We start from the raw sequence: 144,179 nt of genomic DNA on the forward strand, positions 1-144,179 counted from the left end.
ATTGTAATGGTGATGTAAGCAAATATATTTGGTCAAATAACTTGCTATCCAAACACACTTGCGTCTTCCACAATCACGTTGCCGTCCATCTTCTTGTCTTCAATTTCCGTCATGTTTCTTGCTTTAGCTTCTTCTAATTGGTTATTTCTTTCTTTTTCTTTTTGATAAACACTGCACCATATAGCATCGAAGTTTATCAGCTTATGAATCTATAGCCTACCCTTCTTTCTTCCTTTCAAGATACTACAACTGGACTGTCCTATAAACGAGAAGCCGGCCTTCCCCGCATTCTTAAGTTAAATAGAAAGACTGGAAATGGCAGAAACGGTTGTGTCTTTTGTGCTGGATCAACTCTCAACTTTTCTGCGCGAGGAGGGACGACTGTTGGGAGCGCTTCGGCAAGAGGTTCAATTCATCAGGGATGAGTTGGGGCACATGACAGCTTTCCTGAGAGAGGCAGAAGCAAAAGAAGAAGATGCTCAACCCAGGCTCCAAGAATGGATCAAGCAAGTGCGAGAGGCTGCTTATGACACTGAAGACATTCTTGATGATTTTGTAGCTCGCTTTGCTCGGCATCTCCCAACAGGATTCTATGGCTCTGTTCGGAGAATTTTCAGCTCCATCAAGAATTTGAGAGCTCACCATCGAGTTGCTAGCGAAATACAAAGCATCAAGTCCAGAATCAAAAGTATTTCTGAAGGTCATCAAAGATACCAATCCGAATATGGTATCTCTGCCCAAGCGTCCAACTCACTTTCTGCTGTGAACAACACAACATGGCGCTATAGCAGAGATGACGCACTGCTTGTGGAAGAAGCTAAATTAGTTGGCATTGACCAGCCCAAGAAACATCTAATTTCTCAGCTCCTCCAAGGGGATGATTACCAACTAAAAGTTGTTTCGGTGGTTGGTATGGGAGGACTTGGCAAAACTACCCTAGCGAAAAAAGTCCACGAGGATCCTGAAGTCAGAAGGCATTTCCCAGTTCGTGCTTGGGTAACTGTCTCTCAAACATGCGACTTTCAGTACCTCCTGAAAGACTTGATTCGGCAGTTACACAAGGAAGGGAAGAAACCAGTCCCACAATCGATCGAATCTTCAAATACCACCGAGCTGAAAGAAATTATCAAAGATTTTCTTCAACAAGCTGGAAGGTATGCAATTGTTTTTGATGATGTATGGGACGTGGAATTTTGGAATACCATCAAATTTGCACTGCCCGAGAGTAGCCACGGCAACCGTGTCATGCTAACAACTCGAAGAGCTGATGTAGCCTCTGCCTCTTGCATTGAATCTCGAGGTCTTGTCTACAGAATGGAACCACTATCTATTGAGGATTCGTGGACCCTGTTTTGCAACAAGATCTTTAATGGAGGTACTTGCCCTGGCCATTTGATGGATGTTGCCAAAGGTATATTGGACAAATGTGAGGGCTTGCCCCTTGCAATCATTGCAATCAGTGGGCTTTTGGCTTCGAAAGATGTAAACAGAATAGAGGGATGGGAGATGGTTAGACGCAGTCTTGGGGTTGAATTAGAAGGCACTGGTAAGCTAGACAGGGTTAAAAAGATACTTTCTCTTAGTTATAATGATTTGCCTGGGCATTTAAAGACGTGTCTGTTGTACACAAGTATCTACCCAGAGGATTATGAAATAGGATGCCGGAGATTATTTAATTTGTGGATTGCTGAAAGGTTTGTAGAATGGAGAGAAGGAATGAGTTTTGAAGATGTAGTTTGGGGTTATTTTAGTGAACTCGTCAATAGAAGCCTAATTCAAGTGACTTGTGTGGTTTATGAAGGAATACCCCATAAATGTCGAATCCATGACCTATTGAGAGAAGTTATTGTTCTCAAATCAAGGGAACAAAACATGGTCACAGTTACTACTGGACAACCAATAATGTGGCCGTCCGAGAAGGTACGCCGTCTAGTGGTCCGTAGCAGTAGCAGTAACAACACCCAGCACCACCAACAAACACAAAATTGTTGCTTTGACCACCTTCGGTCGTTCATCACAGTTGGATCCACTAATCCGCTGCTATACAAAACGTTGTTATCTGAAGTTTTAGGGAGCAGTAAGCTGTTAAAAGTTTTGGATTTGAAAGGTCAAGAGACACAGGAGGAAATACCAAATGAGATTTTCAATTTGTTTCATCTCAAGCATCTGGACCTAAATGGTACAGGAGTGGAGAGAGTCCCAAAAGCCATTGGGAAGCTTCAACATTTGGAGTATCTGAATTTGGGAAACACTGAAGTTGGGGAATTACCCATGGAAATACTGAAGCTGCAAAAACTTCGGTTTCTCAGAGTATATCAACGAGTTGATCCTTCAGAAGATGATTACGGATCTCACGGATTTAAAGCTCCATCAAATATCGGAGGGCTTCTTGCCCTAGAAACGTTAAGCTGCATAGATGCAAGTAGTGGATCCACAATAGTCAAGGAGATAGGAAAGCTGACCCAATTAAGAGAGACATATATTACAAATTTCAGAACAGAAGATGGAAAAGAGCTCTGCTCCTCCCTTGCTAACCTCACCAGTCTTCAGAGATTAGGCGTTGAATCAATTCGAAAAGGTGATGATCATGAGATAATCGATCTAAATCATCATCATCCTTCTCTTTCTTCTTCATCGTGTTCGTTTCTTCAATCTCTTCGTATGCTGATTTTGTGTGGCCGCTTAGAAAAGATGCCACAATGGGTAGCTCATCTTCACGGCTTGATAAGAATAGATTTGAATTGGAGCAGGTTAAGGGGTGAGGAGGATCCGCTTGAATCCCTCCAACATTTGCCCAATTTGCATACTATTAATTTCTGTGGATCTTACCAGGGAGAAGGGTTGTGCTTCAAGGCTGGAGGGTTTCTAAAGCTGAAGGAGTTGCGGTTAAAGAGAATGGAAGGGTTGAGATGGATGAGAGTGGAGGAGGGTGCATTGCCTCGTCTACAAATACTATCTCTGCAACTACTTCCATTACTAGAGGAGTTACCTTTGGGTATTCAGCATTTGATCCAGCTTCAACGGCTGTCTTTGTATGAGATGAGTTCTCAATTGAGAGAGAAGCTGTTAGAGAATCAGAAGGAAGAAAGTGAAGATTATACAAGAATCGAACACATTCCTGAAATTCTCATTGGTTACTATACAGATGATGGGGAATGGAGACGCCACAACCTGTGGGAGGAGAAGAAGAAGAAAACATAGCAGCAGCAGCAGCCGTGGCTCCCCTTTCTCTTCTCTTCTTTTGTTTTTATTTTTTATTAGTAATTTTTTCCCCTTCGACATCATCTTCTGTGTCTTACCTTCTTACTGTTGATCTTTTTCTGCCTTGATCTTTTCTTTAATTGATTTACCTTCTTACTCTTTATCAATTTTCAATTTGGTTCAAAGATAATACGTAAACCCAATTTATCCTCACTTCTGCTTGTACAAATCTGCTCTTTCCTTCCCAATGTTTCAATTCGCATTGCATATGTGATCATTCATCATTGACTATTATAATTATTTTGTGCTAATAAATTTATCCTCGCTATTTCTTAAAATATTTTTACACTCAAAATCTACATTTCGTTCTCTTTTAGGAATTATCACAAAACACAAAATTTGAATTCGATTCAATTCACTCTAAATATTTTTTTTTTTTTTTTTGCCTAAACTAGACAGATCTAGGTGCACAATCAATAATCTTCTAGTAGTCTACAAGGACACGTCACTTTTTTTTTTTTTTTGCCAGTATTTATTGGAAAATCAAAAGATATGGTTTATGCTGGCAATTAGGAACAACAGTGTAGATGATCTACGTATGTGTATGTTGGCAATCAAGAGCAACCACTGACCCATTTGCTTTACCAATGTAAGGGCTAGCTAATATTTAAGTTAAGTAAATTACATTTTATCCCCTATGATTTGGTACTTTACCACATAACTCTTATATGGTTAAAAAAAAACCTATATATGACTTCCTCATGATTTAGGTTAAAATTTCACTATTAGTTTTTTCAATAAAAGTAATGGCCAATAGTACAAGGTCAAAATCAAACTAATAAACTATATTTTCACTTCTAAAGGTGACAAAACCTAGGTAAATTAGGCAGGCAATCGTGAACGAATGCTGAAGATAAGGTTTAGCAACATGTGGGCAATCAGGAACGATTGATTTTGCAATTTGTTTGATTAACGTATGGCACTAGCAAATTTTAAGTTCTATTGAGTTCAAAATATATATATAAAAAAAAAAGAATATGAAGAGAAGATCTCTAATTAACTTTCTTTTTTGAAATTCAGGAAGCTAGTTTCTAATACATAAGATTTGGACCCTCATATTCCTTCTCAAATTTCTCTCTATTGATTACAACATCATTTGAACCCACCCCCCCAACAAAAAAAGTTCTATATCATTTTGTCGAAAAAGCATTAAAATAATCTATATACCTATAATTCATGTAAAAAAAAGAATAAATTACATATAATCCCCCTATAATTTTCTTCAATGCCACATAACACCTCTAAAGTTTCATAATAGTTATATAACCTTCATGTAATTTTATGTAAAGTAGAAAATGGAAGGAATGCACCATTGGTTAGGTGTTTAAACTAAATGCGCTCCCAAAAACTTGTGTGGTGGAATCATAAAATCCAATTAACCCTCTATGATTTAAATAAATACGCATTTTACCTCATTGTATTTTTTACATTTATCCACATAATTTCCTTGCGGTTTTATCCAAGGTAGTTAAACATTTATTCGCTTTATCATTTAAATAAGGACATTATTAGTATTTGAAATAATGATGTTATAGAGGTTATTTCTCGTAAAGTTTACACTGAACCTAAGGGAGTGAAATAGATATTTTGTAATGTTATAGCGGTTATATGACAATGAGTGGAACCATATAAGGTTGCGTTTAATTTACTCTAAAAGAAGGATACTTAAAACTAAGGATGGAAACAAGGGCCACTGCCTCTGAGGGTAGAAATAGGGAGGAGGATGGGACAGGGCGTGGGGAGAAAATTTTCCCCTGTCTTAAAACGGGGCGAGGGGCAGGGCAACATACACCCACCCCATACCCCATATATGAATATATATATATTTAGATTTATAGATGCATATATAATACATATGTATATATATACACACAATATAATAATTTAGTTATAATCCAATTCTTTATATTTAATAATATAATTAATAACATAATTGTGTAGTTTTGGTCCCCAAAATTTTTGCAAGAGCAAATCTGGTCCCTAATATATCCATTTTAAAAATAGATTTAGGACATTTGAAGAATTTTTTTCAATTACTAACATAATTTAGTCACGTCTAATTATGTGTCCATTAAATTACATTTCAAAACAACGAAGCAAAACAGTAGCTAACTTTAAACAACAAAAGTAAGAACTTGACAGGTTGTCGAAACCTGTGCAATAATAAAAATAATCCTATTTGCCAACTAAAATAACCAAAACCCGATTCCAAGTACTGGAGCAGGGACTCTAGGCATGTAATGGGTTACTCGATTCACCCTGTTCCTGAAGAGTTTGCTTGATCCGATATACCGGAATGGGATGGCTTTTTCACAAATAAATATTAATTTGTAAACAGGGCAAGTAGGGTCGTATCCTCAGGGATTGGAGGTATTTGTCTCTTTTGAAATCCAAAAATAACACAGGGGGTGATTTTGTATAAACAATGACAAATGACAATTCACTAACTAAAATGATTAACTAACTAGAAGATAAATGATAATTCACTAAACTAAGAGTAACAATAATTAAAGGTCTAAAACAATTAAAACAAGAAAACAATTAAAAATAGAATAGGCAACTAAAATCAAATGGCAATTCACTAAAGGCAAGGTAATAATAGTTAAAGGTCTAGCCAAGAAATAACTTCAGCAATGGTTCACCTAATTAATTATCGATGCACAAGCAATTTCAATTATTTATTAATAAATAGGTTATAACTGTCAAACAAGTGATGACAGTCAACCCCTCCTTACTGTGTCGGTGATTAAGGTACGTCTATTAATCACTACTCCAATTGAAAAATAATCCTAGGTACGCCCATAAGATTTAATTCCCCAATTGCCTTACATATTAGATGAGCCCTATTCTAACCAAATAACGCACTACCAGGGTTATTTCAGATTAGCCCGCATATCCCCCTGACACAAATCCAATCGTGTCAGCTGTCACTAATTCAAGATAATTAAACAATTACGGATTTAAATGCTCTAATTGACAATAGATTACCAAATTAACTAATTATCCGGATCCAAAACAATCAATTAATTAAATAACCATAAGCATAGCAATCAAGGAATATGCGAATACCAATAAATAAAAGAAAAAAGATTAAATTAAATCGATCTCACAATTTTTAGGCGATCCAAAACATCCGTTGTTTCTTGACTAGAGTGAGGAAATTAGTTCATATTTGATGAACAAAATCCACAGGAAATTGAAGCAAGAGTCGCGGCCATTGTCACAAAAATTGGGAAAATGCAATTCGTCTGTGCAATGGAGGATAATGAAGCTACAGAGAAGAATTCAATGCTCCTAATCGCCCCTGACATGCGAGGGAAGCAACCCCACTAAAAGACGAAAAGCTAAAGTCTAAATCAAGATACTACAGAGCATGATTCAAATCCTCAATTGTTCTTGACATCCGTAAGAAGAAAAACTACTCAGAGACCACAAGAAAAGTCAAAGTCTCAAAGCTAAAAGCTGCTCTCCATCACACGCGAGAATTGGAGCTAATCAATAGAAAACAAGAAGAATCCAAAGCTATCTATCCAAAGTAGTGCTAATCCCCCTGCAATTCTAATTCCTATTCCTCTCTATTGCCGTCTTTCCCGTGCGGCAGCCCACCAGAAGATGAGGAAGCCCTCCGTCCGTCCTTGCCTTTGCAGAAATTACCAAAATGGGAATAAGTTTTTCTCTTCCAAAACTGCCCCTGGGATGAGCTCTATTATTTGGATTCCTTTTCTGTCAAATTGGCACTTGTTATCAGATTTTCGTTCTACTCCTTGAAATACATGCAAAATACTAAAACTGAGTAAAATCCAGCAATTAATTCACATCGAGTTAGGTAATAGGGGAAATTAATAATAAAATAAATAATAAAATTACAACCTATCAATTCTCCCCCACACCTAAACCATGTTTGTCCTCAAGTATAAGAACAGTAAACAAACATCAATATTTGACAATGGCTATTGCTCTATCTACCAAATTGCTAATATACCAAGAAAAACCATATATCAAGCATTAGTGATCAAAATTCGAGAAACATCACCCCGGTTAGCTTCTAAACCACAAACCTCTTCAATTCCAAATTAACTAATCTAAAAAAAGGAATGGAGTACAACATTTTTCAGCAAATGGTCCAGATATTAACCAAAATCTCCACGTTAAATCCATAAATCGGCAAGCTAACCCCTATCACACACTAACACAACCTACGCTCTCTTTTTTTGTTATTATTATTATTTATTTTCTCCTTTTTTTTCTTTTTTTTTTTTTAATTTTTTAAATAGCACAAAAGATTTAGTCTCTAGCCATTGGGGCCTTTTGACGCGAACTCCGATATTTTCCAGATGAAGGAGTCCGGTTACTCAGCTCCTATCGCTATACGACCACGTACTCATAGAAATTACTACTTTTTGACGCGAGAATCGACACTTTTAGGTGAAGATCCCCGGTTACTCAGTAGTAACTAATAGCGGAGTACAGTCAAGTTTATTCACAGCCAAATAACACAATAACGCAAAATAACACCGCTAAAAATAAAAATTGGAGCAACTAGCCTCATTATTGCCAAACATGAAGAACTAGAGTCAATATTGGACCAATTCACATTAAAATGCCAACAGTCATTCCCTATGCCTAGAAAAGTTAACAAAGAAATCAAAAGAGTCAAGCAATCACCGATATTCACCAACGAGACGTTCTGGATTCAACCACATTAACTAGATACACTTTTATTATTAAAACATGGCAATAGTAGAATTAGAATCAATAACCCAACATCAAACCTTGGTATTCACATGAGAGCTAAGCACCAAAAAGAAAGAAAAAAAATGAACGAAAGATAGACAAATAACAAACTAGAAATAAAGAAAAAACACCTAAAAACTAAAAACTACTAAAAACTAGAACCACAACTGATCCCCCCCATACCTAAATGATACATTGCCTGCAATGTATCAAATAAACATCAAAAGTAGGAGAAAGGGCAACAAAACTTCCCTGAAGTCGGGTCAGAGTGGTGGGCGATAACCAAATTGTGGCGTAACACCCACATGCTGCATGAATGTTGCCAAATTCTGCACCATGCTATGCACATTGCTATCGATGTTAATCATCTGAGCCTCCAAATTCTGAACTTGAGTCCGAAATTGATTCCATTCAGCAGCTCCTGGGGGTGGTGAGGGCGGGGCAGAGGTAGACGGTCCAGCAGTGTCCTCGGCCGACCCAAGAAATGAAGAAGGCCCCGCTGGTGTCGAATGGTGCTTACCCGGAGCCTGAACCGGTCCCGGAGGGATAAACTGTAAGAAACCATTGGGCAGGCGCTCGACGACTCCCATCTTCTCTAAGCAGTCCACGTCCAAGAGCTCCATCTCCAATGCCAAATGTAGGTCGTGGTCCTCCAAATTAAGAACTCCCAATTGTGTCGCCAAGTGGGTGATGTAGGACCCAAGGATCAGGGGTTTGTTCTTTTTGGTCAAAACAGTCTTGAAGTGTGCTGCCAACCAACACCTCAAGTTGACCTTGATATTATTTTTCATACTCTAGATGAAGAAGAACTCGGGTTGAGAGAGAATACCGGAGCTGTCCTTGCGACCTGTGTAGCTGTAGGCTCAGAATCGCTGAATATATCGGTCACTAGGGTCCTTAAGAAAAGAGCTCCTAGATCTAGAAGGGTCGTAGCAGTGCCGATCGATGGACATGTCCCCCCACACATCGTGATAGCGGGAGAAAAATGGCTCTACGTAATCACAGGCACTCTCAGCATACTCCATAGTCTCAGCATACTCTCGAGTAATGAATCCAAACGCCAGATTAAACTGGGTAATGGAGAAATTGAACTCCCAACCCATTAGACAGAAACGAATGACATTGGGTGTCTCAACAGTGTACCTCGTTGGCAACTCAAACTCAAAGGTGGAGTAAAACTCCCGAATCAGCTCAACAAAGGCGGGGCAGAAGATATCAAGAAACGAGTGCCATCCGATGGCTGTAAACATCTGCTCAACCTCCTCTCGTATACCTAGGGCACTCATAGCAAGTTTGCCACAAGATTTACAGAATATGGTACGTCTCTCACAGACCTTAGCGTATCTCTGCTAATCGGCGGGTCTAGTGAAAGTCAAATACTCCCCAAAGTGAGCGGGGGTATTTATCTGAGCACCTCTACCGCTACCCAAGCGGGTTCGAACACTAGAAGAGGAGGGTAGGTTGGTAGGTGTATTCACAGGAATGGAGGCTTGTGGTAAGGGTTGAGACTGAGAGGATCTAGACCTAGATGATCATTTTGGTCTCACCATGTCTCCCAACAGTCAGCTTCAAACAACAAAATATAGAATTTCCAATGCTTAATGCAACCAGCAAAGACAGAGCAACAGCAAGGCAATGATCCCCAAAGATGTATTCAACTACTGGCAAATAATAATGCCCAATGCTTGACGTGAATGAAAATACCAACAAAATATGCAGTCAACCACCAGGTGGGAACCCAGTCCACCGAAGTCAATAAACAATCCAGAAAACAAATGAGTCCGTAAATGAGGCAACAATTCGCACAATTGATTAGACCAAGATCACAGACAATGCCCCTCCAAATCAGGAAAATAAACCAACATCCAGAATGTCCCCAACAAATCAACTGAAAACTACCAACCTTAACAAGTAAATCAAGCAGCACAAGTTCCCCAAGTCAACAGGCAATTCAGAAATAACTCAACCGAAATCTCAGTAGAAACCTCAACGAAATTAGCAAATGAAAGCAAACGTCAGAATAATCCCAAGAATTCAGTTAAATACACCACCTCGAATAAGCCAAGCAAGTGTCATAGAAACTCCCCAATTCAACAAGCAATCACAGTATTTCAGCTCACCCGTAAACTCAACAATTTCACCCAAAAGTTGAACAAATGTCTCCAGCACTGACCCGGAGCAAGAGTCTAAGCAGTTAGCAATTTAAGCAATAATGGTGCAGAAAACGGACAACAACAACTTAATCTTAAGCTTCCAACTTCCAATAAGTCAGCCAATAGAGTAGAATTACCCCAGTGAAGTCAAAATACCCAAACAATTGATCAAACAAGTTCAACGGCTGACCCACACTAGTGAAAATCCCTAGCGACACCAATTACTCTCGAGGAGTTGGGAAATAAGTCTCACTTATCTCCACTGCCGGATAGTTTAAAGAAGGTGGAACTGGTGGTGACTAACAAAGGGGCAGAGGCCAACGGGCGGAGTCGTGCGACTGGGGAGATGGGTGCGAGGCGCGCAGCGGCTACAAGGGGCAGCGGCCGGCGCGCAGAAGGCGATGGTAGAGGGCTGTGCGCGGTGCTCTGTTGGGAGAGCCGCGAGGAGAAAACAGGAAGACGGCGTGTGCCTTCTGACCAGGGAGGTGGCTCCACAGGCAGCGCGCGAGTGGCGAGGCTGACGACGGCCTGTTGCGGTGGTGTTTGTCGTGCGCGGCTGGAGAGTGGCGGCGCTCGACTCCATGGTGGCTGCTGGCGCGATGCTGCGGAGATGAGAGAGAACGCGGGAGAGGGTGGGACTTGGGTCGCGGCCAAGGAAGATGGCGGCGCTCAACTTGAAGGCCGATGGGAGCGTCGGCCTGTTGCGGCGGCGCACGAGCACTCGGTCGACAGAGAGAAGGGAAACAGCGGAGAAGAAAAAAAGAAAAGAGAAAGAAAGAAAAAGAAAGAAAGAAAAAGAAAGAAAGAAAAAGAAAAAGGGAAAAAAATAGTATATATATATATATATATTTTTTTTTTAATTAAAGTTTGAAATTGAAAGTCCAAGCCACAGTTCAAACGGAAAAAGAAAATTTTTTTTTAATAATAATTTTTTATATTAATTTTCTTTTTGCTATATGAATAAAATTTATTTTCAAAATTAGAGATTAATAAAAAAAATCGATAACCGTTTTTGAGTTTTTTGAATACTTACCTTTCCCGCGAACGTGACGTGGGCGCGTCAAAAGGGCAGCAACCCTTCTGACCGTGAGCTTTCCATACGACATGACGCGGGCATGTCATACCAGAAAGATACCTACGCATCATCAAAAATGAAAATTGAAGCCAGAAATCAGTCAAACTCAGGGAAAAGATATTTAAACTATCAAAACAAGATCGAACAAACAACCAAAAGAAATTGGGTTGCCTCCCAATGAGCGCCTTTCTTTAATGTCTTTGGTTAGACATGACTAAGGAGTGTTTATTAATTTGGACACGGTGATGCATCTAGACTTATCGTTTTCACCTCTCCACCTGGAAAACCTGCGTAATAATGTTTGAGACGGTGTCCGTTCACCACAAATCTGTTGTCGGTCTTAGCACTCTGGATTTCAATTGCACCGTATGGAAAGACGTGAGTAACAATAAAAGGTCCAATCCAACGGGAACGTAGCTTATCTGGGAAGAGCTTAAACCTGGATTGGTATAGGAGAACCTTCTGACCAACTTCGAAGGTTTTTCTCGAGATTTGTTGGTCATGAAATGTCCAACTCCTCTCCTTGTAGATTAGTGCATTCTCGTATGCTTCGTTCTCCAATTCTTACAAATCCAACTTCCGTTGAGCACCAGCATCTTCTAGATTCATGTTACACTGTTTTATTGCCCAAAAATCTTGTGCTCGAACTCCACTGGAAGGTGATACGACTTCCCAAATACCAACCTTTAAGGTGACATGCCGATAGGAGTCTTGTACGCCGTCCGATAGGCCCAGAGAGCATCTTCCAACCTTTGACTCCAGTCCTTCCTATCGGGTCACACCATTTTCTCCAAAATGGACTTAATTTTTCGATTCGATACCTCCGTTTGACCATTGGTCTGAGGGTGGTACGACGTTGAGACCCTGTGGAGTACACCGTACTTGCGAAATAGCGCAGCTACGGTCTTATTGCAAAAATGCATCCCCCTGTCACTAACAATAGCCCTTGGCATCCCAAAACGTACAAAAATATTTGATCTGTAAAATCTGCAACCACCTTCGAATCATTAGTCTGGGTGGCCTTAGTCTCCACCCATTTAGACACATAATCGACTGCCAACAAAATATACACAAAATCAAATGAGGTAGGAAAATACCCCATGAAATCGATACTCCGCACATCAAAAATTTCAACAAAAATTAACGGGACTTGGGACATATGATCTCTACGGGCTATATTACATACCCTTTGACAACGATCACAAGACTTACAAAACACATACGTATCTTTAAACAAAGAAGGTCAATAAAATCCACTTTTCAATACCTTATGAGCAGTTCTCTTAGGTCCAAAATGACCTCTACAGGCAAAAGTATGACAAAAAGTTAAAATCGATTGGAATTCAGCCTCACTTACACATCGTCTTATCACCTAATCAGCGCACCTCTTCCACAAATACGGGTCATCTCAGATGAAATACTTGGCATCGCTCTTCAATTTATCCCTCTTCGATTTTGACCAACCTGCAGGGAAATTACCTGTTACTAGATAATTGACTAAATTAGCATACCAAAGCAATTGAGAATCTAGAGAAAATAAATGTTCTTCAGGGAATGCGTCCTTCAATGGCTCATTCTCCTCTCCAATGGGTATACGACTCAAATGGTCGGCTACTAGATTCTCTGAACCTCTCTTATCCCTTATCTCCAGGTCGAATTCTTGTAGGAGCGATATCCACCTGATGAGCCTTGGTTTTGCATTTTTCTTGGTCATTAGGTACCTTAACGCTGCATGATCAGAAAATACAATAACTTTAGCACCTAACAAATATGACCTGAATTTTTCTAAAGCAAAAATTACTGCAAGAATCTCCTTCTCAGTAGTGGAATAATTCAATTAGGCCCCATTCAAAGCTCGGGATGCATAGTAAATGACGTGAGTTGCGTTTCCTACTCTTTGCCCCAATACAGCCCCTACAGCATGATCACTGGCATCACACATGATCTCTAATGGCAAACTCCAGTCAGAGGGCTGGATGATCGGGGGTCAGGTCAATAGCTCTTTCAATTTGTCGAAAGCTTTCTCACACTTGTCATCGAACTTGAAGGGTACATCTTTTTGTAAAAACTGGAATAACGGGGCTCGAATTTTCAAAAAATTCTTGATGAACCTTCGATAAAAACTTACATGTCCAAGAAAAGAGCGCATTTCCTGCACACTCGCGGGGTAAGGTAAAGCAGACATAATATCTATTTTCGCCCTGTCAACCTCGATGCTCTTAGAAGATACAATATGACCCAAGACTATCCCGTACTCAACCATAAAATGACATTTTTTCCAATTAAGCATGCGATTAGTCTCTATACACCTTAACAAGATCAATTTCAGGTTATCCAAACATGTATCAAAGCTATCACCATATACACTAAAATCGTCCATGAAAATCTCAATAATTTTTTTCACATATTCAGAAAAGATACTTACCATACATCTCTGGAAAGTTGCAAGTGCATTGCACAACCCGAATGGCATCCGTCTATATGCGAAGGTCCCGAACAGGCACGTGAAGGTCGTCTTCTCTTGATTCTTCGGTGCAATTGCTATTTGAAAATATCCTGAAAATCCATCCTAAAAATAGTAATAAGCTCTACAAGCTAAACGTTCAACCATTTGGTCAATGAAAGGGGGGGAAAAATAGTCCTTTTTGGTGACGGCGTTCAGCCTACGGTAATCAATACACTGCCTCCATCCAGTGGGTTTGCGCACTGGCACGAGTTCACCCGTTTGGTTGGCCTCCACTGTCACTCTTACCTTTTTTGGGACTACCTGGACCGAGCTAACCCAAGGGCTATCTGATATTGCAAAGATGATCCCCACATCTAGCAACTTCAAAATTTCTTTCTTCACCATTTCCATCATGAGGGGATTGAGCCTTCTTTGAGCTTGCCGTACAGGTTTGGTATCCTCTTTCAGCCTGATTCGGTGCCTACAAATGGACGGGCTTATCCCCTTGATGTCTGCGATGGTCCAACCTATCGCCTCTTTATACTCTCTAAGGACTCGAATCAATTTCTCCTCTTAAGTTTTCGAGAATGCAGCTGAGATAATCACCGGAAGTGCCTCGTTGTCGCCCAAATACGCATATTTCAGGTGCTTCGACAAGGGTTTCAACTCCAACACAGGTACCTGAACCACAGATGGTAATACCCTTTGGTGAGATTTGGGAATGAAAATAGGTGAAATTTCGTACATTTTTGTGGAGGTTGGCAATGAGTATAATGCCCCTATTGTGCATTTTAAATCTTCACTCCACTCTACCTCAGGAGTTGTCTCCAGTTCGAGGTGTTTGGTTAAAGCAACCTCCAGCTCATCCCTGCCAACAGTTTCAAACACTTCCTGCACCGCAGGGTCAATAGCACTCACAGAGAAAACAGAGTTAAAGTTGGTGTTTGAGAGATATTTCATAGTATCAAAGATATTAAAATGCACAATTTTTCCATCAAATTTCATGGACAAGATACCCTTGTTAATATCAATTTTTGTCTGTGTTGTGCTAATAAAGGGTCTACCTAATAGCAAGGGTGAGGGATCGGGAGAGTGATCATCATCCATGTCAAGTACATAAAAATCAGTTGGGAATACTAAATCATTAATTTTAACCAACACATCTTCAACCAACCCATCAGGATATGCATTAGTTCGGTCAGCTAATTGGATAATTATCCCAGTTTCTTTCAATAGAGCTAGGTTTAGAGAAGTATAGATAGATTTAGGCATTACATTAATTGACGCCTCTAAGTCCAACATGGCCTTCCTAATTACAATGTTGCCTATCCTACAGGGGATAGTAAACATACCTGGGTCCCTACATTTCGGTGAGAGTTTCCTCTGCAGGACTGCTGACACATTCTCCCCAACAATGACTCTTTCATCTCCCCTCAGCCTCCTTCGATTGACGCACAGGTCTCTCAGAAACTTTGCGTACTTCGGCACCTGTTTAATTGTGTCTAACAGGGGAATATTAATCTCTACCTTGCGGAACACCTCCAGGATCTCTTTCTCCTTATCCTGCTTCTTCGATTTTTCTAACCTGCTAGGAAAAGGAGGCGAGTTAGTTTTAACTGTAATGACTGGGTCTGAAAGTACTTTTGGATTTGTACCATTGTTGCCTTCCCTCTCAAGCTCATTTTTTATTTTTTTTCTCATCCTTGTCCTTAGGGATCACAAGCTCAGACTCCTGAATTTCCTTCCCGCTCCTTAAGGTCATCGCGCTTACGTTCTTCGGGTTCAATTCAGGTTGAGACGGCAATTTACCCTGGACCTGAGACTCCAAATGGTTGATCGCGATGGCCATTTGATTTACTTGAGTTTGCAGTGATTGCACTTGTCCCTGTTGATTCCTCATACTTTGCAGGTCTGAATCCGTCTTTTGTTAATTCGCAAGTAATTGCTTCATCATCTCTTCCATGGACGGACTTGAGCTCGGTGGCGGAGGTGGTTGGGGTTGGTACTGCTGCTGGTACCTTTGTTGTCTATTCGGCACAAAGTTAGACTGCCTATTCCCTCCATAACTGAGGTTGGGATGGTCCATTCAACCAGGATTGTAGGTGCTTGAGTAAGAGTCGTACTGCTTTCTTGGCGCGAGCGCGTGGTCAGCCATGTTCACCTGCTCTGCAGTTTCTTCCTGAACCAGTGGACACACCTCCGTAGAATGACCCACGACAGCACATACCCCACACACTTTGACTTGTAAGGCACTTCCTACAACTAATTATCGCACGAAAGACGTCAATTCAGAGATTTACTACTGGATAGAGGATGTTTCTACCTCATTCACTCTACGCGTTGGGACATCCTCTCTCGTGCCAAACTGCTGCGAATTCTTAGCCATTCCTTCAATTAGCTCCCATGCTGCCCGAGGAGTCTTGTTCACTAACGCCTCTCACTTGCAGCATCGATTATACTCCTGTCCTTAAAGAGTAGGCCCTTATAGAAGTATTGAATGAGCAGTTGCTCACTTATTTGGTGCTGGGGGCACTTGATGCACAGCTTCTTGAATCTCTCCCAATACTCATAGAGGGACTCGCCTGGGTGTTGCTTAATACCGCAGATCTCCTTCCTTAGACTTGTAGCTCGAGACGCCGAAAAATATTTGTCCAAGAATTTTTTCTTCAACTGGTTCCACGTGGTGATACTACCTGGTGGCAGGTAGTACAGCCAGCCTTTTGCAGAGTCCTTCAAGGAGAAGGGGAATGCCCTCATTTTTATCTGCTCTTCTGTAATACCTGGGGGTTTCATGCTGTTGCAAACTACATCAAACTCTTGCAAGTATTTATACGGCTCCTCACCTAGCAAACCATGGAATGATGGCAACAGATGAATTAGACCAGATTTTAATTCAAATGGAGTGTTATCATTTAAGCTTGGAAAAGTTATGCATAGAGGTTGCTGATTTAAATTGGGAGCAGCCAACTCCCTTAGTGTTTGTGTATTCGCCATGGTGACTTCCTCCTTGTCTGAATCACTTGAGTTATCACCACGCAAATCCGTTGACTCAACCTCTGGATCAACTCCTTGAGATGCAACACTGGACTGCTCCTCTCTGAGCTGTCTGGTTTCCTTTCTTGTCTTATGCGCAATCTTCTCTACCTCAGAGTCAAAAATTAATTCACTTGTATGAGAAGAACGAGGCATGTACTAGAAGAATACCAGAAAATTAGAGCAAAAATGAACTAAAAAAGAAACAAATAATAACGCCAGTCCCCGGCAACGGCGCCAAAAATTGACAGGTTATCGAAACCTGTGTAATAATAAAAATAAACCTATTTGCCAATTAAAATAACTAAAACCCAATTCCAAATACTGGAGCAGGAACTCTAGGTGTACAATGGGGTATATATATATACACCCACCCCATACCCCATATATGAATATATATATATTTAGATTTATAGATGCATATATAATACATATGTATATATATACACACAATATAATAATTTAGTTATAATCCAATTCTTTATATTTAATAATATAATTAATAACATAATTGTGTAGTTTTGGTCCCCAAAATTTTTGCAAGAGCAAATTTGGTCCCTAATATATCCATTTTAAAAATAGATTTAGGACATTTGAAGAATTTTTTTCAATTACTAACATAATTTAGTCACGTCTAATTATGTGTCCATTAAATTACATTTCAAAACAACGAAGCAAAACAGTAGCTAACTTTAAACAACAAAAGTAAGAACTTGACAGGTTGTCGAAACCTGTGCAATAATAAAAATAAACCTATTTGCCAACTAAAATAACCAAAACCTGATTCCAAGTACTGAAGCAGGAACTCTAGGCATGTAATGGGTTACTCGATTCACCCAATTTCCGAAGAGTTTGCTTGATCCGATATACCGGAATGGGATGGCTTTTTCACAAATAAATATTAATTTGTAAACAGGGCAAGTAGGGTCGTATCCTCAGGGACTGGAGGTATTTGTCTCTTTTGAAATCCAAAAATAACACAGGGGGTGATTTTGTATAAACAATGACAAATGACAATTCACTAACTAAAATGATTAACTAACTAGAAGATAAATGATAATTCACTAAACTAAGAGTAACAATAATTAAAGGTCTAAAACAATTAAAACAAGAAAACAATTAAAAATAGAATAGGTAACTAAAATCAAATGGCAATTCACTAAAGGCAAGGTAATAATAATTAAAGGTCTAGCCAAGAAATAACTTCAGCAATGGTTCACCTAATTAATCATCGATGCACGAGCAATTTCAATTATTTATTAATAAATAGATTATAATTGCCAAACAAGCGATGACAGTCAACCCCTCCTTACTGTGTCGGTGATTAAGGTACGCCCGTTAATCACTGCTCTAATTGAGAAATAATCTTAGGTACGCCCATAAGATTTAATTCCCCAATTGCCTTACGTATTAAAGGAGCCCTATTCTAACCAAATAACGCACTACCAGGGTTATTTCAGATTAGCCCGTGTATCCCCCTGACACAAACCCAATCATGTCAGTTGTCACTAATTCAAGGCAATTAAACAATTACGGATTTAAATGCCCTAATTGACAATAGATTATCAAATTAACTAATTTTTCGGATCCAAGACAATCAATTAATTAAATAACCATAAGCATAGCAATCAAGGAATATGCGATTACCAATAAATAAAAGAAAAAAGATTAAATTAAATCGATCTCACAATTTTTAGGAGACCCAAAGCATCCGTTGTTTCTTGACTAGAGTGAGGAAATTAGTTCATATTTGATGAACAAAATCCACAAGAAATTGAAGCAAGAGTCGCGGCCATTGTCACAGAAATTGGGAAAATGTAATTCGTCTGAGCAATGGAGGATAATGAAGCTACAGAGAAGAATTCAATGCTCCTAATCACCCCTGACATGCGAGGGAAGCAACCCCACTAAAAGACGAAAAGCTAAAGTCTAAATCGAGATACTACAGAGCATGATTCAAATCCTCAATTGTTCTTGACATCCGTAAGAAGAAAAACTACTCAAAGACCACAAGAAAAGTCAAAGTCTCAAAGCTAAAAGTTACTCGCCATCACATGCAAGAATTGGAGCTAATCAATTGAAAACAAGAAGAATCCAAAGCTTTCTATACAAAGTAGTGCTAATCCCCCTGCAATTCTAATTCCTATTCCTCTCTATTGCCGTTTTTCCCGTGCGGCAGCCCACCAGAAGATGAGGAAGCCCTCCGTCCGTCCTTGCCTTTGCAGAAATTACCAAAATGGGAATAAGTTTTTCTCTTCCAAAACTGCCCCTGGGATGAGCTCTATTATTTGGATTCCTTTTCTGTCAAATTGGCACTTGTTATCATATTTTCATTCTACTCCCTGAAATACATGCAAAATACTAAAACTGAGTAAAATCCAGCAATTAATCCACATCGGGTCAGGTAATAGGGAAAGTTAATAATAAAATAAATAATAAAATTGTAACCTATCAGAACTAATAATTCATATGCTAACTAATTAACTAGTAAAAATTGAAAATTTTTAAACTCAAATTAGTTGAAGCACACAATTCATTGATATAGAACTCATTTTTACACTCTATCCAGACTATGCCAAGCACAAAATCGTAACATTTCAGATAGATTAACAAATTTTCTTTTTTTCCCCTCTTGATTAATTAGTTACCGACAGGTATCATGTAAACGGGTCTTATTATTGAAGAGTACTCACTATTTTGCTTCTTTTTCAAGATATTTAAAATTAATAAGCATGTAATCACATGTAACAGATTCTACCAATATTTGAAAAAATTCGTCAGTCATCCTAAATTTACTTCAAAACGATTAACATGGCGGACCAAAATTGTTCCTACCAATATTTTAGAGACTAAAAATTGCACATGTGCTAAATTTCCATGCTGTTCATAGACCACCTAAATCAATGTAGGCTCACATTTTGTTCCCAGGGTTTCTTTGATATTCCATCCGTTTTTATTACAAATACTAATTGGTCAGTAGAAATTAATTCCATATAGGAAGGAAGGTTATATATGTTACCAGAAGGAGCAAAAGACTTTGTAGCAGTTTCATTTCTTCGTCAATGAAATCAACAACGTCTAGTCCAAGAAGGTCCTGATGACGTGCACCCCACAGCTGTTTCTTGATCTTTTCTATATTTGATTTAGTAAACGATCAAGAGGTAGGCAGGTTAGAAGTGTGCTAATAATATCTACCAGAAAATTTTCATTAAAAGCTCCAAATAATAACTTATAAATTTTGGTGAGAGATAATACATAAACCCAATTTGTCCTCACTTTGCTTGTACAAACCCACATTAATAATGGCTTGTCTAGTAAATATAGCGAATATTGAACATACACCAAGTTCATTATATGACTGCTTTTACGTCATAAGTATCCCCCAATCTGTTCTTTTCTTCCCCAATTTGCCAATGTTTCAACTCACATTGCATATGGGATCATTCATCATTCATCATTGTACAAACTCAATTGTTTCTTAAATGTTTTTCACTGAAAATCTTCATTGCATTCTCTTTTAGGAATTGTCACAAAACATAAAATTTGGATTTGATTCAATTCACTCTAAAGTTTTTTTTTCTTGTAGTATAGAAGGGCTCATGACTTTTTTTACGGCATTTATTGTAAAATCAAAAGATGTGGATTATGCTGGCAATTAGGAACAAAAATGCAGATGATCTATGTATATGCATATGTTGGTAATCAAGAGCAACCACTGGCCTATTGGCTTGAGTAATGCAAGGGCTAACTAATGGAGTATTTAAGTTTCACCGAAATATTAAAAAAGAAATTGTAAATGGGTGTGATCATTCTTTTACTAACGTAGATTCCCATTATCTGGGAGTCTTGAGCTCCACTTTAACACACATGTTTCTGAAGTTGCTCTAAAATTTCGCATGTGTTTATGATAAGTAGTACTATTTTATCCAGAAAACCCAAAAGCGTAAATAAAAAAAATAGTGCAAAGATCAAAACATGAAGTTACTTAACCCCTTGATAACTTGAAACAAGGATAAAAACTGTACCATTTGATATTGAGCTTGCCGCAGAACTATTAGCAATTCCAAACCGTACTATTTGATCTTCAGAGATGAAAAGGCCCCTATGCATCAATCTAGAAATGCAAAATCAACCAATGTTTTCCTTAGCACTGGACAAAGTTATTGCCGACAATTACCTCAGGAGAAAACGTACAAAAAGTTATGTTAACGTTCCCCACCCACTCTTTGCACAAGTTAGCTCATTTTTTCAAACCCCGCTTCTCCCCCTCTCTCACCATTCCTACAGTCCATAACAGGCCAAGACTAATTTTTGTCATCCTCAACTAGGTTCAGACTATGGAAAGCATCACTTGACAGGTGTCGAATCTGTGTAATAATAATTACCTACTCGAGACAAATATAAGACTGTATATAGTGATGAGCAGGATCGTCTCTACAGGGATTGGGAAAATTTATTTCTTTTCAAGTGAGAATTAATTGGGGGAGTTTGGAGATACTTGGAATTAACCAACTAAATTCATTAAGATCAAAATAACACAAATAAAATAAAATTGAATCAATAATAGCAAAACTCTAGCAAGAGGAACAACTATCAGACAAAATTCATAAACCGATCATAGATGCAAGGATAAATTTAATTATTTATTGATAAATTAGTTCTAGCATAAAAGCCAACTCTTCCTTATTTTGTCGATAATCAAGGTACGACCGTTGATTATTTCTCTAATCAGGAAATAACTCTAAGTACGACCATAGAAGTTTATTTACCTGATTGCATGAATAATTAGAAGAGTTTAATTCTAACCAATCAACACGCTACGAGGTCTCTTTAAGTTAGATTATTTATTTTCCTAACACAAATTTAGTTATGCCAGTTACTATCAGGATTAAAGCAATCTAACAATTACAAATTAAATCGATTCAATTAGCAATCAACTATCAAGTCAATTCAAATACCGGGCCCTTTGATATTTGAATAACGTAATAGTCATAATTATTAAAATCAAAGAACGAATAAGTACCAACAAATAAAATAAACAGTGTAATTGATTCGATCTCACAGTTTGTAGAACAAAGTTTTCAAGTTATCCTCAGGCTAGAAATAGAATTTAGCTACGCATCCTCGAGGGAAATCCACAAGACTCCATTGATAACAATTGCTTATGGCTTTTCTCTAAAAAACTAACGACAGTCAAGAGGGAAAGAAAAGAAACAAGTGACGGCCGTATATCCTACTTCCAAGAGTCACACTCTGAAATTGTTGCTGGCCAACTCCTCATCAAGCTGGTCTGTCCTTTGCTTTTGTTTTTTGTTTCCCATTCGGTCTCAACTACCAATAACATAACATGTTTCCTAAATAGAAAAAAGTAATTACTAAAGATAATATTCCAAGTTCCCTAATCCAATACTAGAATTAATAATGAAAATTAAAGTTTTCAAAATCTTCCTTCAAAAATTAACCTGAGTTCGACTTGGACTTGGAAATCGGCCTCGAACGTACCACCATCAAATTAACTCTTGGAATGCTGGAAAGAAGCTCCTTTTGATCGCGTCTATAATTAACACAATTAACCAAATATCAGTAGAATCCAACAATTAAAACAATATTTGGCAAGAGTAAAGGGAAAAATTAATCATAAAAATTAATTACAAATTTCAACATATCGTCACCCATTATGCAATCGCATGTTCATCTAAGAACCATCTGAGTCTCGAGATTGTTCGAGAAACTTCACAAGGGAACTACAAAAATGTTGAATGTCATTATTGTCACAAGAAAGGTCACATCTAGAAGAATTGTTTCAAGTAGAAGAATGAAAATAAGAGCAATGGTACGTGAAAGTTTGACGATGGTAGTGCTGATCGTGTTACCATCGCCACAGATGGAGATCTTATTATTATTTTTGATGACAGTGTTATTAATCTAGTTTCTTCTGATACTAGTTGGGTGGCTGACACTGATGCTGCAATCCATGTCACTTTTAAGAGAGATCTCTTTGCTACCTACATTGCGGGTGAGTTTGGTTCACTGAGAATAGGTAATAAGATGTATCCAAGGTAGTTGGCATGGGTGATATTTATTTGAAGACGAGCAGTGGCTCTACACTACTACTCAAAGATGTCAGACATGCTCCAGATATTCGTTTGGACCTGAGTTCCATAGAAAAACTTGATGATGATGATTTTGCAATAACTTTGGTGATGATAAATGGAAACTCAATAAAGGGTCCCTGGTTATAGCTTGAGATATGAAATTGAAGATAAATTTGTATTTGTTACAAACTTCAATTTTCAGAGACGCTGTGAATTTGGTGGAGAAGCAAAATTCACCTGAGTTGTGGCACAAGAGGTTGACTCACATTAGTGCAAAGGGACTTGAGATTTTGGTGAGAAAGAATGTTCTTTCGGGTGTGAAGAATGCAAGTTTGGAGAAGTGTCCTCATTGTCTTGCAGGAAAACAACATTGAATATCCTTCAAGACTAATCCTTTTTCATCGAATGTGCAATTTGCTAGATTTGGTGCATTCAGATGTTTTTTGTCCTTTGAAGGTACAAACTTTTGGGGATGCATCTTACTTTGTTACTTTTATTGATGATCATTCGAGGAAACTATGGGTTTGTACCTTGAAAACAAAAGATCAAGTGCTTGGTAAGTTTAAAGAGTTTCAAACTTTGGTCGAAAGGCAAATTGGAAGAAAGTTGAAATGCATCCGGACAGATAATGTGGGTGAGTATCGAGGACCATTTGAAAATTATTGTAAACAACAAGGAATTAGACAACAGAAGACGCCTCAACTGAGTGGTTTGGCAGAGAGAATGAACATAACATTGATGAAGAGAGTTAAATGCTTACTTAAAGAGTTGAAACTATCAAAATCCTTTTGGGGTGAGACTTTGTATACTATTGCTCATGTTATTAATCTAACTCCTACTGTTGCTTTGCAGGGTGATGTTCCGAAAAATGTTTGGACTGGTAAAAACATCTCATATGATCATTTGAGAGTTTTTGATTGCAACGCTTATGTTCATATTCCAAAAGATGAGAGGTCAAAGTTAGATGCAAGAAGTAGACCATGCATCTTTGTTGGCTATGGCTAAGATGAGTTTGGTTATAGACTGTATGATCCAGTTACGAAGAAACTTGTAAGAAGCCATGATATTGTGTTTCTTGAAAACCAAACCCTCGATGATATTGAGAAGACAGACTCTCATATCCATGATGACTTCATAGATTTTGAGCCAGTTCCTATATCACAGTTACCTACAAGAGCTGATAGAGGAGTTGATATGCAGCATGATGATGTTGCTGATGACCAGCATGATGGTGATATACATAATCCTCTAGATGTTGATGATGATCAACTCACTTATTCTATGGTAGATCCACTCAGAAGATCTACAAGAGTTAGACAACAATCTACTAGATATTCTCCAAATAAATATGTACCTCTGACTAATGGGGGAGAGCCTGAATACTTTAAAAAACTATGGAGAATATAGACAAGCAGCAGTGGTTGCATGCTATAGAGGATGAGATGAAATTCTTGTTTGATAATCAAACATTTGAGTTGGTAATATTACCAAAGGGTAAAAGGGCTTTGAAGAATAGATTGATTTACAGACTGAAACAGGAAGAGGGTTCCTCAACATCAAGATATAAAGCAAGATTGGTTGTTAAAGGTTTTAGTCAAAAGAAATGAGATGATTTTGAAGAAATTTTTTTGCCCGTAGTTATAATGTCTTTAATTCAAACTGTGTTAAGAATAGAAGCAAACCTTGACTTAGAGATTGAGCAAATGGATGTGAAGACGGCTTTTCTTCATGGTGATTTGAATGAAGAAATTTATATGGAGCAATCAGAGGGATTTTGGGTGAAAGGAAAAAAGGATTATGTGTGCAAGTTGAAAAAGAGATTGTATGGATTGAAACAAGTTCCAAAACATTGGTACAAAAAATTTGAGTTTGTTATGCAACAGCAAGGCTACAAGAAAACCACTTTTGATCATTGTGTGTTTGGACAAAGGTTCTCACATGATGATTTTATTATTTTGCTATTCTATGTTGATGATATGCTCATCGTTGGTCAAAGTGCTTCTAGAATTTCTAAATTGAAACAGAAGTTGAGCAAGTCTTTTGTTGTAAAAGACTTGGGACCAACAAAATTCTTGGACAGAATTCTTATGCCAAGAATTTTGTGAGACAGGAAAGTAAGGAAACTTTGACTATCACAGAAAAAGTACATTGAAAAAGTACTTTAAAGGTTTCGAATGGTGAAAGCTAAACCTGTTAGCACTCCTCTTGCAACGCATTTGAATTTGCGCATGTCACAATGTCCTTCTACTGAAAAAGATTAGGAATATATGAGGAAGGTTCCTTATTCATCTGCGGTTGGTAATCTCATGTATGCAATGGTGTGTACGAGACCTGATATAGCTTATGCAGTCAGTACCGTGAGCCAATTTCTCTCATAACCTGGGAGAGAACATTGGAATGCCGTGAAGTAGATTTTGAGATATCTCCGTGGTACTTCAGATTTGAAACTTTGTTTTGGAAGTGAAAAGTTAGTCCTCACTAGTTATACTGATATTGATATAGTTGGAGATGTTGATACAAGGAAGTTTACTTTGGATTACTTGATTACTTTTATAGGGGAAGTAGTTTCTTGACAATTTAGGTTGCAAAAATGTGTTGCATTGTTAACCCCTGAAACCAAATTTATTGTAGCTACTAAAGCATGCAAGTAGGTGTTGTGGTTGAAAAAGTTTCTAAGGGAATTTGGTTGTTCTCAAGAGAGGTATAGGTTGCTTTGTGACAATCAAAGTGCAATTCATCTTGAAAAACATCCAATTTTTCATTCTAAATCTAAATATATTGATGTGAGATATTATTGGTTACATGATGTGTTGAATGAGAATTTGATTGAACTTGAAAAGATACATGCGGATGACAATGGTACTGATATGATGACTAAGTCATTCCCAAGATGAAAGTTTGAAGTATGTTGCTCACTTGCCGAAATGGCAAGTTCCTCCACATAGTCGGGAGAGGGGAGATTTGTTGGGTTTTTGGGCTCCCAACTTATGTGGGAAAGTCCAAAATTAATGGGTAATTGTCTAGACTTATTAAGGAGTTGCCCTATCTATTTATAGGTCAAATTAGGTTTATTCTAGAAGCAGAAAAGTGGGAAAAACGCGAAAAAATTCTGAAGAGAAATTTCAGCAAGTTTCTGGTTTGAGCAGTTGCGGTAAATTGCCCAATTGACATAGCAAACGACATCTGATCGGCCTGAAATTTTAACTGAAGGTAGAGGACATCGAGTTCTATGTTCAGAGATCGGATTTCAATGGTTCAATCTTTAATTATAAATTTTGGACTGCTACTATTTCCCGGTAAAGTTTTTCACAGCTTTTGTTCTTTATTTGGGATTTGGTGACTTTGTTGATTGTTTAAAGCCATATCTCAATTGTGTACTTGCTGAAAGTTGTACTCTACTTTTAATTGGTGATAGTGGAGTAATTTATGGTGGGTTCAAGAGTCTCGTGATTTTTTCTCTTTACATTGGAAAGGTTTTTCATGTAAAAGTTCTTGTGTCTTCTTGTGGTTGTTTCTTTTGTATTTGTGGTTTAATTTATCTTCTGTTAGTTGCTGATTTTTTGTTTTCCTTAACACTCCTAATCTGTTCTAACAAATTGGGGAGGTTTTTGCTGCGTATTGTGGTTATTTGAAACTTGGTACCTCCCAACGTAGTGGTATAAGAACTTCAAATTGCGAGATTGAGCTACTCATGGACAAGTAAATTTTTCTCAGAGTTGGACCGGTGAAAATTCTCTTCTTGATGATGGAATGAAGTGCTAAAGAGTTTGGTTGGTATTGGACCAGGTGCGCCATGAAAATTCTCTTCACATAGTACTTTTGATCGAAAAATCAATCTGATTTATTTCGTACCCCTTGTTCAATAAGAAATGGGTCAAATTCTACAGGATCAAACCTATGGGACTTAAGGAATGATATAAAAAAAAGAGAGGAAAAAAAATAGTTTAAGAGTTTGGCAAGGTTTAAACACCTAATGGTTTAAGTTTTTTGGTAAGAGTTAAGTTCTTGATTTACATATTAGACTCTTTGGTGGGTTCTATCAAAATGTTTCTCCCTAACACAAGATAACCCTTACATGAGTAGAAGAAAGTCAAAAGAGCAACTGAATTCCAAACTTCCTTCTAGGGATGGCACCCGCGCTCGGCGCGGGAATTGTAACCTGTGTAGGGGATGTAGTTTGTAAGTGAAAAATACAATCAATAGTGATGTAATTGTAACAATTGCTATTGCATACTTCGCCTACTCAATTAAGTCAATCTTGTAGAAAAATACAGACCATTTATAGACTACAGGTTCACAACCATATCGGTGATTATGCAATGAAAATTGTGGACTTATTCTTTCACAGCAAATCGATCATCATATAGATGAAAAGAAAGGAAGAAAGAAAGAAAGAGAGAAAGGAAACATTTATGGACCTAACTAACAAAAGACAAATTTTAACAAATAGACAACAAAGTAAGAATCTTCATTCTCTTATATGTATAGGAATTTAGCCGTTAGAATAATATTCTAGAAATATTTGCTGTTACAATCTGAAAGTTAGCATTTGCTGCTACATTTTACCATATTTAAAGAAGTGGAACTATGAGTCAGTTTCAAGGAAAGCTACAGTCACAGGAGACTGTTTGCAATCTAATCTTGCAAGATTTGAGTAGTTTCATTGCTAGGTGGAAGAATGTTGTTGAGACTGAAAGCAATAGAGATCTTTGTTCTGAACTTGCTCTGCCAGGGACCCTTTTTTCTACATAGTAGATAAGACTAATTCCCAAGTCCAAATTGCAGTAGTTAGAGGCAATTTCCCATGGTAATTAGCACACAAAACAGAACAACACACAAATGAAATGGCAGTTAAAATAACAGCAATGCATGCACACCAAAATAATGAGTTAATTGGAACAATTATTTGACATAGTACATCAAGGTCAGAGGTGCTGCTGGAAAGTACCTTGATGAGAAAGCTTCTGCAATATAGTTCTCTTGCTTCTAAATCTGCAAAACGTGAAAATTGCATAATAGAATGACAAATATAATTGGTCCTTCTAAATTGAACAATGAATTCACTGGTTCATTTAGAAATTTGATATACAAACAGATAGTATGTACCTGAAAAAACACAGTGCAAAAAACTTACCTGTTCAGCAACCACCTTAGTAATATGAAGATTAAGCACCTCATGCAACCAGACTTTGTGTTAACAACCCATTATTGTAGGTTCTCGAAAAGAAACTGCTCAGCAAATGCTTCAGAAAAACAAGAGAATTTCCATTTTAGTTCAGACATGATTTCCAATAGGTCCCTCATCTTCCATCCATTACTATTACATTAAAGAACCCATAATTGGTCATTCTAATCTCATCCAACTCTTTACAGCAACTCAATTGCTTTTGTGAATCTTCAGAAGAGAGAAAGCCTTTAGTTACATTTCCACTATCAAGCAAAGAATTAATCTTGTTGTAAATGCATTCATGTTAGGCTAATCGTGTTTCAGTTACTCAACGTAACCCCTCCAACTCTTTGCACAAGCTCAATGACTTGCACAACCTCGATCGAAGGCACTTGCTGTCTCAATTGCATCACTAACGGTTATTTTGAAGAGAAAAGCCGAAACACCAACCCACTAAGGTAAGATAGGCAACGTACGCATCAATCCGCATACCATGGTGGTACTGGACACTTACTCAATTGTAACCTCTTAATGCATTGACTAACTTGCCCCTCAAAATGTCAGATGAAAATCACCCAACAGTCAGACACCAACTCCTTTTTATATATATAGAGGATACATTTCACAGCTACTCACTTCTAGAATATGCCTTTCAATCTCTGCCCTGACATGCAATAGACCCTATGCTCCTACAAATAGGTTGCAATGTTAAGGTGAGTTAAGATTGCTGAACCAAGTAAAGTGTTATAATCATATAAAATACTCAAGACTTGTACCCTTATATTAATTATAATGTAACAATGGCTCAACCAAATGTTGCTCAGTAGCTCAAGTAGACTCCACTATTGTAAAGTGGCTAAACACATGATAAATTAGATGGACCCTGCCATGTTTTCAAGTGAATTCTAAAGATTCATTCTCGAAAGATTTGGATGGGATGAAGATAAGAATTCAAAATCACAATAGTAATTGTTTGTGATAAGTCAATTGGAATCAAGACAATTCAAAAATCAATTTCAAGATGGTTTTGTTAACTTTTGTATCTTGAATAACGAAACTGACGCGCCATTAAGATTCTGTTACATAAACTTGTGATAAGTCTTAAGAAAATAACTACATATCTTATTGTTACTCTCTCTCTCTTTGGATTTTTGCGAATGAAACTAATAGAACCATGGGCATTGAACTAAATAAAAAGGAATACGGAAATAGTAAATAGAAGATAAAAATTAAAAGGGCAGTAGCTTTGATACTAGTTTTTTTTGGTTGTCCAAAGAAAAACAAAATGATAAGAAATTCTACCATGGACGAAGGGCCTACTATTTAAATTTAGGGGGTGCAAAATAGAATTAATCACACTTTCAGGGGGTTTAAGTTAGGGATGACAACGGGGGCGGGCACTTGCGAGGGGTCATTGGGGTGGGGGGGAATTTTTTCCCCTCGTTTAGAAACGGGGCCGGGGGGGAGCGGGTATACTTCCCCGCCCCGCCACCCGTTTGAAAAAATATATATATATATATATGTACATAATTATTTATATATAATGATATTATCAATTATACTACTAATTATAAATGTCTATTAATAAAAATTATTAATTATTTATACTTAATTTATTAATACATTTATGTTAAATTCCTAATTACACTTAATATAATAACACTTTTTCTAAAAAAAACACAATAATAATTTAGTGATTGTATTTGTATCAAAAGTGAAAACTTGATTATTTTAGTTATATTTGTTTTATCATATTAGATTGTATTCAAATAACATTTGTTTAATTATTTTTATGAGTTTCAATTGTGAAGTTATAATGAATAATAATTTGATGATGTGTTGATATTTTAGTACTTAATTATTTGCTCAAATTTAATTATAATGAAATTATATAATAAAATTTTTTTAATTTAACGAATGCTCCCGCGGGAGAGGTGGGGCAGGGCAAGGGACGGGGCGGGGGTGGGGGGAATTAAAATGCAACGGGCCGGGGTTGAGGGAGGTGTCCCCCGCCTAGGGCTGCAAACGAGTCGAGCCGAGTCGAGTTTTGAGCTAATCGAGCCGAGTCTCGGCTAAATTTTACCAAGCTCGAGCTCGAGCTCGAACTCGACGAGCCGGCAAATTTCGAGCTCGAGCTCGAGCTCGAAAAAAAAAAAAAAAAAAAATTTTATTTTTAAAAATAAATTAAATAATATTAATTTTACTAATAAAAAATAAAAAAAATATATATATAATATACGTAATATACGTAATTTTATTATTAAATAAAAATAAAAAATAAAAAAAATATATATATACCCAATCTCGCGAGCCGGCTCGCGAGCTAACGAGCTTAATATTTTGAGCTCGAGCTCGAGCTCGAGTTTGACTCGAGCCGGCTCGAGCTCGACTCGAGCTTGACTCGAGCGGCTCGCGAGCGGCTCGATTCGTTTGCAGCCCTAGCCCTGCCTAGGGCTGTCAACGGGTCGGGTCCGGGCCGAAATTAATTCATTATTTCGGACCCGGACTCGAATTACTATGCCGGATCCGGATCCGACCCGTTTACTCGACGGGTCTTTTATTCTATGTTCCGGATCCGGATCCGACGGGTCCCGGATCCGGATCCGACGGTTCCCGGATCCGGATCCGACGGTTCCCGGATCCGGATTCGACGGTTCCCGGATCCGGATCTGGGTCTACCCGAACAAATTTACCAAAATTTATAATTTCTAATAAAAATGAGAAAAAAATATATTTGTAAACTAATTTCTAACTAATGCAAAGAAAAAACCAAATAAGAAAAGAAATCAAATTAACTTTATTAAAATACATCACCCTAATCAAATTATATTGATAAATATATATTTTTTAAATTATTAATTCATTTATATCCGGATCCGAGTCTAATACGGGTCGGAATACTATATTCCGTATCCGACCCGTTTTTTTGTTTGACAAAACGGATCCGGATCCGGATCCGAAAAATGGAATTAAATCCCTACCCATACCCGCAATAATTTCACGGATCCGGATCGGATCCGGGTCTAGATCCGACCCGTTGACAGGCCTACCCCCGCCCCATTGCCACCCCTAGTTTAAGTGTTTGCAGATTAAATGGTTAAGCCTGCTTAGCGCCCGAAAAAACCCTAATAAATCACAAAATAACAAAAAAAAAAAAAACAGAACAGAAGAAGAACATCCCTTTTATTATTCAATCTCTTGTAAAGAAAAAAACCCTAGTTGTGCATTTCCGATATGACTATTTCGGCTTAAGGTTTGTTTTTTCTTTTGTTTTATTTTTTCAGTCAGCCGAGGGCGCAAGTCTGGAGCTCTAGGGAGGAAAACGATTGGGTTCTTAAGATTTTTTTTTTTGGGGGGTTCTGAAGAGGTTGCAGAGGGCGTCGACGTCTGGGAAAGCATTTGGAACAAAGTTTTTTTTTTTTTTGTTGAAGTAAACTTTTTTATGCTTAATTGGTTTCAATGCATGTCAGTTTTTGTTCATTTGCGATTTTTTTAATGTAGGTTTATGATACGGAGAATGAGAATCAGAAGAAGAAATTTGAGGCGGATTTGAAGAAGGAAATCGAAAAAATATAAAGACACAGAGATCAAATTAAGATATGGATTCAATCCATTGAAATTCAGATAAAAAAAGGTGAATTTCTTGTCACTGTTGCCACTCTTTTGCTCCTTTCTTCTATTTCTTTTACTTATAGTTTCAAAGCTGTAAATGCTCCAGGACAGAAATAAGTATGTGCTTGCAATTAGAATTGGTTCTGGAAAATCTGACCCTTATGATCATGGGTTTTGCTGTTTAAAAATTTTAGGAAGTTGAACGAGTATTGGCTTTGTTCTTCTTTTTTTTAATAAAATAATTTTGCTTATTTTGGTCTTGGGATTGTAGGAGAGGGGCTGTGGTGTTGATTAACTTTATTGCGCTGTTTTTTAAATAAGTCCAACAAGTTGGTCCTTTGAAGTACTGTGTAATTTAATGGGACTCATGAAACCAAGGACCTTTTATGGTGAAGAGTAATGGGTTGTAGCAATTTGGGGTTCTGTATAGCATTAGTTTTGTATAAGAGCAGAAATTACACCATTAATTCATGCAGGAGGTGATATCTCACCTATTTAGGACTTGAATCTCTATAAACACTTTTTATGTTGATGCTATGTTTTTTTTAGGTAACTTTGACTTATTTGGATTTTTTTCTCCAGTTATACGTATGTATGGTTTACTGTGGGCAAATTTTAGGAAACTTTTAACCATTTTGTTCTCTGTGTTTTTTGTAAGGCCTTGCCAACTCCCGTCCTTGCTGCTACTTTTTAATTGTCTGTGATTGTAATGGGGCAAAAACAAGGAGAATCCTCCTCCTCCTCAAATCTTATTACCAATGCTAATTCTAGAGCAAGTAGCCGGAGAACAAAAGCTGTTGATTGTCTTAAATGCCCTCATTGTGCTGGTCCTCTCTCTAAAGAGATGGTCTGTCCATTTCTTTAACGTACATTTCTTTTTTATTGTTATAAGTGTTGCTAATTAGTATATCTGATTTCTTTATTGATTCGTTGTTTTATGACTGAATGGCCAGGAGACTAGCCAATGGACTGTGCCACCACTCATCAGAGACAGTTTTTCTATGGTACAATTTTTCAATTGAGTGGTAATAGGTCTGTTTAAGGATTTCCTCTTTTTTTCAATTTTTTTTACCATTTTTTTGGTGATTTAGATTGGTTCTGCTGTTGGTGGCACGGCCAGTGCATTTTATGGGTTTAATTACGGTATGATTTTGACCATTTCTTTGGTTTTGTTTATTTACTCGTGTTTTTTATTTCTGGTTCACTGTTGGTATTTTTTAGTATCACTTTATATTGCTTAAATTTAAGAATAGTAAAAGAATTATCACCAAGTAGGATTGTTATAAAATTTCTGATATTTGTGTTTGCTATATTATTTTGGATCATGAATGTTAGTTATAACTAATATAAATGATGACTGTGATAATTTATTTTTTCTTGTATGCTTGTGAAAGTGGAGTAATTATGTATTAGCAGGAGTAGCTTGGACAAGGTCCTTGCTGGATGATGCATTAGGATTTGCTTTTCATTGATATTGCTTTGAGTTATGGTACAATCACACCATCTAAGTGTTGTTATGTATCTGGAACTGCTTAGATAATCATATGGGGATGTGCTATACTGCTGCCTGATTCTTGGCTGATTGTTACACCATTTACCTTTCTAGTTTGTTTTGTGTGGTTTTTGTAGGCCGCCAGGTTTAATAGGCCGTTTTGACTTTATAGCCATGTGAATTAGTGTCATGAACTTGTTTGCATTTCTCATATGTATGCCTCTATATTTTCTCCAAGTATTAATACCATATAGCCAACAAATTTTTTTTTTTTAAATTATTTTTTGGGTTGTATAGGATGATTGTTTCTCTCTGATATTGTGTTTTGTATTTAACATCTTAGCATTGTTGTCTCTCTCTCTCTCTCCCTCTCCCCCAGTAATGCCTATTGTTCAGAGGAGGATTAAAGGACCCATGTTGCTCCATTTTCTTGTTGGTGTAAGTCCTCTCATCATTGATTTTTTTTTTCTCTTCCTTTCCGGCTAAGATCTTGTACTGTTATACTTCGTCCTCTGTTTGCAGAAGATTTTTTCAAATTAAGACGTGCCTTTTGGACATGTGAACATTCATGAAAAATTTCAGAATTTAGTTTGGAATACAAAATTTTATTGGTGTATGGAAGACGGGCATTAATGAGTTATTGAACAACTTAGGGGTGTAGTTTGGCATGTGTATTTTACACCTCTAGCAAGAGTCTCTCCATGTTGTGAATCCACATAAAGAAAGTTTACATATAGAATAAGCTTCAAAAATCCTGCACGAGGTTCGTTCTACATGGCCATATTTTGTAGCTTTGATCTTCTGGTTTTATAGCATAGATGGTACTAGAGTAGACTGATAGTATGAGCTCAATCTAGTTTTAAAAGGTCCAGTGATTTTAGGTTGCAATGAATTATAATTATGTCAAAGGTATTTCAAAAGATAAAAGAGTAACACTGTTATAGTTAGTTTGCACATGCTTTCATGCATCTTTGTCCCTTATAAAACAATGTTGAGGTTACTGGTTATTTGTTGGATCCTCCTTTTTTACCAATTCATAAGTTTTTCCTTGGATGCTTTCTTTTCAAGAGAGTGTTTCTCGTCCATCAAAAATTGCCTTTAATCTGTTTTGCTTTACTACGCTTTTCTCAGAAATCAGATTGCTATAGGATTTTAAAAACTTCAAATTTCTATCTCAAGGTAGCCTACTCTCAATAATCATACGTGGAACATGTCTGTGCCCAATTGTCTCTTTCAAGCCATTGTTATATTAAATGGTCTGTACTTATGTGACATCGACGAAGTAATGTGGATGATTTAATGAGAGATTGTTTAAGTATTCAAGTTACTGTAGTGAGATAATTGAATCTTGAATCATGATGTTCTCTTTTATGACAAGTAACAAGTCATGCTGTTTCGTTTCGGTTTGCAATTTGCTTGGCCTCACTTCATGTTTTCTCCCTTGTTGCCTGAGTTTCATCCTCTCGATGCTAAATTGCAAGAGTTGATGCAGATAAGGCATATCAGGTTATCCTCCTTGGATAAAATTCCTTATTTACAGATAATGCTTGTCTTTCTATGTGCAAGAAAAAGAAGTATTTTGGCCTTTCTTAACTAAACTGAATGTTAAGCGTGCATATAATGAAATTTACTCTGATTTTGGTGTTGCAAATTTGATGATGATGAGAAAATTCCATGTCAAATTGTATTGGAGCCATGCTATGAGGCACCCGCTCTATCTGATTCTTCAATGGACTTGATGACTTAAATTTGCCGCATTAAAAATAAAAGATATGTACATTTTACATGCACATTTCACAGTAGGATGCAAGAATCTTCTCCATAGTGAAGTAGAAAAATGAATGTGCATGAAGCCTTATATGCAATTTGTTCTATGTTTGTGTCCGCTTTAAATGCGTTTGTATGTCTAGCTCTGTTTTCTTGATTAAAGATTATTGCTCACATTTTCTTCTTTTTTCCTCCCTTTTATCCTCCTCTTTCTGCCTAAATAAGTTCTCTAACATATAGTTCCTATCCTTTTTTCAGGCCCCACCTGTTATTGTCTTCTCATCAGCCTGTGCTGGTTTGGCAGGTTAGCATTTATCTCCTGAGAGTTGTAAAATTATTTTTGGGTTTAAAATGGTACTTCAAAATAGAAAAGATTTACTGGAGCATTTTGCTTTTTGACCTTTGTATTACAAAGGTTATGTTAGTTTTTACAAAGTAAATACATTGCAAATTATATCTCTGATTTTAGGCTTTTGTGTGTCTGTGTGTGGAGAATCAGACAAGACGCTCGATAATGAAGTTTAATTCATTTCCTTTGTTGGGTGTTCCAGTTGATCAATGAGATAATACTTCTTCAAAATTTGTTAATATGTTTATTCAATTAAATTGGAGTCCAAATCATGTAGGGCTTAATTTCTTTTAGTGGGAATTTCCACAATTGTTGTGAATCTTTAGATTGGTTTTTGTGTATCAAGAAGTTTATTCAGATTGAAGTGGTTGTGTTTGACATCTATTCTCTAGGACTTAACAAAGAAACTCACCAACTTATAACCCTTTTCCACTCAAGTTTGCCAGTATGTCTGTATTGCATTTTTGCTTTCAGTTTCATTACATATTTTCTTAAACTGGTCTGATTCTAGAGTTGGGACTGTTATGTGTGGCTTAGATGGTTGAATGGTTCTAAATTAACTTATGTAGTCCTTTAGAAGTTTTGTTGTTGCAAGGCCATAAAATACATGGGTAAGCTTATTGTCCTTGTTAGATATATGTCAGAGGCTAACACTTCAAACACGATAAGAGACATTAATTTTAACCATATAACCATAACCACAATAAGAACATGACATTCCTTGCTCTGGCGATATTTTTAACGAGGAAAACTCATGCATTCGTGACACTGGACATTATGGCAAAATAAATGGAACATGCATTTTGTCATTTGACAAGTTACAATATTGTTGGATAACTTCTTGATCAGTGAACACTATACCAGTGATTTACACAGAAAAAGGCAGTACCATACCATGTTCTTTTCATCCATTTGTCTGTACCTCTCTTTGTAGGAGACAATGTGATAAAGGGTCTGAATCAAGATGCAACTTGTCCTATTCCATTATTGAACTTGCATCTCTCCACCTAATGTCGATGTGAATTTCAAGATTATTTTGTATACTTAGCTAAAGCAGTATAGATCTGGTAGGGCATTGGTGCCTAATAATTCAGTCAAAGAAGATAAAAGGAGAGGTCAGTTGATGGCATGAAAGAACTGTTGCACCTGATATGTCAGATTTTGTTGTTAATTCCAATATTTTTGTCTTGAATTGTTTAGATTTTGCATATTTAATGGCATTGAAATTGACATAAACATCTATGTCTAATATCTAACGTGCTTTTGATCAAAGAAGAAGATCAGAAATCTGGAAGATTATAAGATCTTTTACTCATAGTGTTCAACTTATATGTTCTCATTGCAGGCAATAAATTGGTATAGCAATGAATTTAGATGATCAAAAGTATTATCTCAGCAGCTATAAGTACTTAAGATTTCTGTATTGAGAATTCAGCTTTTGTAAGGTGCACGATGAAAGTATTAGGGTTGAGCTTATGCTAGTTACATATAATGGGAGATACACTCACTTTAGTACTTCTGCGATCCCCAGCAATAAGTCCAAAATAGATAAATCAACAACCATAGAAATTGCATGAAAGTAGTCATTCCTAACCTTAAGAACCGAGCATATTCTCAAGAATTAAACTATAGGCAAGTCATGGCTGCTTATGTATATTTTAGATATGATGTTTTTAGACTAGCTCAGCTGCACCATATGCAACTTCTTTAAAGTTTCCAGAAGCATAGTACATGCATCCTGAGATCTTTCCTTTTCTGAAGTCCTTAACAACTGTTACCAAATTTCAAAATGTAAAATACCCCCTTTGGTTGGGGTGACTTTCCTTTTCTCAGAGCTGTCGGAATCACATGCACAGGTTGCTCTAGTTCTTGGAATTCATGCATGATCTGTCACTTACGGTTTGAAGGCTATGAAGAAAAGAATCCAGCTGAGTCTCTTGTTAAGTAGTCGGCACTTTGATAAATTTCTTAATGAGTGGGGTATCTTCTTTATATGTATCCATTTTATACATGTTGGAGCATAAGTTATAAACCCCACCCTCACCCCACCCACGACCCATATAAGGAAAAAGAAAATAATTTTCTGATGATCTTATTGGGTGTTTATCTCTTAAAAGCTCATTCTGTACTAGTCCAGTAAAGCAATTTTTTTCATATGCAGTGCTAAGACTACCACCGAGGAGTCCTTGGTCTAGTGGCTAGGCTGAGGGCCTAAGAATTAGTTGTCTTGGGTTCAAATCCCCCTTCCCAGTTTCCCCTTCCTGCTTCTTAAATCCCACCCTTTACCCTGCTAAAAAAAAAAATTTAATTTTAAATAGCGCTAAAGACTACCAAAGTCTACAGGAGGGAAAGATGTCTTTATGGTTTAAATGTATTTCTGTTCTGACTTTCTTGTTTTGTTGGGATAATATAATTTATATAGTTTGAAGTTGAGTATCAATCTGCAATTTACTTTTTTTTTGTGGTTTTTTTTTAAATTTATATTTTAACATGGATATACAGTTCAAGTCCCTCTGGTGCAATGAGAAGAGAAAAGAATATGGTTTTGTGGTACATTTGGTTCTTTAGGATCATAAAAATATTGTCCTTTTATTGCAGTGATTGATTGATTGTTGTTTTGAACCGACTGATATGTTTCGGATGGGACTTTAAATGATACAGGTGGTGCTGTGCCAGCGCTTGCTCAGCTTGCTTCTTCATCTTATCATGCAGCGTTCTCTTCATCATCCTTGAGTCCTTCATCCTCACAGGATGAGAATATGAGCAAATCCAGGACTTCATCAACTCTGTGAAACTCTTAATCGGAAGGTGATATGATGATTACTTTCACATGAAAGGATTAAGCTTCACATTGCCGGAGTCATGCCACTCAAGAATGTGCACCTGATATGCATGTGCATGAGTTGTACTTGCCACCGAGTGAAGTGTGCTGCTGACAGCAATAAAATGTTCAGGTGGACAGGAATTAGGAAGGGATATCTATGTGATGCATAAAAGTTCTCATCAATTACGTTCTTCTCCCTGTAGAAAGGTTGAGAGTTGTAGTCTGTCAAGCAGTTTTAAAGGTCTTCCTCTCTAGTGAGCACCTAATCCATTACTACTGTGCGGATGTCCCTTAGAAAGAAAGCCGCTTTCTTGGAAATTGCTGAGGTTATTTTGCAAGATCCTGTCATTATGTGTTATCTTGAGATTTCTTAATTGCATAAATGTTGTTAGCTTGCCTGGTGCATTCCTGTGTATTGCTTCGCATGGAATTATGATGTAAAGGTTTTCCTTTTCTGTTTGAAGATATGCCTCCTAGGCATTTGTTGGTTCCAGAAGAAAGCAATCTATCTGTTTGGCAGAAGAAACCCATATTCAAACCTCGGACACAGAGCTTCTCCTTGTGTTATAAGTTGTAGGTAAATGCGTCCTTTCAGGGGTAGCCTAGTTTTGTGGTGTTGATGCAAAAATTTTAACCTCCTCAAACGTGTACTTCACAAGTATTTTCTTGCTGTTGTTTGTGTTGGATGTCAGATCTCATTGGTGGTATTTGACATAAAAACGCAAACTTCAATTGCAATGTGAAACTCAGCTTCAAGGAAACAAGGAAAAAAAAAAAAGAGAATAAATTAAACAAAACAAGACAAAAGATTTGTACGGCGAAATTGCAATGGATTATTGGCTCGTGTTTAGTTTTATGCGTATTCCTCGTCTTAGCTTTTACTTCCTGTTCCTCTTAAGCTGTAGATTATTGGGCTTATAAGAAAATATGCAATTGTGCTGGAGTCAAGTAGTGCAATGTGCATGAGTTTTATGCAAGTTCTACCCTGTACTAATTTCTGCCGGCAACTAACAGAAGGAAACTTTATTGTCTTCCTATTGTAATTGTACTTTATAACATCTTGTATAGTGCCTAGTCTTCTCTTCATAGGCAAAAATTTTGAATGTAGTGGTTTTTATCCCACTTAATGTTACTTCAACTTCTCGAGGAAAGTGTATAATTCGTGTGCATCTCCTTCATTGTGTATAAGATTATCTTACAAGTACAAAAAGACACCACAATCATTCTACAATATTGCGGAAACGTAATACTGCATTATAAACCACCAATGGTATTATGTACCAAATTTTTTGAGTCGTCAAATTTCATTTTAAGCCTAGTTACCTAAGTTGTGCTCCATTTTGAGTCTTCAAATAAGTTGTGCTCCCCAACCCCCCTCCCCCTCCCTCTCATTGTTCGTATAGTTCTTTAAGCTACCTATCTGTGAAAATTTCAAAGTCAATATCGTTCAACATAGTCTTTAGCTACAAAATAATGACACAAATGAATAATGATTAGAGTTATGAATAGTTACTTCGTAAGAGGTTGACTTTAAAACTACTTTAAAATCTTGCACTAGATAATTTAAAATAATGGGCAAATGGATTAAATAGGTTGTTCGCAGATTTCAACTAACGCATTCACTATAATGGATAACTGAAAATTTTAACGACATTGATAGGTTTACAATTCACATGTACATGCTAAAAATTGCCACCCTCCTTTGGGAGCAGGGGCATGTACATTTGCTGCCCAGCCGCCGCTGGATACAAAGTACAGGAATCAAAACAAATTTAGTTGAACATAATCTGCAATCGATGGTCATGAAAAAAGACTGAGTTCCTAACGCCAAAGGCAATAGCGAATAGAATCAAAGCGAGACGTTTGCCAAAGCCCCAATGGCATTGTCAGATGTGCCGAAAACAATGTCAGAGATAGGCAACGCTTCAATTTTCATTGCTTGAGCGAAACACAAGTGGGCTAGCCGGAGCTCTACTATTGGCGCAGTTGTAGTTGATATTTATGCTGTGGATGTGAAGAATAAAGAAAGAGAATTGAACGACAAAGAAAAGTTTATTCAAACGTAGTAGGATCGTGTCCCACAAGAAAGATCTCTCTTTTTTTCAATAGAAGATTTCAAACCTTAAAAAGGAAAAGAAAAAAAATAAAGTACTTGATAGTCAAATGAGGGACCTCACAGCCGCTTGACTAATGTTCCTACTAGTTAAGCTAGATCTTGGAGATATTAAGCGTCCACGATAAGAAAAATTAACCTAGCCCATTATGGTTCGAGTAGTAAACTTACCAAAACAAATTTAGACAAAAGCCATTCACCTTGTGTACACGGTAAATTATTTAGCTAATTACTAAATCAACCTTTTCTGATGAGAGATCCTATAGAGCAATGATAACCAATCAAACCAAACTCAAAACTCAAAAGCTTAAACCCCCTCCAACAGTCCGAATCAACTGTTTTTCCCCCGTAATTGCACAGACAAAATACATGGCTCCTACAAGAAAAGAAAATAGGTAAATGTGTTGTATAGGCGAACAGCCCAAAATGCCGGCTCAGTGAAGAATTTTAATTATGCTACTCCTAATTGTACACTTTGAAACAGACAGAGAACTGCAAAAATTTTAAACTGGTGTGGGACTCCAACCTCATCTGTGAGACAAGAACTTGGTCATGCTTCATCTCCACTACTCTCTATGATAACAGGTGTCTTCGTGGATTTCATTTTCTTAGAAGCTCTACTTATTTGACTCTCTAAAATGTTGTTAGATTGGTTATTGGATTCAAAATTTTCAATTTCTTCGAGAATCCGGACACCATATTTCTGTGTCTTTAGCTTTCCAATCACCTTCTCCAACTGCAATAAGCACAAAATCATTTCATCACTAGATCCTCCATTACTCTCATAGCAAAAGAGCAGATATAAGTTAGAACCATAAAGTTTGCAAAGAAATGAGATGTTAACTATGATGAAGCAACAAAACAATAAATTCTGAATCCCATAAGAGGCTTTATGTGAGGCTTGTCGATTTTCTTGACAGTGACTGGAGTACATATGTAATGCACCTAGGCCACCCCAAAAAACATTGGATATATCCATAGTCCATGCAAGAAAACCAACACCAGAGAACCTATTAGACTGTTTTGTTCTTACGTCGCTGATTTAGCTTGACAATGTTCTAACACACACGACTCTTGTGGTATGCCTTTCACCAACAGATGGACATAATTAAGCATTACTATAGGACCCACTCACCTGTTCAACTGATTTTGGCTGCTGGACACTCAGCATGCTAATTTGTTGGGTAGACAACACAGAGTGGGGGAATATCCCCCCATTAATGGAAGCCAGTTCTTTTCGTAGCTTGTCAAGCTTGAACTCCAAATCGCCTGATTTAGTGCGTTTTGATTGTTTCAAAATGCTTGAGCTACCTTTCTGTCCACTGGAAACTTCAAGCTTAATAATTTTTTTCCCTGCCAGTGGCCCCAAAAGCATAATAATTAATAGCACAAAATGCAGGGAATGTTAGAACACCATGTCTTTCTTAACTGCAAATTAGATCACTACAGCAAACCCCTCTAGAAATTCAATAGGTACTAGCAATCTCCAGATTAAGCCCTGTGGGCCAGAAATAGAAGTGTTACACATCTTAATAATACTAGTCACCATAGTTATCTACCTCTACAAAAGAAAGATGCTATGAATGTGATCTGCAAGAACCACGCTGAAAAAATTCCAGGTATATGACCACTATTAACAAAATGAAAAAGGAAGACAAACTTTTGAACATGCCATAACTACCTATAAATAAAATATAGGACCCATAAGATACATGTTTAAGCCCGCTAATAAAAGATATCAATGATTTTTTCCAAGTGCAATTTTAGCTTGAAGTTAAGAAAGCTAAACTAAGTCACTCATTTCACTCCCATTTACTCCCCACTTTCCCTTGTGCTCGTGTACCTCTTAACAAAGCTACCACAAGAAACTACTATTATTAATCGACCCTTCCTTCCTCCCCTTAACCCCCATATCGCTTTCTAAACACTTGGTCCCCTTAGTGACATTCATGTCATATTTTTCGGCAGCAATCCTATGGTCTGCTACTAGTGACTCAGCATGAAATACTCTGAGTGACTTGCACAACCTTAAATATTCATAGGCAGAAAAGCTTCTATATTGATTCAAAGCTTTTAAATACTAGATACTTAGAGAATGCAAAGAAGAACTTTCCACACAGGATGTGAAAAAAAATTAGAAAAGACTTCCTTTTGCCCTGTCTCACTCCATAATGATTAGCCATTATAACTAGAACATTAAAGTATTAGAATTTAAAAATTTGAAGCTCCAAAAATTCCATAAATTTAAAAAATCAAGCATCTTACCGTGTAACACATACTTTGATAAGGGTCCAATAGTGACATAAGCATTTGTAGCATAAGCAGTATGCTGGAATTCCTCTTTCTGAAATAAATGGGATAAGCACAAATATGGAAACAATAAACCTCAAGAAAATGATGGGCAACCAGGAAAAGGAATATAATAAGGCAATAAACTTCATTTAATTGTTTATTGCTGAAAACAAGAAGTAAAATTTTTGTGGCTGTGCTTGAGAGAGAGAGAGAGAGAGGAACTTATAAAAAACTCATAGCCAGTTTCAAACCCAATTACTTTTAGGTTTATCAGATCAAAACAACATGAAATATGCACTCTAGCATGACAGAAAAATAAAAAATAAATAACTGGCAACCAGAACTACAAAATGACAAGAGAACATAGAAAATTCACTATTCAATTTATGGAAATTGACAATGATCTAATATTGGCCATTCAGATTACTGCTAAATTGCTTTATTCTATTGTCATGGAGTATATGGAAGGATATACAAGAAAAAAATTTGCATGTTATATTAGGTCCAGATATCACTTAGGAGGTCACTCAATCAAAGGCATCTTGCTGTTTAATTTGGAAATCTGCTAATCTAAGGCATCTTAAACTACATTTTAACGATCCTTTTCCAAAATATTTTGTATCCTTAATCAAATGTTTTTAATTGTTGTAATAACCGTTTCTATAGTAAATCTTTGAATTTTTGTAACTTTGAAAGGACGTCGTGTTCTGTACTTCAGTTCTGCTTCCAATGGATTTCCTAAAAGTTAAAGTCTCAACAAATCTGGAGATATAACAGACTCTTTTATCCATATCAGTTCCATTAAATATCTGAGAGAGAGAGAGAGAGATTTATGTACTGCTCAGTTGCGCGTTCTTGTTACCATGAACTTATCAGAAAAAGGCAATTGATTTTGCTTCATGTATTCTTACATTCCCCACAAAAATCCTATGCATCCCAAAGTGTAACTTCTAAAAGAAAATATTCTTCTCAAGAGGCTTATTGTGAGACTTCTAAAAGAGAACTTATAACAGAAAAAAGAAAAAAGAAAAAAAAGAAAAGAAAAGACCTATTATTCAGCATGTTCACACATACTTCCTTTCACAGCTAAATCAAGAAGTGCCTAGCAGCGAGAATAACATTTCTCCGATTTATTCACTTCATATTTTTCAAGAAACATCTTTGCAACCAGGGTTAGTGATGTAAAAAGAAATTGCTCTCAAAAGTCAAAACACATCTCATCCTTTTATATAGTTTTTGTTGAAGATATGTGATCTGATATTATGGAAAGATTTGATATTGTAAATATTAGGAAAGATTTGATTATAGTATCATATGATTATAGTATCATGTACTAATTAGGTATCATATGATTATAGTATCATATATTAATTAGGTAGTAGATTGATTTAGATTAGCATGATTTTAGAATCTAAATTAGGTTACACTTGTGTATATATATTTGTATATTGTGTAGTCCAAAGATATGAAGAAGAGTATTTTCTCTCCCTTTTTCTTAGTTTACATGGTATCAGAGCTTCAGGCTCTGTTATCAGTTTGTCTTTTGACGTGACCCTATTGAGTCACTTTTAGGTCTTTCTTGTGTGAATTATAATGGCAGATATGAAAGATAGTAGTAGAGAGATGAAAACAGTAATTTCTGATGTTATTCCTACAACATCAAAAATTACTGAACACAAATTGAGTGGAAAAAATTTTTTTGATTGGAGTAAAACTATTCGGATATATCTGCGCAGCATCGATAGAGATGATCATCTCACTGATGACCCGCCCGTTGATGGAGAAGAAAAGAAGGTTTGGCTAAGGGAAGATGCAAAACTATTTTTGCAGATTCGAAACTCTATTGATAATGAGATAGTCAGTCTCATTAATCATTGTGAGTTTGTTAAAGATCTTATGGATTATTTGGCTTTCTTGTATTTTGGTAAGGGTAATTTAAATCATATATATGATGTTTGCAAGGAATTTTACCGTCCAGAAAAACAGCAGAGATCCCTTACAGAATATTTTATGGATTTTAAACGTGTGTATGAGGAATTGAATTCTCTCCTTCCTTTTAGTACTGATGTAAAAACTCAACAGTCTCATCGGGAACAAATGGCTGTAATGAGTTTTCTTGCAGGATTACCAATTGAGTTTGATGCTGCTCGAACACAAATTCTCTCTAGCCCAGAGATTGTTTCCCTCCATGACACTTTCACACGAGTGTTGAAAACCGAGGGATCTTTGTCTACTTCCAATGTTACTAGTGCTCTCGTAAGTCGAAGTGGAGTTGGTCGAGGAAATAATGGTAGAAACAGTGGCAAAAATGGGATTGGTGGGATTCCTGGTCATGGACAATACAACTCAAATCAACGAGTCTGTTATCACTGTAAGAAACTAGGCCATACCATACGTACGTGTTGGGACCTTCATGGTAGACCTCAACAGCAGCCCCCGTTTGCAAATTTCGCAACCCAGGAAAACAATTATGTGCCTTCTGACAAATCCATACACCTCTGCTGATGAGTTTGCCCGCTTTACTGAGTTCCAAGCCTCACAAAAATCTGCTAACCCATCTTCTAGTACCAATCCTCCTTCTATTGATCACTCAGGTAAACCTACTACATGCCTTGTGTCATCTTCTAACAAATGGGTCATCGATTCCGGTGCAACAGATCATATGACCAGTAATAAAGGTATCCTCTCCTCTTTTAATCCTAACAAAGATCATCCGAATGTTACTTTGGCTGATGGGTCATGTGCTTCAGTTGTGGGTTCTGGTATAGCAATTCCTGTGTCATCTATCCCTTTATATTCAATCTTATGCTTACCTAATTTTTCGTTTAATCTACTCTCAGTCAGTAAAATTACAAAAGCTCTCAAGTGCTCTGTCTCATTTTTCCTGAATATTGTGTTTTTCAGGATCTTATGATGGGGAAGATTATTGGTAAAGGACATGAGTCTCGCGGCCTGTATACACTTGAAACCGCTTCATCGAAAGTGCCAAAACCTGTTGCATGTTCCTCCACCTTGACTCCGCTTGAAATTCACTGTCGTTTGGGTCATCCAACTCTACCCACTTTGAAGAAGTTGTGTCCAAATTTTCAGAATTTATCCCATTTAGATTGTGAGTCTTGCCAATTTACCAAGCATCATCGTTTGCCTTATTTGCCTAGAGTCAATAAACGGACTTCATCCCTCTTTGAATTAGTGCACTCTTATATATGGGGCCCTTGTCCAATAGTATCTAAGGTTGGTTTTAAGTATTTTGTCACCTTTGTTGATGACTACTCTCGTGTTACTTGGTTATATTTAATGAGAAGTCGTTCAGATTTATTTAATATCTTTTGTTCCTTTTGTTCTGAAATAAAAAAACAATTCAATGTGTCTGTCCGCATTTTGTGAAGTGATAATGCAAAAGAGTACTTTTCTAAACCCTTTAATTCATATATGTCAGAAAATGGAATCCTTCACCAATCTTCATGTCCTGACACACCACCACAAAATGGTGTTGCTGAAAGGAAAAATAGGCACTTATTAGAAATTGCTAGAGCCCTTCTATTTCACATGAAGGTTCCTAAGCAATTTTGGGCAGATGCGGTTTCAACAGCCTGTTTCTTAATTAATCGCATGCCATCTTCTGTGCTTGCTGGTGAGATTCCTTATTCAATTTTGTTTCCAACCCAATCTTTATTCCCCATTGAGACACGCATATTTGGGTGTACTTGTTTTGTTCGTGATACCCGTCCTCAGGTGTCTAAATTAGATCCCAAATCTCTCAAGTGTGTTTTTTTGGATTATTCACGTCTTCGAAAAGGGTATAGATGTTATTCTCCAAGTTTAGATCGTTATTTAGTCTCTGCTGATGTTACAGTTTTTGAGGCGCATCCATTTTTTCTTAAGTCTAATGTCTATAGTAGTCAGGGGGAGGGAGATGATATTCTAGTCTACACTGTTACAACAACTGTTCCTACAAGACCACCGATCACTCAAGTGTATTCTCGTCGTCCTCAACACATAGACTCACATCCTCCACCACCTTCTCTATCTACAGATCCGAGTCCTGATCCACCACTTCCTGAGCCTCTAGATTCTAGTCTTGATTTGCTTATTGCTTTAAGAAAAGGTAAAAGACAGTGCACTTACCCAGTTTCATCATTTGCTTCATATGACCATTTGTCTCCCTCCTTGCGTTGTTTTACTGCTTCCTTAGATTCAATATCTCTTCCTCAACGCTTATCTGAGGCTTTGGAACATCCTGGTTGGCGGGCTGCTATGGAGGAAGAAATGATGGCCCTAGATAATAATGGTACCTGGGATTTGGTTCATCTACCAACAGGTAAGAAACCTATTGGTTGTAAATGGGTGTTTGCTGTAAAAGTCAATCCTGATGGTTCTGTTGCTCGCCTCAAAGCTCGTCTTGTTGCAAAAGGGTATGCTCAGACATATGGGGTGGATTACTCAGACACGTTTTCTCCGTAGCAAAACTCACCTCTGTTCGATTATTTATTTCCCTTGCTGCTACTAATAATTGGCCTTTGTACCAGTTAGATGTTAAGAATGCATTCCTTCATGGGATTTGCAAGAGGAAGTTTATATGGAGCAACCACCTGGATTTGTTGCTCAGGGGGAGTCTGGTAAGGTTTGTAGACTCCGAAAGTCACTATATGGTTTAAAACAGAGTCCTCGTGCTTGGTTTGGAAGATTCAGTGAGGTGGTTCAAGAGTTTGGCATGAAGAAGTGTAATTCTGATCATTCTGTCTTTTATCAACAATCTGAAGTTGGTATTATCCTATTAGTGGTTTATGTTGATGATATTGTTATTACTGGTAGTAACAATGCAGGTATTGCAGCTCTTAAAAATTTTCTTCAATCGCGCTTCCAGACAAAAGATTTGGGTATGTTGAAATACTTTTTAGGCATTGAGGTTACAAGATGTAAACAAGGTATCTTCTTATGCCAAAGGAAGTATGTCCTTGATCTTTTGAAAGCAACAGGAAAGCTAGGTGCTAGGCCATGCAGTGCACCAATAATCCCCAACATGCAACTTGCAGCAGATGATGGGGAGTTATTCTCAGATCCTGAAATGTATCGGAGATTAGTGGGGAAAGTTGAATTATCTCACTGTGACTCGTCCAGATATTGCATATCCGGTTAGTATTATGAATCAATTTATATCCTCACCAAGAACCACCCATTGGGCAGTTTTAGAGCAAATCTTATGTTATCTTAAAGGAGCTCCAGGACGTGGTATACTATATGGTAATCATGGCCATTCTCATGTTGAATGCTTCTCAGATGCGGATTGGGCAGGTTCTAAAATTGATCGAAGATCTACAACTGGATATTGTGTCTTCGTTAGAGGTAATTTGGTATCATGAAAAAGTAAGAAACAAAGTGTAGTATCTCGCTCTAGTGCAGAGTCTGAATACCGGTCTATGGCACAATCCACTTGTGAGCTTATATGGATACATCAATTATTGTGTGAGGTGGGAATCAATAATTCACTTCCAATGAAGTTATGGTGTGGCAATCAAGCTGCCCTTCATATAGCATCAAATCCAGTTTTTTATGAGAGAACAAAGCATATCGAAGTTGATTGCCACTTTGTTCGTGAAAAAATTCAGCAAAACTTGATCTCAACCAATGTGAGAACTGGAGAACAGTTAGCTGATATTTTCACTAAGCCTCTAAATGGTCCGAGAATTGATTACATTTGTGGCAAGATGGGCATGATTAACATCTATGCTCCATCTTGAGGGGGAGTGTTGAAGATATGTGATCTGATATTATGGAAAGATTTGATATTGTAAATATTAGGAAAGATTTGATTATAGTATCATATGATTATAGTATCATGTGCTAATTAGGTATCATATGATTATAGTATCATATATTAATTAGGTAGTAGATTGATTTAGATTAGCATGATTTTAGGATCTAAATTAGGTTACACTTGTGTATATATATTTGTATATTGTGTAGTCCAAAGATATGAAGAAGAGTATTTTCTCTCCCTTTTTCTTAGTTTACAGTTTTATACTTTTTGAAGATTGAGAGAGTAGCTTTCTAAAATTAAGTTTGTTTTATCAGAAAAAATTACTAAACAGAAGACAGAACCTCCTTGAAACCGATCTTCTAGTCTAGGCATAGTGTTTCAGGTAAATATCTTATAGCCATAAGGATGCCATCATGCATTTCACCCTTCCAAGATTTCTTTTTTCTTTTCGACCACAACTGATAACAGTGCCAAACACCGACTTAAATATAGCTGGATCAAAACTAGAGTTTCATTCGAATATTAACCCACATCATACAAGGGTAACCAAGTTAATTGTAGTACTTCTATAGAAGACTTCTGAGGGTAACCAAAGTTGGACCTAAGTTCTCTCCTGTCCTCTCCACTCTTCTCTTCCACTTCTCTTCTTCCCTATTTTTGCATTCTTATCCAACCAGTATGATACCAATACCAATACTTCTCAATTCTATTCCATGCTCACTCATTAGAGATCAAAGAAATATATTCTGCATATAAATATTCATTGACTACTGTTTTGTTGCTGAAACCTACAAGATCCTAATGATTTTCAGTTTTTTGACAGATATAATCAACAGTTAGCAACTACTATGTGACTTGTTTAGCAGGTTGAAAGAAAGGATCATAAGAAGCACAATTAAAAGAAGAAAAAAGACACAATTTCATACCAAAACGCGTTCCAGTATGAGCTGAATGACAAGTTGCTCCAATTCATCTCTCTTTAGCTCAGGATCTGTGCAAAAAAAACCATGAAGATTTTATTTTTCATCCCCAATGTTTGGACATTACTGAAAGAAAGTAAGAGAAACTAAGAAGATAACAAATATTTAGTGCTCCACTAATAATGACACAACTGAGAAAGGAAACAAAAGTCATTTAACGTAAAAAAAAAAAAAGGAAATAACCAAAGCAACATTGAATTCAATGAAAGTCACCCATCTATAGCAATCCAAATAGATCACTTAGTTTAATATCCAAAGATTATGCTAAATTTGTCATTACCTTGTATTGTATATATCCCCCAAAAAGGTTATATATCTATCAACAAATCATTGAGAACAGACCCTCCTTTTTGCATTATAATCATATAATTTTGCCCCCATTGCAGAACAGGCTGATAAAAGGCAGACAACACCTCTAAGATTTCAAGCAATGACAGAATTTCATGTGTCACGTTGGAGAATTATGAGAAAATGTTAATCTGTTAATCCTGTGAGAAAAGAAAAAGAACTGAAAATAACATATAAATCTCATACATACTATATACAAAGCCTATGGGAAAATGAAAATTAAAGGAGAAGTCTGTGCGAAACAGATTTTGATCAAAGTTAAAGCTTATGACATTGTCATCCCAAAACAACCAAAAAAAAGGGTTAAAGAAAATGATGAGAAAAAGAGAGAAGTTCAAGTCATCAAACCTTAAACATGGGTAACTAGATGATTTATATCCACATCAGTTCAGCTACATAAGTAACCAGGATACAATATGTAGAGTGGAGACTTCAATTAGTATAAAAGGTAATTCAGGACAAAAGACAAACCTACTCCTTTCTGCTTAACCTTCAGTTTGTCCGCCAGTTGCAGCATCGTAACTCTTTGATCATTCTCTTGTAAATCTTGCAGTAGTGATACTATCATTTTTGCATGAGCTGCAGATATAACCGTGTTAAGCATAAATTACATATATATAAACCAAGTTATCAAGGAAAAAGAGAAAACAAAAAAAAAAGTAAAAACCCATTTGTCAAAAGGAACTCTTAACAGGTCTCTAACTTCTCTCCCCCTTCCCATCTGATATCATTCCTTCCTACCCTAGAATGCTGTGTAAATTTTAGGCAAAGTAGATCATTTCCATTTTGTGAAAATGCTTTGAACTGTTTGTTACTACATAGTAATACAAACAAGTATACCAGATACATCCAATTCCTTCACATCACTTGCAAAAGCACAGTTGTCACACATCCCTGACAAAAATACAATTTCAGCATGTAAGTGCTCACATTAAAAGGCAGAGTAAAAACTTAACCTCTTAATGGCATGAGCACCAGCAAATTTACCATTACAATCTCGTAGAGGCTCGGCAAAATGTCTGAAAAAAGCACCTCGGCGGCATTCTCTTTTCGACTGCAATTGGAAGAAATACACCCAAGTTTTATTGGATTGCACAATCAGCTCAGGATCTACAATTTCCCTCAAGTTGGTAACCAAATAAATAGTAATAGAATATCCAACTACCAAGTTATCAACCACGACCAAGTATACCACAGTCAAAAGAAAGCTTTTAGACTTCACTTTAATATCCAAAACTTAGACTGAAGAAAGTTTATAGCCCTAGTGTTTATAGCCAATTGCATCTCTTCTAGAAAATCATCCATCAACATCCTATAACATGACTGGAGAACATTCTATTAGTATGAACTACAAAGAGAAAAGTTGTACCAAACCACCACCATGGAAGTTCCTAGATACATTCTTCATGATGCCAGTCAGCTCACTGCCTAGGGGCAAAGATAAGATACTAAACAAGTCTATCAGATGCACTTTCAAAGTTTGATTGCAGAGCTTGGAATCCCTTGATTGCCCCAAAAATAGGCTAGCTATTCATCTGTATGATGTTACATCGCAACTTAACCTGTAGCTAGCAATGAGCTATGAAAACTTTCAGTCAGGAGAGGTAGGCCAAATAACTTATAGAATACATTTTAATAACTTAGAATACATCTTTCAACATTTAGGTATAGAAGATCCCATATTCCAGCACGACCTCTGAGGTTGACAAATAAGGGCATCCTCAAATATTCTTCCATTTTTGGACTAGCTTAGACTACACATAATAAAAGAGGCCTCATACTATTTCATACAAACTGCAATAACTGACTATTTCCTGTCATAATTCTAGCAAAAGGACCAAAGAGTTTTGTGTTCGATACAAGTTTTAGGTATTCAAGCACTCGTAAGGCACAGGAATATGCTCAGGTAATAAAGTAGAAATAGCTTTTTCATCACAAATAACCAAATTAGGAATAAAAACAGTATATAGGAAAATTCCTGTCCAAAGGCCTTATAAAGGTACTTCACAGACCATAAAACTGACATACAGCTCAAAAGAAAATGTTTGCTGATGTTGTCAATATTCACCAGGGCAGCAAAATCCACCAGGACACCACTTCGCATGTATGAACCAAAAATTTTTCCAGGCTATCAGAATCAAGATTACATACAAGTTGACCTTAATGGTGAACAAAGAAATACCAAAACAATTTAACCCGTTCATAGTACAGTCAACTAAGGAGGATCCATTGTAAGTGTATAAATTGTCTTACAAGTTATATATACATTATAGTCTTCAAATACAGAATTCAAGTTGCTCAAAAAAGTCCTTTTTGGAGGCAAGGTAAAAGAATAAGAGGATGCAGAGTTTAGGAAGAGGGAAACAGAGACGAAGAAATGGACCTCTTGTTGATATTGGTAGGAGTTTTTTTTGAGGGAACAAAAGATAAGGATGAAGGCATTGGGCCTTTTTGACCGTATTAATGATTATTATCTAGTGCCCCTCACCACATTTATTTGTTGAAAGGTCAAAAATTATATAAAATGAAATCCAACAGTCAAAAAGGCAAACAGAAATGTATGTAAAAAAACCCAACAAACTAAAAAGCACGCTTTCTGCTTTTGCACTTTTACTGCACTTCATTTTGCTCACACACTTCAGACATAAAAAACCTATGGCCATGTGCTTATCTTGCTGCGCACTTAAAAGAGCACTTTGCTCGCTTTTAAATACCATGATTGGACTAATTATTTGTTTAAGTTTGCATTCCTTCAAAAGAGGAAATGGAGGGAAAGGAGACCCATTTTGAATGAAATTACTTTTACTACTTACACTATTTTAAGATCATTTCTTTTCCTTTCCTTTCATCTCCCTCTCAAAGCAATATATAATTCTTTCCTTTATTTTCCTTCTATTTCTAATCCAGAATGACAAGGATGGAAACCACTTTGCTCTAATGTCCTTTCCCTTCCTTCAATCCAAATGGTGCATAAGGGGAGTCATCAGCAATTCTATAGTGAAACTCAAAGTTGGTCTCTGTAATTCAGCATTCAGTAAGGAACGTTGCAGCTTTTCTGATTGGAAAGAAAAGTAAGGAGAAAAGAGGCATTAAATGTTTTGAGTTTTGGTTTGATATTTGAGCAGAGACTGGATAAGATAAGCTTTGAAAATATAGTTTCATTTCCATCCAATTGAGCAGAGATGGAGGGAAAAGTAGACCACTTTTAACGAAGTTATACTCATTACCCAACATACCATGAAAATTGAACAGATACTTAAAACCTGTTTCATTTCCTTACAATCCATCCCTGACTAAACAATATGTCTACTCTTACATTTCCTCTACTTCCATATTTATCCAAACAATATAAATGAATACTACCTACTTCTACACCTTTTTGATCAGCATATTTGCCTTTTCTTTCCTTTCCTTCAATCCAAACAGTGCCACAAAAAGTTCTATAGATTCAGCCTTGGAAATCTTCATGCTCAAAAAGTGATAGAGATTTCAAGCTGTTTCACTTGCCTACAACTTTGATTTCTCACTGAATACATACCTCATGGTTGAGGATATCTGCTCTTAGCTTCACACTGCTATAAATCACTTAATATTCAACTCGAGGAATTTGATCTCTCTCAAATATCCTCTCACCAATGATCACATAAAGTAGAACAGTTTCTGCTGTCAAACAGTTGAAAAATCTTCAAAAGCCAAGAAAAAATGCTCATTAGAATCCTCAACACCCTTGTTCTACATAGACATATTAAAGTTCGAAAGGAACTTGGTCAATATTTGGTGCTCTTATATGGTTCTAGATTTTATGCCATGGTACAGAGCAATGTATTGTATTGTTGGTAAAATCTATGATCTCGAATGAAAAGTCCATGCAAGTCCCAAGGCACCTATCTTGACGCTTTTAAGACAATTAGGTAGTGTTTTATCTTTTGGTCCCTACTCAGTGACTCAGTTTGCCGCCAGGCTCAGGTCTCATCAAGTTATGATGGGCTCTCAGTTTTTCTTTTAGGTGATTTTGTGCTTTTCATTCTTCATCATTTCGATAGGAAAGCCATCGTTTTATACTCATGCTAAACAACTGTATGTACACATCTACAAAGATTTAGCAGCAGAACAATGAACCACTCAATGCAAAGTCAAGGAGCTTAAACGGGGTACTGTGGTTTGAGATGAATTAAGTTTAAGTCATGGTACTTGAACAGGACTATATCCATTATGTTCAAGACATCAAAACAAGTAAATATCCGATATAGCAAGCTTGCTCCTTAAAGGACTATAAAATTTTGTCTTTTTTAAAACATGACAAATAACAAAAGATCAAAAACAATCAATGGATGTTCAAGAAGTTATAGATACATTTTATAATTACAAACAATTTCAATTAGTGTATCATCCAAGAAAACTGGGGTTTCTTGTAAATGAGAGTAATTACCAGACAGTATCGCACTATGTCGTAGAGATTTTGCAATCCAGCATTCTCATAGAAGACCATTGAGCTCTGGCAAACAGCAGCAAAGAGTTATATGGCACTATGAACATTAAACTTATTGATTATTAATTTTTAAATTATTCCATTACCTGCCTAGGAACATCACCAGGTCTAAAGTACAGAACACATTCTGAAGGAAGGCCATCTCTTCCAGCCCGCCCGCTTTCCTGCAGTAAGAGAAGTTAGATGAAATGAAGTAGAATAAAATGAAGGTTCCAGGAAGGAGTAAAACCTGATAGTATGTCTCCATTGATTTGCTTAAACTGTGATGAATGACAAACCTGACTACAAACAAGTCAACTGTATCAACATGACTAACCAGAAACAATTTGAAGTGACTAACCATAAAATGCACTGAAAATGACACAAATAAACCCTTGACTAGATTTGTGAACCCACTTGTCAGATTTAGGAATCATTGGAAAATTGACCAACGATGCCAAAGGTCACAAATTTTTATTATTCTTATAAACTGTAAAATAAAATTCTTTTGGATGTTCATGATGCCTTTAACATGGCCAAAACAGTTAGAAAATGGTAGCTCTAGGACTGGTAGGCATGACGCAGTCCAAATTTTCCAGTGAGATAGTTTTTAAGTTGCTTCTTAACAATTTATCTAAAGGCAATCCTGGTTTGGCTGGTCAATTATTCACTCCAAAGAGGTGAATTTCTTAAAATAATCCCCGAAAATAGAATTGTCTCAAAAGTGGGGGTATTTGGCAAGGGTTTCTAATATTAATGTCGCCGAAATAAACCTACACAGCGACCTTTTTTTTTTTGGATTTTTTTTCAAGTGTCAGACTTGCACTTTTTTTTAAAAAAAACAATGTGTCTGTTGTCACATAAGGGTGTGCAGTAACAGATATATCTTTTTTTAAACAGATTGTCTCAGTCATTGCATTATATATTTTTAAAATCAAGTACGACCTTCTAGCCATTGATGAATTCTTCATCAACAGCTATATTGTCGATACAATCAAGGCTGCCGTTGGATGCGCCAAAAAATTCTATAAATAGCCCCCACTTTGGACGATCACACCCGTACCATCCCCATTTCTAGGGTACCATGTGGCGCCCCACTTCTCCTTAAGGCGAACCAAAGAGTATCCGCGGGACGCCTGCCTAACTCTCGCCAGGACTCAAGCCAAATCATTCAACCTTATTATCGAACTGAGCTCCGGAGCACTAGGGTTCAGCTTACTAGGTTGAGAGAGGAGGTCCGTAGTCGGGCTTCCGATATCGTAGCTGATGCCACTAGATTAGTGGATGAGGCGATGGGTGTAGCTCAGGACTCTGAGGAGGAGGATCCGGAGGAGGAGGTTCCTCCTAATAGTCCTACTGTGGACTAGGTCTAAGCAGTTTGACCACTCTTTTGACTCTTTTGATCAGTATAGCTAGTATTAGCAGGGGTGATGCTAAGTGCTGAGACCATTGTATTTTGCATGACTGTGTGGCCTATTTTTGAGGCACTTGCTTTACTTTAGTCTTATGTGACTAAAAGTACTCTTGTGGCACCTGTGTGCTATATTTTTGTGACTACCCCATGACTTGCTAATTGTATGAACTTGATATGCTAATGAATGTAAATTATTGTTAATTCCAATATTTTCTTGATTGGTTCCTGCTCTCTACTTTGCATCGCATAATTTATTTATTTCTTGCACTAGACACGCCTAAGTTATGGAAGGGCTAAGAAGGGGTCGAGGCCGTGGGCGAGGGACTAGACCGGCCCAACCCCAGGGGAATGACCAGGGATCGGCAACTGGATCGACCCAAGGTCAGAAAAATATTGAGGGTAATCAAGTGGCTACTGCCATTAACAGGATGACTGATATCCTAGAGTGCTTAGCTGATAGACAAGGACCTGGACCGTTCAACCAACCTGGAGGTCAAGAAAGAGGAGAGGATAGAGCCTTAGAGAGGTTCTTAAAATTTAACCCGCCTAAGTTCCTTGGCGAACCTGATCCTGAGGTAGCGGAGAATTGGTTAGAAAGGATGACCAACATATTCGCTGCTTTAGATTACACTGAGGATAGGCAAGTGAACTTCGCTACTTTCCAATTTGAGGGAGTAGCCCGTGCTTAGTGGGATCTAATAAAAGGAAAATGGGAGAGGACTCAAACTCCTTGGATTTGGGAGAATTTCACAAGGAAATTTAATGAAAAGTTTCTTCCGCCCTTAATCCAAGAGAAGAGGGAGGATGAATTTATTAAGTTGAAATAAGGAACCCTTACCGTAGCAGAATACGAGGGGAAATTCACTAAGCTTTCCAAGTATGCCCCTGAGCTAGTGGTCAATGAACGAAAGAGGATTAGACGGTTTGTTCAGGGACTTAATGTGGAAATCCAGGAGGGCTTAGCGGCGGCCCAAATCTCTACATTTACGGAGGCTTTAGAGAAAGCACAGAGGGTTGAGAGTGCAAGATCTCAAGTGAGAGACTTCCACAACAGAAAACGAAACTTTTCTAGCCATACCTCTGGACAAGCTAGTAAAAGTGCACAGCCTTCCAAGATGGGAAGAGGAGCGGGAGGACCAAGGACTGCTGGAGCTTCGAGAGGGGCTTTATCTAGAGGAGGCCGTAGTGGACTGACACAGGCTAGGAGAGCGCCTTCCAATGGATCAGCGGTGACCCCTCAAGTTACGTGTGGGTACTGCGGAAAACCCAACCATTCTGAAAGTGACTGTTGGAGGAAGTCTGGGAAGTGCTTGGCCTGCGGTAGTACCGAGCATCAGCTCGCGAATTGCCCAAACAAACTGAAGGCGGGAGGTGATACCCAGAGACCGGAAAAGTCAGCCTCTAAGCAAACCAGTGCCGGAGGGAGCCGACCGAAAGTACCGGTCAGGGTTTATGCACTGGATTACCAACAAGTTCCTGAGGCAACTGAGGTGGTAGAAGGTACAATCCCAATCTTTCACCGTTTAGCTAGGGTTTTAATTGATCCAGGTGCTACACATTCTTTTGTAAACCCTAACTTTATGAGTGGGATAGACTTGAAGCCAATTAAGTTATCATATGATCTAGAGGTTAAAACGCTTACTGGGGATCAAAGTCTAATTGCTAACTTGGTGTATCAAGATTGTGAAGTCTGGATTAGGGAACGAAAATTACTGGCCGATTTGATGGGATTGACGATTAAGGGATACGATGTAATCTTGGGGATGGATTGATTAGCCCGTTATAATGCTCAGTTAAACTGTAGGACGAAGATCATAGAGTTGCGTCTTCCAGGAAAAACAACTCTGAAACTGGATGTAAGGAGTAGATTAGCTTCGTCTGCACTTATTTCAGGAATTCGGGCTAGAAAGTTGTTAAGTAAAGGAGCTCAAGGATATTTGGCATTTCTTATTAACACCCCTAGTGATAAGGTGAATTTGGAGGACATGTCTGTAGTGAAAGACTTTCCTGATGTTTTTTCTGAAGAATTGGAGTTCCTACCCCCGGAACGGAAAATAGCCTTTAAGATCGATGTAACTCTGGGAGTAGCCCCTATTTCTAGAACGCCATATCGAATGGCCCCAGCCGAATTGAAGGAGTTGAAATTGCAACTACAAGACTTGTTAGAGCGGGATTTTATAATGGAAAGTGATTCGCCGTGGGGAGCCCCAGTTTTGTTTGTTAAGAAAAAGGACGGGAGTTTGAGGCTATGTATAGACTATAGAGGCTTGAATGAGGTCACCATTAAGAATAAATACCCACTGGCCCACATTGACGAGTTATTTGACCAATTGCAAGGGGCGGTAGTATTCTCAAAATTAGATTTGAGACAGGGTTATTATCAGTTAAGGATTTTGGAGGACATACCCAAGACTGCTTTTAACTCGAGATATGGGCATTTTGAATTTGCCGTGATGCCGTTTGGGTTAACGAATGCACCTGCTGCTTTTATGGATTTAATGCATAGGGTCTTTAAACCCTATTTAAATCAATTCGTGGTAGTGTTCATTGATGATATATTGATGTATTCTAAGAATGTGAAGGATCATGAGAAGCATTTGAGAATCGTTTTGCAAACTTTGAGGGAACATCAATTATATGCTAAGTTTAGCAAGTGTGAGTTCTGGTTAAAAGAAGTGACTTTCTTGGGACACATAATTTCTAAGGATGGGATTAAAGTGGATCCAGCTAAAGTGGAGGCTGTTTCGAAATGGAAACGACCGGAAAACCCTACCGAGGTTCGAAGTTTTATTGGATTAGCAAGGTACTACCGGAGATTTATCAAAGATTTCTCTAGAATTGCTGGACCCATGACTGAATTGACCAAGAAGAATGGGAAGTTTCTATGGAGTCCTAAGTGTGAAGAAAGTTTTCAGGAATTAAAAAGACGGTTGACAAGAGCGCCTGTGTTAGCTTTGCCAAACGGAAAGGATAATTTTGTGATTTACACAGATGCATCTAAGGAAGGACTAGGATGTGTTTTAATGCAAAATGACAAAGTGATAGCATATGCCTCTAGAAAATTGAAACCGCATGAAGGGAATTACCCGACTCATGATTTGGAGTTAGCGGCTGTGGTCTTTGCTTTGAAGAAATGGAGGCATTATCTGTACGGAGTGACATTTGAGATTTTTACAGACCACAAAAGTCTTAAGTACTTATTTTCTCAAAAGGAACTGAATTTGAGGCATCGTAGATGGATGAAATTTTTGGAAGACTATGACTGCACGATTAAGTACCATCCAGGAAAAGCTAATGTAGTGACTGACGTTTTGAGTCGTCAAGTACAGATGGCTGGATTGATGATTAAGGAATTTCAATTGTTGGAAGAAGTTAGTTATTGGAATCCTCGATTGGAACCGGAGAAAGTCATTTTGGGGAATATTGTAATGAATTCCACTTTGATGGAACGTATCAAGGAATCTCAAGGAAAGGACACTGAAGTACAGAAATGGTCTGAAAAGGTTAAAAAGGGGGATAAATCGGATTTTAACTTGGGACCGAATGGTGTATTGAGATTTCGGAATCGGCTAATTGTGCCAAAGGATAAAAGGCTTAAAAAGGAAATTTTAGAAGAGGCACACCGATCAAAATTTACGGTACATCCAGGAGGGAATAAAATGTACCAGCACTTGAAGAGTCTTTATTGGTGGGAGAACATGAAGAAGGAGATTGCTAAATTTGTCCAAACATGCTTAATTTGTCAACAGGTTAAAACCGAACATCAGAAACCATCGGGACTTTTGCAACCTCTAGAAATACCTGAGTGGAAATGGGAAAATATCACCATGAATTTTGTATCGGGATTACCAAGGACACAGAGAGGCCATGATGCGATTTGGGTAATAGTGGATAGATTGACCAAATCGGCTCATTTTCTGCCGATTAATATGAAATACCCATTAGAGAAGTTGGCCAGATTGTATTTGGATGAGATCATTAGGTTGCATGGAATACCTGTCAGTATTGTGTCGGATAGAAATCCAAGATTTGTTTCGAGATTCTGGCAAAAGATGCAAGAAGTGTTAGGGACTAAATTGAACTTTAGTACCACTTATCATCCCCAGACTGATGGACAGTTGGAGAGGACAATTCAAACTTTTGAGGACATGTTATGGACTTGTGTTCTGGACTTTGGAGAGAATTAGGGTAAGTTTTTTACTTTAGTAGAATTTGCCTACAACAATAGTTTCCACTCTTCTATTCAGATGGCCCCGTATGAGGCACTTTATGGTCGGAAATGTAGGTCTCCAATTTGTTGGGACGAAATAGGTGAACGAAAAATCTTAGACCCGACCACAGTATCTTGGATTGAAAAAACTAGTGAGAAAGTAAGGTTAGTACGCCAAAGAATTCAGACCGCCCAGAGCCGCCAAAAGAGTTATGCCGATAATCGAAGAAAAGATTTGGAATTTACTGTTGGAGATTCGGTATTTCTCAAGATTACACCTTTGAGAGCAAGTTTGATGTTTGGAAAAGGAAAGAAGTTACAGCCAAGGTTTGTAGGGCCTTACAAGATTATCCAACGTGTGGGGAGTGTAGCCTAAAAGTTGGAATTACCGCCGAGTTTATCTCAAATGCATAATGTGTTTCATGTATCTATGTTTAAGAAGTATCATCTGAACCCTTCTCACGTCTTACAACCGGAAAATGTTGAGATTGATAAAACTTTGACCTATGAGAAAAAATCGGTTAAGCTTCTGGATAGGAAGGTGAAGGAATTGAGGAATAAACATATACCATTAGTAAAAGTCCTTTGGAAGAACCATGGGTTGGAGGAAGCAACTTGAGAAGTCGAAGAAACAATTCGAAAAAAGTATCCAGACCTGTTCGCCAATCAAGATAAATTTCGAGGTCTTAAGGGGGAGAGGATGTGAGGACTCGTAAAATTATTATTTTTCGACTCCTAATTTTGCTCATTTAATTATTTATTCAAATATTTGCTTCGATTATTATTTTCTAACCTTATTAGACTTAAATACATGGAGTTATGACTTCATTATATTTTTAAAGTGACTCGTTTCAAAAATTAATTTTTTGGAAGGTCGATTAATGAAAATAATGAAAATGTGTCTAAAAACTTTAGCCATTTGGAAGTACAATAAGTTCAAAACTTGGAGACATGTACAATGGTCCTAAAATAGGTAATTCTAGTTTTAAGTACTCAAGTGATAGTTAGTGGTACGATCGTTACAAGAATTTCTCGAAAATTTCACTTTATCGCGCCTAAATTGGAAATACGCGTTTTCACGCGCGTGCTTAATTGAGGAATTTTAGACCATTATTTTGGGACAATTAATAGTGAATAATATTTATATGAATATAAGTGTACTAGAGGTTTAGTGCACTAGTGAAACAAATGTAAGAGGAATCGAGCACAAAACGCGTGCGTACGCGCACTATTGGAGAATTGACTTTTGTACACTTAAAATCAAAATTTGCTAAGCTTCTCACGGAAGCTTTATCATCAGCAAACACTCCTTTTTCCTTCTCATTTGATCGAACCAGCAGCAGTAAAAACAACCAAGGCTTCTCAAATTTTTTCATTTCCAAATTCTTGCACCAAACCTTCATAGATTCACACCAAACTTCACATACACTTAGCTCTACACTTGGATACCTCTTTGAGCTGCAAAAGGGAGCTAAAACTCACAGTTTTTCTGGAGCAAAAAGGGCCGAAAATCACTGTCTTAGACATCAACTAGAGTAAGTAAAGATCAAACTTTCTAATTTCAATTTTTGGAAGTCCTAATATACCTTTAAGCTCTTATTTTCATATGGGTTGATGTTGTTGTTGGAAAAAATGGAATGTGGGCTCTATGAACTCCCACTCTTGGGTTGTTGCTGATTTTGTGGTTGATGATATTTATAATGCTGGTTTAGTGTTTGAAATGGTGGATTAATGGTGTATAATTAGTAGAAACTTCAAGGAACTCATGGGATAGAAATTTTCGATTTTGCCCCTGCCTTGTTCGGTTATTTTAAGGCCAATTTTTTATGATCTAATGACTTGAATATGATGTTTATATGTTGTATTAGTTGTGTAAAAATTTTCATTGGAAAATATTGAGATTTGATTGGGCAAATGAATTTCTTTGTAAAACTAGTCAAGTTGAAAAACTGTTTCCGTGTAGCTCTGTCCAGCGATAGTGTTTCGGCCGTGACTCTGTCCTCCGACGTCGAAATCGAATGCCGTCGGTGGCATTTGAAACTAGGCATCCATACCTTTCCAACGGTATAAAATGCACGTGTTGGTTCCAAGTGTATGAGCCAAACCAATGGTTTTAAGAAGACTGCCCTGTTTCTCTGTTCTGATGGAACGATTTGATGATGCTTAGGCTTAATTTCGAGCCAGTTGCATGCTGAATCTTAAAACGATTTCTTCTGTGAAATTATAGCCCTATGAATGTATTTTCCAACACTATCAACCATGCTCAATTCCGAATTAAATTGAGTGAGTCATGATCAAAATACGGTGACTGCCTGGTTTTTGAAAACCCTTGGATTTAGACAGATTTGATGTGAGACTTGTTGTGGTCTTACTAAATGAATTTCTTGGTGCTAAACACCTACCAAATGTACCATGTATGTTCCTTAGACTTTTCTTGCACAAATGAACCATGTTTGGAGATTTTCCTTAGCCGAATGTTTGGAAACAGAGAGAAATGGAGCTAAAGGCAGTTTTGCCTTTGTAATTTCAAAACTTTGGTTGATTGGTTAACCACCTTCCCGAAAGTATTTTTTCACGAAATTTGATAGAGAGATACCCTTCATATAGGAGTACTATACTGCAAAATTTGGCACCAATTCAAGTCCGTTTCGACACTTAACTAAAGGTCCAATTCAAGGAAATTTTCCAACTTTCAAGGAAATAGAGTTTATTCTTTCGACATTATGCAAACGTTTTAACCTCGATTTCCAAGATAAAAACCCAAATGCTCCTGTACTTTATGAAACGCCACTCGAACATCGATTTACAAGTAATTAAGGTTCCTTTTCACGAAATTCCCTAGATTATAATAGTGCACAAATTATTTCTTTATAATTGGGTTGTGTGAATAATAATTCACTATTATTTGCTCATGCGCACACGAAAACCTTCAAGAGGATCCCACAGTGGACGCTTAAACTTTCCTTGACTCTACTTGCACTTAATACTTGGTGAGTGTCAAGTGTATGAATACTTGTACTCTCTGAACTTGATTCCTGCTTGGTTTACCTGATTACGTGCTTAGCCCACTTGTTTTAGAAAAATAGAGCCGTGTGTACTTTATCGCACTCGCTCTCATTTGAAAACAAATGATTCATGCTTAACATGATCTACCTGGTTTACATGACTTGAAATACCTGCTTAGATCTGTCAAATGCTTGAATACATGACATGGTATGCTATGGCTGCATACGTCGTTGGAGTGAATCTCCTCGATACTTACATGATACATGGGGGACGCCCAAACTCATAGGCCGACCTTGGAACTCGAGCCGGCATGGGCTTGGTCGGGAACCTTGGTGAGCCATGAGAATTACATGATAAGTCTGATCTATTTGAGAGATCTTGCTTGGCATACTCGTGGAGTATAGCCTTCTAAATGTCGTGCGGGACCGAAACGATGTTCGGTGGACGGAAAGAAGTAAGTGATGATCTACGGATTGGAAATACCGACCCATTTGACGGAGTGTCATAGGGGAAAGGTATACGAGTAACATCGGCAAAGCAAGTGGAACTTAGCCCCTGAGAGCTACTATATCCTTGAATTGTTTCTGATAAATTTCCTTTGGTGAATTGTCAATTATTGAAATATATTATTGTTTAACTCGTAATTGAGATTGTTATTTGAACTACGTGCTTGCATGTATGTTCTTGGCCTCACGAGCGTTTTGCTCACCCTATAGAAAAGTGTGGAGAAACCCTCCTGATGTACTTTTGTTTTAGGGTTTCTATTATATTTTAGCTATGCCCTTGGTTTTGGATTGTACTTTTGGAATTGAAATGTAACTTTTGGGGCGTAATGTATATTTGGGATTCATGATGTATTTTGAATACCCGACGTGCGGGTTGGGTAATGGATGACTATTGATAAGTTTGAACGCTTCCACATTTACTGTACTTAAGTTACTTACTTTTGTTGTGTAGTTCGATAATAAACTTGAATGATTTGGCTTGAGCCCTGGCAAGATCTAGGCAGGCGTCCCCCATTTACAATTGCGTGTCGAGGAGATTCACTCCAACGACGTATGCAACCATAGCATACCATGTCATGTATTCAAACATTTGACAGATCTAAGCAGGTATTTCAAGTCATGTAAACCAGGTAGATCATGTTAAGCATGAGTCATTTGTATTCAAATGAGAACGAGTATGATAAAGTACACACTCGGCTCTATTTTTCTAAAACAAGTGGGCTAAGCACGTAATCAGGTAAACCAAGCAGGAATCAAGTCCAGAGAGTACAAGTATTCATACACTTGACACTCACCAAGTATTAAGTGCAAGTAGGGTCAAGGAAAGTTCAAGCGTCCACTGTGGGATCCTCTTGAAAATCCTCGTGTGCGCCTGAGCAAATAATAGTGAATTATTATTCACACAACCCAATTATCGAGAAATAATTCGTGCACTATTATAATCTAGAGAATTTCGTGAAAAGGAACCTTAATTACTTGTAAATCGAGATTCGAGTGGCGTTTCATAAAGTACAGGAGCATTTGGGTTTTTATCTTGAAAATCGAGGTTAAAACGTTTGCATAATGTCGAAAGAATAAAGAGTTCTTGGAAAACTCTATTTCCTTGAAAGTTGGAAAATTTCAGTTTTGATATGGATTTTTGAAAAATCGTATCTCACTCGATACAAGTCTAAAATTGGAAAACGTTATACCGTTGGAAACCTCTTGGAAAGTACTAAAAATTCTTAGAAGACACTTTTCCACGAATCTAAGTGAAAAGTACTCAAAAATGAGCTTGAAATCACTGTTCCAGAATGTTCAGGATTGAGCTGGGGTTGATTTTTCGCTAATTTTGAAAATTCGGCAGAATTCACTCGTTGCAAACCAGCCCTTTAAATTTATAACTCAATTACCGGTGCAAGTAAGGTTTAGGACAGAACAAGTGGATCAAGAATCAGAGTTTCGAGCACCAAGATATGGTAGCTCAAAGTTGGGGAAAATTCAAGACTGTTGAACAATTTCCAGATTTGGGTTTCTGACTTTAGACCATTAGTTAAGTGTCGAAACGGACTTGGATTGGTGCCAAATTTTGTAGTATAGTACTCCTATATTAAGGGTATCTCTCTATCAAATTTCGTGGAAAAATACCTTCGGGAAGGTGGTTAACCAATCAACCAAAGTTTTGAAATTACTAAGGCAAAACTGCCTTTAGCTCCATTTCTCTCCGTTTCCAAACATTCGGCTAAGGAAAACCTCCAAACATGGTTCATTTGTACAAGAAAAGTCTAAGGAACATACATGATACATTTGGTAGGTGTTTAGCACCAAGAAATTCATTTAGTAAGACCACAACAAGTCTCACATCAAATCTGTCTAAATCCAAGGGTTTTCAAGAACCAGGCAGTCACCGTATTTTGATCATGACTCACTCAATTTAACTTGGAATTGAGCATGGTTGATAGTGTTGGAAAATACATTCATAGGGCTATAATTTCACAGAAGAAATCGTTTTAAGATTCAGCATGCAATTGCTCGAAATTAAGCCTAAAGTTGCAGCATCATCAAATCGTTCCAGCAGAACAGAGAAACAGGGCAGCCTTCTTAAAATGATTGGTTTGGCTCACACACTTGGAACCAAAATGTGAATTTTATACCATTGAAAAGGTGTGGATGTCTAGTTTCAAATCCCACCGACGGCACTTGATTTCGACGTCAGAGGACAGAGTTACGGCCGAAACACTATCGCTGGACAGAGCTACACGGAAACAGTTTTCCAGCTTGACTAGTTTTACAAAGAAATTCATTTGCCCAACCAAACCTCAATATTTTCCAATGAAAATTTTTACACAACTAATACAACATATAAACATCATATTAAAGTCATTAGATCATCAAAAATTGGCCTTAAAATAACCGAACAAGGCAGGGGAAAAATCGGAAATTTCTATCCCATGAGTTCCTTGAAGTTTCTACTAATTATACACCATTAATCCACCATTTCAAACACTAAACCAGCATTATAAATATCATCAACCACAAAATCAGCAACAACCCAAGAGTGGGAGTTCATAGAGCCCACATTCCACTTTTTCCAACAACAACATCAACCCATATGAAAATAAGAGTTTAAAGATATACTAGGACTTCCAAAAATCAAAATTAGAAAGCTTGATCTTTACTTACTCTAGTTGATGTCCAAGGCAGTGATTTTTGGCCCTTTTTGCTCCAGAAAAACCGTGAGTTTTAGCTCCCTTTTGCAGCTCAAAGAGGTGTCCAAGTGTAGAGCGAAGTGTATGTGAAGTTTGGTCTGAATCTATGAAGGTTTGGTGCAAGAATTTGGAGATGAAAAAATTTGAGAAGCCTTGGTTGTTTTTGCTGCTACTGGTTCGGTCAAATGAGAAGGAAAAAGGAGTGTTTGCTGATGATAAAGCTTCCGTGAGAAGCTTAGCAAATTTTGGTTTTAAGTGTACAAAAGTCAATTCTCCAATAGTGCGCGTACGCGCGCGTTTTGTGCTCGATTCCTCTTGCATTTGTTTCACTAGTGCACTAAACCTCTAGTACACTTATATTCATATAAATATTATTCACTCTTAATTGTCCCAAAATAATGGTCTAAAGTCCCTCAATTAAGCGCGCGCGTGAAAACGCGTATTTCCAATTTAGGCGCGATAAAGTGAAATTCTTCGAGAAATTCTTGTAACGATCGTACCACTAACTATCACTTGAGTACTTAAACCTAGAATTACCTATTTTAGGACCATTGTACATGTCTCCAAGTTTTGAACTTATTGTACTCCCAAATGGCTAAAGTTTTCAGACACATTTTCACTATTTTCATTAATCGAGCTTCCAAAAAATTAATTTTTGAAACGAGTCACTTTAAAAATATAATGAAGTCATAACTCCATGTATTTAAGTCTAATAAGGCTAGAAAATAATAATCGAACAAATATTTGAATAAATAATTAAATGAGCAAAATTAGGAGTCGAAAAATAATAATTTTACGAGTCCTCACATACCACTCTCTCCCTACATTGTCTTATACATCCTCTCACTATATTTGGCTGAGGCATAGCCGAGGGAGGGAGTATAGGGAGAGAGTGGTAACCTAGAAATGGGGATGGTACGGGTGTGATCGTCCAAAGTGAGAGCTATTTATAGAATTCTTTGACACATCCCACGGCCATAAAGCCGTTGGACCAACGGCTCTCAAAAAATATTTATTTTTTAAACACAACCTCAGTCATATCAACCACGTTTAGCTGTTCATGAAGAGTTCATCAACAGCTAGAAGGTTGTACTTGATTTTTTTTAAAAAAATATACAGTCGCCACATTCGACGACTAAGATAATTTGTTTAAAAAAAAAAAGATGTGTTTGTCGCCGCACACTTCTATGCGGCGACAGACCCATTATTTTTTAAAAAAATAATGTGTCAGACTTGCTATCCTTAAAAAAAAATCCAAAAAAAAAAAAAAACACGGTCGCCGCAGAGGTCTATTTCAGCGACGTTGATATTAGAAACCATACCAAATACCCCCACTTTTGAGACATTATTTTTGGGGATTATTTTAAAAAATTCGCCCTCCAAAGAGGTAAATCTTAACCTTCTAATGCAGAAACAATTTTAATAGGTAAGCAACTGATCTCTTTCATCGGTTTGAACTAAAATGTTTGTCAGCTCAGTTTAAAGTCCTAATGATTTTAGGATTAAGACTGAGAACAATTTAAAGCAAACAATAAACAAGTTAGATGAATCAATTAACAGAACTAATGCCTGGAGGTAACAACCTTTTCCAATCCAAATGCCACCAATTGCTTAATTAGGTCCGTTTGGGCCAGTTTTTCAAATACAATGCTACAGGTAATACACAATAACTCAAAAAACATTTCATCCATACAATATATCAAATATTCCAAAAAAAATTTATAGTAAAAATTTTTCATATACACTGCTACAGTAAAATTTTTCAAAAACACCCCAAAAAACTGTTAATCCAAACGGAACAACTTAGCATCTATTCCATTGTGAAGAGTAATGGACCACTTGTATTAAGATATTCAGAATCCGAAAATGGTCAATTCTAAATACATGGTCTCATTAACAGATGATCTTAAATGATCCAATATTTGAGTATCTGAAAATTAAATAGACAAAAAATTTCATATCTATCTTCAACATTTTTTTTTTTTGGGTAGGTACATACCTATCTTCAACATGCTTTTCCCATTTATGGCTGTCTTTAACTTGCAGGGGGAAGGGTTTGAACAGATGATCTTAAATGAACCAATATTTAGGTATCTAAAAATCAAAGAGGGAGAATAAAAAGACACTCTTATCCATCTTCAGCATACTTTTCCCATTTATGGCTGTCTAAGTTTAACTTGTAAGGGGAAGGGTTTGGTTTTTGCAAGTAGATACAATATTAGGGAGATCACTTATGATGAAAACATTCACATTTGCTAAAATGCTAAATATTTCGTTGGTTATAGTGCTATTTCACTATCCTCACTTTTCTCAAACTGTAACTATGCTGTGTTAGGCAGTTACAGTTTACAGTCCCAGTGCCAACAAAACTAAGAAAGCCTTCATCCCATGGTCAGAATCCAATCATTTTCTGAAACAGCCCTAAACTGGGGACACACTGTAGAATGTTCAGTTAAAACAGAGCATCTGACAAAGCATTCCAAGAAATACTAAAACATCAGATGTTCATGCTTTAACAACTTAACATGTGTAGGGACAACTATCAATTAGGTAAGATCTACACAATTATAATACACCAAAATGGCTAGTCCAACATCTTCTCTTCGAAGGAAAAAAAGGTTCATAGGGGAAAGCAACTATGAAATGCCAAACTGATGCAACATAGCAAGATATCAGCAAAGATAACAGGTCCTGTATTATCTTAAACTGTTTTCCATGATGTATTTTAGGGGAATTTTAAAGTCTTAGTCAAAGTCGTTTACTTCACTTTTGTATTTTAGCAAATGCTGAAAGAAGTCACTGCTGTGCAGGGAATTTTTGCTAGACCCAATTTCCTAGTCATTTCAAAGGATCCTGGCACCAATAGTGAAGTCCAGCTTGGCTTCCTACAACTTTTGAGCTCTTAGCTTTCTTATTTGTTAAGTTTCGTTCCTTTCTAAGAATTCAAAGCCTCCAAGTCATGGCTCCCACATGAACATGGGTTGTAATAGCTTTAAGGCAGATTGGAATGAACTGATTTTCTCAAGCCCATTTTCTGCACACATTATACACCAAAAAGTTCCAGTCTGCACACAATTCATGGAACCCCTGAGTTAGGCATAGTCTGTACGCTCCCGTGTTCCTAGAATCATAGTTAAGGACTAACATATTGAACATGACAAAAGCAGCTCACTAAGAGATGGTCTCTAGCCATGCTACCTTAATTGCCACAATATAGCTTTAAAACATCTGGAATCCAAGACTACTTCTTACGGTTTAATTTTATTGTTCCTTTAATATGCATTTGGTATTTTTCTCCCCCAACCAATCCGTTCACTTTGGTTTCAATCAAGATAATAGGAGGGAAGAATTATGGACAGAAAAAGACAGAATAATAGAAATCAATATCTTTTCACTTTCACCAAACATGTCTGTTGCACAATTATTACAAAGGTAATAGTTATGAAACAGCTGCTATGCCAACTTCAAATAGCAAAAGGCATTTAATTGTCATATCTTCCAAATGTAAGCATGAAGAGATCGACATTTTTAAGCATTAGCCAGCATAGAAAGCATAATAGCCAAAAAGCGGAGAGGCATGGATGATGATAACAATGGGCAAGGATCTAACTCTCCACAGTTGAACTAAAAGCAACATTTTCAGAAACACAAGGTGGAAGAAGCAATTTGCCTACACTTGGATAACTATCATGGTCCAGGTTTTTTTATTAAAAAAAGAAAGAAAAGAAAAAGAGACAGAGAGATAGAAAGATATCACAAGAATTATGGTCTCATTTACCCTCAGCACACCATTTTGCTTTGGATATCACAAGATTGGGCTAAAATTTCTTCCTTGTAAAGAAACCAACAGTACTCAATTTGAACAAAGATGCAACCAATTATTTCTCTGAAAGGAAGTCAAAATGCATTATGTCCATACTACCAGATCAATCTTATATTATATGGTTATTCCAGACTACATTCATGGCCACACAAAAGCAAAAGCAAAACTGCAAAATACCCAGAAAAGACCAATTAAACAGTAGAACCATCTAAGAAACCAAAACTAACCATCTGGTTTGTTGATTCCCATACCAAAAGCCACCTGCAAGAAAGCAAATTTCAACAAAAATATCAACTGAAGCTAATACATAGTAAGTGATAACAATTCATAATAATTTGAGCTACATAAATTAATAAATAGAGAGAACTTGTAACACATACTGTTCCAACAATAACCTGCAACTTGCCATTGCTCCACCTAAGACATCAAATATAGATTTAGAAAAGAAAGACCACAATGATATAATTAATTCAGTATCTCAAATCAGGCACATGAGACCAGCATCGTTAGTTGCATTTGAAAAGACTGACACATGAATAAACATACAGCAATCTTGTATCTCAAAAAAAGTAGCATGACTTATGGAACAAGAAAGAGTGTATTGGGAGATAAAATGGCTTAACCACTTCTATACAGTCCATATCTGCATGCAAAACATAGCACAAGAATCGAAAGAGAAATCAGGATAAATCTTAGCAGCACACCACTATATCTTCTCAGGACACGGACCATACCGTAAATGAACTTTCTCACGAGCATGTACATCCATATCAGCATGATAATAGTCAGCTGATATTCCCTTCTCACGCAATTCTTTTGCAACCTACATTTCTTAAGACATAGCAAGATCATAAGGTATGAGGATAATGGTGCAGTAATAATTTCATTACAAAATTTTGGTAACAATTCGAAATATAGCTATAGGAGCTACATACTACATATCTGTGCCCAGCTGCACTGAACCTTAGCAAATTTCCTAACAATTATTGAATATCTCATGACAGGATAACATTTGAAACCAGATAGATGATGTACATACATCATCCACAAGCGCATATACCAGATCAAGGCCTCACTGAAATTTGCATAAGTTCACAACTTTAATATACTAATTGTACTAGGAGACAAAATGTAAATGGCTATCAAAAAGAACACGTCATACAAATTGAAAGATGCAAGAGTATATGCTGATTGCCTAAAGCTTTTAGCAGAGTGCCAAAACCATTGAACCTTATTATATGACATGCAAATCTTTTTATGTAAGTCAATACAAGCACTAAAAGAATTTCAAACTCATTCCAGGTCAAACAGATGGTTGACACTATAACCACTTCATAGAAGGCATGTGCTAAAGATGACAATAACTAGAAAGGTTCAGAAGTACAAAAAATCTCTAGAAATGCACTTTATTTTCATACTTGTTTCAAAAATACAACAGTTTTCATTCGCTTGAACACTGACCCTCTCTGGGTTTTGACTTGCGAAAAATCAAAAAGCTAGGCAAGGATTTATAGAAGCCTTGTAAAATTCCATCATCATCTCTCAGCTAACAAAAGAACACTTTCTAGAAGTTGAGATCAAAAGTTGAGAAAGTAATCATCATCACTAAATGACTCAAAATGCAGCTTCCTAGTGAGACAATCCAACTACACCACTTGGTCCTACTGGGTTTACACAATGCTGCCTGAGTTGAATTGGTTCTTCCAGGTTAACAACTAATGAGTCCATCATTCTACCCTGCCAATCTGTCGCTTAAAGCCAATAAACTCAGTTCGGCCAACAGTAGAGTTTGGTTCAACAAAATTATGCAAAGATCAATCAGATGTATTCTTAGTATGGATAATATTTGCATTACACTTGGACTAAAAGACACCAATTTGATTTCAATTTTGGTGTTTCTGAAGATACAAAAAGTATATGCAAAACAAGGGTAAAATATTTTGAGAAACAGATGGATGATGCAATTTTGAGATTTCAGATTTCTCTTTTTCAGTTCTTACACTTGTAAGATTGCAAGTGGAAACAAGTAGCAGATGAGTATACAAGGATACATGACAAGTTTCCTCACCTTCCATAACAGTTATCAAGTAAATAGCATTCAAACAACTTTATACCAGTAGCACACCAAAAAAAGGTATTTAAAGTAAGAGAAAGGTACTTAAACAGGAGCGCAACAAGTACTCACGAAACATGGAAATGTTGAGAGTAATTTAAGCTACAAACCTGTTCACACTCCTTTCTGGAGAAGCAATAAACTATGCCAGACTCATTATTTGGATAAGATGCTTGTATATATGCAGCAATTTCATCAATGACTACCTTCCCAACAGATGATTTTTCTCTTACCTATAAAGTTTGCACTTCCGACTGTAAGATGTACCATAATATGACATAGTTCCAAATAACTTGACAATAATTATACCGTATAAAAAAGATTAGGCCTGTTCACTGTGCTGACAAACTTAACACATTTTGAAACATGTAGCATCTCCATTAGATCTTGTTGCACTTTTTTTGTTGCTGTAGCCTGAAATATAGAAGAACTGGAGCTTAGGCAGATTATATATAGACACATATTTCAAACTTTTAATCAAGAGCATGAATTTATTGTTGTAATATGCAGTAGAGCATACGGTCAGAGCAATAACAGGAACATCTGGAAACTGAGTCTTTAAGATGCCAAGATTCTTGTAGTCTGGACGAAAATCATGGCCCCATTGACTACAACAATGTGCTTCCTGCATAAGGCCTCAAATCATAAATCACAGATATCAACAACATTATCAAGGTGCTTTTTTGTAAAGATCACAGCAATCAAGCCTGGGCATGATCTATAAAGAAGCAACTCTAAGGCCGTATAGAAAGAAAACCACTATAAGAGTTGCACGACAAAAAATCAGTACGAGAGTTACAGATAAGAACCAATTTTATCATATCTTGCCTCAAATTCAATCATTGCTAAGCATTCTCCCAGGCAATATTGTTTTAGAAGAAACGTTTTTCATCTTTTATAAAAAATTCATTCATTATCAAGAAAACCAATGCAATTTAAAGTATAAACAAGAATATGTAGGACAAGCTACATAAGGACCACTTGCCTATCCTTCTATAACCTGTTAATGAAGAATTCGACTATCATCAACACCAAGAGGAATACAGGATGAATAAGTTAGCATGTTTTGCCTGTTCCCCTTTTTTTTGGTTCCTTTTAATTGTTGATTATGTTTGTTGCACCTTCAAAAGAGTTAAGATTCATATTCACTTTTCCTGAAGTAGAATACCACGCAAAAATTCATATTGTCTTCCCTGTTCCTCAATTTCACCTTCCAAATAAGTTCTTGTAAATTGCTTCGATGGAAAAAAATTATAGTCCTCATCCCTCTATAATTTGATAAATTTGTTTCATTGGAAAATTACTGAAGAACAGTATCTAAAAGCTAACTAAAATTCAACATTCCTAGAAGATTTATCATCCTAATAATTTTGTTGTTTTCATATTCCTTCCCATTTGTTATCCTCTAATACGCAAATTTCATGTTACTGGGCACTACATGCGAAGTATCAAATGGTAAGAAGAAACGACACTGCCGATATGACACTGGATCAGGTAGCATAATTTCAAATTTTTTTCTTAGATGAGAAAAGCATGCAGGGAGAAAATTGTATGTATTGTCACAGCATACAAAAATATATTTTACCAAATATCGAGTAATCTGATTTCAAAAACCATTATCAAACCATTTTACCAAGCATTAGAGATTAACTATGAAGCGGATGGCTGTTATGTAGATATCCAATATCCTGTCTAGAATGGTTCAAAAGATTTTTTTGGATTTATACAAACTTTGAACACCACTATTCCTGGATTAGAGCAGACACACAGTCGTTAGCCAGTCCCAACGGTTATTGATTGCTATAAGTTCACTAAGCTCAAAATAGCGCTCTTAGATCACCAAGCTTAATCTTCCTGCACCCTCTGCCCTGAGTTGCAGAAATAAACAATAAAGATATTTCAAACATATCAATGAAGAAGTAGTTAGGACTTTGATCATGAGATTACATCAATAGAAATTAGAGACAGCCGACCAGCATGATGACACTTTTCAAGTTTTGACATGAATCTTTTGCTCTTCGATATCTTCTCTGGTGTAACATATAGTATTTTAAGCTCTCCATCACCCTTTTCAAGAGCCTTGTATATGAACTTTTCATCTTCCTTACCGGTGGTTGACGTCAACATGAATGCTGGGATGCCCAAAGCAGCCAAGCCCATTACCTAAAGCTTTGATTACTATCAGGAAGGCACCATAAACTGGTTGAAGCAACCCAAGATATGTAAAAATAGTTTAACTCCGCTAGTGGCAGTAATATAAGAACCTGATCTTGAATAAGAGAAAGCAAAGGGCTGACAACCAGAGCAACCCCATTTTTAAGAACAGCAGGAAGTTGATAACAAAGACTCTTGCCTCCACCAGCCGCCATAATCACAAGAACATCTCTTCCAGTCATGACTGCATTTATTATCTGATATCAAGTAGCGGTTTAAGAGCTAAACTAAAATAAATAAAGAACCAAACAAATGAACAACTCAGTTACATTCACTTCAATTAATTAAAAGAAAACAAACCAACAGGATGCTAAAAAAGATACCACACCTGATAGCAACAAAGACAACTCAAACACCAGATGCAATACTAAGCCATCCTAACAAAACTAATGAACGATACCAATTCATGATGCATAAAGTAAAGACGAGGAACTTTTAATTCCTGATGATATGCAGCTGTATTATATTCCAATAAGAGGCTGCTGGTAAAATGTACGTCAGCTATAAAAATCTTCACAAACCAAATACTAAACAGAAATAATAATATTCTTAAGATGGCATTGCAACATGGAATAGCCAATCAGGTAAATTAACGTACAAGAAAACAGGCGACTACATCATCCAATACCTACAGCATAACAACCTATGAAACATGCAAATGAAACTTATTCATATAAAGCTATTAGGGACATTTGATAACCGTCAATGAGTGAGAAATACACAAGAACCTGAAAATCATCTTGGAATTTTTTGCAGAATAGAGCCGAATGCAAACAAAAAATATTCACGTAGAAAGCAGTGATAGTGGATGAGACTAAACAAGTTCAATGCACCAAAATAATGGAACTGAGGGTTACAAGTTGAATAACCGGAAGCCGACTAAAACCAAAACATTACCAACAAAATTTGCGAAAACCAGCCTTTCATAAAACACTCGAGACATGAGATGGCCCAGAAACATACGCTCTAGAAGAAAAGTAAAAAGTGTGAAAGATCACAGCTCCAGAAACCTTTCTACTAAAAGGGTTGATTATGACAATATGCTATTGGTAAAGATGCATAATCAGGTCCTAAATTAAATTACTCTACCTTCCTAGACCATGATGAAGGAGAAGATTAAGAAATTTCTCAAACTTCGAGGTTGAGTACATTTCAAATGCCAAAAGAGAAAACAAACTTGGCTAGTCTAAGTCTGTTAAGCTTCAATTCCTTCCATTTGACTTCACCTTTTATAGGAGTGACTGACAAACCAAGTTTTTTTTATTTCTTGAGTAGTCTCAGGGTAAGTTTTGGCGTGCATATTTTCGATGTTTCAAACATGGCTAGCTTGATGCAGATTGTGCCAGGATGTGGAACCAAAAAAAAGGGAATGTAAAATGCTTCCTACCATGCAACACAGTACACTAGCAATAGGCTTCTGTGAATACTTGGAACGCTCAAAATTCATTCACTGAGAAGGTAATAAGTTAGTTTGGTATCTTTTTTTGTTATTTTTATCTTATGCAATTATATAAAGGAAATCTTCAAATAAAAATGTGAAAAACACTCTCTTGTAAAGGCGTATTTACCTACTTGAAGCTTTTTCTGGTAACTATAATGAAAAAAATACAATCATACATGCTTATGCATTAGCAATTTACTACTCCCAAGTTTTCAGAGGCTTAAAAAGCTTCCTAAAAGAATCAAAAATCAACCTTCCAGTAATTTTCTCCTCGTTATTCTCCAGGCTCCTTCTTATTCTTGTTTGAAATCTGTGCCATATCATTCAAGTTTTGAGTTTTACAGGGAAAATTGGAAAAATTCATATGACTATCACTGTTGACCATTAACAGACCATTCCAAACGTCGATCCTTCAAAAAACGACAAAGCATAGACACTCCAAATTCATGCCTTTCTTATTGATTAGGCTTTAAGCGCGCTCTTTTCATCAAGGGAAATACAGAGGAAAGAAATGGCTGCGGAAATACCAACCTCTCGCTGATTTGCACGATAGGTAGGAATTCCGAAAACATTGAACCTGATATCATCAGCTTGAGAGTCCCATTCAAATGTCCCTGACCAATTCTCAGTGCAATCGGACGATCCGTCAATCTTCCCAGGGCTTCTTCTTGATGATGATTCACAGCTTTCCAACAACGCTTTCAGTTCAGATTGCCTTTGATATAACTCATCCTGTCGGTCTAGCAATTCCTTCAACTGCTCTGGATTCAAAAAAAAACGAAAAATTACTACAAAACAAAATTTCAATTCAATAAATAAGAAATTGGTAGTACGAAAAATGGCGGAAATAGATGATAATCGGAGAGAAACCTTGGACATCGTGAAGTTCGACCTCAACATTGAGAAGCTCCTGTAGGATTTCTTCTGAACTTCCCATGGCGTCGGAAGCACAAATGTATCTTTTTGTCTTTCGGACAAATTTATAATTTCTGAAATTATCAAAAGAGTTTATTGCGTTATTTAGGCGCGGGGAAGTATAACGCTGTAGAGTTCAACACTTCAACGTTCATCACGTGGCGCTTGTTCTGGGTTAATTATCAGGTTGGCCCTTGGGATCTTATTCAATATCAACTTGTACTAAAACCTAAAAGCTTGCCAAGTAAATCAAAAACCTTTCGTCAAAGCACACCAATGCATGCTCCCAATCAAAACTAGGGCTCCATTTTGGATTCAAGAATTTTTTAAAAACTAATTTTTCAAATACTATTAAAAGTTTAAAAAAGTAGTCTAAAAAATGGTCTAAAATTTTTTTAATATTTAAAAAATATTTCAAAATATATTCTAAAAACTCTTCTACTCTTAAATATTTCAAAATATTTTTTTAAATATACTATAAAAACTCTGCTGCAGTAAAATTTTTCAAAAACAATTAATCCAAACGGATGTTTTTCCTAATGTTTTTTAAGGTGTTTTTGGGATATTTTGGGATATTTTTAAAGTTTAAAATTTTCTTTTGATATTTTTAAAAATTACCACCACTATCTGCCACCACCCCCTCCCTCTTCTCCCTCCTTCCCCTCCCTCTTCCTCCTCCATCTCTTTCCACTTCCCATCTTCCTCCTCCCTTTCTTTCTCCCCTCCTCTCTTCCCCTTCCTCTCCCTTCCCTACCATGCCTCACCCCTCCCCTTCCCCTCTCCAACCCAACCTTTTGATCATGACATCACAACCATATTGCAATCCTTCTAGTTGCAATTTAGCCGCAGCCAGATCACAACCTGTGGTTGAGGCCAGATTTGGGAGACAAGAGGACATGTGGGATGTGGCGGAAAAGAGGAGGGGAAGGGAGGAGGGAGGGAGAGGAAAAGGAGAAAGGAGGGGATGGTGGCGGTGGTGGATAGGGGTGGTGGTAGTGAGTAGTGGTGACAGCTAGAAGAAAAAAAGGTGTAGATTTTATTTTTTATTTTTTTGTATATTTAGAGTTGTTTTTTATATATTGTATAAATGTAATATTTTTGGAGTTATTTTGTATTGTCTATTACTGTAGCATTGTGTAAAAAAACTTGTTTTTCAAAAAGGGATAATTTCAGAAATGTTCCCTAAGATTTCTCATAATATCACTCAGCTCCTTTGAGGATTTTGAAATCTTATTTACCTCTCTTGGATTGACATTTATTATAACATTTTAGCCCCTTTGGAGGAAATGCAAGAAAGATAAAACTTTTATTCTAGTACTACGCTTATGTTATCCTCCTTATATAAAGTTTACAACAACAATAAAAAATAAAATAAGATTAACTTTTTATAAGGTGTAAATTTCTTGATTTAAACTATTTGTTTTAGTTATTTTGGAACAGATCAAAACTTACACCTTGAAGAATTCACACATATTAAGAGATTATTATTTTTAATACAACTTAAACTACATCATGTATTAAAATCTATTTCCTAAAAAAATTTCTTGACTTTATTCTAAAATAATTTATTGACTTTCGTATAATTGTCTACGAAAGTTTTCAAGGTATTAATTACTCACCAAATTCCTCCTAAATGGTTGATTTTAACTAGATTTAATTTATCCATGTTCTTTGTTATCCCACCATGATCTTGATATAGAGAAATATAGACTATTATTAGATAACAATTTATTTTTTATTTTAATCTATACTTTTGGTTTAAAATTTTTATTTTGTTTTGACATTTTGGTTAAATACTTATTAAGAGCAAGGGTAATATTGTCAATTTGTGACATTTGATAAGAATATTTAGTCTTGTCAAGCTGATAGGAGAGATCAGTGAGATTTTAAAAATCTCAGGGGAGCTAAGTGATATTATGAGAAACCTCCGGAGGTTTCTGAAATTATCCCTTTCAAAAAATGAGGAATTCCCCTATTATGTAACCTTCTATTTTGGCAAGACATCCTTATACTATATCAAAAAGAATTTTAGTTGAACTCATCTTTAAATTTCGACTGTCTATTTTAGAAACATTTTGAATATTCCAGGCATCTTAAGTTGGATGAGTTAGAACTTTGGATATAGCTTATTGGAGCAGGTTTGCTATTGGATTTACATTATTGCCCTTCTGTTGGATTTACGTTGGAGATTTGCATGTGAGAGTGTTTATTATTTCTTGGAATTATGCAGCTAACAATTACTATTGTTTTCCCCATATTTTCAATTACATGAGAATATTTGCTCTTTCTTCTTCTTAACTTTCATTTCATCCATTTTGTATCTTGCGAAAAACAATTAAGTTTGTGCTTCTAAACTTTTGGGTTTGGTTTTCCTTAGGTGGGGTTATTGCTTTTTCTCCCTATGTGCCCTTTGTTGTTCTTTTTTCAGGTGTTTTAACTACTAGTATTTATTTGTTAATATTATTTTCAAATTGGTTCACATATTCTTTTGTTATATTTATGTGACTAAGTTGTAATTGCAATTATTGTATGAGTTGTCTAAAAGTTGATACTTATAATTTTGTTTGTGATATTATATCGTATAGGTTAAAGAAGGTTTTAAAAGGGATTTTAAAGCAAGGGACCATGAAAAAAGATATACCATCTTCTAGTGCTTTTAGTTTTCTTCTATTTTGCTACTTGATAGATTGACTAAAAATAACATTCTCTTTTTACTTATATAATTAATAAGCTATTAAGTGATCTTACTTGTAGCAACCGTTGCATCTACATAAACTTGTTAGCCATGAGTAATATTTTTACAGTAAAGGTTTGAGTCTTGTTCCTTTATTCCTCTTTTGAGTTTTTCCTTAGACTTCAGCCTTGATGAGTTCTAAAAATATTGCAGCTATCAATTTAATATTCTGCTACTAAAAGAAAGTTCAAGGAACATGAACTTAATTTTCTACCTATCTTTGCCACATATAGTTAGGACTCGTAGTATACATACCATAGAAAAGTTAAGCAATAAAATAAGATTTTGTATGCTGAAATGAGGCCATTGGTTCAAATCTCCTTTTCTCCTCCTAACTTCTTATTAAATTTCATCTTTCCCATACTAGAAAAAATTTTGGTTAGAAAAAAGGTCATTATAAGTTAGATGCTATATAATATTTATGTTTAGTTGCATAGCATTATATGCTCTTTTGATACAGGTAAACATGCAACAAATAGAACAAAGACACTAAATGATACTCCCTCTGTCTTGAAATAAGAGACACTTTTCAAAATTTCAACCTTTTATCCATTGTACTCCATCATTGCTTTTGATGAAGATTCTTCCACATTTGCCCTCACATGCAACAAGTAGTCAATTTAGTAAGAAGACTAGCAAGAATTGACTATGTAGTGCCTAGCAATTTTTTATTCAAATTTTGTGTAGGAATGGAGGGTCCAAACTTGTGTAAGTCACAATAACAATCAAAATAAGCCAAAGTCAAGTCATTCAATTTGACTCATGATTGCTTTTCAATACTAGATATTTCTAGATAAAAGAGTCATAAATAGATATTTTTCTATCCGAACTTATTGCATGTTTTATGATCCCATTACATTGGATTGTCAACATAATGGATCACAATATTCTATCCAAAAAATGTCAGCTATCTGTAGTTTGTGCATAACCTCAAAAAGTTTGACAATTTAAAATAATTTGATTGATATGCAGATCAGGTTTGACTTTTTTAGCTAGACTGGCATGTGGTTTCTACTTCTGTGCAAAAATCTATGGAGTCTGGGCTTTAGATAACTTGCCATTAGATGTGTATTCTTTTAATATGAATTGTGGGAGCAAGTTCAATTGAATTTTCTTGGATTTCACCAATGAAGATACTTGAAACTTAGGTTGTGGCAGTAGTGGCACTTGCTATTTCTTCAAACTCCAGTTTTATTATTGGTGTGAAAAATTGATCTTTTATTATTTTCTTGTGGCTTGATAGTCTAGATGTGCTAGTTTGCTCAAGTAGTTACTGTGTCTAAGAATACATCAAAATAGGCAATGATTGCACTAATTCTTCGATTTGTATGCCTTGGTAACACAGTTCCTTCTTTGTTTTTGGGTTTAGTAGTCCATATCATAATTCCAAATGAAACAGATGACTGTAATTGCTAACTTTTTCTTCATTTTGGTAAAGTAGTACCTATTAAGAACTATACTATAAAAAGCAAATCAAGTAAAGAATAGCTACGAAATCCTATCACATAAGAGTGATGTAGCCGAATATACAAAATATAAAAACATAAATAATATATTGGTTTTAAGTAAAAGAGTATGGCAAGCAATGCATACAATTATTAAACGAAATACCTACCATGACCTCGTGAAATCATGTTAATTTTTACGGTGAATTATAACTAAGTATGTACATGCAGTAATAAAACACTCATGCATGTCATAGAAAGATTATCTAACAAAAAGTGAACATTGATAATGCTACCAAAAAACAGTTGACCGTGTAAATCAATTCTTAGAGTGAGCTCCAAGGCTGACCTTAAAAATTGAGTTTGAAAGTATTTCTCTAAATTTTGATCTTTGTAAGCATGAAAAAGTATGGAAAAAAACATAAACTATTTAGTGTTAATTGAAATCTTGCAAAAACCAAAGAGAGAAAAAATGGGTTTTTATTTGCCTATATTCTCACCAAATTTCTTTAGCAAGCTAAAGGATTTTCTCGCTTAGTGAAGCTCTTGGAAATTTCTGTCTATAAAGTCCTCTCTATAGCCTTTTTTTTTTCTTTTTTCTTTTGTAATAAGCACATGAGTAGAGAATAAAATATGAATGTTATCTTCTTCTTTTTTTTAATCATCTAATCTAAGGGTACAAATTTTATTTAAATTAAGAATTCTAAAATCTAAAGATCAGGAAATTAGTCAAGGAATTCATGATTGTATTGTGGAAAAAATGAACACGAAATTTGCAATTTCAGCAGAGGGTTGCAAATTGTAAAGATAGAAAGTATACAAGATGACGAGAGAGAGAGAGAGAGAGAGAGAGATTTTAGAAGCCGAAACAAGTAGAATGACAACATCAACTGTAATGAAAGAGAATATTTTGTTGTGAATTCATTAATCTTTCTTTTTAGTAATTGGAAATGATCTTATGGTTACACTTATAAAAGATAAACTAAAATAGATCAAATGGTGCACAATAAATCAAATGATCTCTCTTTACCATTATAATAACCAATAAATAATTATCAAGTAAGGTAGTCTATTTATGTGACAATCAAATATACACACACATACACGTACACATATATATAGGCACACATACACATGTTATTATCTGTATGTTTTCATAACTATTGTCCTTACATAAATAATATTTATAATTATCCAATTAATAACTGCCAACTAAGTTGATCAGTCCACATGGCAAGGAAGGGTGAAGGGTTATCTAAGTTTTTATATAAGTAGTAGAATGAGTACTGAGTGGTATCATTTCTCATGTTGGTAGAATGAAATATTAACATTCTTTTTGGAGTTATAGTCATGGACAACATATGTCGCATGAAGGTGCTAAAATTTGATACGCTTAGCCTTTACTAAGCTACAAACATTTTGTTTGGACCTCACATAAATGATTCCTCTTGCATTTGCAAGACTCATGTAAGGGCAAGTTGGTAAGTATGGAAGAAAAAAATAAGTAGGATCTTTTTAGATAGTATAATTTGTGAATAGAATTTGTAAATATTATCCTATTGGCATTATAAATATAATTTTCAACCACTTTTTTATTTCATATAGCACATATCAAAAAGTACTACAGTATTGTTCTCAATTATTTTTTAAAAATAATCTCATATCCAAATACACTCATAGCTTGACTCTAATTTTGTAACGCTAAAAAGGTGAACTATGACATGATAATGGAATGGAAGGAGCATCGATTAGAAGTTGATAGGTTACCTACAATAGTAGATTGTTAGTATTGTAGAGTTAAAAAGTTCCAAGTAACTAAAATAAAAACATATAATATGGAAATTTTATTTAATTCCTTAATCTTTGAGCATGTACTTTTATAGTGCCCTTTTTATTTGCAATAAGAATGTATATTATTACTGTATGAAAGTTTTCTAAACCATATGCCCTTTTGAGGTAGCAATGGAGGGTTTAATAGAATTGTATTCACATTTTTCTAATATCTAATATATTTAACCTTATATTAGAAATTTCAAGTTATGATTCAACTTGGGGAACTAGGTAAACCAATGTTTTACTATCTTATAGTGTAAATCCATCAAAGTTGGCAAATAATGATTGCATCACTTGAAGTACAAATCTACGATATTGTGTATGTTATTGTATTAGATTGATATTTGACTAGTCTTATCAAAGCTAGAAAGGTAGAGGTGCCGCACAAACTTATGATGTCTACAAATCGTTAAACTTTCTCTGAAATGCTAAGTGCACAAAAAACCACATACTTGAATTTGTTTGAGATTGTACTTTTTCAAGTTTTTTAGTCAAAACTCATTCATCTTCTCCAATGGTAACACTAATTGTCCAGCAATCCAATAGATAATGCATTGGGAGTGAATGAATTTGTTTCTTGACAAATATCATCAACATATATTTATAAAGAATCCTCAAAAATTGAAACTTGTGATACGAGTACTTACCTTTTTGTAGTACAATATCCAAAGGATAGGAGAGAATGACTAGAAAGGAGATGAGCAAAAGGTTGTTATAGTTAATTGAACAAAATTTGATTAGAGAAAAAGGCAAATTTTCAGTTAGAAGAAACATAAGTTGACATATCCTGGAAGATGAATCTCTCAATAAGAGACTTAAAATCTTTAAAGGTGCAATTCAATTCTTCAAGATAGATTCTTGTTGGGTCGAGTTCACATCAAGATGATTATGCCTTTTTAGGAAAATGCTATACTTGATGCTTTGTTTATATAATTTAGAGTCACGAAATTATTATGGGACACTTGAAATTTTAGTGTAACTATATAGCATGTTTTAACCCTTGAATTGGCTTTGTCATTCTATGTTGATAACATCTTAATTTATAGTTGTGAAATTACTATGTCTAGTTTTTGTGCATCAGCATATGGTTTCAAGACTAAAATCAATGAAAAAGAGACATCTAACTACATAAAACTGCATATGATGTCATAAGAAATGATTGCTAGCTCTGATGCGATAATTTAAATTCTTTATATGGAAAATGCTATGTACTCATACTCTATTATTTCTATCTTTGATTTCTTGGTAATAGAGGAAATCGTTACTTTCTTAAAATCAAATATGATTTTTTAAAGACCTTAACATCTTCTGCAAATTGTGTATGTATAAAATCTCCATTAGTAATATATTCATAACCTCAATTACATACAATGTACCAATGAACATTCTTTATTTCAATGAAATAGGACTCTAATATGTATTATTAAATTATAATTTCAAAAATATTTGTACATAAATATATGTTAGTCAGATTTCTTTTGTTCTCCAAATTTAGTAGTAGTTAAGAATAAAATAAAATTCTATTAAAGTATGATAACTATTAGGGTTTTATACTATTTATGGCAAATACAAAGTACAAATTTTTGATATTATGTGCTAATATAAAGTTTAAACATGCCGCGATATTATGCGCTATTAAATTGGTGTAGCATATGTTTTGTACTTCCAAATTAATATTTGTACTTTATAATATAATCTATAAGACAAAATGCATAAGTGATTCCTTATTTTTCTACTCATTACTGACATGTGTTGATGAAACAATTAACTGTAATTTTGGAGATACTATGGAGTGATAGTCTCATACCAATTGTTGTTTCACTAAATTAATAACACTTCTGTCATTTAGACACCGTATTATTCCACAGATGAAGGCGAATTTGACTTTTTCTGGTCATTATGGATAAAGTATCATTAATATATTACTCCCTCCGTCCCGATAAGTTTGTCGCACTTGGGAAGTTGTGATTTTTATTAACAGTGCACCGAATTTTGCAACTTTTATTTTACTTTCCACCTTTGCCCTCCAACGTGTAATGCATACAAAGAAAGTTATGCTGGAAATTTATTGGTGTGGGGCCTATCTATTTTGTTTAGCTCAAAAATTCATGATCAAAAAGCATGTATCAACAAACGCATGGCACACATTTGGGGGTGTCTTTCACGCACCAAATTGTGGTGCTTCCTTTTTACATTGACTTTTGAGTTAAAGTTGTAGGACCCATATTTTAAGAGGGTAAATGTTGAAATTGGATGTAAACAGGCTTTCTATTTTGGGTATGTGACAATTATTTTGGGACAGATAAAAAAGGAAAGTATGACAACTTCAATGGGACGGAGGGAGTACTTTGAAATTACAATATTGAATTTTCTTAATTTTTGTTTCAGTTGTATAGATTTATACTCACTAAAAAAACGATATATAACAGAAAGACAATTGAATTACTTATGAGGTATTCTTGCAAAAGAAAATTCATTGAGAAAATTATATATATGTATCCATAAAAAGTAGTAATTCCAATAGTATAATATTAGTCATTTATATTGATGATTTGTGAGATTATTGCTAATATAGTAGATATGTTAAAAAAATATGGATATATACTTACTGTAATTTGAAATGGATGAGAAATTAGTTTGCCGAATGTTGGATTAACATAATTAACATATTGGGACATTATTCTGAACAATTTAACTTTAAGGTCAATAATATCATATCTTTGCTATTATATATCAGTGACAAAAATTTGAAATTCAAATTTGAGTTAAAGATATAATATACATTGAGGGGAGTTAAGAAATATGTCCAAATATATTAAAAGTTACCTGTGAGGATAAAACTATCTATGATTGGATATCCCAAGAACTAAGTTGGAAACAAACGAATTATGGGGTGATTTGGGTGATTATTATGTACTCATTACGTATTATACATTTTTTATGATAAAAGAACCATCATTTTATTAAATCTGCACTAATGACAGAAATTACATCAATCATACATTGATATAAACAGATCTGAAAAACAAATGCATGATACTATAGATCTAGAAAATCAATAGAATATTACACTAAAACTCCCAAAAAAAGATAAAATTCTTATAGCCCAAAATCATCTATAGATGCTTCTATCCATACTGCTTGTTTCCTTCCAAATCTGCTAATGAACTAATTTAATTCTAGATGTTAATGTGGGATCTAATAATGTAGATATAAAAAAAAGTTTAGATCTAATACAAGAAATAAACTAAATACAAAAACTTCCATTAGAATTCTCTACGAGATAAGAAACTCTCACTAGAAAATCGTAGGAAAGGGGAAATCTCTCACACGGAAACCTTAAGAGAGAGAACTCTCATTCGATAACCTTAAGAGACTATTGTAAATACAAAAAACAAAGTAAAAAAGACATAGGACATAGGGAGACCAAAAGAGACCAATTGGCCTCCTTCCCAAAGAAAATGTTATGTTTGCTTGAGGATGCCTTACTTATTGGAGTATTCTTGATAGATTTATCTATAAGAGCATAGAAATGGGGTACGAGAATTTGGGCTAATTCTCTAGAACACTCATGAAAAATCAGGAAATGCATAAGGTTGAAATATACTGGCTTATGAAATCTATTTTAGAACTTCGAAATATTCATATGTGATATAATTTCACATGTCCTCATGTATTCACCAGTTAAAGGTTAAATTTACTTTGATTCTGGTATTGAAATTGCAAAACACTAAAGGTGCGTTTGATAAAATTGAAGTCTGAAATCTGAAATCTGAATCCATTAAATTATGGGCAAAAAACTTCAACGGCTACTAAACTATTGGTTGGATTATGTTTTGGCCATCAAACTATTTTTGGTCAATAATTGACCACAAAATAACTTAATCAGTAAACCTGTAACCATTTGGTCGATAATTGCTCCTAATTTGCGAAATTAGCAACATATGTGGCAAAGCGGAGGGCAATTTTGCCACTTCATGCATATAAAATTAAATATTTTTAGTTGACTCTCTCTCCAGCATCTCTCATTTTCCCGTCTCTCCAAAGGCACCAACCAGCTTGCCACCACCAGATGGAGATGGACAGTCCACTAGACTCTCAATCAGTAGTATTCCTCATAAAGTGCCTCAACTTTCTTGCTCTACACCTCCTCCACTATCCAGTGGCGACGTCGACAAAGATGGATTCACAACCACAGCTGTCTGATTAGTCTTTTCTCACATACCCCCTCCTAATTTTAAACCCCAAATTCCTCATTAGAAAATTCTCCAAGGACATTAAAATCATTCAATAGATCCTTATAGTCATAGTCTTGTTTCCCATAAAAATCGTCGTCGGCGACTACCAAATCACTTATTCCTCTTGGATAGTGGTCATTTCCATCTCCTTTGAACTAGCGGCCGCCACTTCATTCTTCATCTCCTCCGTGTCTTCTTTGCTTCTCACACAAATGCATACATATGATCCGCCTTTTCTCATCTTGTTCGAAGAAAGCGAATAGATAAAATTCAAGAGCTCATTGGGCATGACTTGGGTTTGTTTTGATGAAACGACAAACAAAATTAGCAAATTACCCATGCCAACGATGGAACGTGGTAGGAATAAGCCTATTTTTAGGCTGGGAATTTTGGACGGATGCGCTTGCATGTCTAGATATACTATTGGAATTGATACATTCAAGTGCGAGCTTTTTGTTATGGGAGAATATGGTGTGAAGGAATCTTGGCCTAGTTTGTGCACTATTTCTGGTAGAGCGAATTTGAGAAGTGTGAGGGGGTGGGAGCCTCTCTTCTTCACCAAGTTCGGCGAGGAGTTTTTGATCTCAGACTCTGATCATATATTTGCTTGCAAAGTAAAAACCAAATCACTCAAGGAAATTCACACATATTCCGGCCAGGAATCCTATGCTGGTCCTCTTAGGATTTTGTCTTATTCAGCAATACTTGCTGAAGTGCTGTGGAAGGTATGATGCATTCGGGGAAGGAAATGATTATGAGTAGGTCATAAAGAAATCTACCAATAAACTTCTACATATAGTTTGAACTCAATTTTCTGCATATTATCTTGTCTTATCTTGTTAATCAGCTCTAAGATTAGCCTGTTTTAACTATTGAACTAAATCGTATTAGTTCCAGCTCTGATTTTGCTATTTCATCAAAATACACCAAAAAACTGACATTCTTTTATGACATCTTCATTAAAGTTGAGAACAAAAAAAAGGTATGGAATTTATGTTGATATTCGTAGCAATACCAATGAACCCCTGGAGATAGAGGTTGGGTGCTCATTTTTTTTGGTCATATTTATACCTGAAAAAAGAATAAAATCCAACAAATATTTAAAATTTATCAAAAATTTTAAGAAACACTACTATAGGACTTAACATATATATTGAAAATGAAAAATAAAAAATTGGGAATAAAAGCAAACAAGAATCTAGATGCTACATGATTGCCATTATTCACAAGAATTCATAATAAAAAGTAAATAAATAAAAGCCCAAACAACAAGCCACAACATAAAATATAAAATGAAAAAAAAAACATAACGAACCTTTCTAACTTCTGAAGATAAAAGATAGACTTCCTATAACATTTTAACAAAAAAGATGTAAAAAAATGTTACAAATTACAAATAAAAAAAAACAATAAAAGAAAAAGAAAAAAATCCATGCGTTACATGTTTTGTCATATATTAAAAAAAGTACAAAAAAACCTGATTTTCACGATCGAACAAAAATTCAATGGCAAAATATATAGATATGTGTGTGTGTGGTTGGCGAGATAAATTTCAGCTTCCTAAAGCACAAAATACAAAGGACAAACGATAGATTTTCTAAAATGCTGACAAAAAATATCCAAAAATGCAAAAAATAAAAATCAAGAAATATAGTGAAAAATAACTAATTAAAAGACAAAATAAAATAAATCATCCACGAAAACTGATAATTGCCATATAACTTAACAAATTACTAATTAAACTAAATTTGGGAAGAAACTCATACCGATTGCATGAAATAAGGATTATGCAAGCTACTTGGCTTTTTCCTACTTCTCTCTCTGAATTTTTATTAGATCAGAAGAAATATGTGTAATGACTGATGAGTGGAATGTATATAACGAGCGTTAGTCCCTCCCATTATATAGAGACATTAGGGAAATGCATTATTAGAACATTGTATACGAGTCAAAGTACAAATCTGAGAAAGGTTTTTGTGTTACTTTGGTAGTGTAGATTGAAATTAAATAACAATGAGATAAAGATGGGCTATCATATCTTAGAGATGGCATGCTAAGACCTTCTACATTGGAGGATATTCCGTAGGGGTATGAATCGTTTTAAATAGGGCAAGCTAATCTACGTCTCAACCCATCCTAAGCAAACTTTAAGGATACAATTTTTTTTTTGCATTTTTCATGACATATTGAAATAAGGTGAATTTTGTAAATTTTCTTATTTAACTTAGTTGGTGATATCTTTCTATCTAATGTGATTATTTTAGCCCAGTATCAAGAAAACTCATCACCCAAACTCTTATAATGGAGTCTTTAGAGACCTAAGAAAATCATAAAAAAAGAAAGTAGAGACTGAAGATGGGATCATAGAAATAGTCTTGAATGAAAAGAAACCCAATTGAATAATCCTGATGGGGTTAAAATTCCATTCGCCAAAAGAAGAATAATTAGTAGGCTTATTAAAAGAATATTGAGAGTTATCTCATTTTACCTATTGTTAAGATATTATATATACTATATAAAAAGTCCTGATATGATTTGGTGATTTAGTTTTTACTTTCTAACTATACCCTCCCTAGAGATTCTAATGATTTTGTTGTACTTGTAATTTTAAATGTCTTATTTTTACTGATATGGTTTGGTGACTTAGTTTTTACCTTTCAATTATGACCTCACTAGAGATTTTGAGTTTTTGCTTTTCAATTACAACCTCTCTAGAGATTCTAATGACTTTGTTGTACTTGTAATTCTAAATGTTTTATTTTTACTGTGTTGATGCTATGGTTGTACTTTATGAATACACATTGATTTAGAAAATGTTTAGGTTTTACTTTAGAAATAAAATCAAATTCTATTTGGAATTCGTTTGACGATGAATTTTCTAAATTAAATAGAAATACAAAAAAGAGTCTCTTTTAACTAGGAAATCTCTACATCATGTTTCTTTCGTTTCCTTCTTCCATTCTTGCATCACTTTTTGTACTTTTTTGAGTTTTTGTTTCATACAAAATAGAAGACAAAATTGTGTACGTTCTTTATGTTAGAAATAGATTAAACACTCAAAGTGAAAGAAAAGGAATTTGGAGATTTTATTCCTGCCATCCACATATAAGGATAATCTAAAATACTAATAAATAGTATGACAAATAATGTTATACATTCACTTGGGTATTAGCATTTGTCTATATTTATTAAGTTGTAATTCTTGCTCTAATACTATATATATGTTTTTTGGTTTTTTTTTTTTATATTTAGAATCACCATAATCGAACTATAAGAACCCTTTAGAAGACACAATATGTCCTTTTCATTTTCTTTGTTTTTCTTTCTTTTTAGGGGCACAAAGAAAGGATATTACATCAAATTTAGTGAATATTAACCATACGAGTTATTGAATGGTACTAGGTTTGACATCTTAGTGACAAGTTGCTACAGAGGAAGCACTTAGGGTTTAGCTTTCAACGTCTTTTCTAGGGTTCGCTCTAGCCTTCATGGCAGCCTCTTGGCCGCTGATACCCTCGTCGAATGGCCATAACAGGCTACCGGGGAAGACCTTCGCAGATATAGTTGCAGGGGGTGCATTAGCCTCTACTCTTCCTGACCTTGGATCACTTGGGGTTCATTGAGGAAAGCCGGCTCTGGTGATGTTGAAGCAGGAACTAATGACCCTCGTGGAACCATATAGGAATACCCTCATAGGGAGGTTTGCTTATTACAGACCTACCATGGAAATTATTAGGAAATTTTTTGTCACTCTGGGCTTGAAAGGCTCATGCTCGATAGGCTTGTTGGATGCTAAACATGTACTCATACGGCCTACTGCTCAGGATTACACAAGAATCTTCCTCCGTCGCACGTGGTATATTTAGGGATCGCCGATGACGGTATCGAAATGGACACTTCATTTCAATGTTAACCAAGAATCCTCCAACGTTTTGGTATGGGTGCTGTTAAACTTGGCTCGTTGATTGGGAGACCACTACAAGTGGATTCAACAACCTTGAATTTGAAGCGGCTTGTTGAAGTGGACGTTGCAAAATGCCCTGTTCCTCGCATTTGGATAGGAGATGACGACGGTGGCCACTGGCAAAAGGTGTAGTACGAAGAGTGGCCAAATTTTTGTAGTTTCTGTGAGAAGGTTGGACATTCGGATAATAAGTGTTATAGGAAACACCTAAACCTGAAAACTGTTCGATAGAATGTTGAAGGGAAAAAGTTGTCCACGCATGTATACAAACCAAAATTCCACATGGTCAGGGGGAAAAGAGCTGCAACAACTAACACAAGGGCAGTACATGTAACCCTAGCAGGAGAGGGGACTCACCAGGATGCCTTAGGTATGATGACCATGGAGAGCGGCAACCCGTCCTCATCGTCAGCTCTAAAAGGAGCAACTGCGGAACTGATGGGTGCGACTCTGTAGTACGAGCAAAGGGCTAGAAAATTCCTAGCAGCTATAATGTCTGCCACAGAGGTAGTAAAGGTAACCCCAACAGTTGAGGGGATTTGCCAGGACGCCTTACGAACTATGACCATTGAGAGTGGAGACCCCTCCTCTTCGTCAGCTCTAAAAGGAGCATCTGCGGGTCTGGCAGGTGCGACTCTGCAGCACGAGAAGGGGGCTAGAAAATTCCTATCAGTTGCAACTATTGATCCAAGGGGCTGTCCAGACTCCAGGGGGAGGGAGAAGAGGCTACGAGCAACATAGAGATCGAGCATACCACTCAGGAGGTTGATTTCGAACCAGTTGTAACGTCCAACAGATTTGTGACATTGAAATTGATAGAGATGGAGACACTGGAAGATGCGCGACTACTAGGTCGCTGCTGTTCCGTAGATGGTCGATCTCTCTCATCGTCTCCGCGAGCCTTGCATGGACTCCGAAGGAAGTCATTGGAAGGAACCTAGGGTGTTGGCATTCCCTTTCAAGAGCTAAAGGCATTTCAATGGTCCATAAACCAGCAGCTGCAATGAACTCAGTTGATTGATGATCAGTTGCCGAGTGGAGCAATTATTGATTCCAGGGATGTGGAACTCCTTAATACCTTATCCAAAAAACCAGGCCGTTCTCTTAGTTACAACAAAAAATTGCAGCAATTCCTGTCTCAAGCTAGAGCCTCTATATGTATTTTTGATTAGGCCGCTTAACATGCTAGTGTGGAACATACGACGTGCGTCTAGGCAAGACTCTTAATGTCTACTCTGAAAATTGTGTCAACAAAATCAGGTTCATATGACTGTATTATTAGAACCAATGACGTGTCAGGAGCACTTACAGGCTATTTGCCAATTCCTGCATTACACGAGAGCTCAATCCTTTTTGGAAGGAAAGATCTGGGTGTTCTGGAATGAGGACTTTCCCATTAGCTTTCAGGAAATAGGAGACCAGTTTATCCATATGTCAATGAACTGGGCTAGTTCTCCCTTTTCTTTTTCGGCTATATGCAAAGTGCACGAGGGTCAGTAGATGTGTGTTATGGGGAGCGATGCGGGAGGTTAGTAATCAATCGTTGGGACCATAGATGGTGGCAGGTGACTTCAATGTCATTTCCAAATATAGTGAACGGTCTGGGAGGGCCCTTTCTAATGAACGCAACATAGAGGAGTTTAATGACACCATGTTTAACTATGGGTTGGTTGAAGTTGACTTCGATGGTTCACCTTTTACTTGGACGAACGGCACTATGTGGCAGCGCCTGGACAGGGCACTAGTCAAGGAAACTTGGTCGAATATGTTTGGAGTAACTAAAGTATCCCACTTGGTCCGTGGTAGGTCAGATCATGTCCCGTTACTGATTAGGTGTGGACAAAGGCCTACGCAGGGTTCCTCATTCCGTTTTCTCAATATCTAGGAAAAGCACATGACCTTTTTGGAAACGATACAAGAAGTTTGGCAAGAACCAATACAGCTAGGGGAATGCATGGTTTCTTCAGAAAATTGGTCCATACCAAAACAAAATTTCGGCAGTGGAATGCCCAATGTTTTGGTAATATCGCATAAGCGGTAAAGCTGGCCGAGGAGAAGTTACATCAATGCGAGTCTGAGTTTCAGCTACGGCGGGATGATGTTTCGAAGTCCAAGGCTTGGGCAACATTTACTCGGGCTTTGGCTGTAGAAGATGAATTTTGGAGACAAAAATCGGCTATAAAATAGATCCAGGTGGGGGATGCCAATACGCGATTTTTCCATTCTGTGGTCAAGCAGAGGCGAAATGCTAATTTTATTTCCCATATTAAAAGGGATAATGGTCAATGGATTGAAGATGAGTCGGGAATTAAGAATTCAGCTACCCAATTCTTCTCTAAACTATTCTCCTCTGAGTGGGGAGGAAGGGCTGCCCCGGTATTAAATTTCTCGGCCCCTGGATTGACTCTGGCAGAAAATGAGATGTTGAGAAAATTGCCAACAATAGAGGAATTAAAAGAAGTCATTTTCGCTATGTCACTTGAGAGTGCTTCGGATCTGGATAGTTTTGGAGCCGATTTTTACCAGCAGTGCTGAGATATTATTAACATGGATTTGTTGCGAGTTGTACATGACTTCTTTAAAGGGGGTGCCCAACCAAGAGGCTTCTCGAGTGTGCTCATAGTCCTTATTCCGAAGGTCCTTGGGGCTTCCAATGGCACGATTTTCACCCCATTAGTCTCTATAATATGAGCTCAAAGATTGTTTCCAAGATTCTGGCTAACCGTATCAATGGGCTTCTGCACAAGTTGATCTCGCCTTGACAAATGGGTTTTGTGTCAGGAAGGAGTATTGTGGATAATATTTTGCTAGCTCAAAAAATGGTTTTGGACCTCGATAGGACGTTAAACTCCTCGAATTTGTTACTCAAATTGGATACGGAGAAGACGTACGATTGGGTTGAATGGAGCTTTTTAATTTTTATGTTACGGCAATTTGGCTTTCAAGAATGGGTGGTGGACTTAATCTTCTGTACTTTGTCTAATAACTGATTGTCAGTGTTGATTAATGGTTCTCCGGTGGGATTATTTAGGTCTACAAAGGGTGTTAAACAAGGTGACCCGCTGTCTCCGGTACTATTCCTATTAGTAGCTGAATTCTTAGATTGGGGGTTGCGGCACCTCTTTTCTCAGGAGGAGAGTCACTTTTGTGTGTCAGCAGGGTCTAAAATTCCCTACCTCGTTTTCGCGGATAACATGTTGATCTTTACACGGTGTTCGAAGGATTGCCTGGAGGCTCTGAAGAATCTTCTTGATAGTTATCAATCCTACTCGGGTCAAAAGATTAATTCTATGAAAAGCTCTTTCATTATTTCTTCTCAAGCGTCAGAAGATCAATGTGCATGGGTAAGTTCTAAATTGCACTTCTCGCATCAAGGTTTGCCGTTCACCGATCTTGGGGTGCCTATTTCTAAGGGAAGAAACACCTGTTTGTTATTTGACAACATCGTTTCCCGGATGAGAGAGTGGGTGTTCTATTGGAGTGCGAGATTGTTATCGTATGAAAGAAAGTTGGTACTGATTCAACACGTTTTCACATCAATCCCAATGTATCTACTACAAGCGCTGCATCCCCCAAAAGTGGTTCTTCTAAGGTTGGCAAGGATTTGTAGCTCATTCCTATGGGATAAATCATCCGAGTCACGGAGTATTCATTGGATGGCTTGGGAGAATTTGTACTTCCTCCAGGAGGAGGGAGGATTAGTGTTTCGATCATTTGCAAATATGAGCCAGGCTTTTGACTGCAACCTATGGTGGCGCTTGAGGAAAAATGATTCGATTTGGGCAGACTTCATACAAGTTAAGTACATTAAGGGGACGCATCCCGCTAGGGTTCAGATATGTCGACCTTCAGCGTTGTGGAAACATTTGGAAAAGATCAGGAAGGTAGCAGAAAGCCACATTCGTTGGTGTCTGGGTAAGGGATTTATCGACTTCTGGTATGACCGGTGGCTTTCTGACCTACCACTTGCCGAGATGGTTCCTTTATTAAATCCTCCGCATATGTTGCTAGCGGAATTTTTTGACAATGGCGATTGGAAAGTTGAGGGATTGGGTGCCCGAGAGTTTGGTGCGCAAAATTTAAGAAGTCCAATTATATCTAGACCAGGAGGATTGCATGGTATGGGTAGGTGATGCCACATGTAATTTTACAATCAAGGCTGCGTGGGATACTATTAGACAGAAGCGTAACGTCTCACGTGTGGATAAATTTGTTTGGAGTAGTAGGGTACCCCTCAAGATTTTTTTTTTCGTATGGAAGCTAATTTGGGGATGGGTGCCTTTAGAGATGGTCCTGAAGAGGCGAGACTTCTCTCCGGGCTCTCGTTGTTCTTGCTGTTTAGCTGTGGAAGAGTTCTTACTATATGTTTTTGTATCTGGTCCGGTGGCGAAAGATGTATGGGATCATTTTCAGAGACGATTCGGGATTCTGGACGGTCCTTCCCCCTCTGTCTCAGCTACACTCTTTCGTGGTTTTATTCGACTTCTTTGGTAACGTTGGGTCACATACGCACAATTATTCCATTACTCGTGTTATAGTTCTTATGGAAGAAGAGAAATAAAGTACGGTTTGAAGGAATTTTTGTTCAGGCATGAGATGTTGTTTTCATGAATGAACAGTTTGTCGAGCAATTGGAGAGGGTTAGGACGTTGTCGAGGGACAGCTTTAGGGGCGACCTAGAGGACCCATGGTCCCGGTGGATGGTAGCTATGAAGCTGAGGTGTAGAGCGATGGCGGTCTCCTGGAAGAGACCTCCGGCGCAGTGGCTCACGCTAAATACGAATGCAAGTGTCAATCACGGCCGCGCTTATGGGGGAGGTTTGTTGCGGGATTCGAATGACAGGTTAATCTTCACTTTCTACTAGGAGTTTGAGGAGTTGGATGTACTATCGGCAGAAAGTTCCTCACTGTTATATGGACTCCAGCAGTGTTCGGAAGAGCTTAGAGGGCGACTGATGGTATAGGTGGATTCGGAAAGTCTAGTTCGATTGCTCACTTCAGGAGCGATTGTGACAGCTCCACCTTCCCCTAAGGCGAACCAAAGGGTTCGGCGGACCGCCTGCCAACTCTTGCCAGGATTCAATCACTCTATTCAGATAAAATAAGACAAAACCATGAGGAAAAGTAAAACAAAACCAATTTTCAAACTTGAAACGCTTACTTACATTCATTTCTATTTCAAAAGTAATACAATCCCAAATGTACAAAAGTTTTAGGTTCCCAATACTTCCAACCCTAACCAAGCATTAAAGCGAGTACAATTGCAAAAGATAACTTCAAAAGGACTAGGCTATGCTATTCTATACAAGTCTCTCGCCCTTACTCGCATCCCCTGTAAGCAAAACAAAACTAACGGAATGAGTTAAAAGCCCAGTGAGATTCCAGGCACATAAACAAACAATGAGTTCAATGCATTAACCACAGATAGCAAGTAATTCCAGAAACATGACAATATAAAACAATAATAACATTCATTAAAATGATACGTGCTCACATGGAGCCATTCACTCATTCATTCATTCTCCTTTCATGTCCTTATTCCTTCATTCGTTTGAAAATGCATTTTGATAAGTAAAACGCTTCATTTACATTGATATTCGTTCATTCATTTCAATTCACCCCCTCCTGGACGTTGGCCAGGCTCCACCAGACTACAAGGTAATATTTGAGTATACCAAACGTTCACCCAGGGTTACCGAATCGCCCGACCGAGTCCGCTTCTGGCTCGAGTCGACCGGCAACGAAGGGCAAGGGCCCAATTCAACCAAACGGTTTACATTCATACGCAACTAGCATTTAATTATTTAATCATTGAAAATTTCACATTCATTTAGATCGAGTGCGATAAAGTACACACTCGCCTAGAAAACTTATTTTAAGCAATCATTGAAAACATTTAACATGTTATCATTCGTTCATAACAAGTCATATAATCAAGAACAAGCCACATAGTCAATGAAAATATAACAAACAAGGAACACTCATCTATTTACGTAAAATAACGTCCAAAATATCCTTCCGGATAACACCCTCAATCACCAAGGAACCCTAATATAATCAAAAGAACATATTATGCTTCAACCACCAAAGATTTAAGTGATTCAAAGAAAATTCGAATACGTACTAGTACAAAGTATAAATATGATTTTGGTAGTGAAAAGAGTACATTTAAACCAAAGGACATAAGTAAAATATTTGTAAAACTTATGCTCACTCGTAAAATTTTAAAATCTACATTTGGGTCGAAGTGACAAAGAAAACGTATTTCTATTAGTCGAAAATTTCATTTTTCTAAGGGTACAAGTTTTGGCCGAATTGTAACTTACATATCTCGATAAAAGAAGACGTAAATACCCTAGATGATTCACATGGTATTCGCTCGCAAACCTTACTCAAGTCGCAAGTATATCGACCTAGTTCTCGAGTATAAATTTGGGCAGCACGCCCTTTGTATTTACCTATTTTTCAGCCATTTATGACTTCATTCTTTTCCTCAATCAATTCCAAAGTCACACACAAAATCATCTCATTTCAATAGCCATTCCATAGGCTCCAAGTCATACAAGTACAAAATCAAGTTAGGAACATGTGTGGAAATGAAGGTTGAGTCAAGAAACAAAAGACAGATTTGACGTTATTTTGCGTAACGGACACAACCGAAACTACACTTATCGAATTGGGGTGCAATTTATACCGTTTTGAAGCTAAGACAAAGGGCTACAATTTTGATGAAAACCATTTAGTCCAATTTCTAGTGTATCCAAGTCATATTCCCAAATTACAGTATCAGATTCCTACTGACAGGCCAGTTAACCGTACTACATTTCAATGGCCATAACTCAGGCTACCGAAATCCGATTGAGGCGTTCTCAGAAGGTGAAATATCCAAAACGGATTACTGGATTCACCTAGGGCAGTCAGGGTATTTCGATCTTTTCATAGGCTACGTTGCTCCGATTGAGCTGAAATTTTGTAAACAACTATAAAACATCATTCTATACAACTTTCATGTTTTGTACTAAATCTAATTCGGCCTCTAACCTAGTCAAACAAAATCGGTCAGAACAGGAGAGGTGAAAAACCCTAAAACTGAAATTTCTATAATACTACTTCCAACTATGAAATATGCTCATAACCTATCCAAAACTACAACTTTAAACCACTAATTAGCAATTAATTGAAGTAAAGAGAATGTTCTTGGTAAAATACCTTGGAAATTCAAGAAAAATGGTAGTTTAGACTTTCCTCCTCCAAAACAACTCCACCAAAACCTTTAAACTTCCTAGTTGAGCACTTGTATGGTGTAGTTTGTGATTTGGGTGGTTGAAACTCAAGATTTGAGCAAGAATTGAGGCTAGAAAATGAATAACTTTCCTTTCTTGGTTTGCTCCTCAAATAGGTCGGCCAAGACTAAGAAAAATGGAAGAAAATTGGGTCAAAAATTGGTTTTTAGTAAAAGTGAAAGTTAGGTCAAAGTCCAACCTCCAATGGGTTTGCAACACTTGGCTCTTCTAGTTTTTTCTCTAATCCTTTGGCTTCCAATTGTTACATCATATAACAAACCTCTAATTATCCTCTAACACCTTGTATAATAATAACACTTAGTACAAAAATCACTTAATCACCAAAATTATATCGCACTAGCGGATCCCACGTCTACAACGCACTTCAAATTAACGTACACTAACTCATAGTAGGAAAATGATTTTAAAACTGTACTTGCTTGTAAAAATGTATAGAAATTTTAATATTTCCAAGGAAAGTATAAAATGTAGGCAAAGAAATAAAATAATGCTGAGAAAATGTGAAAATTTTTGGGTTCTCACACACTCTCTCCCTCTTAAGAAATTTCGTCCTCGAAATTTTTACCTTCATTTGCCTCAGACGACTCCGGAACTTGTTGGTTACCTAAAGCATATACTTTTGCCGGTACACTTGTTCGGTTTCCTCTTTTATTCGTTTGTTTTGATTTAGTACTCTCCAGTTGCTGAGTACTACTTTCACGTGACTGTTTCGTCAAACAGTTGCTAACCTGGTGGTTACCACTTCCCCAAATCAAATACTTCCGTCCTTTCCTCCAACAATCACTCTCAGTGTGATTGGCATTTCCACAGTAGCCACAAGTCAAGGAAGGAGCCACTTCTGGCTTTTTTGAGCAATCTCCCCATGGCCTACTTGATTTTCTTTTGTAGATCGTTCATCTAAATCTGCACTTCGGAAGGTGCTATCGATTCATTTGGTTCCTCAGTCACACTACCAGGTGCACCCTTTTTTCGAATTTGGGAGGCTTTTATCTGTGCTTTCGCAGTCTCAACTCTTTGGGCTTTCTCAAGGGTTTCCGTAAAAGTATTAACCTAAACCGCAGCTAGAATTTCTTGAATTTCTAAATTCAATTCCTATATAAACCGTCTCACCCTTCTCTATTCCGTGGCCACTAATTCGGAAGCAAATTTAGACAATTTGGTAAATTTCGTTTCATACTCGGCCACACTTTTGGGTTCCCTGGCGTAATCCAATAAACTCATCCTCCCTCCTTTCTTGGACTAAAGGTGGGAGATACTTTTCGTTAAATTTCCTTAAGAAGTTAACCCATGTCCATACGGTTTGTTCTCTTTCCCATTTTGCCTTAATCATGTTCCACCACGGTCGGGCCGGTCCTTCAAATTGAAATACAGCAAAGTTCACTTGTCTTTGTTCGGTTTAATTCAAAACTGCAAAGATGTTGATCATGGCCTCCAGCCACTATTCAGCTATGTCCGGATTAGGCCCTCCAAGGAATTTCGGGGGAGCAAACTTCTGAAACCTCTCAAGAGCCCGATCTTCTCCTATTTCAGGGTTCTAGGGTTGATTCACAGGTATTTGACCTTGTTGGTCCACCAACCTTGCTAAAATATTTGTCATTTGTTGAATTGCCGTCGCCATTTGGTCCCCGGTTTCAACTCTCGGTCCTTGTTCTTGTTCAACTGTTGTTTCCCTTTTTTTTCTTGGCTCTTGGGCTCGCTTAGTCCCACGGTCACGACCACGTCTGTGACTACGTCTTCCCTCGATACCCTTCTTTCTCTCTCTCTTTCTCTCTTTTCCAAAGGTAATTTAATGAATAAACGCAGTAAGTTAACTAAAGTAACTAAATTCTAGCACACCACTACACCAATAGACATATACATACATAACACACCATATATCAAGGAGATAGATGATCAAATACACACATACATATCAAGTTAGACAGGTAATCATATACACAAATACACAAACTAACGTCATGTAGTAACAATATAAGGGCGAATCAAAAGAAAAGACGATGTCGTCCTAGTTTCAGTTAAATAATCTCGTCCGGTCTCTCATGTCACTTTCTATCCAAACTAAACGTCCATTGACCTCTTGTACTCATTCTAGCCAAACAAAGTTTGTTTATGTTCCCAAAATGCAAATCTCACATACTTAGCATCGCCTCAACTCTAGAGTACTCGGGCACGAGAATCCGAAATAAGACAATTCACATTTCGAGTTGGCCAGTCCCAAGAGTAAACTATCTACAATCGAGATTCCTACCTGACGTACCTATCAATTGTCCTCAAATACCGGGAGAAAGATTTAAGACCTATAACAATTCATGACTCCATAGCTTAAGCTCAACGAGCACTTAATCCTTCATACTTATTCACCACTTAGTCCAAACTCACTCCGCGCAGAGACCACGCGAAACAGGTTTTGATACCACCTGTGACAGCCCCACCTTCCCCTAAGGTGAAGCAAAGGGTTCGGCGGACCGCCTGCCCAACTCTCGCCAGGACTCGATCACTCTATTCAGATAAAATAAGACAAAACCTTGAGAAAAAGTAAAACAAAACCAATTTCCAAACTTGAAACGCTTACTTACATTCATTTCTATTTCAAAAGTAATACAATCTTAAATGTACAAAAGCTTTAGGTTCCCAATACTTCCAACCCTAACCAAGCACTAGAGCGAGTACAATTGCAAAAGATAACTTCAAAAGGACTAGGCTATGCTATTCTATACAAGTCTCTCGCCCTTACTCGCATCCCCTGTAAGGAAAATAAAACTAACGGAATGAGCTAAAAGCCCAGTGAGGTTCCAGGCACATAAACAAACAATGAGTTCAATGCATTAACCATAGATAGCAAGTAATTCCAGAAACATGACAATATAAAACAATAATAACATTCATTAAAAGAATACGTGCTCACATGGAGCCATTCACTCATTCATTCATTCTCCTTTCATGTCCTTATTCCTTCATTCGTTTGAAAATGCATTTTGATAAGTAAAACGCTTCATTTACATTGATATTCGTTCATTCATTTCAATTCACTCCCTCCTGGACGTTGGCCAGGCTCCACCAGACTACAAGGTAATATTTGAGTATACCAAACGTTCACCCAGGGTCACCAAATCGCCCGACCGAGTCCGCTTCTAGCTCGAGTCGATCGGCAACGAAGGGCAAGGGCCCAGTTCAACCAAACGGCTTACATTCATACGTAACTAGCATTTAATTATTTAATCATTGAAACTTTCACATTTATTTAGATCGAGTGCGATAAAGTACACACTCGCCTAGAAAACTCATTTTAAGCAATCATTGAAAATATTTAACATGTTATCATTCGTTCATAACAAGTCATATAATCAAGAACAAGCCACATAGTCAATGAAAATATAACAAACAAGGAACACTCACCTATTTACGTAAAATAATGTCCAAAATGTCCTTTCGGATAACACCCTCAATCACCAAGGAACTCTAATATAATCAAAAGAACATATTATGCTTCAACCACCAAAGATTTAAGTGATTCAAAGAAAATTCGAATACGTACTAGTACAAAGTATAAATATGATTTTGGTAGTGAAAAGAGTACATTTAAACCAAAGGACATAAGTAAAATATTTGTAAAACTTATGCTCACTCGTAAAACTTTAAAATCTCCATTTGGGTCGAAGTGAAAAAGAAAACGTATTTCTATTAGTCGAAAATTTCATTTTTCTAAGGGTACAAGTTTCGGCCGAATTCTAACTTACATATCTCGATAAAAGAAGACGTAAATACCCAAGATGATTCACATGGTATTCGCTCGCAAACCTTACTCAAGTCGCAAGTATATCGACCTAATTCTCGAGCATAAATTTGGGCAGCACGCCCTTTGTATTTACCTATTTTCCAGCCATTTATGACTTCATTCTTTTCCTCAATCAATCCCAAAGTCACACACAAAATCATCTCATTTCAATAGCCATTCCATAGGCTCCAAGTCATACAAGTACAAAATCAAGCTAGGAACATGTGTGGAAATGAAGGTTGAGTCAAGAAACAAAAGACAGATTTCATGTTATTTTGCGTAACGGACACAACTGAAGCTACACTTATCGGATTGGGGTGCAATTTATACCGTTTCGAAGCTAAGACAAAGGGCTACAATTTTGATGAAAACCATTTAGTCCAGTTTCTAGTGTATCCAAGTCATATTCCCAAATTACATTACCAGATTCCTACCGACAGGCCAGTTAACCGTACTACGTTTCAATGGCCATAACTCAGGCTACCGAAGTCCGATTGAGGCGTTCTCAGAAGATGAAATATCCAAAACGGATTACTGGATTCACCTAGGGTAGTCAGGGTATTTCTGTCTTTTCATAGGTTACGTTACTCCGATTGAGTTGAAATTTTGTAAGCAATTATAAAACATCATTCTCTACAACTTTCATGTTTTGTACTAAACCTAATTCGGCCTCTAACCTAGTCAAACAAAATCAGTCAGAACAGGGGAGGTGAAAAACCCTAAAACTGAAATTTCTAAAATACTACTTCCAACTATGAAATATGCTCATAACCTACCCAAAACTACAACTTTAAACCACTAATTAGCAATTAATTGAAGTAAAGAGGATGTTCTTGATAAAATATCTTGGAAATTCAAGAAAAATGGTAGCTTAGACTTTCCTCCTCCAAAACAACTCCACCAAAACCTTTAAACTTCCTAGTTGAGCACTTGTATGGTGTAGTTTGTGATTTGGGTGGTTGAAACTCAAGATTTGAGCAATAATTGAGGCTAGAAAATGAAAAACTTTCCTTTCTTGTTTTACTCCTCAAATGGGTTGGCCAAGACTAAGAAAAATGGAAGAAAATTGGGTCAAAAATTAGTTTTTAGTAAAGGTGAAAGTTTGGTCAAAATCCAACCTCCAATGGGTTTGCAACACTTGGCCCTTCTAGTGTTTTCTCTAATCCTTTGGTTTCCAATGGTTACATCATATAATAAACCTCTAATTATCCTCTAGTACCTTGTATAATAATAACACTTAGCACAAAAATCATTTGGTCACCAAAATTATATCGCACTAGCGGGTCCCACGTCTATAACGCACTTCAAATTAATGTACACTAATTCATGCTAGGAAAATGATTTTAAAACTGTACTTGCTTGTAAAAATGCATAGAAATTTTAATATTTCCAAGGAAAGTATAAAATGTAGGCAAAGAAATAAAATAATGCTGAGAAAATGTGAAAATTTTTGGGTTCTCACACTCTCTCCCCCTTAAGAAATTTCGTCCTCGAAATTTTTACCTTCATTTGTCTCAGACGACTCCGGAACTTGTTGGTTACCTAAAGCATATAGTTTTGCCGGTACACTTGTTCGGTTTCCTCTTTTATTCGTTTGTTTTGATTTAATACCCTCCAGTTGCTGAGTACTACTTTCACGTGACTGTTTCGTCAAACAGTTGCTAATCTGGTGGTCACCACTTCCCCAAATCAAACACTTCCGTCCTTTCCTCCAACAATCATTCTCAGTGTGATTGGCCTTTCCACAGTAGCCACAAGTCAAGGAAGGAGCCACTTGTTGGCTTTTTTGAGCAATCTCCCCATGGCCTACTTGATTTTCTTTTGTAGATCGTTCATCTAACGCCCCTAATGTCCATGGTGGGTGGGGTAAAGGGTTCACTTTCTGCACTTTGGAAGGTGCTATCGATTCATTTGGTTCCTCAGTCACACTACCAGGTGCACCCTTTTTTCGAATTTGGGAGGCTTTTATCTGTGCTTTCGCAGTCTCAATTCTTTGGGCTTTCTCAAGAGTTTCCGTAAAAGTATTAACCTAAACCGCCGCTAGAGTTTCTTGAATTTCTAAATTCAATTCCTGTATAAACCGTCTCACCCTTCTCTATTCCGTGGCCACTAATTCGGAAGCAAATTTAGACAATTTGGTAAATTTCGTTTCATATTCGGCCACACTTTTGGGTTCCCTGGCGTAATCCAATAAACTCATCCTCCCTCCTTTCTTGGACTAAAGGTGGGAGATACTTTTCGTTAAATTCCCTTAAGAAGTTAACCCATGTCCATACGGTTTGTTCTCTTTCCCATTTTGCCTTAATCATGTTCCACCACGGTCGGGCCGGTCCTTCAAATTGAAATACAGCAAAGTTCACTTGTCTTTGTTCGGTTTAAATCAAAACTGCAAAGATGTTGATCATGGCCTCCAGCCACTATTCAACTATGTCCGGATCAGGCCCTCCAAGGAATTTCGGGGGAGCAAACTTCTGAAACCTCTCGGACCTTGGTCCCCGGTTTCAACTCTCGGTCCTTGTTCTTGTTCAACTGTTGTTTCCCTTTTTTTTCTTGGCTCTTGGGCTCGCTTAGTCCCACGGTCACGACCACGTCTGTGACTACGTCTTCCCTCGATACCCTTCTTTCTCTCTCTCTTTCTCTCTTTTCCAAAGGTAATTTAATGAATAAACGCAGTAAGTTAACTAAAGTAACTAAATTCTAGCACACCACTACACCAATAGACATATACATACATAACACACCATATATCAAGGAGATAGATGATCAAATACACACATACATATCAAGTTAGACAGGTAATCATATACACAAATACACAAACTAACGTCATGTAGTAACAATATAAGGGCGAATCAAAAGAAAAGACGATGTCGTCCTAGTTTCAGTTAAATAATCTCGTCCGGTCTCTCATGTCACTTTCTATCCAAACTAAACGTCCATTGACCTCTTGTACTCATTCTAGCCAAACAAAGTTTGTTTATGTTCCCAAAATGCAAATCTCACATACTTAGCATCGCCTCAACTCTAGAGTACTCGGGCACGAGAATCCGAAATAAGACAATTCACATTTCGAGTTGGCCAGTCCCAAGAGTAAACTATCTACAATCGAGATTCCTACCTGACGTACCTATCAATTGTCCTCAAATACCGGGAGAAAGATTTAAGACCTATAACAATTCATGACTCCATAGCTTAAGCTCAACGAGCACTTAATCCTTCATACTTATTCACCACTTAGTCCAAACTCACTCCGCGCAGAGACCACGCGAAACAGGTTTTGATACCACCTGTGACAGCCCCACCTTCCCCTAAGGTGAAGCAAAGGGTTCGGCGGACCGCCTGCCCAACTCTCGCCAGGACTCGATCACTCTATTCAGATAAAATAAGACAAAACCTTGAGAAAAAGTAAAACAAAACCAATTTCCAAACTTGAAACGCTTACTTACATTCATTTCTATTTCAAAAGTAATACAATCTTAAATGTACAAAAGCTTTAGGTTCCCAATACTTCCAACCCTAACCAAGCACTAGAGCGAGTACAATTGCAAAAGATAACTTCAAAAGGACTAGGCTATGCTATTCTATACAAGTCTCTCGCCCTTACTCGCATCCCCTGTAAGGAAAATAAAACTAACGGAATGAGCTAAAAGCCCAGTGAGGTTCCAGGCACATAAACAAACAATGAGTTCAATGCATTAACCATAGATAGCAAGTAATTCCAGAAACATGACAATATAAAGCAATAATAACATTCATTAAAAGAATACGTGCTCACATGGAGCCATTCACTCATTCATTCATTCTCCTTTCATGTCCTTATTCCTTCATTCGTTTGAAAATGCATTTTGATAAGTAAAACGCTTCATTTACATTGATATTCGTTCATTCATTTCAATTCACTCCCTCCTGGACGTTGGCCAGGCTCCACCAGACTACAAGGTAATATTTGAGTATACCAAACGTTCACCCAGGGTCACCAAATCGCCCGACCGAGTCCGCTTCTGGCTCGAGTCGACCGGCAACGAAGGGCAAGGGCCCAGTTCAACCAAACGGCTTACATTCATACGCAACTAGCATTTAATTATTTAATCATTGAAACTTTCACATTTATTTAGATCGAGTGCGATAAAGTACACACTCGCCTAGAAAACTCATTTTAAGCAATCATTGAAAATATTTAACATGTTATCATTCGTTCATAACAAGTCATATAATCAAGAACAAGCCACATAGTCAATGAAAATATAACAAACAAGGAACACTCACCTATTTACGTAAAATAACGTCTAAAATGTCCTTTCGGATAACACCCTCAATCACCAAGGAACCCTAATATAATCAAAAGAACATATTATGTTTCAACCACCAAAGATTTAAGTGATTCAAAGAAAATTCGAATACGTACTAGTACAAAGTACAAATATGATTTTGGTAGTGAAAAGAGTACATTTAAACCAAAGGACATAAGTAAAATATTTGTAAAACTTATGCTCACTCGTAAAACTTTAAAATCTCCATTTAGGTCGAAGTGACAAAGAAAACGTATTTCTATTAGTCGAAAATTTCATTTTTCTAAGGGTACAAGTTTCGGCCGAATTCTAACTTATATACCTCGATAAAAGAAGACGTAAATACTCTAGATGGTTCACATGGTATTCGCTCTCAAACCTTACTCAAGTCGCAAGTATATCGACCTAGTTTTCGAGCGTAAATTTGGGCAGCACGCCCTTTGTATTTACCTATTTTCCAACCATTTATGGATTCATTCTTTTCCTCAATCAATTCCAAAGTCACACACAAATTCATCTCATTTCAATAGCCATTCCATAGGCTCCAAGTCATACAGGTACAAAATCAAGCTAGGAACATGTGCGGAAATGAAGGTTGAGTCAAGAAACAGAGACAGATTTGACGTTATTTTGCGTAATGGACACAACCGAGGCTACACTTATCAGATTGGGATGCAATTTATACCGTTTCAAAGCTAAGACAGAGGGATACAATTTTGATGAAGACCACTTAGTCCAGTTTCTAGTGTATCCAAGTCATATTCCCAAATTACAGTACCAAATTCCTACCGACAGGCCAGTTAACTGTACTACGTTTCAATGGCCATAACTCAGGCTACCGAAGTCCGATTGAGGCGTTCTCAGGGGCGTTGGAAAGCTAAGATATAGTACTACAACTTTCATGTTTTGGCTAAATATTAGTTCAGTACATATCGTGGTGAAAAGACACGACCAGATTGGTGAAATATCCAAAATGGATCACTGGATTCACCTAGGGCAGTCAGGGTATTTCAGTCTTTTTACAGGTTACGTTACTCTGATTGAGTTGAAATTTTGTAGACAACTATAAAACATCATTCTCTACAACTTTCATGTTTTGTACTAAGTCTAATTCGGCCTCTAACCTAGTCAAACAAAACCAGTCAGAACAGGGGAGGTGAAAAACCCTAAAACTGAAATTTCTGTAATACTACTTCCAACTAAGAAATATGCTCATAACCTACCCAAAACTACAAGTTTAAACCACTAATTAGCAATTAATTGAAGTAAAGAGGAAGTTCTTGGCAAAATACCTTGGAAACTCAAGAAAAATGGTAGTTTAGAATTTCCTCCTCCAAAACAACTCCACCAAAACCTTTAAACTTCCTAGTTGAGCACTTGTATGGTGTAGTTTGTGATTTGGGTGGTTGAAACTCAAGATTTGAGCAAGAATTGAGGCTAGAAAATGAATAACTTTCCTTTCTTGTTTTGCTCCTCAAATAGGTCAGCCAAGACTAAGAAAAATGGAAGAAAATTGGGTCAAAAATTGGTTTTTAGTAAAGGTGAAAGTTAGGTCAAAGTCCAACCTCCAATGGGTTTGCAACACTTGGCTCTTCTAGTTTTTTCTCTAATCCTTTGGCTTCCAATTGTTACATCATATAACAAACCTCTAATTATCCTCTAGTACCTTGTATAATAATAACACTTAGTACAAAAATCACTTAATCACCAAAATTATATCGCACTAGCGGATCCCACGTCTATAACGCACTTCAAATTAACGTACACTAACTCATAGTAGGAAAATGATTTTAAAACTGTACTTGCTTGTAAAAATGCATAGAAATTTTAAAATTTCCAAGGAAAGTATAAAATGTAGGCAAAGAAATAAAATAATGCTGAGAAAATGTGAAAATTTTTGAGTTCTCACAGCGATAGCCAAATGGCCGCTCTGTAACACGATCAGAAGCATACGAGCATTGCTTCTCTTCTTTTCGGCTTCAATTAAACATATTTTTAGGGAGGCTAATTCCTTTGCTAATATGCTACCTAAGCTGAGACTGCCATCAGAGTTATTTTGTACCTCGCAAGATTAGCTTCCAGGGAAGATCCGGGCGGCCCTGAACCTTGATTGTCGAGAGTTTTGTTATGTACGACTACAGATTGACAAAGGTACGCTCACAGTGCTGGGGGGATAGTGGTTTTTGTCCTCAAACTAATTGTAATGCTGTTGGTTATTAATAAAAGCAGGGGTTGGCATCCCTACCCGGTAAGTGGGTTTTGCTAAAAAAAAAAAACCATACAAGTTTGAAATGTCTCTTCAAATTACTTTAACCCTTAATAATAATAGTAACTCATGTATAAATTGACACTTCTAAATTGTCTTGTCATTTAACAATTGAGAATTATTTCCTTTACTTTTCATTGATTTCTTGCTATATAAGAAGAAATTGGGAAATCAAAATTAGTGAATAATTGTAAATGACCAAGTGAAAAATTATCTTCAATCTTAATCTGAAAAGGAAAAGAATTAACAAATAAAAATTATCCTTAAAAATATCATGGCAAAATATTCCTTATAGATAATGCACTTGAATTTATTTATTTCTTGTTAGAATGCAATTGTTATTGGATAACTTTTAAAAGTATTCAGTAATAGAACGAAAGTGTAAGTAAGAAATAGGAAGGAATCAATAGAGGATATAGGTTGGCATGTCAAACTCGTTATTCAATAATGACCATCACTAACAATTGTTTCAAATTAATATTTCTACTTTATAATGTAATCTATAAATCAAAATGCATTAATTATTCCTTTTTTTTTATTCATTGTTGACATGTGTTGATAAAACAATTAACTATAATCTTGGAGATACTATGGAGTGATAGTACCATGCTAATTGTTGTTTCACTATATTAATAACACTTCTGTCATTTAGAAGTTGTATTCTTCCACAGATGAGGGCGAGTCTAACATTTCCTAGTCATTATGGATAGAGCATCAGTAATATGCTATATTGAAATTACAATATTGTTTAAACAATATATTGAATATTATATTAAAATTTCTTAATTTTTGTTTCAGTTGTGCAGATTAATACTCACTAAAAAAGCGACACGTAATGGAAAGACAATTGAATTAGTTATGAGGTATTCTTGCAGAAGAAGATTCATTGAGAATTGTGATAATTGCTTCTAGTAAGTTATTAGACTATTGGTTGTTGGTTTGAAATTAAGATGTGGTAGTTCCAATAGTATAAAATCATATTGATGACTTCTAGTAATGAGACTATTCGCCACTAGAGTAGAGATATTGAAAAAAAAAATGGATATATATATGTATGTATGTATGCATGTATATGTGAATATATATTATAAAATATGGCTACTATAATAGATATATAACCATAAAAAGTAGTAGTTCGAATAGTATAATATTAGTCATCTATATTGATAATTTCTAATAATAAGATAACTGATTGCTAGAGTAGAGATGTTAAAAAATATGGATATATACTTACTATAATTGGAAATGAATGAGAAATTTTCTTGTCGAATATTGAATTTACATAATTTATATACTGGGCCGTTATTCGAAGTAATTTGACTTGAATGTCAATAATATGATATCTTTGCTATTATATATGCATGACAAAAATTTGAATCCAAATTTGAATTAAAAATATAATATACATTGAGGGGGATAAGATATATGTCCAAATATGTTAAAAATTACCTATGAGGATATAACCATCTAGGAACTAGAGATCCCAAGAGCCAAAGTTAGAGACAAACGAATTATAGAGTGATTTGGGTGATTATTATATACTTATTATGTATTATACCTTTTTTATGATGAAAAAATTATCATTTTACTAAAGCTGCACTAATGACAAAATTATATGAACTATACATAGATATAAATAGATCCCAAAAATAAATGCATAGTACTACAAATCTAGAAAAGCAATATAATATTACATTGAATCTCCAAAAAAATTAAAGATAAATTTTTATAGCCCCAAAATCTTTTGTGGGTGTTTCTAACCATACTGTTTGCTTTCTTCTATATCTACTAATGAACTAATTTAAACCCAGATGTGAAGGTGATCTCTAACAAGGTAGATATAGAATATTTCAGATTCGACAACCAAATCTGAAAAGATTTAGGCCTAATACAAGAAATAGGCTAATTACAAAAATCTCATTAGAAATTCCTAAGAGATGAGGAAACTCTCATTAAAAATCATAAGAGAGAAGAAACTCTCACTAGAAAATCCTTGGATAAGAGAAAACTCTCACTAGAAATCCTTAAAGGAGAAAGAATTCTCATTAGGAAACCCAAGGAGAGACTTTATTGTAAACACAAAAAACAAAATAAGAAAAGGTATGGAAGGGAGGGAGACCAAAAGAGACCAATTGGCCTCCTTCCCAAAGAAGAAGATGTTCTGTACGCTTAGGAAAGAAAAGTTCGAGGGAAGAAAGCTCTTAATCGAATTGTCTCTATTATGTATTACATCTAATTTTCTTCCTAATTGTCTATTCCTATGGTGTAAGTGCATGATTTCTTATGACGTTAAGTGAGATTAAACTATATTTAAATCTCTAAAATAAATTCTATAACCCTTATAGGTGGAATGTGTTAGGAAATTGATTTAATTTTTTTTAGATAGATTTCTTGTTTTGTATGGAAGTAATTAGTTTTCTAATTGGTTTTAGTTACTTGAATTAGTAGCCAAAGAATATTCTATTTAGTTTAGAATTAGAAGTTATTTTCTACAAGCGTAGGAATTAGAATTGGTTTCCTATTGTTATTTGGGTTTTGACCAAATAATGTTCCCTATAAATAAGTGGGTTGACATACTACACAGGGACACACTAAGGGCATACAAGAGGCGACATGTAGCCTTATACGTTGGTGGTGAGAGAGGGTTCTTGGGAGATGAGAGATGGTATGCAAGGGTTGGATTTGGATTCAAGTTATATTCTTATATAGGATTTTCTTATTATAATAAAGAATGTATTTCTCTCCCTGGACGTAGGCTCAATGGTGGAGCCGAACCACGTTAAATATTGTGTGTTATTTATCGTTCATGCTTGTGGTTTGCCCCTCATTAAATTGTTGTGCACTTGATGTCTCAATAGTTGTTTATTCCGCGTTTGGATCCTAACAAGTGGTATCAGAGTTTCAGGTTGCGAGACTAGACAATAGAGCAAAGTTTGTGGTTGGATCCTAGTTAACTATTGAGATCAAGTGGATTGGTAGTTGTTACTAATTGAACAATTTAATAAGTGGTATTCTTGTTTCAATGGCTTGGCAAAAAACATTGATGGTGAAGGATGAGAAGTTGAAAAGTATGAAAATACTTGACGGTGAATCTAAGCATGTGATTCAAGGGTCAAGGAAAAAATAGAGTCTAATATTGATTTTGAACGTGAATCGGTGGAGACTTTTTCACACCTCCAACGGTTGATATTTCATCCCGGTGAATTTTAGATTTTGGTTATGTTTTTTGGGTGGTGTAGTACGTATCCCAAAAAAATAAAGAGATCTAATTTCCATGCGCCCGAAAACTCTGACAGTAATGAGTTTTTCGTTTTAAGTGGAGTCTTGGAAACCACACATGGCGAGACAGTCCTGAGGATGAGAAGAAGTATGGTGATTTTACCACTTGGTTGCCTCAATAGTTAGGGTTAGAACTCACAGAAAGGGATCCCGGATTACAAGTGGTGGTGAAAAGAAATCCTACAAAGGAAGATGGTGAATTGAGACACTTTCTCACGAGTCAATTGAAAGTTGGATTCGGGGTAAATACATATGTTCATTTGCCAATTGAATCAATTTGGTGTCAGGACTGTATTGATTCGGGTGTGTAGTTCGGTACCATATTATTTAGTAGTTGAAGGCAAATGGTTGCTAAAAGAAATTTTCACCAAAGTGGAGATTTATTAGGAAATTGGCTTAATTTCTTGTTTTGTGTAGAAGTAACTAGTTTTCTAATTGATTTTAGTTACTTGAATTAATAGCCAAAGAATATTCTATTTAGTTTAGAATTAGAAGCTATTTCCTACAAGTGTCGGAATTAGAATTGGTTTCCTATTATTATTTGGGTTTTGGCCAAATAATGTTCCCTATAAATAAGTGGGTTGACATAATACACAGGGACACACCAAGGGCACACAAGAGGCGACATGTAGCCTTAAACATGGGTGGTGAGAGAGGGTTCTTGGGAGATGATAGATGGTATGCAAGGGTTGGGTTTGGGTTCAAGTTGTATTCTTGTATAGGATTTTCCTCTCATAATAAAGAACGGGTTTCTCTCCATGGACGTAGGCTCAATGATGGAGCCGAATCATGTTAAATATTGTGTGTCGTTTATCTTTCATACTTGTGGTTTATTCCTCATTAAATTGTTGTGCACTTGATGCTTCAATAGTTGTTTGTTCCGCGTTTGGATCCTAACAGGATGTCTTAATTATCGGATTATCCTAGCCTTGATAGATTTATCTATACGAGTGTAGAAGTGGGGCATGAGAATTTGGGCTGATTCTCTAGAACATTCGTGAAAATCATGATAAAGCACAAGGATGAGATATACTGGCTTATGAAATTTGTTTTAGAACTCTTAAAGATTTATATGTGTGAAACGATTTCACATGGCCTTATAGATTCATTGTTTAAAGGCAAAATCTACTTTTGCTCTCGTACAAAATTGCAAAACACCAAATGGAAGTATAAAAGCATGGCCACCTTCATTATGAACGAATTTTTAATCTTTGCGCTATTGATTATTAAGCATTGATTATATGTTATTTTTTTTATTGAAATAAGCAGGGTATTGATAGAGTATTTTATTTAAAAAATAAAAATAACAAAAATGAGGTAATAAGGTTTTCAATTACAATTGTTTTACATAAATTTATAATGGCTATAATAGTTAAATGATCATAATAGCTATAATGGTTTTATGAAAATATGAATTTGACAGTAATACAATTAAACTTAATTTTTATGCATGTAACCAAATTTTATAATGATTACTCTTTATTGCCTATTTGTAACTCCTATACAAGTCTACCTATAAATAGATAATGAAACAATTTGTTTCTAATACTTTTTAGATTTATCTCTCTATATCCTATAAGGGGATTTTCCTACTATCTTTCTTATTACTATATAAATAATACTAACTTCATACCTAAATGAATTTTTTTAAAAAAAAAGTGTAAAAGGGAAAGTGCAGTTGCTTTAGTTCTCTGCTACCTAGCGAAGATGCTCAACAAGATCTGTCATGCTTTCAAATTTATTATAACAGATATCACATATGACGAGAGCTAATGTGTTTCAATTAACCTTTTAGGGTAGGGAATCTATGTTGACATTCGCAATAATACCAATGAATCCTAAGAGGTGGAGGTTGGGGTATTTGCATTTTCTTTGTTATACTTATACTTGAAAAAAGAATAGAATTCAACAAATACTCAAAATTTATCAAATATTTTAAGAAACACTACTATAAGACTTAATATATATTCTAAAAATGAAAAATAAAAAATGAAAGAAAAATCAAGAATAAAAACAAACAAGAATCTAGATGCTGTAGGATTACCATATGTTCACAAGAATTCATCATACAAAGCAAATAAATAAAATTTGAAAGCAACAACCCACAACACATCATATAAAATTAAAAAAAAAAACATATCAAACCTTTCCAACTTCTTGAGATAAAAAAATAGACTTCTTGTAGAATTTCCATGAAAAGATGCATAAGAATGTCATGACAAATTACAAATTTAAAAAGATAAAGGAATAACAATAAAAGAAAAGGAAAAAATCTGTGCGCTACCTGAGTTATATTAACTAATATTGTGTCATATTTAACGTGTTTAACATCCATTTGTTCTGCACAAATATATTCTAAGGGGAGAAATGCCTTATGAAATTTAGTAGGTACTAATTTACTATCAAAAATTGTACTAAAACTACCGGTGTCTACTAGACCTTGTACTTCTAATTGCTAATCTTGTATTGTAATTTTACATTTAATAATAATTATTGTTAATGTATTTTGTCCTAAATATTCTATTTAAGGTTGAGAAAAATATGTGTTCTATATTATGCAATTCTTCATTTATTATTTGTTTTATTGCGCCCCATTTTTGAAATAAAAGAATGGAGTTTTAAAAATGAGTTTTTTTTTATTTTTGAAAAATAAAGAAAAATGTCCTAAAATGGGATTTAGAAAATGCGATGGCTTGAGTCTAAAATAATAGTCTAAAAGGATTTTTTTTAGAAAAATAGGAGTTGCTATTTGGTATTGACTTTAGGTGTACCAAGTCATCTAAAAATATTTTTAACAAAATAAAATAAAAATAAAAACCCTTTTTGACAACTTCAGGTTTTTAAAAACAAGAGAAAATGAGTTTGGCAGTCACGATTGAAGAAAGGAAAGGTAAATGTTCGATTAATTCAAACCCAATGCACCTTTTCAATCTAATCTAAGTTAGTTGCAAGATTTAGTTAAAATTTTCCTAATTTATCCGTTAAACTTATCAAATTTTGATGTTTCCTATATAGATGCAAACCTATATTTAAATAAGATATTGAAAGGGACAAAATGTCCATTCAAGAATTAATTGGTATCAATTGCATTAATTGCGAAAGCCAAAATGATGTTTTGAAGGGGTCACGAGTATGCAAAGATGAAATTTAAAGGAAAGAAAATTGAATCAAATTATATATATAAATATAAGTGATCAAAGGAAAGGAAGTGCAACATAATGGGTACGAAGAGATAAAATTCGTGATTTAAGTTTTCTTCTTATATAGAGGGGTAAGAGTGTATTAAGGTTAAGAAGTCATACGCGCTCATTTCTCATATTCGAAAGGTAATTCTTGTAATCTATGCATGCAAATGAACTAACCTATTTCCCAATTGCCTAAATGAAATACAAGTCTAAATGATATGATTTGCGCATGTAGGGATAAGAGGATTAATATAAAGGATATATCATGCAAATAGAAATAACCTAAAATATCGAAAAATGCATAAAATGCAATAAATATCACGCATAGTATGAATCTAGTGCACGAAAGACCTAAAGGGTCTAGTATTGGATTAATCCATTTTTACAAGTTCTCACTAGTCTTGGACTAGTGAGAAATCAGAATAAAAATCACAACTAGTGTTGGGTTATTGTGGTGACGTCGTGCACTCATTATAAATAAATAAATAAAACATATAAAGCACAAATAAAGCAAATAACACATAAAGCATATAGAGCAAATAACATGTAAACATAATATTTAGATGCAAAATTCTAAAAAAGCGAAAAAATACATAAGCACACAAACATACAAGCATGCAAGTAAATAAAACCTAACTATTACATTTGGAAGTCCTAACTACAATCTAAAAGAGGAATTTTGAAAATAATACACCTATCTATTACATTTATCTAACTAATTATATTTTTAGCAAAATTAAAATCTATCTATTACATAGTACATCTAAATACATTTTCTTGGGTAAAATGGTAAAACCTATCTATTACAATTTGACATTTAAATGCCTCCCAAATAATCATCAAAATTAAATAAAATAAATGAAAGCTAACAAATGAATAAAATAAAAGAAAAGTACTTAAAACATGCAATTACACATTAAAAAAACACATAGGGGCACATTAAAAAAATTAAAGATATTAGAGGGTACTTCCCTTGAAGTAATAGTTAAATGAGGTAGAATTTGCCCTACTTATACTTCAAAACCAATAAAATGGTCAAGACACCAATTTTATTAACAATTTAAAAGAAAATATAAACATGTAGCAAATTCACTTTATTATTTTAAAGAAATATGATTAAATAAAAATTTCCTAAAATTTACTAATTAGATACATTTAAATGAAGCATGATTAACAATTAAAAAAGATAAACAATTATAATTAAGAAATCAAAATCATCAAGGACTTAATTACAAAAATTTGAAAATTTTTTGGATCAAGTTATAATTTTTAAAGAGATCAGGGTTAAAATCAAGAAAAAATAAAGTTCAGGGGTCAAAATGTAATTAAATGAAGGACCTAAGTGAAAGAAATTTAAAATTTTAGGGTCACAGAAAAATTACTCAAAAAGTAGGGATTGAATTGTAAAATTTTGTTTCTAATTTGAAAAACAACCTTGGGCCATATTTTGGACCAAAACTCTTCAGTCCAAGGCAAATAACCGGATTATTTTGTTAAAAAGAACAGGTCAACCCAACTAATTTTTAGTTCTTAAAACCTAAGAAGAAACGTTGGGTTTGAATCTCAAAACCCATGCACAAACCCAACATGAATTAAATTCTTGATCCAATTCTTTAGTTCAAAAACATGTTCCACTAAACATTTACAGACCAAATGGATCTAACATAACAAAGTAAAACAAAATAAAGGGAACATAAATAGAGAGAAAATTGGCAAGAATTTTCCGGCGGTTATGAAGTTTCCAACGGGTTGACTCGCCGGAAACTGGAGAAATTCCAACCAAGTTGGTCGGAATCCCACTGGAACCCCTTTTTTCCAACCTTGAGCTTGGATCTTTTCTAATGCATGTAGCTCATGGCATTATGGATTCAAACAAACATTAAACAAGGTCCGAAAAACTAAATAATCGCACAAAAATGAAGATCTAAACTCCTTGAACATGAACTTCCATCAATATACTCAAATCCTTTGCATTAATGTCAAATCAAATAGGAAAAAGTTGTGAAAATATTTGAGGATGATTTTGGACTAGATTGAAACCAAAAAAACGTGAATGGAAGAAGATTTGTTGAAACTTCAAGCGTGCACTAGTGAAGACGAAGCAGCAACTTTAGAGCTAAATTCGAGAGGTTTCTGGACGTTATTTCCAAAAAATTTCTAAACAAAACTTTCTCTACTAAATTCCTAGATTTTGCAAAAATTGAAAGCTCCTCAAATGAAGCTGTATCAAAGGAGAAAATCCGGTCGCAACAGAGCTAAACAATCAGCATTTTTTGTGAAAACATTTCCAAAAATTTTTCTTTTTCCCTCTCGATTTTCCTTTCTTTTCTTCTGTTTCTTTTTTCTGCTGTTTCCTCTCACTCCTCCTTACTCCTAGAAACGTCTTTCTTCCCTTTTAAATGAAACTAACCCGCAAAACCTTCATATCAATGGTGAAGATGAGACTGGTTTTTGCTGGCTCATTTTGATCTGTTTGATAGCCTTTTTTCTAGAGATTTCCTGATGATTCCTGCAAGGATAGGGTGACTCTTTACACCTCTATGCTTGGGGGAAAAGAAAGGGAAGAAAAATTCGATTTTGATACTCCAAAAACTTGCCACCTTCTGTTCTGTTTTCTGTTATTTTGGTGAGGAAGATGAAGCGCATGTGCGGGTTTATTTTTTGAAATTACATTTTCAGTTTCGTTTTCTTTCTTTTTCTTTATTTTCCTAAAAAAACCAGCCAAACAAAACTTAAAATAAGAATAAAAAGTAAAAAAAAAAAATCAAAATTTTAGTGTCTACAGTTTGCCCCTCTTTGTCTGACATTTGAATCAAAACTTAGACATCAAATTACTTACCTGTCTCCTTTGATTGCCACTGAATCAAAACAAACAAGTGGGAATTCAAACAAGATTGAAATATGCATGAATTTATTTACATCTTCCATCGTATCAGATATAGTATAAATATGAGGTTAAACGAAATTCATGTTGGAAACAAAATGAAATGAAGAAAATCACAAAAAGCCAATAAATAGAATAAATAATAAGAGAATAGCTGTATTGGATTGCGAGTTGATATTTATTGGTGGGATTTAACCCAATTCCAAACAACCAATGAAAAATTTGAAAAATCATTTTGAAATTAGATTGATTGGTGGGTTCCAATCCAAATCTAAATAATTAATGGAAACCTAATAGATTGATAGAATAAAATTCAAACCCAATTAAATAACAGATTGTTGGGATAAAATCTAAACCCAATTAAATGACGGATTGGTGAGATAAAAACCCAATCTCAATTAAATAACAAATTAGTGGGATAAAAGACGAACCCAATTAAATAATAGATTGATCAAATAACACATTGGTGGAATAAAATCTGAATCTAATTAAATAATAGATTGGTGGAATAAAACTCGAATCCAATAAATAATAAATTGGTGAGATAAAAATCTGAACCCAATTAAATAGCAGATTAATGGGATAAAACCCAAACTCCAATTAAATAATAGATTGGTGGGATAAAATTTGACCCCAATTAAATGACAAATTGGTGTGATAAAACTCAAATCCAATTAAATAACATATTGATGGGATAAAATTTGACCCCAATTAAATGATAGATTGATGAGATAAAACTCAAATCCAATTAAATAACAGATTGATGGAATAAAAACTCAAACCTAATTAAATAACAGATTGATGGGATAGAACATTGACTTAATTAAATAAAATATTTGTGAGATAAAAATTTGAATTCAATTAAATAACAGATTGGTGGGATAAAAATTCAAATTCAATTAAATAACAGATTGTTGGGATAAAATTCGAGTCCAATTAAATAACAAGAGAAACGAAAATACGTCCCAGACCGAGATTATTGGTGGAATAAGACTCAAACCTAGACGACTAGTGAAAAAAATAAAACTGCGAATTACTAATCTTGAGGAAGCGAGTTTCCAATGTTCATGCCACTGGATTGGAAGAACAAAAAACTAAAAAAAAATACTTCCAAAAGAGTTGAAATGCAATGTGGAGCCTAGGTTAATTGAAATGCAAGGTTTGGAGTGCTTTTATGATTTTTTCTAAGCAAATATTGAGCATATTGATAGAATCCGATATCATCCTTACAAAATTTTGCCCTGGTGTAGATCGGATTCAGTTAAAACAAGTGTTGTTCTTTTCCTCCTTTCAAAAAGGTATAACTAATGGTCACATAATCTAGCCTGCAAAAGAAAGCAAAAACAACTACGATGAAATATAACGCTACCATTGTGCAATCCCTCGAATTTTGAGAGCCATGTAAACATGAGCTTTTAGATGTTCAGAAACTACCTCATTTTAGAACTGTTCTGTAGCCTATTTTGGATCTTCTAGTATTTGTACTATTCAACCATACTATATATCATGAAACATACTCATTTATACATCTTTTACGATAAATTATGGGGATTGTCTCTTGACAAAATTCAATGAAAAATATAAAGATATATGAAACCTATAAACAACGTTATTTCATGCAATGACACAAAATAGAGTAAAAATGACATTCAATAAGAAAAAAACTTTTATTGAGTTTACAAAAAATGATTTAGAGATTCTAAATGAATCGGATACAAATCTTGATGGGCCACCTTTGAAGAGGAAAGAAACCACATTTAACACTTTTTGAAATCATCCTCCTGGAATCCAGTGTTGCCAAAAGAATAACAATATGGAGAGAAACTCAAATAAATATAGTTACTAGCTATTCAATTCTCAACCTTTTGCTTTGTATTCATGACTCTTTATGTGTTTCAAAACACTATTTGAGCGCCCTTTCAAGTTTTCACTAAGATTACCCTCACCCATTTTTATATTTTTCTTTTTCTTCTCTTTTTTCTTTTTCTTTTTTACTTTCCTTTTTTGTCTCTCTTTTTTTGTTTCTTCTTTTTTTTTTTTGAAAAAGGCGCCCTTTCGAGTTTTCATCTAACGAACCACTTTAATTTACAGCCTCAATTCAATTTAGAAATATGTTTTAAAATTGATAACATCCGTGAGACAATCCTTCCTTTGCAAAATTAGTAAAGATGTATTTATAGCATTTGTCATTTGATTAAAAGTTTTTTTGTTAGAAATATTGCAAAAGGCAGAGGTCGGGAGCTTTTAATTTTCATAATGGGGTCAGATAGAGATGTTAAGAAAGGTTAAGGTTTGAAAGCAGATCTTTTAAGGGGGTTTAAAATGATTTTGAAATCGCATTTGTTAGAACTTGCCCCAATTTAGGGCTACTAAAACTAAAAAACTAAAATTTCCCTAGTTTAGTTTTGACTGCGCTTTCTCCTATCTTTCCTTTATCTTGTATTTTTCTTTTCTCTTTTTTTCTTCTTCTCCTTTTTATAAAAAAAATATATAGAAAATAAAAATTGCTCCAATATGAGGTTTGTGATCCTTAAGGACTACCAAACGAAAAGAGTAGATCATTTTGAAAGTTCAAAAGGAAAAATTAGGTGTTTAAGTGGAAAGGAAGAAAACCCGCCTCTTAATCTATCATATTCAGTAGTTCTAAGAGAAAAATTACATAATCAGATGAAAAATCTTTTATGTATGTTTGAATTGACTGATTGAAGAAAAACTTGTCTGTTAATCTCCATGAGAATAAGCACTCATCCAAACAATACCTTCTTAATAATGAAGGGTTCCTGCCAATTTGGGGCAAATTTTTCTTTCGTTTGATCTCGAATTGAAAGAATTCGCTTCAAGATCTTGTCTCTTTTCTCGAATAGTCGAGATTTGACTTTCTTATTGCAAGTACAAGTCATTCACTTTTGATAACATTGGGCATGACACACAGCATTTAACCGCTTTTTATCAATCAGCGATAACTAACTGCTCATGACGCTGGTTAATCCATTCAATTTCCTCTAACTGGATTTTCATTAGAATGCATAAGGATGGAATCTCAACTTTTGCAGGTAATACCACTTTCATTCCATACATGAGAGAATAAGATGTTGCTCTAGTGGAGGTCTTGATTGCAGTTCTATGCACCATTGACACATAAGATAATTTTTCATGCCAATTTCGATATGTTTCAGTCATCTTGCAGATGATCTTCTTCAGATTTTTGTTTGTAATTTCCACAAGTCCATTCATCTGAGATTTATAGATAGCAAAATTTTGGTATCTAATTTTGAATTGTTCACATAGTTCATCTATCACGACATTATTAAGATTCTTTGCATTGTCAGTGATCAACATTTCTGGTACCCAAAAAGACAGATAATATGGCTCCTTAAAAAAATCTGCTACTACCTTCTTGGTTACATGCATGTAAGATATAGTCGTAACTCATTTGATAAAATACTCAATCGTCACTAGGATGAATCGATGTCCATTCGAAACAGGAGGATCAATAGCCTCAATTACGTCTATTTTCATATTGAGTATAGCTAAAGAGCAGTCATAATATGTAGTTCTATAGGAAAAGCGCGTATAACATTGCAGGCATTTGACATTTGATTCATTTTCTAATAAAATCTACACAGTCATACTCCATAGTGAGTCAAAACAATCCCATTCTCATGATCTTTTTATCCAATAAATATCCATTTATGTGTGATCCACATACACCACTATGCACTTCTTTCATCATATAATCAGCTTTCTCTTCATCAATGCATCTTAGAAGGTTCAAATAAGATGTTTTCTTATACAACACTTCTCCACTTAAAAAAAACTTTGAAGACATTCTTCACAAGAAATTTTTGGCAACTAAATTGGCATCTAGAGGATAGGATATTGTTTCTATGAATTCTTTAATATCACGATACCAAAGACGACAATCAGAATCCTTTTTCACAACCAAATAATGCACTGGTCTTTTCTGAAATTGAATATGTATAAACTTGATCACCAACTCATCCGAATGTTAAATCATTGAAGACAAGATAGTTAAAGCGTCATCGAAGACATTGCGAGTGCGAGAAATATGTTTGAACTCCGAGTGTGAGGAATATGCCTGAATTCCAAGTTTCTAAACTTATCAGCCAAATTGAGCAGATTACAATAATACAGCATAATTTTTGAAACTCGAATTACCCATTACTTGAGTGTTTAATGCATGAACAACACTATTAAATTCTTAATCTCCATTTTCAATGCCATCTTTAATCCAAAAATGCAAGATTCATGTTTAGCTGTATCGTTGGTATAGGAAATTGCAACTTAGCAACGACAGGGTAGTGCTTTCCTTCAAGTGATATAAGAACAGCTTCGATCCAATTCCAAAAGAATTCGAAACTCCGTCAAAGAATAATCTCCATCTAGGGCATTATTCACTCATATCTTCCATTATACTAACAAATAAGATTTTCTCATCAAAAAAATAAGTATGTAATGATTGGTAATCATTCTCCCTCAATTTTTCAACCAAATGATCAATTATGACCTGCTCCTTGATTGCCTTTTGGATTATGAAAATAATATCAAATTTAGAAAGAATCATTTGCCATTTAGCCATACACTCTATCGGCATAGGCTTTCCTAATAAATATTTCAAATGATAGGAACGGAAAATGAGATAAGTAGTGTGATTAAGCAAATAGTACCTCAACTTTTGCGCTATCTAAAACAAAGCACAACTCCTCTCAAGAAAAGAATATTTGGCCTCATATGCTGTAAATTTCTTGTTGAGGTAATCAATGGCTTGTTCCTTCTTCTCAAAATCATTATGTTGTCTCAGAACACACCCTACGACTTCATCAAATATAGACAAATACATAATTAGAGGTCGCTCTGACTTAGGTGGCACTAAGATCAAATGGTTCAACAAAAAATTCTTGATTTTATCAAAAGCCTATTGACATTCTTCATTCCAATCATTGGTGTATTTTTCTTCAATAATTTGAACAAAGATTCATATGTAGAGGTCAATTGTACAATAAATCTGTCAATAAAATTGATCTTTTCCAAAAAACTTTTCACATCCTTCTGAATTTTCAAAACGGACATTTCTCGAATTATTTTGATCTTTGCAGGATCTATTTCTATTCCCTTTTTACTAACAATAAACCCTAATAATTTACTAGCAGGAGCCCCGAAAGCACATTTTGTAGGATTTAACTTCAACTTATATTTCCTCAACCTTTTAAATAATTTTTTAAAATCAACCAGATGATCTTCAATTTTCTTGAACTTGATTATAATATCATCCACATAAATCTCTATCTCCTTGTGAATCATATCATGAAATAAGGTGGTTGTGGTTCGTTGATAGGTAGCTCCAACATTTTTTAAATCAAAATGCATCACCCGATAACAGAATGTTTTTCAAGGAGTGATAAAAGCAGTTTTCTTTCTATCCTCTTCTGCTATTAGAATTTGATAATTTTTAACGAAACAGTTATCAAAGGATTCAATTTCATGTCTAGTAGTATTGTCCAAAAAGATGTGAACATCTGGTAGAGGAAAATCGTCTTTCGGATGAATCTTATTAAGATCCCTATAATCAACACATACTTGCACTTCTCCATACTTTTTCGAAACAGGTATTGAATTTAAAAGACATATAAGATAATGAGACACCACTATAATCTTGGCATTGAGTTGGTTCTCAATCTGTTCCTTTATTTTGAGATTCATATCTAGTTTAAACTTACGAGATTTCTTCTTTGTTGGCGAAAAATTTGGATTAGCTGGTAATCTGTGGACCATTACATCTGTAAAAATTTCAAACATATCATTATACGATCCTGCAAATACATCTTAAAATATAGTTAGAAATTCAATCATCTCCTTCCTCTGCTTTTTTTTTTTCAAATGAACACTGATTTTAATTTCTTTAACATCCGTCTTAGTGTCAATATTAATGATTTCTATTTCTCCTAGATTCGATTTGAATTTATCTTCATATTGTTCAAAAATCTTTGAAATAGACTCATATTTTTCTCACTATCACTCTCATTTTGAATTTTAAATTTCATAATTTCAAAGTCGTGAGAGACATTGAGATTGTAATCATCGAATTTTAGAAAGGTAATATCCAAAGGGTTAAAAGATTTTAGTGACCATCTGAAAATAAAAAAAATGCATAACCAAGTAGAAGATAATAGAAAGATAAACAGAGATTTTTTATTTTATTGAATTTAAAAAAATAGATAGAAAACTGAACAAGAACAACTACTTCACAAATAAAACTTTAGTTAAAAAACACATCCCTCTTAGAGTGATGCATTGGGAATGAAATTCATTTAAACAAAAACACATATTAAAATAATACTGAAAGAAAATAGACAACTAAATGACAAAAGTGTTTTTATCTAAGATATTATCTAGACATAGATTCTAACCAAAGACAATCTCCTAAATTTATCGAAATTTTCTTCGAGAGAGAAGATAATCAGCAGTTCAGTTTTACATAACTCTTTCGAAAATTATTGGAAACTTTAGACTTTTTGACGGTTCATCCTTGTAAGTAGCTCTGATGAACAACCGAGACAAACCCACCTCTACTTCATTGATTAGGTTCTCCTCATCTAATTCAGATAGCATTACCCCCAATGAACAAGAAAAGTTAGTGCAGGGGTGGAATACTCATGATAATTTGCTTTCCCTCTTTTTCTGCCCTCTTGCTAGTTTGCATCTCTCTTTTATCCTTAGCAGTCAGTTGAAATCCTAATCTAAATATATCTTTTTGTCTTGAAAGTTCTATCGACTCTAAGATTTCTTACAGATTTCGTCCAAGACCTTTGCCTACCTCATATTTTTTTTGGATTATCTCTTTGGCCAAAATAACATTAACTTCTAGCAGATTCGATTTCATTAACAACTTTTCTTTAAATATCCATCCCACTGAGATAATATCAGTAACATGATGAGGAAAAACTGAAGTCTTTCTACTATTTTTCCTTTTGATCCAAAATTAATGATCATGGTACAGTCATTTTCAACGAACACAGTGACTAGTTGATTGTTCACAACAAATTTTAATATCTGATGGAGAGTGGACGACACTGAATTAGAGGAGTGAATCCAAGATCGTCCAAACAAGAGATTGTATACACTTGAAAAGTTCATAACTTGACAAGTGACTTGAAATTGAACAGGTCCTATCTCCAGCACTAAGTCAAACTCGTCTATAGATTCCCTCCTTGCACAATCAAACCCTCTTACAATAGTTGTTGATACAAGAAATCTAGCATAAAAAAATCCTAACTTTGTAAGAGTATTCTATGAACAGATTTTTAAAACTAAACCATTATCCATCAAAATTTTGGGTAGGAACTTTCCATTACAATGTACTGTTATATACAATGGTCTATTATGTCCAATTCCTTTCGGAGTCGAATCATTATTAGAAAAAGTGATGTGATTAGAGATTAGAATATTTTCAATAACAGGGGGGAACTTCTCGACAGGAATGCTTTTAAGTACTTGAATTTCGCTCAAGATCTTAAACAATACCTCTCTATGTGGTTCGGAAGTCAAAAAAAAATCCAAAATAGAGGTTTGAGTGGGCATTTTATCCAACTGTTCTATAATCTTATACTTACTCCTCTTCAGTAGTTTTAAAAAATCCAATGCTTCCTTTTCAGTCACATGCGTTTTTGGTAGTGGAATACCCTCCTTGGCTCTTGTTTGAGTATATATTTGCCCACAACTTTTTCAGATTTGATAACGATAGTCACCTCTTTTTTCAACATCTCATTATCTCCAATCCATTTGGTGGGTTTGCTATAATTTCACAACACTTCATGTAAATTATGAACAGGCAATTACTTTGAAAATTCAAATACAATAGTCTCAAAAGGCGGCAAGTCTATAATGAAAAGTTCTTCAATGTCCCCAACTTCAGAGGTTCCTCTTCTAACATGAATGGCTTTTCAATTATCCCAACTATTTCAGTCTCATTTACAATGTATTGAATAGGTTCTTTAAACTTCTCATCAAGGGCAATATATTTTTTTTAATTAAATAGGGATGCCATCCCTTAATTTATTTATAACCGAAAAAGAGTACATCAAATTAGAGAGGGCCAAACCTGACCTCTGTTAAAGGAAAAGAAACATCTAATGATAAAAAATAAAACGCGCATATGAAGGAATTTTAAAGACATAACAGATCAATCCAAAGAAATCATCCACACGAAGGTGCCCCACATTTGTGTGACTGCGAGTGAGCATGGGGATTTGGTTTGAGATCTTGACGTGTTTGGATTGTTTTACCTTTTTTTGAAAGTTGTTTTTTCGCTTTCTTTGAAATCACTTGGGTAAATTACTCTTAAACTAGGCTCTGGTCTTGATCTTTGTGTTTTTCGCGTTGTGAATCGTCGTCTTCTTCTTCATTTTTGTTGTCATTGCATGTTATACTTGAACGAATAAAAGGAATTTGATGTGGTCGGGGAACTGTACCATGTAATTTTTCCCATTTAATCACAAGGGGTGGTACATCCTCAACCCCACGCAAGGCACCATAAAGAATTTCGGGCTCAGTGGTGTTGACCTTTTGATGATTATCATCTCCCAAATTCTGCTCCTCAAAAGCTTGGGACCCCTCACTTTTATTCCAATTAGAATTGTCGGTATTTTGAGTTCTCAATGAAGTATTGTCGGCCATTTGCTGCTGACCATCTCCCAATATTTGCTCCACTAAAATATGGGACCCCTCACAATCATTCCCATGGTCATGGGCTGCAATTTGATCGAATGGTCCCTCCCTTTCATTATCAGCAACGGACTTTGCTTTTGCAACAGTTTCGGCAGCTTCTGTTTGTCGTCCATCCTTGACAGCTTCTTCCTTGCAGCTCTCCCCTGGCACAACAGCCCCCTCTTTGGTGCGTATGGGCTCCACCATGCCCGGGCCAACTGCCACGTTCAGCTTCCCCAGCGCCAACTCTCCAGTATTCTGTTAAGACTAGAGCTAGAAGGAAGATAAGAAGGAGTAGTTGGGAACGGAGGGAGAATTTGGAAGAGAGAATATTATTCAAGTTTGAGAAAATGAGTCATACAAAATCCGTGCCTACTACTGCTAACCAACCCATCATATATAGGTGGTGCTTGCCTGCAGACAAATTGGTTTTGTCTGCATGCATGGGTAGTTACACCCTTTTAACGACTTCCCTACCGTCTGCATGCATGGTAGTTACACCCTTATTCTAACGAACGTAATGAATTACAATATTATCCCTCAGGCTCTTGACTGTTTACATTTTAGTCCCTGTGATCCATAACAATACTTCCCCCTTCACACAATCCTAGACTCTAGGATTGGATTCCAACTTAGAAAACTAAGCCCAAGTAGCGTAGACTCTAGGATGGGATTCCAAACTCAGGAAACTGAGCCTGCATCACTGTGATATCCTCCCAAGTTGCATCAGCTGCATCAAGATTTTCCCACTGGATTAATGCTTGCTCCACGTCTCTCCCATCTCGTTGCAGAGTCCTTCTAGCAAGGACAACTGCAGGAGTTATTTTGACCTCACCCTCCTCAGTGAGCGTGGGTGGTTGCGAGTGCACAACGGCTCCCTTTGCAGATGGCTTCAATAGGGAAACATGGAATACAGGGTGCACGGTTGATCCCTGAGGTAGCTCCAACCTATAAGCCACTGGTCCAATTTTTTCCAGCACCCTATAAGGCCCGTAGTATTTGGAAGAGAGCTTCAAATTCCTCCTTAAGGCAACGGACGTCTGTTTGTATGGTTGCAATTTGAGATACACTAGATCACCTACTTCAAATGATCTCTCACTCCTGTTTCTGTCAGCATACTGCTTCATCAGGTTTTGGGCTCTGAGTAAGTTTTCCTTCAGCAGTTGGTTCCAATTAACTCTTTCTGCCCACCAATCCTCTACCTCAGCTACTCTAGAGGACCTGTCTCTTAGACTCAACTGGGGTGGGGCATATCCGTACAAGGCCTGGAAGGGTGACATTCGCAGAGCTGTATGATGATTAGTATTATACCACCATTCTGCAGCAGTGAGGCACCTCTTCCATTTCTTGGGTTGTTGGAAGCACAAGCATCTTAGATACGTCTCCAAACACCTGTTCACTCTTTCGGTTTGACCATCAGTCTGAGGATGGTAACTGGTCGACAAATGCAGCTGGGTGCCCACTCTGTTGAATAGTTCTTGCCAAAATATGCTTGTAAACACCTTGTCCCTATCAGATACAATGCTTGACGGTAACCCGTGGAGCTTGTATATGTTGTCGAAGAACACCTGGGCTACTCCTTTGGCAGTGTAATGGTTGCTGATAGCGAAGAAATGTGCCACCTTAGTGAACCTGTCCACTATTACCAAGATCACATTACTCCCTTCTGATTTGGGCAGCCCCTCAATGAAATCCATTGCTATGTGTTGCCACGCTTGTTCCGGAATGTCCAATGGTTGTAACAGTCCCGGGTACTTGCAATGCTCCCCTTTACTGATCTTACAAGTTTCACATTGTTGGACAAAGTCCTCCACCTCCCTTTTCATGCCTGACCAGAAGAAGTACCCCTTCAGTCTCTGGTAAGTGCCCAAGTTTCCCGAATGACCCCCAATCCATGATTCATGCATACAAGAGATAAGCTGCTGTCTCAAAGTTCCTGTAGCTCCAATCAGTATCCTTCCCTTGTACTTGATGATTCCCTGCTGATAAGTGTGATCAGGTATGGCTTGGCCATCTATTGCCAGAGCCTGGAGAAGATCCTTAACCTTGGGGTCACCATTATAGCTCTCAATCACCTTCGTGAGCCACATTGGTCTGACTATAGATATAGCATGCACCCCCTTTGTACGCTCCACTCGTCTCTCCTCCCCTCTATCCTCCAATCCCTTCCTGGACAAGGCATCAGCCACCAAGTTCTCTTTTCCCTTTTTATAGTGAATTTCATAGTCCATCCCCATCAGTTTGGTGAGCCACTTTTGTTGGAGTGGGGTGGTGATCCTTTGCTCCAATAAGAACCTTAAACTGTAATGATCAGTTTTTATGATGAAATGGTTCCCAAGGAGATAGTGTCTCCATTTGGTCACGACAGAAATGAGTGAAAGTAGCTCCTTCTCATAAATGGATAAGGATTGGTTCTGAGGTCCCAACGCCTGGCTCATGAAGGCAATGGGATGTCCCTGTTGCATGAGCACAGCTCCAATAGCCTTACTGCTAGCGTCTGTCTCCAACACAAATGGTTTGATAAAATCTGGCAATGCCAACACAGGTGTGGAGCTCATGGCTTTTTTGAGCTCATTAAAGGCCAACATAGTCTCTGGTGTCCAGTTAAAGCTGTTCTTCTTCAAAAGGTCAGTCAAAGGTTTGGTGATCAAACCATAATTCCTCACAAACCTCCTGTAATAGCTCGTTAACCCCAGGAAGCTTCGAAGAGCCTTAACCGAAGTAGGGACAAGCCAGGAAAGCATGCTGTCAATTTTGGCAGGATCAGCAAGCACCCCTTCTCGGGTAACCACATGACCAAGATATTCTACTTGCGGCTGACCAAAGGAACATTTGGAGAGTTTGGCTAGGAGAGAGTGGTGTCTGAGTGTGTCGAGCACTATTTTCAAGTGTGTGAGGTGAGCTTCAGGGTCAGGGCTATAAATCAATATGTCATCAAAGAAAACAAGGACAAATTTCCTGATGTATGGTTCAAATATGGAGTTCATAAGTGCTTGGAAGGTGGCTGGTGCATTAGTAAGCCCAAAGGGCATTACAACAAATTCGTAAAGGCCTTGATGTGTCCTAAAGGCAGTTTTAGGTATGTCTTCTATACACATCCTGATCTGGTGGTAACCAGAACGGAGGTCAATTTTGGAGAAATATATGGCTCCGTAAAGTTCATCCAACAGATCATCTATAATAGGAATTGGGAACTTATCTTTGATGGTAAGGCTATTTAACTGTCTGTAATCAATGCAAAACCTCCAAGTCCCATCTTTTTTCTTGACCAGTAGAACGGGTGAGGCGAAAGGGCTGTGACTCGGTTTAATAATTCCACTGTGGAGCATGTCTTTCACTTGTTTCTCTATTTCAGTTTTCTGTGCGTAAGGGTATCTATAGGGTGGTATTTTAAAAGGCTTAGCATCAGGTTGGAGGGGTATTTGGTGATCATATGCTCTAGAAGGGGGCAACTGTTTAAGCTCTCCAAATACATCACTATAGTCAACAAGTAATTGGTCAATAGAAGTTTGTAATGTAGTTACCTGAGTGGAGTGGGAGCTGATCCTGTCGAATTGTTTAAGCAGCCTCCTCCTTCTGTTCCTAATCCTAACAGGTCCGGAATCTCCCCTACTCAAAGTGACTGCATCATCTCGGCTGTTTCCTTGTAGCACTACCCGTTCCCCCTCATAGTCAAAAGAGAGATTGAGCTCCTTGAAGTCAAAAGTGAGGGGGCTATACTTCTTCATCCAGTCCACGCCTAGAATGAGATCATATGGCTCCAGGTCTAGAATGAACGCAGCATGAGTGAAAGAATAGCCTTGTACGGTCCACCTCCATTCCGGGATCCAACTAGTACAGATGAGTTCCTTTCCATCAGCAATAGTGACTTTGAAGGGACTGTGAGCCTAAACATCCCCCAAAAATTTTTCTGCAGTGGCTCTCTTGATGAAACAGTGTGTGCTTCCCCCATCCAATAATATATTTATTCGACATCCACGGCTTTCCCCTTGCAATTTGATAGTGCCACTAGTCAGCATGTCGTCAGACAGGCTGTGAATAGTGAATTCTATGTCGGAGTCTGGCTTTTTTCCAGAAGTATGCATGCTGCGCTCCTCTTTTTTCCCACTATACTGAATGATCTCTTCTCCCTCACTCTCGCCCGAATCAACCTCCATCTCCTCGGTCAAGATCATGTGTATTCCCTTGTTTCTGCAAGTGTGGCCGGGGCCAAACTTGTCTCCACATTTGAAGCAAAGGTTGTGTTCTCTCCTATATTGGAACTCGCTGGGGGATATCTTCTTGAATGTGGAATTGGTATTTGAGCTATTTGAGTTGGTAGGATAGGCTTTCTTAGCTAGCTGTTCTCCCGTGTATGGAAGACCCGCCTGCTTCTGTCCTCCTCCTCCCGTGGATGGTACGGATGATGCTCCTCCCCTAGTCATGGACTTGTACTTCCTGACCAAAGCTTCCATCGCGATTTCCTGACTCCTGGAGACTTCAAATGCCTCTTGTAGGGTGGCAGGCTTATGAACCTTGACCATTGACCTGATTTCCTCAGGTAATCCACTCAGGAAACTTGAAATAAAATAAGGTTCGCTCAAACCTGAATTTTTGGCCAAAACCAACGCTCTTAGCTCCTCAAACTTTTCCTGGTAATCAATGACGGTAGAGGTCAGCTGCAATTTGTTGAACTCCGCCACTACATCTGATCCCCCAAGCTCACCAAATCTTCGACACAAGTCCTCACTGAAATCCTCCCACTGTATCGTCCGCTGTCCTATTTTGAAACTTTGAAACCAAACATCTGCTTTCCCAGCCAAGTGGAGCTCGGCTATGTTCATCATCTGACTCACAGGTATTTGGTAGACCTGAAAAAATTTTTCTGCCTTCCTAACCCACTTCCTCGGGTTCCGTCCTTCAAAATGGGGAAACTCCAGCCTTGGAGTCCCCAGAAAGAAAGGACTTCTGTCGAGCCTCTCCCCCTGCCCTAACTCGCCTTCCCCTCGCCTTCCACCACCAGAGGTCAAACCTCGTTCAGCGGACCCTGTAGGTGTTGCGAGGATGCCACGGTCATTATGGTTGGACTTCATCTGGTTGAGCTGAGCCACAATAGCCGTCATCCAACTTCTGATCTCCGTTGAGTTGGACTCCATTTTTGCAGAATGCGACTCAAATTTATCCTCCATAATTTTTAACGCCTCTTGCGTGGAATCGATGAATCCCTACAACCGAGTCTCTTGCTTGCGTATCTGTTCTTCGAGAGTTTTCAAGCGAGTGCCCTCGGCCATGGCGGATTCAGCTGCGGATTACTATTGTGAAAGAAGGTTCAAAGAAGGTTTGAGTGGGCGAAGCCTGCAATCCAAGGATCGCAGGCTCTGATACCACTGTTAAGACTAGAGCTAGAAGGAAGATAAGAAGGAGTAGTTGGGAACGGAGGGAGAATTTGGAAGAGAGAATATTATTCAAGTTTGAGAAAATGAGTCATACAAAATCCGTGCCTACTACTGCTAACCAACCCATCATATATAGGCGGTGCTTGCCTGCAGACAAATTGGTTTTGTCTGCATGCATGGGTAGTTACACCCTTTTAACGACTTCCCTGCCGTCTGCATGCATGGTAGTTACACCCTTATTCTAACGAACGTAATGAATTACAATATTATCCCTCAGGCTCTTGACTGTTTACATTTTAGTCCCTGTGATCCATAACATAGCAGTCCCTTCCAGCACTTCCTCTGGTTCGCCAATCACGCGGTCAGACATAGCGTGAAGAATGGCATCAGCAGCAACCTCTATCCCCTTCTCTATGAGCGCAACCGTAGATCCTCCAAGCTGGTTCAGTAAGCACGACGCATCTCCCACAACAGTAGTATGGGTGTCAACATGCCGTGCCCCCTCGGATTGGCTCTTACCCGAATTCTGTGTCGCACCAGATTGCACCCCATCTCCTTCAATCACCACCCTTCGCTCCTCACCCTCTATACCCAGGGTATTAACCTTATCAAGGGCAATAACTCTAGCAATACCCTTATACTCTGGGAAAGAATTTTTGTTGACGTTCGACTCTTGTTTATCTTTTCTTCTCAAGACTATATTTTCAACGTCAATCATGTTTTGAATTTTATGTTTCAAAACCCAATAATTGACAGTTAAGTGACCGAAACTTTCAAAATGATAAACACAAATGACCTGAAAATCATAACCAGTAGAAAAGCCCCTAGGATAAATCTTGAGAGGTACAATATCAATCTTGCCAGTAGCCTTGAGTTGTTCATACAATTGATCCATGGGTCAACCTGAATTAGTAAAGGTTCAGAATTGATTTTGGATTTAGGATCCACTAATTTTGGGTTTGGTTATTTGGTGGAGCGAATTTTGAATTGTAGAGGGAACGAGGGTGACCTTGAAAAGTAGAATAAGAAATTTGGAATGGTGTAATAGTGGTGTGGTAAACAGGTCGGGAGTTTGAATAGTATGGATAAATAGGTAAGTATATAGGGTGGTGTTGAAATCTTGATCTAAAAGAGGTGCTTGATCCCACACAAGAGCAACATTCCCTTCCTTTTTCTTAAATTGAGGTTTTCTTCCAGAATTATTTTAGTTCTGTAGGGTTTCTAACTATACTTTCAAATCCAACACATTAACAATTTTTTCCACTTTCATAAATTCATCATATTTTTTAAGTTTGTTGATAATAGTTGCAAATGAACACCCAATTGTACAGAAAATATTTTCAAAATACGGTGGATCATGGATTTTGATAAACGTGCGGACAATCTCCTCCCTCGTCATGGGTGGCTCTACTTTGGTAGCCAACTTTCTCCAACATTTAGCATATATCTTGTGATTCTTAGAGGGTTTCCTCTTAGTCCCTTCCTGTGTTTTTCGCTTAGGTGCAAACTCGCAGTTATACTCATATTGGCTTACAAAAACTGTAGACAGGTTCAACCAAATTTTCAATTTTTCAGACTTCAAATTAGAATACCAATACAAAGCGTCACCCTTCAAACTTTCAGAAAATAATAGCACTAGCAAGCTTTCATCATCCATAGGTTTGCTAAGTTTGTTTGCAAATATTTTAAGATGCATCTTGAGATTCCTGATTCTATCATACTTGCTAAATTTTAAAGTTTTAAACTTTGAAGGCAGTTGCACATTAGGAAAGACACAGTTCATCATAATCCAATCTCCCATACTTGCTAAACCCTTGATTTTTCTTCAAGAACTCATCAAATCGGTCTAATCTCTTCAGTAATTTCTTGTCAATCAGAGTAGTATACTCGTCCATTACTGCTTTTTCTTGAGAAGCAGTATCCACCATGAATGATTTTGCGGTGGGGTGTTAGGGTCCTTGAGGGTTAGATGGGATATTTGGGTAGATTTATGGGCAATTTTGAAAAATTTGGTTGGTAGTCGGATTAACTAAGGTACTGCCTTGATGTGTACGTGGGAAGGTAGAGTTGAGGTAGGTAAAGGGGGCCTCTTGGGGATTTGTAAAAGGTGGAATAAATGTGGTTGGAATATGAGATATATAAAGTGGTTGGTTATTCGACTCAGACTGATTATCACCAATAGGGATTTGATCATTTTGAATACCACCACTGCTATTTGAAACAAGTTGATCAATTAAACACCTTTATGCAGCCATTTCCATGCTTAGCTCGTTAAATTTGCTCAACATCTCACTCGATTGGATCCCCAAAATTGTAGCATCTGATGATGTAACTATTGCGATTTTTTCTGACGATTCCGGGTGTAAACTCATGTTTACACAATTTCTCAAAATTTTATTGTGGGACCTTATAATGATGAGATTTCTACACGTGACTATGTTTGGTAGTACCTGGATGTAGAAAAGAAATCCGTTTAGAAGTTCAGTCTCTATTAAATTGTTGTAATTTATTCAAAGAAAAAGAAAAAGAAAAGACTTGAGTTAGTAAATATTTAAATAATTCGGATGCATGTCCTATGGAGGTATCCTTTTTATGCTAAACGTCGGCCTAATATGATACAATACCTTTGAAGTGGGGCCAGTTCATCAAACCTGTTTTTCAATAATTTTACAAAAAGAGGAAAGTCATTTCATTACCAAATTTGTGAATCCCATCTACATCATCTACATTATTTCTCAAAGGCAATTTCTTACAAAATCATTAAATTTTTTCAATCTATCTATTACAACATCTTTTGACTCTCTAGAATAGGCATTCCTCATGCGCTCAACTTGATTATATAATTCACCACATTTTCTCGTCAACTCTTGGTATTTTTCTCACATTTCCTCATATGACCTTTTGTTCTTCTCTGCCAGATCTTTGTTGATTCATATGGATTGCCTCAATTGTACATTCTTTCTATCTTTTACCTCAATGATAGTCATCAGCCTCTTGACTTTCTTGAATTGTTCTTCTTGCGAGTATTGTGCACTAAAATTTCTGAGTCGATTTTCGTATTGTGGAATGACTAAAGCCATCTATTTAGAGTCCAGAATATAGGCAATATTCTCATCATCGAATAATTTACCCCAAGCCTCAATAATCGATATTTTCATTGAAATTTCGTTCGGATAGATTCTCTTATCAAAATTGATGGTGAATTTGATCAAATCGGGTGTGAGTGGCGATCCTTAAACACGTCCTAACTGCCTGAGAAACCTTTTTGGAGTATAAGCCATGATGCCTTGAATTCTTAGCAACGGAATAAAATTTGATGATTTGGTGCGAAGAGCAAATTTGAAACAGTCATTCCAATCCAAAATTCACCTAATCCTTTGATCTGGCAGTATCTTCAAAAAATCCAAATAGTCTAATGCACTTTTCGGTAGACAATTTTTGTCCACTCTTTTGTGATGAGTCACTAGCCAATTGTACCCAATTAAGAGTAAGCTATCAGAAACAGATAATTGTCTCCTAAAATGCTCTATAACCCACATATGCAGAATTAGATTCGAACCATGAAAGAATTTTGCTTCCCTCTGACAATTGATACAAGTAACAAATATATGGCTAATATGATCGGTACTATAGAACACTGTTGATTCTTAATCCCAAGAAAAAGGTCAAACATAAGTTTCATGATTTCAAAAGCAATCTTCTTATCCCTTCTCGAAAAGAGATAAATTCCAGCCATGATGAGTCCATATACCCATGGTCTTTTGCGCTCCCACATTATCTTAGACGTGAACGAGAAGTTCTCGGAATACCTGTTGAACCCATTTCTTAGTGCAAATCTGTCAAATAGGAACTTTACATCTATACTCTGATCAGATCCTTGGACTATAGACTCTTTCAATCCAATAAAGTGAAAAAATTCAACCTTGTTAGAGGCAAATGGGAACATAATTGTTGTGCCATTTACTGACAAGTTAAGAAGACCAATTACCTCTTCAATTGTTACAGTCATTTTTTTATTTCCTATCCTAAATGTCGAACAGTTAGAATCCCATAATTGTATCAAAACCTCTATTAAGTAGCTGTAGAAACCAAAATTTCAATTTTTATTTAATTCAATTTTAGCTTTATTTTTTATTTTTGTTTTTATTTTATTTCATTTAGTTGACTAAGTTTGCCAAGATGATAGTTAGTCTTTATTTTATTTATTTTAGTGAATTAGGTTCATCATTTTTCTTTTTAAAACATTTTTGCATTAAATTTCGGAAAAAAAACAAAATTCTTATAAAAATTCCAATCTTTTTTTATCTTTTCAATTTTTTCAAAATAAAATAAAATGAATTTTTGCAAGGTAAAATAAAAAAAAGGAATGTAACATTTGTTATTTATCCTAAATTTATTTTGGAAAACAAAAAATTAAAAAAGGAAAAATATGTGGAACACATGCATAATAGATAGGTGAAGGCCATGCAAACTAGCTAACTGGGATAGGTAAGGACTAGACAAGTGTCCTCATTTTTTGTTGACACCACAACAATTGCTAGATTAGGTGGTAGGACACTTGTTGATTTGGGATAATTTTGGAGAAAAATCTGGAAATTAAAGATAAGAAAAAGAAGCCACGGGAAGAGAGAAAAAAAGGAAGCAAAGGAAAAAGAAAAGAGAGAGGCTGCGGACAGAAAAAAAAAGGAAAAAAAAGGGCTAGAGAAAAAAGCAAGAAAAACCAGAGAGAGAGAATAGCAAGATCGAGTGAGATTCAAGGGGAGAGAAAGCAAGGAAAAGCAAGGAAAAGCAAGAAAATTGCAGGGGAAATACACTGCAGTTCATCAGTCCAGACTGTTTTTGTGGGGTTTTGGGCTCTGTTTTCAAACTCGGACCGGACCGGCCGGTCGAACCGGGAACCGGCCAGGTAGCCGGTCCGAGTCACATTAAAAAACCGGATATTTAAAACCCGGTCAAAAACCGGGTTTGACCGGTCAAAAACCGGTTTTTCTGGTTCAACAGTAATTTTTTAAAAAAAAATTCAAACTTTTAAATATTATGTTTTGACCCCCTAAATTGTTAAAACTTATTGATATACCTCAAATATTTGATACTTTATAAATATTGTCCTAAAATTTGATGTTATTTTTCAATTAAATTCATAATTTTAATTCTAAACTTGTTAATATTTATTAAATAATATAAATTGCTACTTGATTGTTCTAATTTCTTTGTATTTTCTTGTTAAATATATTTGAAACATCAAATATATATGGATATACCTTTATTAATATCAATATATTATTAGATATTATATATATAATATTTTAATTTTTAAATAATTTTTATTTATGACGTCATCCGGTTCGACCCCTATCGACCCCGGTCGAATCCATTGACCCCTGACCCCTGACCTCGGCCGAGTCGCTATCCGGTCCGGTTCTGAAAACATAGGTTTTGGGTCAAAAATTTGATTGCCGAAACATGGTCTCTATTCAGGGATTCTTTGAAATCTGGGGTATATAGAGATAGTGTATTACCACTTTCCTTAAAGGATTCACTCAAGAAAACATCTGCGAGGTCTCCAAATTCGGCTGCAAAATCAGAAGCTCGAGAGTTCCGGTACTTTCTGGGTCTGCTCAAAGAAAGTTTTCCTCTAGTTCGTTCGATTGTTGGAGGATCCTGCAAGTCCAGATCAAATTGTGACGCAACAGTAAACTCTTTTCTCTCTTAATTAGGGTACCAGCATGCGTAAATCCTTAGTTTTTCTTTCATCATGCCACTGTTGGATTCTGAGTATTGTTTTCTTGCTGCTTGCTATTTCATCACTTGACTCCCTTGCGTTGTGGTCGAGTTTGACTATCGACAAGCGTCTGGAAGCTAGTTGATTGGCCTGATAAGTTCAGGCCATGGTGAAATAAGTTGCATTTTGTTTAAACTTTGAAAATCTAGCCTGAACCTGTGATGCATCAGAAAATTGTGCGTTTCCTCTTCATGGTTAAGCTTGTCCCTGTCTTTTCCCTGTTAACTGTCATGGTTATGGTTGTTTAAGTCTAGAAAGTGTTCAGTCAGAGTTTTTCTAGAAGAATGAAGTTTTGCTTAAATCTGTTTTTTCGAATTTGTGGGTTTTCTCGTGAAAATAGACAGCAAACCATTCGCTAGTTCTTATGTGCTGTTTTCTCTTGTTTGTTTTTGCGGCTTCATGGGTTCCCTTCGTTTCATACCTTTCTTTGACTAACCGGTCGGATATTGAGATTCTCTTTGATGAATGTGAGTCATGCCCAGAATGCACGCAGCAAAAGTTTGCTGGTTTGCAGTTGCTGATGCGTTTCTCCATTTCTTCGTTGGTTACTTGCATATCCACGTTTCTGTCCTTCTTGTTCTCCTTGCTTGCGATCTTCTTGTATCCGTGCTTTAAAGTCTTCTCGCTTGTTATATGAAACAGTGAGTTCCATGTTTGCTGGAACCATTTTTGTCGAAAGGCTGCGAACATGCTGCACGGTTCGCAGCTCGTGAAGTCCGTAGCTCATAAATTTGTTACACAGCAACTCACAAGTTCCACACTTATTTGCATTTGTTTGCATTGAAGTTTATCATTTGGTTTATGATTGTTTCATCATGTTAGTTTCCAGTTCTCCAAGTGCATGAAGGAAAATTGCTGATTTTCATTTTGCTCACTTGCTGTTTTTTTATGCGTGTTCAATAGTGTTGTTTCTTTCTCTCATTTTCCTCTTGCTGTGAGCAAATCACCTTGAGTTTGCAAAGTAAGTTCATGCACGACTTGCTACCACAAACCCAAAACTTGGTTGAAAGTTGGGGAGGGGGGGTAGTTTCCTGCTTTCCTTTTGGTGGTAGTGCTAAGCTTAAAACAGCAAGTTCACGAATTGCTAAGAAACTGATTAAGAGGCTTGTTTCGCTAGTAAAGCAGAAGTTCTAAATTTCCTTTTGGCCGTTAGCATGCCTTAGTGAAGCAATTCAAGTCTTGCATGTTTAAGGGGATTCATTAAGTTTAGCTTTGATGTTTCACAACCTTGGCGATTAATATACTAAATTTGAGTTATTTTAGGAATAAAAGGGTAATAAAGCTGGTTTTGCAACTTTGTTCTAATTTTTTTCAATATTACAATTTGACCCCACAACTTTCCAACTCTTTGCAATTGGGTCCAATTTTGCATTTTGTTGGCCTTAGTTGAAAATCTTGCTTCGTTTAGTTACTTTTCATTTGTAAATATTAGGAGTTTTGGGTTTATTTAGAGTAATTTATGTCATGTTTGCATATTTCTTTAAATTTCTCAATTAAAGTGGTGCCTTAATCATTTTTTTTTGTGTTGGAGGGTAAATAAGAGAAATTTCATTTCATTAGGCCACCAATTCAAGGGAGGTACACTCTTCTCCTTTATTTTGATTTTTTACTTGATCCTATGTCTCCTATGTGATTTTATGTGTGTAATTGCATGCTTTTTTTTAGAATGTTTTTATTTCATCTATTTATTTACTTTATTTGTTTTAATTTAGTATATCTATTTTAATTTAATTTTTGATTATTTGAAAGGCGATTAAATGCCAAATTGTAATAGTTACGTTATTATTTTATTTTATTTCATTCTTTCCCCTTTTAGATTGTAGTTAGGGCCCCCAAATGTAATAGTTAAGTCTTTATTTGCTTTGTGTGTTTTGCATGCTTGTGTGTTTACATGTTACTCGTTTTTTTTGGTTGTTGCATCTAGATATCATACTTGTGTGCTATGTGCTATATGTGATTTATGTGTTTACTTGCTTTCATTATGTTTTACATAATTTGTTTAGTTATAATAAATGTATGACGTCACCATACTAGTCCAACGCTAGTTGTGGTCCTTTTTCCCGTTTTCTTGCTAGTCCAATGCTAGTGAGAACTATAGACATGGGTTAGTCCAACGTTAGACCCTTAGGGACCATCCACGCGTTAGATCATGCTGATGTGACAAAATCACTACATTTCATGCATATTTTCTACTTTTTAGGATCCTTATCATTTTTGCATGATATTTCCCTTATATATATCGCTTATCCCTATGTGTGAGACATAGCATTTAGATTTGCATTTCATTTAGGAAAATTAGAAATAGGTTAGATCACTTGCTTGATTAGATTAGGAGAAAACCCCTCGAACATGGGATATGGACGAGTATGGCCTTTTAGCCTTAACACGCTCATATTCCCTCTGTAAAAGGGAAAATCTAGTCACGAATTTTAGCCCCCCGCACCCATTATGATGCATTCCTCTAGGTCATGTATATTTGTATAATTATTATTTTCTTTTCTTTTCTTCGAGTCTCATATTTTGCACATTCGTGACCTCTTCAAATAATCACTTTTGGGTATCGTATGCGATTTGTACCAACTAAAATTCGAAAAGATAGGTTGACCCCCGATACATTAGGTCTAGGTGCATCCATATAGTGACATCCAAACGTGATAAATTTTTAGGTTAAAATAAGAAAATTTTTTACTGAATTACGCAACTAACCTTGGTTAGGTTGAAAAGATGCCTTGGATTTTATCCTTGCCTTCCCTTTTTTCAACCATGACTCCCGACCCCTTTTCTCTTGATTTTCGCAGATTTGGAGTTGTTTAAAAAAGGTTTTCTCTACTTTTTCTTTAAAAATTCATTTTATGTGACTTGGTACACCTTAACTCAATACCAAGTGGCGACTCCTATTTTTCCATTAAAAATCCTTTTTAAACTATTATTTTTGGCCAAAATCATCGCATTTTTAAAGTCCCATTTAGGCCCATTTTCTTTATTTATTTTCTAAAAATCAAAAATTCATTTTTCAAACAAAATTAATCAAAATTCATTTCTTTATTCATTTTCTAATTAAAAATTCATTTTCTCAAAATTAATTAAAAAATTCATTTTTATAAACACATTTATTTTTCATTTAAAGAATGGGGCGCGACAGTAACCGTCTGATTCAATAGTCTTAAAATCTCTGATCGGTCCTAGGTAAGACGCTATTTGATGAATTTTACTAGACAAGAGGAGCGCGGGCCATCTCCGAACCTCAATTGGAGCTACCAACAATTGTTTAATTCGTCAAAAATTGTCCATCTGAAGTATAAATTTTGGGTCAAATACCTTACCTACAGCCCTCACTTCTCCAATTTTAATGAAAAATTTCATAAATGGTTAGATACCCAGTGGAAAAAAGGTTGACATAATTCTAAAATGAAATTCCCTAAATAGCATTCCCTCTAAGGTTAATGTATGATACTAGTTTATTAAATCAAGTAAATATGTAACAACAAGAGTTAAATATGACCTAAATGAGCCTTCTTGATATGTCGGGGTAGGTCTAAAATGAGATGCAATTATTAAGACATTGATATGGTAAAATATAATTTAAACATGTAATAACCTATCTACTAAGGTAGGCTCTTAAAAGAGTGCCATATCAGCACTTTTATTTTAGGGCTCATGAATGCAAGAAAAGAAGAAAAAAGAGAAGGGTTAGTTCACTTGATAAATAATACATAACACATTAGAACAAAAATGATAAAATAAAGAAAAGAGAGGGGTAGAATCCTTCTCCTCGTATCTAGTGTCTCTAATAAGGTAAGGTAAACTCTGTCCTAGGTAATTTTCTAATATGAATGCATGAGGTTTGTTCACAAATGCAAATAGACTCAATAAAATTTCAGGTTCCCAAAACTTCAGACCAAAATGCAAAGGGTCATCAATCCCAAGACCCTTAGTCGGTAGCTCGAGTGAACATGAATTACAAGTTTCTAATGAACATGAATTACAAGCTTCTAGACAAAATTTACAAACTTCTAATAAACATGAATTACACTTATATCTTAAGGCTAGAATTGGATATTTATTATAGCACATACACGAGTGATCATCTGAACCACATCTGTGTTGCCAATTATGTTCACAAATAGTTTCTACTAAGTTTCTTAGAATATTATCTATATTTTCTAAATGTTTCATTTGATCATAATAATCTTCCTTAAATTTTCTATTTGATTCTAATAATTCTTTTATTAATTCATTTATACTATCACTGCTTAATTCTTGTTCAAAATTATCTTCTACTAGAACTATACTATATATTGATTTTGTATCATCCATGTATTTGTTTACTTGTAATATATCATTATTTACACATTCTACTAATATTATATTTTTATTATGCATATTATGCCTTTTATTACGTTCTCTTGCTAAATGGTCAGTGCTACCATAGGTACAATAGACTAATTAATTATTATAATTTCTTCTAGAATTACATTTTTTAACATGTTTATCTTTATTCAAATAAAGTTTTCTAGCTAGAGATTTTTTTATGTAATATTTTTTATGGGTTTATATATATTTTTTCTTTTTACCTTCTTTTCTTCTTTCTCATACCTTTGTGGGATATATATATCTATTTGGAAAAACTATATTTTCCTTTTAATTGTTAAGTAATTTGAATATTTGTACATTTTTCTACAAGTTGAGAAATAATAAATTGTATCCTAGTAACAATATTATCTAATTGGGGTTCGATTATTTGTTGTTCTAAGAATTTTTTATGAATTTCAGATCCTAAGGGGTCTGGTAATTTCATAAATAAATTTTCTCCTATTGTTTTATCATAAAAGCATCCTGCTAATGTTGGATAATAATAAAAATCTTGTACAAAAACTTTAATATAAGACCAATTTCTAATATGGAATTGTTCTAATATTCTCATGACCTCTTGTTGTTGTTTATTAATTCTTACATTTGGTTGTGATTCTAATAATAACAATTGTATTTTATTTGTAAAATTATATGGATTAGGACCTAAGAACAAGTCTATGGCAGAATCTTGAGGATAATTACTTTTATAGGATTCCCAAACTACTTTAACTGTTTCTCCTAAAAAAATTTTCTAAATAATTATACATTTCTTCTGCTGTTTGTTCATATTCCAATTCATCCCATTTTCTAGCTACCATTTGTGACCATATTTGTAAAACTGTGTACAATAATTGGGGGTCATGTGCTGATAAATTAAGGATTCAACCATCATCTATTAATTTTTTATCTATTATTTCTAATCGCATCCCCTTACGTTTAGGTTTATTTTCTTTTTCTACTGTTGTATATTCTAAGTAAGGAGTTCTAGGAGGTTGTTCTGATCTACTTTCATTTTTATTAGTATATAAAGGAGATGTTGTATTGTTAGATTGTCCTATACTTTCCATTACTTCTACTAAAGGTTCTATTTTTATTTCTGCCGGAGCTTGGTATTGTCCAATTCTAATATTGCTATCATTATCATAGTAACATTCATCTTCTTCTTGACAATTATTCATATACTACTAGGTACTTAAAATTATTCATATACGACTAGGTACTTTCCCTTGATAATTATCCTTCCTAAAATAGTATACATCAAAGATTAAAATTTCATTAGATGATACATTAGTTTACCTTGTGCATACTCTTATAGCCAATATGCCTTCCTCGGCTAGCAACGGCCTTATTTCCGCAAGTCTTTTACTAAGGATATCTAAGAGAGGTTTTAAGAATTTCTTATAACCTTATTCTGAGGATTATATTTAGGAAAGGAAGAAAGGTCAAGAGACAAGAAAACTTATTTTATTGGAAGTAAAGTATTTACAATATCAGAAGAGGAATGTTTTTCCATCGATATTCCATAAGGTCGGAGTCTCATGGTTTATATAGAGTCTACTAATTTACACTTTCCATTGGATACCTGTACTTTTTTCGAGATCCAAGGGTATTACAGTATATGTAAGGATTAATAACATAAAAGCCTCTTGTGATATAGCTATCATACAGAAAAGCCCCCCGTGATTTCATATCACACTCGTCGGTACCCATGATTTGAATTATTCTGAAAAGTCGACGGAAATCGTTAAAACAGACGAGATTGAGTGAAAAGACGAAAATACCCTAATAATATAAGCGAAAATTGCAGAAGTAATTTTGCACTTTCATTCCGCAAACGTTCCCTTCTCTCCATCTCCCTCTCTCCAAATAGGGTAATATGTTCACCAAGCCGGCGAAGACGAGCTCGAACAGCCATGTCATTTGTAGGCCCAGCCAGACCAATCTGCTTTCTTCTGAAATCTCATATTCAGCAGATGCCCCAATAGTACCACGACTGGGTCCTGCTTCATCCTCATCGGAATCAGATCCGCTCCCCCTAGTCTCTCCATTTTGTGCCACCAGTGGTCTTAATACAGGAGGACGAACAGGGATAGGTGCCAATGGTCGTGGAATTGAAGGAGGCACAATTGGTACTGAAGCAATACTAGGAATAACAGGAAGAGGTGGAATTGTGGGTGGTACAGTAGCAGTGACTAGTTGAAGAAGTACGAAGTACAATTTTGTTTCCTGCAAATGCTTTGCCGGCTTGCAACCTCAGGTTGAAGAAGTACAATTTTGTGCAAAGGCTTTGTTTCCTCCAATTCCTTTGCTGGCTTGCATCCTCTGGTTGAGAACTCATTTCATGTTATGAATGTCTTGAATGAATGGTATACTCTTTTCAAAAGGAAAAAATGAAGGGTACACTACATGATCTATTGTCTCCAAATTTGTGGCAGCCTTTTGACAGCTTG

General features: G+C 36.1%; 3 protein-coding genes across 9 annotated transcripts; 2 read left to right on the forward strand and 1 right to left on the reverse strand.

Moving 5' to 3' along the window:
- The first annotated feature begins 315 nt into the window (after positions 1 to 315).
- Positions 316 to 3,201, forward strand: LOC113780504 (disease resistance protein RPM1-like). Its single transcript, XM_027326303.1, has one exon. It carries the CDS (start codon positions 316 to 318, stop codon positions 3,199 to 3,201), a length of 2,886 nt encoding a protein of 961 aa, XP_027182104.1.
- Positions 3,202 to 31,049: 27,848 nt separating this feature from the next.
- On the forward strand, positions 31,050 to 38,549 carry LOC113779081. Of its 3 annotated transcripts, none has more exons than XM_027324521.1 (8): positions 31,050 to 31,217; positions 31,466 to 31,598; positions 32,235 to 32,423; positions 32,530 to 32,580; positions 32,668 to 32,719; positions 33,448 to 33,506; positions 35,094 to 35,139; positions 36,119 to 36,278. In XM_027324521.1, exons 3-8 carry the CDS (start codon positions 32,286 to 32,288, stop codon positions 36,193 to 36,195), a joined length of 423 nt encoding a protein of 140 aa, XP_027180322.1. In that variant the 5' UTR covers positions 31,050 to 31,217; positions 31,466 to 31,598; positions 32,235 to 32,285; the 3' UTR covers positions 36,196 to 36,278. The 3 variants fall into 3 exon arrangements, with proteins under 3 accessions (XP_027180322.1, XP_027180320.1, XP_027180321.1); XM_027324519.1 differs by lacking the exon at positions 36,119 to 36,278 and adding an exon at positions 37,846 to 38,549 and having other exon boundaries at positions 31,063 to 31,217; XM_027324520.1 differs by lacking the exons at positions 31,050 to 31,217; positions 36,119 to 36,278 and adding an exon at positions 37,846 to 38,549 and having other exon boundaries at positions 31,240 to 31,598.
- Positions 38,550 to 40,111: 1,562 nt separating this feature from the next.
- Positions 40,112 to 76,382, reverse strand: LOC113779170 (mediator of RNA polymerase II transcription subunit 34). 5 transcript variants are annotated; one of them, XM_027324661.1, is made up of 21 exons: positions 76,255 to 76,382; positions 75,916 to 76,145; positions 73,994 to 74,140; positions 73,677 to 73,892; positions 72,250 to 72,354; positions 72,039 to 72,143; positions 71,840 to 71,962; positions 70,351 to 70,439; positions 69,997 to 70,033; positions 69,844 to 69,877; positions 54,221 to 54,273; positions 54,078 to 54,155; positions 53,932 to 53,997; positions 50,490 to 50,556; positions 50,343 to 50,396; positions 49,974 to 50,081; positions 49,101 to 49,165; positions 42,387 to 42,465; positions 41,257 to 41,474; positions 40,648 to 40,857; positions 40,112 to 40,497 (listed from the first exon to the last, which is right to left on the reverse strand). In XM_027324661.1, exons 1-20 carry the CDS (start codon positions 76,319 to 76,321, stop codon positions 40,672 to 40,674), a joined length of 2,127 nt encoding a protein of 708 aa, XP_027180462.1. In that variant the 5' UTR covers positions 76,322 to 76,382; the 3' UTR covers positions 40,112 to 40,497; positions 40,648 to 40,671. The 5 variants fall into 5 exon arrangements, with proteins under 5 accessions (XP_027180462.1, XP_027180461.1, XP_027180463.1 ...); XM_027324660.1 differs by having other exon boundaries at positions 40,429 to 40,857; XM_027324662.1 differs by having other exon boundaries at positions 40,429 to 40,857; positions 75,916 to 76,140; positions 76,255 to 76,333.
- Between the last annotated feature and the right edge of the window lie 67,797 nt (positions 76,383 to 144,179).

This window comes from Coffea eugenioides, chromosome 8, assembly GCF_003713205.1.
Source record: "Coffea eugenioides isolate CCC68of chromosome 8, Ceug_1.0, whole genome shotgun sequence".
Classification (NCBI taxonomy): Eukaryota; Viridiplantae; Streptophyta; class Magnoliopsida; order Gentianales; family Rubiaceae; genus Coffea; species Coffea eugenioides.

Coding starts and splice junctions, on each gene's coding strand:
- LOC113780504 (XM_027326303.1), top strand. CDS start 316: ATGGCAGAAACGGTTGTGTCTTTTGTGCTGGATCAACTCTCAACTTTT.
- LOC113779081 (XM_027324519.1), top strand. CDS start 32,286: ATGGGGCAAAAACAAGGAGAATCCTCCTCCTCCTCAAATCTTATTACC. Junction 32,581..32,667: donor TCAGAGACAGTTTTTCTATG/GTACAATTTTTC, acceptor TTGGTGATTTAG/ATTGGTTCTGCTGTTGGTGG. Junction 35,140..37,845: donor AGCCTGTGCTGGTTTGGCAG/GTTAGCATTTAT, acceptor TAAATGATACAG/GTGGTGCTGTGCCAGCGCTT.
- LOC113779170 (XM_027324661.1), bottom strand. CDS start 76,321: ATGGGAAGTTCAGAAGAAATCCTACAGGAGCTTCTCAATGTTGAGGTC. Junction 71,963..72,038: donor GGCCTAATCTTTTTTATACG/GTATAATTATTG, acceptor CAAACTTTATAG/GTAAGAGAAAAATCATCTGT. Junction 49,166..49,973: donor GGTTAAGCAGAAAGGAGTAG/GTTTGTCTTTTG, acceptor TTTTTTGCACAG/ATCCTGAGCTAAAGAGAGAT.